This window comes from Microtus oregoni, unplaced genomic scaffold, assembly GCF_018167655.1.
Source record: "Microtus oregoni isolate MIOR12 unplaced genomic scaffold, Mior012 000007F_ref0000211, whole genome shotgun sequence".
NCBI lineage: Eukaryota > Metazoa > Chordata > Mammalia > Rodentia > Cricetidae > Microtus > Microtus oregoni.
In genome coordinates, this window is record NW_024543066.1 from 39,478,206 (window position 1) to 39,598,135 (window position 119,930).

The 119,930-nt window shown below is 45.4% G+C and overlaps 1 protein-coding gene across 1 annotated transcript; it reads left to right on the plus strand.

Moving 5' to 3' along the window:
- Positions 1-12,172: 12,172 nt before the first annotated feature.
- Positions 12,173-77,062, plus strand: Tnfrsf21 (TNF receptor superfamily member 21). The gene is made up of 6 exons (XM_041656043.1): positions 12,173-12,709; positions 31,753-32,401; positions 33,869-34,363; positions 53,522-53,787; positions 74,393-74,621; positions 75,653-77,062. The coding sequence occupies exons 1-6, from the start codon at positions 12,614-12,616 to the stop codon at positions 75,880-75,882; spliced, it is 1,965 nt and encodes a 654-aa protein (XP_041511977.1). The 5' UTR covers positions 12,173-12,613; the 3' UTR covers positions 75,883-77,062.
- Positions 77,063-119,930: the final 42,868 nt, after the last annotated feature.

The window sequence follows — 119,930 nt, forward strand, 5'->3', positions numbered from 1 at the left end:
ACCAGCTGGACTTTCTCATTGGCTCTTAGTTCAGTGTTTCTACTGTGACTAAGTCATTGGGGTCCTCAGGGGCTCTGCATTTTTCTTTTTCATTTTCTTCCTGTCAATTAGCTGCTTCTCAGGACCTGCACAGCATCCCACGGATTGAATCAATTGTCTCTCAGAGGTTGATATTATTCAGATGTACTTGACTGAATTATAACTGAGAATGACTTATTCTGCTTTCTGGGGCATTTGCGTTTTTATGTGTGTATGGGGGGAGGGTGTAGATGTTTGTGCACTTGTCGAGGACAACCTGAGTGAGGTTTGGCAGGGAGCTTGCCAATTAGGCTACCCTGGGCTGCCCAACACTGACATTACAAGCACACAGTGATGCTTGTCATGTTTTGTAGAAGTTAGCTCGATTTGGGTAATAACCAGGCTAGCTAAAAATATATAAAATATATAAATATATATATATATATTTTTAAGGGGAAAACTCATGAAACAGGAATGAGAAGTCCAAGCTCAGCTATGCCACAAGGGAACCACACAGAGAGAGGGCACCTGGGCTGTGCATTGTTTTTCTCCGGGTCCCAGAAAGCCACACCCTAACTTGGTCCCACCTCTTAAAGATAGTTGGTTGACAAAGATTCCCCATCAATTTTTGTGTGAAGCTGGGCATGGAACTCAGTCCTGTGCTTGAAAAGTAAAGGCTTTGCCTACAGCCTCACTCTTTCCCCCATCTGATATGTTCATTTAGAATTTTAAATTGTTATTGTTCATGTGCATGGGTACATGCTCCACAGTACAGGCTCCACAAGAGCCTGTCTCTGGCTCTTGCTTTCAAACTCTCTTTGGTACAGGCATCAAATGGCAAAGTGGGAAAAATGTCTATTTCCCTAACTGTAGAAAACTTATAAAGCCTCTGTTTCTTTTCAAGCCCATTTTCCTCATCTCTGACGTTGGGGGAACAATAGCACTTTCATGGTTATGAATACAAGCTTGTACTATTTAAAGTATTTTGCATTTACTCTTTAGGAAGTTCATATATATCTCTGCCCTCCATTCTGAACCCCAAACTCTTCCCAGACCATGTCTTCCTCCCAATTTCATGTTGTCTTCTCCCTGCCCCACTTCCCCTACTGAACCTAGTTAGTGTTGTTTGTACACACACAGATAGATGTCCCTCCCCTGAGCATGGGCCACCTACCATGGGCCACACCCCTGAAGGAAAGCGATCCTCCATCCTCCAGCAGACATCAGCTACCATTCCACGCTCAGCTAGGGGGCGGGGTCTTGTGAGTCCTCCCCTCCCCATGCTGGAATGCGGATTGTCTTGATCTTATGCAGGTCCTATGTAGGCAGCCCCAGCTTGAGTGTTCGCATGCCCAATAGATCTCAGTTCTTAAAGTAATTTTTATCTCTTCCTCTCCAGTTTTCGCTGATGTTTTCTGGGTCTTGCAGGATAGAGAGTGGTATAGATAATGAGTCTTATTGGTGTCCATGGTCTTTGTGGTAGCAGCATTACTGATCCTGGAATAGCTGCTGCTAAATCAAGGGAGATGACTTTTTAAGTTAATTTCAGAGGTCAGGTAGCAACAGATGGCTCATATACAGCACTAAGACTTAAGTCTGTACTTTTATTTAAAAAATTGTGTATGTATGTGTATGAGTGTGCTGTGTGAAGGCATGCACATGTACGAAGGTGTGCTCATGCATGTATGTGGTTATATGATTATGTGTCAGAGGGAATTAGGTGTCCTCCTCTATGACTTCCTGCATTGTTTCTTTGAGGCAGGTTATCTCCCTGAACCTGGGCAGCCAGCAAGCCCTAGGGGTCGTCCTGTCTTTTGTCTTTTACTCCCTCACTCATCTCTGAAGTTATACAGATGTGTGTAGAACCATCCCTGGCTTCTTAGGTGGGCACTGGGATCTGAACCCCGGTTCTCATGGTCACACAGCAAGTGTTCTTTTATTTTTATCCTTTTTTTTTTTGTTGTTTTTTTTGTTTTTTTTTTTTTTTTGATTTTTCGAGACAAGGTTTCTATGTGGTTTTGGAGCCTGTCCTGGAACTAGCTCTTGTAGACCAGGCTGGTCTCGAACTCACAGAGATCCGCCTGCCTCTGCCTCCCGAGTGCTGGGATTAAAGACGTGCGCAAAGATTTCTCTGTAGCTTTGGAGCCTGTCCTGGTACTAGTGGTACTCACTCTATAGACCAGGCTGGCCTCGGACTCACAGAGATCCACCTGACTCTGCTTCCAACTGCTAGGACTGAAGGCATGCGCCACTACTGCCTGGCGTAGCAAGTATTCTTAACTGTTGAGTTCCTGAATTACTTTTTGTCATACTATATATACTATACTATACTGTACTATACTATACTAATTTGTTATGAGTGTGTGTGTTGTAGGTTTTCTTGCATCATGAACCATGTGTCATGGTCAGAAGACAACTTTTGGAAGTCAGCGTCTTTTACCCATTGAACAATTTTGCTGCCCATCCCAATTTCTTTAAATTAAAATTAATAATACTTTTTTGGCTTAACAAAACAAAAACTATATTCTCTTATATTTAAGATAGATGAGAATATTTCAGATTTCAAAATTAGCCCCTGAGTTTCCACTGAAGCATCTACTTCTTCACCTCTGCTTCTCTCATGATGTAAGCATTTATTGATCCAGGCTTGCTTCTGGGAAGCATCTCTGAGCATCCCCAGGCCTTGGCATGTTGTGCTTCCAGTTCCATTTGCTCAAGGCAAGTTTTAATTTCTCTTTTAACTTCTTCTATTGGTTATTGAGGAGCATGTCAAATTTCTTGGGTTTTAGGTTTTTTCCAAAGATTTTGAAAGAACACATGCTACAAATGACAACAAGGTCACTTGAAAGTCTATGAATTTCCTTATGTTTATATAATTTGGTAAATTTTGAGTTCATTTTTTGTTGTTTTCACCAGTGTTTGTCATTGCTCTAATTTTGTTTGATTCTGACCAAAAGCCATTTGAGGGAAGGCTTAGGCCAGAGGTGAAGATCTGAGGACTAAAGGACAGAAAGCGGAGCTGAGATGGCGAAAGTCTAACAAGGACAGAGACACCTAGGGCAGGAAACAGTGCTCAACCCCACAATGCTAATGGTGATAACAGTGGGGTCTGGGGAGCTGCTGCACAGAACAGCAGATGGTGAAGACGGCAGATGATGGAAGGAAAAGCCAAACTGAAGAGGTAAGAATGTGGATATGGAAAAAAAATAAAGTTTGTTGATTAAAAAAAAAAAGGATCAAGTAGCAATTGTAAATCAATGTGAAGGCGTAGCAGGCTGATGCATCTGGGTTTGGTTTCATCGTTTAAGCATTTATTGACGTACACAAAGATGATAACACCTGGGTATCCTATGTCTGATGACAACCAGAAAAGAGAGGGGTTTTACGGTGCTGGGAGAAAAGCAGTTAGGAAGTCGGAGAAGGGAGCTGTAAAGTCAAGACCCTCAGAAGGAGCCTTGACAGGGACAGGGATTGCCTGTGGAGCAGCATCAGCAGGTGAGGTCTGCAGACTCAAAAAAGGAGGACATGTATCAGAAGGTGGGAGTGCTGGACCACAGGGTGTGACCTTAGGGCACGTCCTGGGACACCAGGATGAGAAACGATAGTCCAGGAGAGCTGGGAGAGACACGTAGACTTGAGTGAGCATCCAGGCCTGAAGGATGGAGGAAAGAAAAGGGCTCTGGTTTGAAAAGGGGAAATTTGGAGTTTCGGATGCTGTCTCACATCTGTCTTGAGTTCTGAAGCTAAGACACCCAGCCAGTTTATTTCAGTCCAAACCACCCGATTAAAGGAATAACTCACTTAGCCTTGCCCAAGCGCAGCCATGCTCTGGTTTGCCTCCCACCCATGAGTTAGTTGTCTTAGGACTTCACATGGCAGAGACTGTAGGGGAAGAAACCGCTTTCAGGAGAGTTACCTCTTTTGTTGGATGTTGATTAAGCTTCCTGTCCGCCTTGCTGAAAATTCTGCCAGTAGCCCTGACTTTTAACACCATCCTGAGTCAGAGCAAGTCTTCGGGGACTTCTTGGTGATTGACAGATGGAAGGTGAGCAGTCAGAGAAGGGGAAAAGGGTGGGGAACTCAACAGCTGATACATCCTCTGTACAGACAGTTCCTTCGTTACTCTTGGCTCTCTCCAGCCTACACCATTCACAACCAGGAGAAAGCAAAGTGTCCATATGATGTTTTCCAATTAGTGTTCTAGAACTTCAGGAGTAGAAAGGTTATAGAAACGACAGGGTAGGGAGTACTCAGTGGTAGAGTGCTTGCCTGGCGTGTATGAAGCCTTGGGTTGATCTCCAACAACAATACACACACACACCATATATACACACTACACACAAACACCATACACACACACATACCACATACACCATATACACACCACACACACACACCACATGTGCACATACGCACACACCATATACATACCATACACCACATGTGCATATACACACATAGACCACAAGCACACACAGATACACACCACACTTAGTCTATAGTTATCATTTTGTTTTTAAAGAAGTTTTAAATACCAGAGGGCTGGAGAGATGCTCATTGGTTAAAAGTACTTGTTGCTCTTGCAGAGGACTCAGTTTCCAGCACCTACAAGGGAACGCACAGCCATTGATAACTCTAGTCCAGGGTATCTGACACCCTTCCCTGGTCTCCATAAATACCAGGCACATACATAGGACACATACATACATGCAGGCCAAACACAAAACAAAAATAATTAAATTTTCAAAAAAAAACCATGTCAGATAGGGGGAAGTGCAGAGATTTATTCCAAATCACACACTTCTGGTGAATGAGGAAGCCAAGAAATAAGAAGACCGAAGAGGGTTGGAGAGGTGGCTCAGTTGTTTCGAATGCCTGCTGCTCTTCTGGAGATTCCCAGGGGGCCAGGGGACATCTCACAACAAGCTGTAGGGAATTGGATGCTTTTTTTTAATGGCCTCTGAGGGTACCAGCATGCAGAAGACACAGACACACATGGACACAGATACAGACAGACAAACAAACACACACACACACATAAATAAAAATGAATCTTCCTGGCCTGTTGGTGCACACCTTTAATCTCAGCACTAGAGAGGCAGACAGAGCTCTGTGAGTTCGAGGCCAGCCTGGTTTACAAACTGAATTCGAGGTCAGCAAGGGCTGCATTTTGAGACCCCCATCTCAGCAAAACAAAACAATCAAACAACAAAACCACAAAACATGAAAAGTTAGAGGTAGGTTCACATGGGATGAATGTTTCCAGGCAAGCATCCTTGTGCATGGTGTTACACCTGTTATGATCAGGATTCGTTCAGAAAACGGTGGGCATTTAATCACCCCACTGACCTTAAGAGTGAAATAGCGGTGTCACCCCTTCTGATTAGACTGGTCATCTTACTTTTCAAACTACCCATCCCTTATCATCTAAGAAAGCAGGGAGGCCCTGGAACAGTGCCTGCTCTGCTTCCCTGTCCTTACTTGTCACGGTCACCATGGAGACCCGATCACACTCAAGCACTTGATATTGCAATCTGTCTCTGAATGGTGGATATTCTTTCTGAGATCAAAGAACAGGAGGTTCCTAACTGAGTTCTTGTAAGGGAACGAAGCTATATAGAAATTGTTTAATCTGAGTCCAGGACTGAGCAGAACACTGGAAATACCCTAGAGTACAGCTTTATCGTTTGTACACAACTCAGAATGTTTGAGTTAAAGGAAAAGCAAGGTGTGCCTCAGTGTTAGCTACTCCACTGCTGCCGAATTTTCCAAATCTGTTTAACAAATATTTATTGAGCAAGGTCATTACCTCCAATTTTGGCTATGGAAACTTGAAGATTAAGATATGTGCTTTGTCCTCAAGGACCTCCAAGACTGGGACAGCCACACAGAGGTAAGCTGGTCACAGGATAATGTCACAAGTGCCACCATTGAGCCATGTGGGGGAAAACTAGAAAAAGGTTCATGTCTTCTTCAGACGTAGAGAACATTTTTCAGGTAAAGTGCCATTTGACATGACTCTTGATAGCCCCAAAGCTCATTTTACTTAGCCCATGAAGGAAAGACTTATTGAAGGGCTGAGAGATCACAAAAAAACTAGCAGGAGGGATAAGAACCAACCAGGAAAAAGGCTTGACTGAGTGGAAGGGTTAGAGGTCACAGGGGGTCAAGTCAATTAGAATTAAGATAGAATTAGCCTATCTCCTAGATACAATATGAACAGGGTAATGATAACTCAGCCTTAGTCAATGAGAAGTTTCCTAGAAGGGACACAAAGCAACTCCGATTGGACAGATCTTTAGCCACATGCAGTGGATGGGCAGTAGAAATTGTACCCTTTTGTTTTGGGCAGCTACATTGTCAGCTGAAAATAGGTGTGTGCATTATCTATTGTAGGTACAGTGGCTGCTCCTATCATCCATACTTATGTTGTAGCTACGCTCCTTGACTTGCACGCACGCGCACACACACACACACACACACACACACACACACACGCCCAGCGAGGCCAGCAGAGGGCATCAGATCCCCTGGATGGAACTGTGGCTCTTCTCACTTTTTAGAGAGAAGGCTTCAAGGTCTGTTTCAGATTCCTTCAAGCCCTGTGTGCAAAGCGTGTGGGGCCTTCAGCCATGTTACCTTCAAGGATGGGAGGCAATGAAGAGCAGCAGCAGAATTCTCCTGGATTCTGACCAACACTCAGAAGGAGGCTTTGGAAGACTGCTGGACTCTCTGACCAACAACTTAGAAGTTTCTCATGCCTGGTACTAGATATTTTGTTAGATAGTCTATGGCTCTTGTGGGGAGTGTTATCACCCAAAATGGTTCAACTCTTTTTAAACCACACACATGTATTATATGTATATACATACAGTTATATTTATATATAATATGCATGTGTTCTTTTTAAAGATTTATTATATGTGTTTGAATGTTTTGCCTGCATGTGTAGTACATGTGTGTCTGCTCCCGAGGAAGTTAGAAGAGGGCACACATTCCCTGGAACTGGAGTTACAGACAGTTGTGAGCTTCTACGTGGGTGTTGGGGATTGAACCTGGGTCTTCTACAAGAGCAGTCAGTGCTCTTAACAATTTAGCCTAGCCATGTCTCCAGTGCTCCAGTGCCCCATTATGTATACTTTCTCCTTTTCTTTTCTTTCTTTCTTTCTTTCTTTCTTTCTTTTTTTGTTGTTGTTTTTTGTTTGTTTGTTTTTTGAGACAAGATTTTTCTGTGTAACAGCCCTGGCTGTCCTGGGACTAGCTTTATAGACAAGACTGGCCTTGAACTAACAGAGATCCACCTGTCTCTGCCTCCTGGGTGCTGAGATTAAAGGCTTGGGCCCCCACTGCCTAGTTTATGTATGCATTTTAAGTAAACATGAAATAACATCCCCCTATGGCTTTTCGAAACACACTTATTCCTATTTACCCCTCTCTCTGCTCTCCCCCTATTTGCCCCTCTCTCTGTTCTCCCCCTATTTATCCCTCTCTCTGCTCTCCTTCTATTATTTTATCTTCACTTCCCCTCCCCCATTAAAAGTCTGGCCCTCTTTTCCTCATCTTCCCCTCTGCAACACCACAGCAAGTGCTCTTAACTGAGGGACCGTCTCTCCAGCCTACACACACTTAAACTCTTTAGAATTAAGAATTTACTACAGCTTCTGAAGGGAAACAAAGGAGAAGGTGACAATCCTGGTGCTTCAGTGGGCAGGAATCTTTAGTTGGAAAAGAAAAAATGGAAACATAGAAAAATACATTAATTAGAAATATGTTGACAAAGGTTTCTGTTCTGCCTGGTCCTGCAGTTGTTTAGTCCCAAAGAAACACACAGAGGCCTATATTAATTATAAACTGGTTGACCTATTAGCTCAGGCTTCGTATTAACTCTTACATCCTACATTAGCCCATAATTCTTGTCTGTTTTAGCTATGTGGCTTGGTACCTTTTATCAGCAAGGCATTCCCATCTTGCTTCCTCTGTGTCTGGCTTCCTCTATGAGGACTGTAAACTGACCCTTTTCTCTTCTCAGAATTCTCCTGTTCTTATCACCTTGCCTTTACTCACTACCTAGCTACTGGCCAATCTGCATTTTATTAAAACAATACAATTGTCCCACAACAATCCCCCCATTGTTTTCAAAACAAGAACTCTGAATCTAATCTCCCTTATTTACTTTTTTTCCAGACCATTATCCATAACAACTTGTAATCAACACTCTATAAACAAAAATAAATATCCATAATCTATTTTTTTTTGTTGGGGGAGATGTGAGCATAGTTTTCTATCAGGGTCCTAGACCAGCCTGGACTGAAATTATTTCTCATACCAGAGCAGAGTGGAGGTGTGGGAATAAAAACACAACTTGCCAGGCAGCGGTAGCATATGTCTTTAATACCAGCACTTTAAGAGGCAGATGCAGGCAGATCTCTTTGAGTTTGAGGCCAGCCTGGAACTACAAGAGCTAGTTCCAGGACAGGTTCTAAAGCTACAGAGAAACCCTGTCTCAAAAAAACCAAAAATAAATAAATGAATAAATAAAAAATAAAAAAAGTAAAAACACAACTCACGGTTTTCCAGGCTACTTCCTGCTGGGTTGGGGTGCTGATAATCTTATGGGGACCTAAAGAAGATTTAGAATTATGATCAAGTCCTGACTGGAGTATTCTGTGAGGCTTGATCGCTTCTCAGCTAGCAGTCTTGGATCTGCTCTGAATGTAGAACTCAGGAAACTCCAACAACAGCCCTCTGAAATGTTGAATCATCTGGACCATCCACTCCTATTGGAGATTCTTCAGGAGTTCTTCCTTAATCAAACCTGATTTTTTTTTCTTAACCCAGAATGAATTCACAGCCTCTCATTTCCTGTGGAAACAAAAACAAAACCTTATCTCCAAAGTAATATGTCTTTTGACTTAAATTTTGAAGTCAAGGCATCTTCAAAATATATACATTGTATCAATCCAGCAGCATTTGTAATCAATATTTTTTAGCAGCTTTTGCTGCTTTCTCAGCCATCAAACCATTCAAAGACAAAACAATAACATACAGTATCCAGACTCTCTGTGTATTTTCCATCTTTATGTGGCTTTATTTTAAATTCTATTTCTTTTATTTTTATTTTTTGGTTTTTGAGACTAGGTTTCTCTGTGTATCTTTGGCTGTCCTGGCACTCCTCTATAGACCAGGTTGCTCTTGAACTCAGAGATCTGCCTGCCTCTACCTCTTAAGTGTTAGGATTGAAGGTGTGTGCTACCACCCCTTGAACTCACAGAGATCTGTCTGCCTCTGACTCCCAAGTGTTGGGATTAAAGGTGTGTGCCACCACACCCAACTGTGCTCTTTCTTTCTTTTTTATTTTAAGAACTTTATCTTTTTTCTATAAACCTATATATTTTTTAAACACATTCTAAACCATTTAGAGGTTTTCTTCATCTGAATCTATCTTTATTGTATATCTCTTTTTCTGACCACATGAGTCTTTAATTTGCTAAGTGATATGGCTAGGACTAAAGCCATGGCTTTGACGGCTGGATCCAGCCCATTCCTAGGCTTTCTGAGAGTCTAGCCTCCTGGCGTAGGTACTGGCCAGAGCCATGTTTATTGCCACAACTCTATGGAATTTCAGGGTCCCTGCCACCACCAAGAAGCAGGCTACTGACTATTCATCAACACCACTTAAGTGTTTGGTGGTGGGGCCTCTTAAAAGAGCTGCAAGGTTTATGCAGCTAAAGCTGAGTCAGGAAATCTCTCTTAAATGACATGTACTTGCCTCTACCAAACAGAGCCCACCTGAAAAAATGCTGCTATCAAGAAGTCGTGCATAACTCTGTTCTTTTGTGTCTAGAATTACTTCCCAATCTCTCTCAGGCATGTGGATGTAGTTAGCCACATTGACGCCATTTGTTGACAGAAGTGTTCTGTCCCGCAGCTGTTCAGTCACAAAGAGACACACAGAGGCCTACATTAATTATAAACTGGTTGGCCTATTAGCTCAGGCTTCTTATTAACTCTTTAACTCTTGGTATATTAACAGAAATATACCAAGGAAATGTGAAATTCTAGTGATGAGGAGTTTGAGGCTGGGAAAACAGGAGATCTGTATGGTATTGGAAGAAGTACAAAAAGTTCAAATCTGGCTGGAGGTCAGAGGCTGTTGTTTTATGGCAAAGACAGGATTGGGCTTATCCATTTTGACCTCATTTGTACCTTTCAGTTTTTGCTATAGTCATGCTTTATTAATAATACTTATCTTCTCTTTCTTCGGAGCTTAGGCAGCAAATCCATTATTTATGGTTGAATATTCACCACTTATGAGTAAATAAAGACATCTGCATGGCCATATTGAATATGTGAAGTAGTCGGTGATAAAAGCATTTTCCAATCTGAAATGAAAGACAGTTCTTTTTTTTTTTTATCATACAACGGAGAAATGACATTTTATATTCTACCTAGGTTCAAGAGATTTGATCGATTCTTTATTGGTTTATCACTGATACCAAGGAGCATTTACTTAGCAATAGGCAAGAACTGAAGCTTTTCAACAAGAGGCATAATGGTCGGTGCTCAGGTAGGGGGCCGAAGCAGGGTGGCTATGCGTTGAAGGCTAACCTGAGCTACACAGCAAGACCTGGTTTAAAACAGTTAAGAACCAAGCAATCAACCAACCAAACCAAACCCAACCGGAAAGGTGTGTTAAAAGTTGAGTCCAGGTGATTAATGTCCTGTAAAGACCCCAGGGGATATGAAAGCAGTGCAAAGAACAAGAGGAATGAGCCTGTCAGAGCTGCAGTCACCCAGCTGAAACCCTCCCAGCTCAGGCAGATCAGTCACGCTACTTGAGTAACTTGCATTTGGATGTAAAGTGCTGACCTCCTCCTTGACTATCTCACTTCCATTTCCTTTAGACAAAAAGACCTAGGAGAGTAGAGCTCACTAATTTGAGTTTTTCCAGAATTAATTAGCCCTCCCATGCAAGGAGACATAGTACACACCCCTCACTTTTGGAAACTCTAGAGATAGCTTGAGGATTTCAAATCGAAGTATCGCTCCCACCCCCATTTCCCCAAATTCTGTATTTCATGATAGTATTTTTTCAGAACCTCTTTGAATTTTACTGGAGACTTTATATTGCAGCTTTTCCCTTTAGTGTTTATAGATAATCCTTTTCTTTCCTGGCAGATGTTTGAAAGATGAGATTGGTATTAATCTTTATATTAATTTTTAAATACATTTTTATCTTCCAAAGGATGCTGAGAAAAAGAGCCAACGCTCAATGTGATAAGCAATAAGGAAGTAAATAGGACCCCTATCATAGCAGATAGTGTTGTGTCTCTGCAGTAGTTTTCCCACAGCTGAGATCAAATACACAACGAAAGCAGACACAGAGAGGTCTGATTTGTCTCACCGTTTCAGAGGCTACAGTTAGAGTAGGAGCCGAGGGGCCGCAGCTGGTCACATTGTACCTGGAGTCAGGAAGCAGAGAGCCCCAGAGCAATGCGGAATCAGTGCACAAGTCTGCTCGTGTCTGAATGCTGATATAAAGTCCGTGGTCGTTGTTTTCTTGCTTGTTTAATTAATTAATTACTTTTTGAGGCACCGTTTTACTTCGTAAGCCAGGTTTGTGTAGAACCCTAGTTTTGGCTGGCCTGGAACTGGAGAGTTTCATGCCTCAGCCTCCAGAGTACTTAATCGTATTACTATGTTCAGTTCATTCACTCATTCACGCACTAATTCACTCATTCATGCATATATATATATGTATACATTCACGAGACAGGGACTTTGTGTATCTCAGGCTTTCTTCCAACTCCAAATTCTCCTGCCTCAGCTTTTCTAGGAAGAACATATGGGCGAGCGCCATAATGTTCAAGTTATATAGGTTTTTGTTAAAACTTGTATTTGAGAAAGAAAATAGTCTCTGCTTTACATATAATTTACTTGGAATCATTTTTGCAAAAAAAGAAAAGTAAGGGGTGTGTACTGGACTCCCAGGTTAACAAGCAAGCGCAATTCCTCCAGCTAACGCCAAGGGGCACCCTTTCCTTCCCCTCCGTTTCTAGACCGCCTTTAGCTCTCCATCTGCACAAAGAGCCCGGCCTCCTCCCGGATGACATCACAAAGGGCCGGTTCTCCGCCCCTTCGGCGCCACCACGTGTGTCCCCGGGCTGAGTGGCCACCCGACTCAGTCCCTCGCCGGCCGGTCTGGGCAGCGGAGGAGGCGAGTGGTTGGTAGCGGCTGGAGGCTTCGCTATGGGAAGCCGTTCCTTCTCTGTGTCTCCGTCAGCCCTGCTCCCTGGTTCTCCGCAGCCCTTGTCGCTGGAGAGCACCGGGAGGCGCGGGTTCCAAGCGCGCCTGCTTCTCTCCGCCCGGGCGCCCGCGCCCCTGGGCAGGTGCTGAGCGCCTTCCCGAGCCTCCTCTGCCGCCTCCCTCTTCCGCCCGGCCGCCCGGCTACTGCAGTGCTCATGGGCTGCTGGAGGTAGATGGGCTCCCCGCCTGGGAGGCGGCGGTGGATGCGGCGCTGGGCAGAAACAGCCACCGATTCCAGCTGCCGTGGGGCCGCGCGCTCCAGGCGCCCCTGCGAGCCCCGGGCTCGGCCATGGGGACCTCGGCAAGCAGCATCACCGCCCTCGCCTCTCGCAGCCGCAACGCCGGCCAAGTCGGAGCCACGATGGTCGCCGGCTCCCTTCTCTTGGTGAGCCATCGGAGGGAACCCTAGGGTGACGGTTGTGTTCGGGCCAACGTACGGGAGCGGGGCGGGTCCCCGGGCCCGGAGTGCTTGAGGCGCGCGGTGGGACCAGCTCCATTGGAAGGTTACAAGTCCGAGGGGGACTCCTAGTAGCTATTTTTTTTTTTTTGAGGGATAGAGGGTGAGCTACGGCTGGGAACTGTTAGCATTATTTTTAGCATTATTAGTGTTAGAATTATTTTTCTTGCAATCTGGCTGCTTGGAGGAGGCGCGAGAGGTGGCCGCCCTGGCGTCCTGCGCATTTCAGGGTTTTTACCCGCGACTCGGCCTACCTCGCACCCCAACACCTAGCCTCACCCCAGTATCATTCGCTGCCAGCTTCTCTGCGTGGCACGAGGCCCGAGCAGTCCTGTCAGTTGCCTGCCGCCGGTTGTGGCCGCTGCTTTGTCGCTGCTGCAATGTCATGTCCGGATGCTACCGCAGTGGAGACAGCGAGACCGGTGCGCTCCGGACGAGAGCAACCGCTGCATGCTTCCGAGCGCGGTCGGGCATTCCGGAGTACTGAGCAGGCCGCCTCTTGCTCTAGCTTTCTTGCTTCTCTCCTCTGTCTTGGCTCGGATGGGTCCTGATTTCTGCACGCCAAAAGAAGAAGAAGAAAAAAGGGACCCCGAGACCCGTTCTGAGGCGCCTCCTAAGCACCGGCTGGGAGCCAACAGGCGCTCTGGCTCTCCAGTAGAGGTGGGGGGGAGGGAGAAAGAGCTACATAAAGGAGGATTAATTTTCTCCATCCTTATTTCTCCTTTTTTGTGTTTAGGCATGTCACCACCCAAGATGATGCGGGCTCCCTCAGCGCCCAAAGCTGGGGCGTGCCCTGAGCATAGTCCTCCATCACTTTATCTGAGTAAAGCCTGACATCATTTCTTATCCAAAACTTACCCAAGCTATCCCTTTATTCCGAGTATTGGGGCCAAGTGGGGAATTGGGTAGAAAATAATTTGAATTCAAACCCTTGAGCCATCATAAACCAACCATGCCTTTTATCCCAGCAGGGAGGATGAAGGTTGTTAGCTAAAAAACCAAACAAAAACAAAAAGAGCCTGTTTTCATGGTTGGGCTGTGTAAGGGAAGGCAGGCCTCTTGTCTCCTTCCCCTAAAGGACTCAACTGCCTGGCCAGCCAAGATCTACTGCTTCCATCTCAAGGCATTGCAGTTGCTATGGCCTGAGAATTCACCCTACAGATACTCAGATCCACCCCCACCCCCTGCCCCGCTCTCTGGTGTGTGTGTGTGTGTGTGTGTAGAGGGAGAGAGAGAGAGAGAGAGAGAGAGAGAGAGAGAGAGACTAAAGAAAGTTTGTTGTTCTTAGCCTTTATAATGAGGCAAGTCTCAGTACCCATTAGGAGACTCTTTTCTGTCTGTTTATAGTAACAGCAAAGTCCTAGTCTGTTCCCTTGAAACAAGTAGTCAGTGAGTTCTTGGGGCAATGAACTTGAACTGAGAGTCTTAAAGCAGAGTTCACGGGAACATTGATCCTACTGACTGGAAGAGATCTGGTCAGCACACGCTCTGGGCCCCAACTTCACACACTCATTCAATCTTAAGTTACTGCTCAGAGTGTAGTATTTCCTATTTTTTTTAACTTTTAGCTTGAAGTAGGTACTTGAAGCTCTCAATGTATAAAAATTCATGCTTTAACTAACCCAGAAAGGGCCTAGCTTCTTTGATTAGCTTATCAAACTCAACTTACCCACAAATTGCACAACAGATTTGCAGCTGATGGCCGGACAATGTACGTTTGACAGTTAAAGGGAAATTTACGAAGGCGTTTTGGAGGTGATCTCTTGATCTTCTGGTAACCATAGTAAACAGGCTTCGCTTGAGTTGGTGGAGCAGAAGAGTGACCTGGTCCTCCTGAAGGGGTGGGTGTGCCCGGAACCATCTTCCATGTCACCCTGCACGCCCCGGCCACCAGGACAGGCTTTGTTAATGTGTACAGCAGTGGTCTGGTGACACTGTTCTCAACAGTCCTGGCCACGTTCATGACTGACACCTGGTAGGACAGCTCACGTAAATATGGTGTGAGGGACCTGGACGACTAACGGGGGTGTCAGGAGGTTGCTGCTGCACTCGTACGGTGTGATCAGATGAAAGAAAATAATGCTGCCAGCGAGGCAGCACAAAATGTCTCCAGTTGCCCCCACCTACTTTTTTCCCAGCAGTCTTTGTTACTGTTATTTTTGTGACACTTTTTTTTTTTTAGCATGACAGGCTTAAAGGGAGCTTACCATAGGCTCTGACATAGATACGTATTGTGTGGCATCTAATATGATGTATTTGTTTGGCGACTATATGAACATGTAGAGAGAGCAGCAGGGTATTTTATATACAGCGTCTCACCATGCCTGTCAAACAGGTGCTGCCTTCATTCTAGGGGTGAGGAAGTAGAGTCTCCACACACATGTGGGGTGAGCTCTAAGAGCCCTGTTGCTGATGAGCTGAGGTGACCGTGTCATTCTTGAGAACTACACACGAACTGAAAGACAGCATACATGTTCCCGGCTAAAGTTCTGTAAATGACACATTCAGATTCCTGGTAGTTTAGGGGCTGTCCTAGAAGGACTTGAGGGGCTCATGTCTTTAGGGGAGCTTGTTTTGACTATACAGATTGATCACAAGAGCCAGTCAAGGTAGAAAGGAGACTTCCTTGATAACGGCATTGGATAACCTGAAGCTTTGGAAGCTACTGCCATCCCTGTATTGAGAATTCCTGCACCAAGACGCAGGGAACACAGAGAAGACAGAATGGAAAGAGTCTAAGAGCCAGAGGAACGGAGGGAGGTCCCCTGGGGGATTGTGTTTCCTAGAAATGTTAGGGAAGCTTCACTCGTGAAGTCTCAGCAACATGGCTGCCTAAATGGGATCTGAACAGGGACAATCCCGAGAGACATGATAACATGGAAGGGGTAATCTCATGGGGTCCCAGCCCTAGACAAAGGATTAGAATTATGTGCAACTAAGAAATGTGTGTGTGTATAACAAATATACATATGCATGTGTATATTTATATATATTCTATGTAACAGCAATTGAAGACAAGGCCATGTATTTGAGAAAGAACAAATGGTTGGTACATGGGAATGGTTGGAAGGAAGAAAGGAAAGGGAGCAAACTGTATTTAATAATTACATTTTAATTTAAAAATAAAAGAATTCCAGACACAGGGCCATTTGCTAAGTACCTTGTCCAGCTCTCTGTCCGTCCGTCCTTTCTCTTGGCAGTTGGCATCTCACCATTTTCCATCACCTAAAGAAAAGAATTTATTCATTATTTTTTCTTTTTGGTGGTGGGAAATGGTGAGACACACAGTCAAGCTGTCTCTTGAGAGTACCAAGTGTCACTGCTGGCCACTGTTCTTCCTTCGCCTGTCATAACAAATGGCTAGTTGCCTAGGCAGGAGTGTGGGGCGGTCTGGTTGGGGCTCCAATCTTTAAGACTTGGTGAGAAGTTCAAGGGGGAACATTGAATCAGAGCTGGCACTATACACAGGGGACTTTCTCCCTGTTATATACTTAAAGGGTACCGTCTTGGACTGTGGAGCTGGAAGGGAACCCAAGTTGTGACTGATCTAACACCCCACACAGCTTGGCTGAGGGAAAGACCAGCCTACCCTGAGGAAGTGATGGTGATGGTCGGAGTGGGAGGAGAAGTGCTGTGATGGAGTGGGAGGAGAACCTCGCCATAAAGTGAGTTTCTGTGACTTAGAAAATGCGTGGCTGTCAATAGAAGCGATGGAGTTTCACTCCGGGGATCAGTGGGTGCGCATGCTAGACGCAGAGTGTTGCACAAATGCTGTGTTCACATCTCTGAAACAGTGCAAGTAACTTCGCCATTAGAGTCAAAGCCAGAACAGGGAAATACTTCTGTTTTGGGAAATTTTTTAATCTTGGTATAATGTACCAGTCTTAGGAGGGAAATTGACTTATGGGAAATTGGGAATGAGGAAGAATAAACCACTCAGAACTTGTACTGGACCAAACAATTCCCAATTCCCGTGAGTTATCCCCATAACCAAACCAGTCAATAGGATCAGGTTTTCTCATCTGCACTAAAGGTATATGTCTGGCTCTCTCTCAGGTCTAGTCCCTAGCAGACAGACAGACAGACAGACCGACCGACAGACAGACAGATAGAATCTCTAGCACAACTAAGCTAAATCTACAAAAAAATTATTTCTTCAAATAAGATATATCCTTAGAATGAAAAAAAACCCCTCTGTGATTACATGGGCACAAATTTGCCAACTACTTACTTTTACACACTTGGACAATGTCTACAAAGTTACATAGATAGAGCAAGCATAGTTATTGCCACCTTCTTTCGGGTAGTTTGCAGGCTGGTACCTTCTCCAGTACTCAGGAGTGGGTGCGGCTCCTCGGCTGGGTCTGGTGAGTTGTAGTTGTTGGAGGTTGGGGTTTGGAGACATCACACTTTGGCTTTGCTCCTGACTTCATCCTGAAGAGACGCAAAGCCTCCTGGGAAGCTTGGTAGAAAAGTCGCAAATTGGTTTTGTGCTTACTCAGCCAGTATGTAAACTGTAATTGACCTAAGTAAAGTTCATTTTTTTTTTTTTTTTTTTTTTTTTTTTTTTTTTTTTTTGGTGACTGGAAATGGTGAGATGCCTCGTCAGACTCTTAAGGGGCTGGGATGAATTGGGTGGCTTTCCCTTGCATAAACAGCTCTGCCTATTTTCCAGAAAGCACTAACACTCTGCTGGCCTTCTTTCCCCACACAGACCTGGCAAGTGCGGTAATGCCAGGTCACCATCAGAAGCTTCTTGGCAAGCTCAGGGGCTTCTCCTCTGTGACACGAGAAGCCCAGATTATCTCAGAGCTATGGTGGGTGTCCAGGGGTCATTTGGAGTCGAATCCCCTCTGGCCACGAAATGGAGATATGTTTTGATGGTCAGGATGACAACTGAGCCATTTATAGGAGCAGCTTGGTCCTAGTTTTAATCTCTACCGAGTGTCCGCAGGAGGTTGACACTTGCTACTGCCTGAGCGACTGCTGAGCTTGTGTTCTTTAGGAATTGGGGCGAGATCATGAATAAACACAGGCTTTCCCCAGTGTTTATATTTGTCAAATACCTCAAAATCAACAGGATCTTAAGTTGGCTTGAACGCTGCCACCTGGATGGGCAGTGGATGGGCACCTGGGGGAAGCTGGCCGAGGTCCAGATAGCTGGGGAGGCCCTCTGCTTGAAGGAGGGAGGGACTGAGGATCACGCTGGTGACTGAAGGCAGGTGTGCAGTCATGGTCCGTGAGCAGTGCTGAACTTGTGCGTGTGTCCTGGGGTCAGTGCGCTGGCTTTGGAGATGAAGTGCCTGTGGTGCTGGGAGAGCTGTGCTCAGAAGGGTCCCAGGAAAGTGTGGGATGCAGCAGGACCTGGGTAAGTTGGCAGAAGGCTGCACCATGTCCTTTGAAGACCGTGCTGGATCCTTCTCTGGACTGAAACAAATGCCCAGAATGCAGATGCACACGACCATTTTATCTCATATCTATATAGCTTTCCATTTGTTCCTCTGCAACCAGAAGGATGTGGTGGCTTTGTTGCTTGGTACCATTTGCAAGTCTTCCTGTTTGGGGGAAAAGGAAGAGGAGCTTAATGCATTTGGAGGAGAAGTAGACGGTGTCCACGTGCCCTGGACTCGGCTGTGGATTCAGTAGGCTTCTGTACTTGCAGCCTTCAGAGGAGGCCTAAGCAAATGGCCGGCAACCATTCATATCGGGATGTGACTGGTCCTCGTTTACTGAGCATCTTTTAGAAAGCACCACAGCATCTGTATTCCAAGTCCCCAGGTTGCAGCCTTAGTCCCATTTTACAGATCCCAGAGTGAGGGTTGATAGGGTTTTCTCTTCTGCCTCTCATTAGTTCTGGAGAGGGGAATGGCATGCAGGTTAGCATAGTTTCACAGTTCTTTCTGCCATGTGGTGGGTAGGGATTCACTTCAATGTACCATATGTTTGTTTCCTCTAAAGGGGATGATTTTAGCCAAGAGTCGAGCATGCTCTTTCTGTGTTCTGAGTTTCGTGATGGTGCCTGGATGGTTTGCCAAAAATCCCGGTGAGAGCCCGGCGTGAGGTGGTTGAGAGGGGAGGGTGTGGAGACATGGGCGAGTATTTTCCTATGGTGTGACTCCGACAGGCCGTGGTGCCATGGTGGCAATGGAAAGACACTGCTGCACACTGAGATGTTATAAATAGGGGATGGGCGCGCTGCTCTCCTGCAGCTTGGGTCATTTTGAAAAATATTTGCTTAGTGAGTAACAGTGTGGTGTGGGTTCTGCTTCACAGTGTAGCTGCTGCTCACTTACTCTAAGGACCTGAGGACCTGCTAGGGTCCTCTTGGCTGCCAGCCTAATTATGTGTGTAGGACAAGCCTACAGCTTGTGCCAGCTCTGACTAGGATTTCTTCTCCACGATGGGGATTTAACTCCATGATTTGACTGGCTGACGGGTGCTGTGAACATGGCATGGAGGTTGTCATGCCATGGAGGTTACCACAATTACTGGAGGAACCTTCATAAGCAAGCTGTTAAAAAAAAAAAGAAAAGAAAAGCAGAGCTTCATACGTGCATATAGCGTGTTTTGATCAAATCCCCATTCCCTTTCTTTAGAATGTCTCGCACTTTAGAACCCTCCCCATCACTTTTCCCTCCCAATTTCCTGTTCACTTTTTCTAAACCTGCTGAGTTCCTGTAGGACTACCTGTATATGCAGGAATGTGGGACCATCTATGGGAATGTGGACAGCCTGCCAGGAGCCCCATGCCTGAAGAAAATGGAGTCTCCCTCCCCAAGCAGCCATAAGTTGCCAATAGGTCCTCGGCTAGGGGTGAGCCTTTGTGGCTCCCTTCCCCGTCCATGCAAGTTTCCGGCTGGCTTGGTCTTGTTCAGGTCTTGTGCATGCTGTGCCAAGCCCTGTGAGTTGACGTGTGCAATGGATCTTACAATTATTCTCCTCCCTGCTTCTGTGAGACCCCTGAGCTCTGGGTGGGGGAGAGGTGTGGTATAGCAGTCCCATTCAGAGCTGAGCACGCAACAGTTCGTGGACTAGCTGTAGGTCTGCTCCATAGGGCATTGCGCCGCGTCTACAGGACAGAGTGCTATCTCTGACGAGGGTCGGGAGCTGTGCTAATTAAATGAGTTTTGAAATATATCTGTAGGCTGTAGGGCCTCAGTAGACCAGAGAAAGACAAAAGCTGAGAGGGAATTACTTGGTTGTTGGTCCTGAAAAAGAGGTTGGAATTCTGGTCTCCCAAGAACCTTTGTGACAAAACCACTGTCTAATTTCACTGTAGACATGGGTAGCTCTGCGCATCCAGGAGTAGGGAGGCAGGAGGATAAGAGTCCAGATGACAGCAATAGAGATTCTGGAAAGTTTATTTGGTGATGAGATGGGAGGCGCAGGTGGTGTCAAAGACGGTGGACCGACCACGCCTAGGTTCCTGAATTGAACAGTCGGTGACGGGAAGGACAGGCTAGGGAGGGGAGAGGGAGACTGGAACCCAAGGCTTGGATGCTTATTAAGTAAGTTTGAGGTGCTTATGACGTACATCGGCTGAGGCCTTTATCTTGCCATTTAAAAATGACCAACTTTGCAGGTCCGAAAGTGTGTTGAGCCATCGCTGCTGCCGCCGGGTGCGCGGGTGCTTGGGCTGCCGTCATTCGTCCACAGCGCTCAGCGGCACAGACGTCGCTCAGCGGCACAGACGTCGCTGTACGCACGGACGCTCTGCCCGCTTTTAGGTTTTTCTCCCCCGGGTGTGTTCCCCAAAGTGGCATTGCCAGGTCAGAGGAAATGAATGAGTGGTTTTATGGCGTTTGCTGAAGAATGCCAGATTGTTTTTAGGAAGACAATCAATTCAGAATGCCACCAGCCACCCGTAAATGTGCTTTCTAGCCCGTGAACCTGCCAGTGCTGGAACTTCTCATCGCGAATTACTTATCTTCTTTTTAATTCAGATATTTTTTGGTGGTCTCGGTGACATTTTAGTCATTTAGGGGATCATAAACTTACTTGTGCTTGCCTTTTAATGGTGCGTGTCTCTCACTATTGAGTAGAGGTTATGTTAATCTTATTTTTATTTGTTCTATGTATCTTTCTGGTTATAAATTCATATTAACTAGGCATGACATATTGTTTTACAGTCTTCATTTTTTTCTGATTACATTTATGTATTTCTCTCTCTGTCTCTCTGTATGGGGGCATCCCCATGCCACAGTGCCAAGGTGGAGGTCAGATACAACTTAAGGAGTCTGTGAGTCATGGGGATAGAAGTCCCCATGCTGTCAGGTCCAGCTAAACACCTTTGCTTACCAATCCATTTTACCAGCACCATATTCTGTTTTTAATATTCCTATAATAACATGAAAAATTAGGCTTGTGTTATTAACCCTTTTCCTTTCTGAGTCTAAGAATATTCGTTTTGTTGTTTGTTTGTTTGTTTTTTGCCCAGTTTTGTTAGGAATTTATCCTTTGACAGGTAGTATAAAGGATCCTGATAACTTTGAATTTTAGAATTTTATCGTCTGAATGTTGAGCATATTGGTGTTTCTGGATGTTGGTGTCCTATTTGTGGTGAGAAGCCCCTCGGTGTGTTCTGAAGGCTATCTGCACACCTTGTGTGTGTAGAGGATCTTGTGGGTAAACATGCAGGGGCGTGCGGGACACAACTGATTCACACTTCAGGCAGTTCTTCGGCAGAGTCTTGGAACCAGTCATAGACTCGTCTATTAGTTGTGCCCTTCTGGGAGAAGGTACAAGAAGGAATAGTTTCTCAACTCTAAACCAAAGAATCAGTAAACTTTTTCTTTAAAGTACCGGGCAGAACTTCTACCTTATATCTGTAGAAGCTACTTAATTCCACCTGCATGTAGACATAGCATCCCCAGACAATGCCTCAAAGAATGAGCATGGCAGTGTTTCAATAAAACTTTATTTGTAGACACTGAAATTTGAATTTTACATACTTTTCACTGGCACTCTATATTCTTCTTTTCATTCCTCCTCACCTCGCAGATATTCCGAGTATAAAACCATTGTTTGCCTACGGACTGTACAAAAGCAGGAGGTGCTGGGGTCTAGTCTGTTTCTAGAGCAGGGCATCAACACTATGTGGGATCAGATTAGGGAAACTCGTTCTGGAAACCCCTTACTTAATCGTGCCATGAGCACCTAAAGTGAGATTATTAATTGTAGATCCTTTCTCTTCTCTTATGATATTTTTGTTATAAACGAAGATTTATTTCATTTTAATTAATTATCTAACTTACTTTAGATAAAGTCTTAGGTTATCTAGACTGACCCAAGGCTGACCTTAAACTGCCTCCTCTTTGAGTGCTGGGATTATAGGGCATGCTGGTCCTGGAATTTGAGGGTTTGCACACACCAGGCAAGCTCTCTACTAGTTGAGGAACACCCCCAGAGCCTCAAGTATTTATTTGTTTGTTTTAGTATATTTTGAAAAGTAGCCTTTGTCTTTCTTGTCTTTATCTTGACATCTGCTTTAAAAACAAACCAATATAGTATGTTCTGTGTTCAGGGAAGTATGTTTCAGGATTATAGTCTTTTATTAAATGAAAAAAAACCCCAAATTTTTGGTTTTTGAGAAAGGACAACCCTGTGTAAATCAGCCTGAATAGGAACTCAGTGACTAGTCCCACCTGGCCTTGACCCTGTGGTCTTCCTGCAGATGCACCCTAGCTTCTGGATCTTAGGCATGTACCACCGCGTGCACAGACATGCAGCTAGGTGGAAGTTTTTGTTTTGTTTGTTTGTTTTGATCCAGTTTTGCTGTAGATCTCTGCCTGACTTTGAATATTGCCAACCTGGTCCTGACCTATGTTCACCAAGCTGGCTTTGAACTCACTGTGTGCGTCAAGCTGGCCTTGAACTTACTGAGTACACCAAGTCAACGTTGAACTTACTAGGCACACCAAGCTGACCCGGAACAAGCTACCCCAGTAGATCAAGCTAGCTTTGAACTTGTGCCGTCCCTCTCGCCTTTGTACTCTGAGTGTTAGAACTACAGGTGTGTGCCACTCAGCTGGTGTTACTCCTTTTAAAAATCTAGAACTGAGGGATTGGAACTGTTATCCGCACAGCACATAAATAACCTTGGATGTAGTTCCAAGCATGACAAATAATACACAAATTTTTAAATTAAGAGGGAAAAAAATCTCAATTTTTTTTATGTATCTCAAAAGTCACATATTTGAGATATAATTGAGCTGTTTTAAAAGATTGTCTAATCTCAAGGAAATAGACTTAAAGTATAGTAAAATAATAAATTGGTGGGGTGATAATTTCCCAAACTAATAATCATGTAGCAATTACCATAACAGACATGCTCTCTATGCTATTTTGTATGAACCATTAATTATCAAAACAGCCTTGAATGGCAGTTACTATCAATGTCTCCATTTCGCAAGTGAGGTGGGAGAGGCTCAGAAGTTGAACTCCTTTCCAAGGTCGCCCACAATAGGACAGAAGAAACCCAAAATGATTTGCCTGTTTTCAGACCAGACACCAGACTCCCCATCTGAGACAAGCAGGATATTCTTAATTCACTTTTGACCCTGTTTACTCGGAGTTAGCATCCAACACCCAATTTGCTTGGAGATAGCATCTAATACTCTATGCGTTTGAAGGCTCAGTTCCATCCGACTGACCCCGACTTCAAACATCAGTAGCCAAAGCCAGGTTGTCACCTGTGTTCCGGGTTGTCTGACTCTAAATCGGAGCTCTCATAATCCTCTGGGGCTCAGCTGATTTGCAGGCGTGGCCTCGCCTATCTCAGGGCAACCCTTTCTGCTCATCACTGGCTTGTATACACCGGAGATTCTAAAGGATCCTGAGGAAGGCACGCCTCGGGCGGCAAATAGGAAGTACTGCGTAGCTGCCAGGTCCACTCTGGATGCTTCTCCCTCTAGGTATTCGCAACCTGTTCAGCTAGCTTCCAGCTCTCTGAACCTTGTCCTGAGGATTTAATGGAGGCGTCATTATGAAGGCATGATTGGCTATGACATTAGCCTTTGGTGATCAACTTAACCTTCAGCCCCTCTGCCTGTGGGAGACTGGGGTGGGGCTGTTTTCTGGTCTTTCTGAGCTCCGTGGAGCACTCACAGCCTCCAGCCCGTCAGCTCCTTAGCACAGGGAAGATGCTAGTCACACTTGCTTTGGGGTTTCTTACTTCTGATGGGAGCTAACAAGAGAGACGAAATCTTTATTTCTTTTTATCATAGTATCATGCCTAGCTATTTCCCAGAAGCGCAGGGTCTACATGGTTCATTCTAGGTGTCAGTAGGTTTCCCTTGTACTTGTAGCCTCAGTTGCTGTGCTGGCTGTAAAATGGGTTTTGCCTGTGTTTATGTGCTTTTCCACATATGCCCTGTCAGCATGAAGCGGCATCCTTCCATCGTCTCCTGCTATCTTCTATGTAATGCCACTCATTTGTGACTCAGTGGGCACCCGAAGACAAAGAAATCGCTGCTGGGCTGCAGGGAGACAGTTCGCGGGTCCAGTGACAGAGTGCTGTATGCATGCATAGTCTCCTGCATTGCAGGTTCCCGAGCAAACAGCTCCTGGGTGGAATCTTCCTGGGTTTTTCCTCTCTCGTGTCCCCTGAGCTTGCCTCCTTCTGTTCCTCCAGTCAGCACATTCTGACTCTGGCCTTTCTATAGTCACCAGCTTTGAAAACAGTCCCTGCTTCTGGTGCTTTGGCAACAGTAGGCAACTTTCTCTCTCTCTCTCTCTTTCTCTCTCTCATCAGACAGGGCAGTAGGAAATGAATGAGAGAGAGCCAAGCAAATTTATATAACACAACTGGAAGTACTCTGTCTGCGGTTTGTGGAACCTTTATCCTTGAACTGTTCCTTCTTCTTCCTTCTGTTGTCATTGCCGCCCCCATCTCCCACCTTCAAATCTGGGGAATTCTAGCCACGCAGTATATTGATATTAGAAACTAAAAATGATGCCCCGATAAAACAGTCAGCAGTTCTGAAAGTTGCCCATCTCTCCATGGCGGTTAGTTATCCTTTGTCATCTGGTAGCATATGTCACAGTCAGACTCCCGGGGTAGCCTGATCATCTTATAGTCTCTATAGTAACTGAATTTCATATATATATATATATATATATATATATATATGTATGTGTGTGTAATATATATATACTAGCTCTATACAGCACTGAAAAAATTCTACATCAAACTCTAGAGCAATTTTTCTGTTCATTCATAAGGAAAAGCGGGTTTGCCTAATTGTTAGATCATTATTAGAACTTGATAGGGAACAAAAGTGACTCAAGTCTGGGGCAGGCACGATGGCTCAGTGGGTGAGATGCTGGTTGTACCAGTGTGAGGACCTGAGTTCCAATCCCTAGCAGTGCTGTGGAAGACTGGGTGTGACCTTGTGTGCACCTGTAACCCTAGCATTGTTGAGGCTGGAGACAGGAGGATTGTGGGGACTCGCTGGCTGCCAGGCTAGTTGAAATGCAAGCTCCAGGTTCAGTGAGGGATCCTGTCTCGAGGGAATAAGATGGAGAGCGATTTAACAAGACACTCTACCGTCCTCCTCCAACTTTCCATGGGCATGTGCGCCTGTGCACACATGCACATACACCACACACGCACACACAAACAGCAGCGTGAATGACACAAATCTGCTGTAACCTACAGAGATCTGAGGGTGCCATCACGGAAGGGAAATTGTTGAAGAACAGGTCGATATCAAGATCCTGATGTGTATTCTTAAACACCCAGGCGCTGCTTGTCAGTATTCAGGCCTTTCTGTGCCCTGTAAAATTCAGGTGACACGTCATAGGTGTGTCGTGGGCCACCAGGATGAGCAGCGAGGCCCCGGGAGACTTGGCAGGATGTCGTGTAAACCAGCTACTGCTTTCCACTTGGCTTTTGTCTCTTTCTCCTTTCTCAGTTTTTAGTCATTCACTAAGTGCCGGTGACTTTTCGACCAAACCTGCAGTTTGGGACTGCATGCTGATATTTACCTCATCTGTCTATTGTTGGTGAAGCAAGTTCCTTGTCGGGGAAATGGAATTTTCATAATAACTGCAGTTTAAACACAGAGAAAAATCTAAGCTCCTTATACTACTGTTCATATTCTTAAGCACTAAACGTGATTTTTTTTTCTTTTTTTAAACAAGTGGGGAATATTTGAACCTTTTAGTAGATTAACTTTGTATTTTCAGTGGCATGCAGAAACCAATTCTTTATAAGCCAATCGCGGTTCTGTTAAGACCTCAGAGTCTTTGGAGGTGAATGAACTCCTTGCTTTGATGAAGGGAACCAGGATGCTTTTCTTAGATATTCAGTTAATATTGTGGCACCGTTGTGGAGGGTTTGGGGTTTCTCACGCCAGCAACGTCGTCCATCTTAAACCACCCTCCAGTTTACTAATTCTAATTATTTACGGTCTGCAAGTTTACCCTTCTAGTCAATGAGTCCTTGTCATATAGACCATGAGCTGGGTCCTGGAGGTTTCGGATAGTATCAGTGGGTCATAGCAACTCAGCCCTTCACTTCGCAAAGGAAACAGAGGCTCAGTGGTCCAACGAATGGGTGCTGAGTCTGTGCTATCCTGCATTACAGGTCCCAGGGAAGACACACGAGTAGCTAAATGCGTAAGTAGAAAATGATAACGGCTACATAGGGAAAGGAAGAAAGAAAAGAGGGCTTTTCAGTGGGGGACGGGAGGCAAGGATAGCATCCGGGAGGAAGTCTTATCTCTCTGCATGATTTTGCTTGTCGTCGGATGTCAGGTGGGAAGTGAGTTTTAGGCTGGGGTGTGAAAGGATCAGACTGAGCGTGTGAAGTAGAGTGGGTGTAGAAAGAGGGAGAGAGAGAACTAGGTGCTCACTGGAAGCTCCCGTGAGTGCCTAAGGGTTCCTGTGAGCTTCCGGTCTCTGTATTGTTTGGATTTCTTTGGATGCCCGTCCTGGGAGTTGGCAGACTTTGTCTGTAAAGGTCCAAATGGTAACAGTAGGTCACTGAGGTCTCTGGGCATGTCGTAGCCTTTCAGCTTTTCCACAGTAGCATGGAAGCAGCCATGAGTGCTAGCGACATCCGTGTCTGGATTCTAGGAAGCCTGTTCACAAGAACAACCAAGTGTTGGATTTTTTTTGCCAGCTCCTGGCTTGAAGGATGCTTTCCTTATTATGTCTCTGGTCTTCATTAGGTAGTTGAGCAAGTAAGGAAATGGGGTACATGTGGCAGTCCCTGGCCTCAAGCTGCTTATAACCATTATGGGAAGATAAGTATATACACTTTGGAGGCTGCCGGCCAGCGTTACAAGACACTATGTAATTAGGCACTAATACGAAGGACAGAAACAGGAAATGTGATGGGCCACTTGCTCATCTGCTTGGCATCTGGGTGCCTAGGAAGAGTTCTGAAGGCTACCTGAGGATGGCGGGACTCAACAATATCTCAACACACAGGTTATGGTTGACTGAATACTTGGCCAACCTGCTAATCTTATAAGTGAGCAAACCAAGATCCTGTTGACTTGGAGACAGGTTAGGTAAGACTATGCCTCCTGTTTTCTGTTTTCACAAGCTTTATGTTGTTCTTCTTTTGACTCTAGCCTAATCCACCCGTGGGTGCATATATGTATATATACATATTTCGGTATATGTTTTTCGGTATGTATATGTTTTATATCGTCTAGGGATGAGAGAATGGAGTGAGGGCTTCAGCTTATTGGCTGCATTTTGGACCTCAAAAGACTGAGAGCTGTGGGTTGTGTCGGCTGCATGGAATGAGGAGGAAAGAGAAGGTGAGCCGGGTGGGGCATGGGAAGAAGAGGAAACAGGAAGTATGCAAGACAGAAAACTATACACTGACCCATATGCAAGAAATCAGTCAACATAGCGTTGGTGGGAAGAGCTTACCCAGTACTGTATTGGTTGTAGGTCTAGCCTTTGACAGGTGAGCCAGCTCTCTAGCCTGTACTCATTCTGTGGAAGAGAGCTTAACTGTTAGAAGGAGGCAGTTTGCATGTTCATACAGGCAGATCTCAGTGATGTAGTAGCAGAAGTTAGTCAGAAAGAAATCTCAGACTTTGGGGGTAGTCGGCTTTTCTCTTTGCATATATAAAACCAAACTCGAGCAAGAGAACTGAGAAGCTGACTCAGGGGTGTGTGTATTATGAGCAAATGCTCGGCGAAGGGCGTGGGAAGGTGGCCACCAGTGTCTACAGTGACTTTCCCTGGGGATGAGTTGATTTGCTTAGGGAATCTGTAGTTAAAATTGGTAGGCTTGTTACAGGGATGTTTATTCCGGGTGGTAAAAAGTTAATAGAGAACAGTATTGAGGTAATTAAAAATGCCAGGTTGGGTATGGATGGAGGGGGTGACTCCGATAGTGGGATTGGGCCATGTCCAAAATGGGGCTTAGGATCAAAGAATTTTAAAGCCAGAGGGGTCCTGGTTTAATGGCTTAATGTTAGGCATCAAGACTTAGTTGGGTGTCAGAAACACTCAGAGAGCTGAAAGGCAAGACAAATCAACCACAGCCAAATAAAATAAGTTCCTTACCGTGCTAGAGCCTCACAGTGATCTCAGAGACAAGAGGGGGCAGTGGGAGGTATATTCAAAACTCATCCCAGGCAGTACTATTTTTTTTGTGTGAATACATGTGGATACACATGTGTCCGTGAGTGTGTACGTGGAGACCTGGGTTGATGTTGGGAAACATCCTTAATTGCTCTTCCACCCTATTCAATGAGGCAGGGGCTCCCAATCAAACCCAGAGCTCGCTGATATGGGTAGTCTCTAGCCGGTTTGTCTGGGGATCCCCTGACTACCTATGCTGGAGTTACAGGTAGACCGCTGCCCCTGCTCGCTCTGTGCATGGCCTCTAGTAATCTGAACTGTTTTTTTCATGCTTGTGTGGCAAACGCTTTAACTACTGAGCCTTCTCCCTTCTCTTCCCAGACAATTTTAGTGTCGTATTTGAAGCCTGAAACTTTGGTAGACCTCGCTGATCTGTCTTATCCGTGTCTGTGCAAAGGGGGGAATCAAAGGTCGTGGTTGGAAGGACCCAGCCTCTATCTATCACTTATCAAGGACTTTGTTTGAGTCCCCTATTCTAGTGGGGTGTTTTTTTCTAGTATTAGCTTTCACTATCATCTTTTTGTATTGTGCAGGGAGGGGCTATCTTTACATATTGTCTTTTACTTGATCCATTTTATCTCTGCCCAGAGCTTCCAGGTTAAAGGGAAAAGCTAGTGTGTGTGTGTGTGTGTGTGTGTGTGTGTGTGTGTGTGTGGTGTTATGCACTCTATCTATACTCTGTCCGTCTGTCTGTCTGTCTGTCTGTCTATCTATCTATCTATCTATCTATCTATTTATTTTGAATGTTCTCAGGTAGCCCAAGCTAGTTTCAAACTTGCCATGTAGCCAAAGATAGCCTTGAACTCATGATCCTCCTACCTCAGGCTCTCAAGTAGTGGGTTTACAAGCATGTGCCATCATAAGGGGATATTGTTTTGCTTTGGGACAAAGTCTCTTTATGCAGCCCAGACTGGTCTGGATCCTGGATTCTCTCCCCCAAGCCTCCCTAATGCCGGAATTACAGGCAAGTGCTTCCACACCTGACGGGAAAGTTCTGGTTGAGATGGGGACCTCTTGGTTGACTGAAAGCTCTTAGGAGAGTAACTCTTCTTTGGTGTCCTGTCTCTTCCTCCATTTGAGCCTCTGGGGGGGAAATCCCCAGGTTTTTTGGCACAGTGGGATTAGCTGTTGCCTGGATTCAGAAGAGACTTTAGAGGCCCCTGTAGTCCTTGCTTTAGAAATAAGTTTACTTTAAAGGCCCCTCACTCAGAAGCCTGAGTAGGCTTTACAAAGCAGAGAGGCTTGTTTGAGACAGAAATGAGGGGCTTGGAGCCTACCTCCTGTTGCTCCTTGGCCAAGAGCAGCCTTGTGATCTCTGTCCAGCTCAGGCCTTGCTTCTGTCCCATTAGTTTCTTCCTTCCGCTTCACCAAACACAGTTAATCCCCACTCTTCTTTATTCTGTTTGTAGGAGACAGAATTGTAGGAGGCAATTTATAAGTCAATATTATAGTCTCTTCAGAATTGATAGACCAGACAGGCATTGTTGTGACTACCTAGAGTCTGAGGCATACGGATTGCAAGTTTCATATCAGCCTGGGCTGCATACTGACAGCTTATCTCAACAAAACAAGCAGGAAAAAAACAGCCAAAATAACTAGCCCCGCTCAGTGGCTCATACCTGTAATGCCAGCATCTGGGGAATCTGAGTCAGAATTGCCACAAGTTTGAGGCCAGCCTGGGTTATAAAGTAAGATCCTATCTCAAAATAAAGCATCTTCAAAATGAGCTAGTAGCTAACAATGCCCCTTAAACCCCCTCCCCCCCCAAGAAATTAAGAAATACAAATAGAGCAAGCGTGGTATAGAGTGTAGGGGCTGTGAGGTTAGGGGTGGGTTTTATACACTGAGGTGACCTCTGAAAAGTCAGACACCAGGGCACTAGTGCAGTACGTGCCAGTCCTCGTCTTAGACTCAGAGCTGGTGGGCAGTCAGCTATAAGCACACTGCAGGTGGCTCCGTGGATTAGAGCCCCTAGAGGGGGAGGCTGGTGTTGAGGCTCTGTTTCTTAGAGCTTCGTGCATTTCCCCAGGGGGCACACTTCTGAGTCTGGGATGTGGGCACGGAGGCACTACACTAATCCTGTGCTTGGGCTCCACTGGGCAGATGGTTTTCTCCTCACAGTGAATCTGTTGGGCTCAGAAGAGGGTGTTCGGGCTCCTTGCGCAAACGGAAGGAGCAAGAAAAGGGAGCACCAAGCCAAAAGCTGAAAGGGAAGGCACAGTACTTCTCTTTTCTTTCTCAGCCTCCAAGATGAAATTAAGTTTCTCAACGAGGAAATCAACCACCACCCACTCCTGCCTGTCCCCCCTGCTCTTTCAGGCTTAGACTAAAGAAAAACTAAGCATCTAGAAGGCCAGAAATCAGCCATTGTCATGTAAAGCGGAGCACTTTGGAGCAGGGAAGAGACTCAAGAACTGCCCTGGCCTCACTAGAACGTGGGTTGGGAAGGGATAGACTCAGGTTAACCTTCAAGATACTAAGAAGACAGAAACTCTTGATGAGTGCGCAGAAGTTCTTGCTTTGTTCTTTTGGCTACCAGTGTAGATGTAAATCTAGAAGGAATTTGTACTGGAGTTGGTAGCTCAAGACAGCCGCCATTTTCTTATAAATGCCTGCATCTTACCGAGGATGGCAAGAACTGTTGGGCCTCTCCATTTTCAGGGCTCTGTACAGGCAAGCTGTCACTCTGGTCCTCAGTTCCTGCTCCTTACCACCATCTTCTCTCGGCATCTTAGGATTTGTGCTCCTGAAGCCTTTTTTTGAGATCGAGTCTCACTATGTTGCTCTGGTTGTCCTGGAACTCACTCAGTAGACCAGTCTCGCCTCGAACTCTGAGATCCTCTTGCCTCTGCCTCCCAAGTGCTGGGATTAAAGGCGTAAGTCACCAACTACCACGCATACCAGCTCCCCCAATTTTTTACTCTGGAAGCTGGTGTAACTCTGGCTGCTGGGTGAAGCTTTTATTTTAAGCATGACAGGGCCACTGGCTTGTTCTTGCTGGACCTGGCTCACTGCATAGATCCCTTGGTGGGTGCCCGCAGGAATGTGTATCTACCTATCAGTTGTGGCCTTCAGAGACCGGACAAACCAGATTTGCCTCTAGAAGCATCGGCTCTGTTGTTTAAGATACATACTAGGAATGCCAAAAGTATGCCTGTGTGTAAAAACAAGACAAAAAAAGTTCATCATCAGGCATGCAAGTGCTATAGAACTAACGACTTCCGCACAGGCCTCCCTGTTCCTGGTTTCAAGCCGATGTGGTACCAGCCAGACCCTGAACAGGGCCAATGACAGTGTTGTTACGATCGCTGGTGCTTTGTTCCTCTGCTCCGATCTGATACCTCTCTTATTTCTTTCAGCTTGGATTCCTCAGCACCACCACAGCTCAGCCGGAACAAAAGACTCCGAGTCTCACGGGCACATACCGCCATGTTGACCGTACCACTGGCCAGGTGCTAACCTGTGACAAGTGTCCGGCAGGAACATATGTCTCCGAGCACTGTACCAACATGAGCTTGCGAGTTTGCAGCAGTTGCCCTGCGGGGACCTTTACCAGGCACGAGAATGGCATAGAGAGATGCCATGACTGTAGTCAGCCATGCCCGTGGCCGATGATCGAGAGGTTACCTTGTGCTGCCTTGACTGACCGAGAATGCATTTGCCCACCTGGAATGTATCAATCTAATGGCACCTGCGCTCCCCATACAGTGTGCCCCGTGGGCTGGGGTGTGCGGAAGAAAGGGACAGAGAATGAGGATGTGCGGTGTAAGCAGTGTGCTCGGGGTACCTTCTCTGATGTGCCTTCCAGTGTGATGAAATGCAAAGCCCACACAGACTGTCTGGGTCAGAACCTGGTGGTGGTCAAGCCTGGGACCAAGGAGACAGACAACGTCTGTGGCACACGCCTGTCCTCCAGCACACCCCTACCTACCCCTGGCACAGCTACCTTTGCTCACCCTGAGCACATGGAACCCCATGAAGTCCCTTCCTCCACCTATGAGCCCCAAGGTAACTTAACCTCATGAATTACTTGCCGGAGGAAGGCTTTGAGCCCAGTAGAGTGAGCTGATAACCAAGGGTGTTCTCTTCTCTTTGCTAAATCTAAAATCATCCCGTAGAGAAAGGGAGCCTTCATTTTTGTGGCTAATTAAATTTGGCTTCGTTGGACTTAATAGAAACATTTAACTCAGAAGGTTTCTATTAGGAGACAACAGATATCTAAAATCTAGGTTACATCAAATCAGCAAATAAGAACGGAGAGAAATAAGGACAGTGTTTGACTTTATGTAAAACACTTAACCCCTTCTGCTCTTGGCTTGCAACTTGCCAAGTGAGTGAGTGATTTTAAATGTTTAAGGTTTCTTTCAGATTAAAAAGTTAAGCAACATGGAGTTAATCCTAGGTAGACAATGCCAGAAGGAGAAACAGCGAGGGGGAGCTCGTCCTAATGTCTGGAAGGAAGGAGGACTGTTGTCCATGGTAGCACAAAACCATAGGAAAGGAAGTTAGAAACTTCAGAAAACAAGCAAGATTAAACCCACATATAGATCACCAGCTCTCACAGCTGGAAAAGAACAACTTAGTGTTTTTTCCAGCGGTCTTGACTTCTTGTCCTTTGTCCCTGGTCGCCTAGCATCCCAGTCGGCTTCAGGCAGACGTTCACATTTTGCCATATCCTCTCTCATGGCCTTTAGTTTCCGTGCCGTGAGTGCCGATGTAAATCGTGCCCCCAGCACACCGTTAAGGGGAACGGTGTCTGCTCTCCATTGATAACCACAGGGAATGCTTTCTCCCGCCCACCATTCTGCCATGAAGAAATGGGTGTAATGAGCTTCAGGGGCCAGGTTTGGTTCCCAGAGACGTTCAGCTCCCCTTCCTCACACTCTTTCATGAAAGCTAATGTGGAAACTTCTTAGAAAGAAGTCCCCAGAGCCAACCCCAGCCCTGTGTAATCTCTGGGTTCCAGCTGCTGGAGAGCCCAGCCTTCCTTTATGTATTGACCTGTTGGGCAGAGTTGGAGCTGAGCCTGAGCTCTTGTCTTTATCTTAGTGACAGGCTCTGTTTCACCTCTGAGTCACGACGTAAACCTATAAGTGACGGAGGAGGAGAATGCGCAAGGGAATTTAGCTGGAGCGAATTCTCTGCGCAGTTGGATCAGTGGAGGGTTGACCGGTGGCAGGTGCCCACTTGTCCACAGAGTACCTAAAGTCTAGGAGAAACTATCCGGAGCTCACCCATTGGCTCCCCGAGAATGCCCATGTTCTGAGTGCCAGAACCTGAGTTTCGCTATTCAGATTTTTATCTTTTATATAAAGATGCCATTAGGACCTTTATGAAAATATGCAAGATAATATTTGATCTTAAGATCCAGCAGTCACCTCTTCTTTGACTGTCTGACGTGGCCAGGGACAGGAGAGAATGTGTAGATGCCCAAATATGGAAAAGCTGTTCCCCCCTCCTTACTCTTTCTTCTAGGCGTGAACTCAACAGAACCCAACTCTACTGCCTCTGTTAGACCAAAGGTACCAAGTGGCATCCAAGAAGGGACAGTTCCCGACAACACAAGTTCAACCAGTGCGAAGGAAGGCACGAACAAGACCCTCCCAAGCCCACCCCAAGTTACTCACCAGCAAGGCCCCCACCACAGACACATCCTGAAACTGCTACCGACATCCATGGAGGCCACTGGGGAGAAGTCCAGCACGGCCATCAAGGCCCCCAAGCGGGGCCATCCCCGGCAGAACCTGCACAAGCATTTCGACATCAACGAACATTTGCCTTGGATGATTGTGCTCTTCCTTCTGCTGGTGCTCGTGCTGATCGTGGTGTGCAGCATCCGCAAGAGTTCCAGGACTCTCAAAAAGGGGCCCCGGCAGGATCCTAGTGCCATCGTGGAAAAGGCGGGGCTGAAGAAGTCCTTGACTCCGACCCAGAACCGTGAGAAGTGGATCTACTACTGCAATGGCCATGGTGAGCCTCTCCCCTTCCCCTGGTGTCTGTAGAGCTCTCAGCCCCCCTCCTGTTTCCTAGAGGAATGGGAAGGTCATAGTTTGTGGAGTCCCCTTCCTTCCTTCACCAAGTGCTTCTTGATCTAGTGTGTTCCAGCAAATGATTCTGACCATCTATTCGGAAATAATACCTTCAGAGGGAACCATCTCTTTCCACCACCCCATCCCCACCCCTAACCCCCCACCAGGCACTTTTGAAACCGGAGGACTCAGAGACCTGCGAGTCACTTTCAGGGACTTCTTGATTAACTTGTTTCGTTTCGCAAATATAGGAATGTAATTCAGAGAGGTTTTGCTCGAACAAGAGTCTAGTTGTTTGTTGAGGACTGGTTGGCACGAGACTACACGTCTCTTACTGCCAGAGCCCTTCCTCTTTTTGGTTTTGAAAAGTTCAAAAAAACATGTTATGTGTGTATGGTCATGCTGTGTATACGCGTGTACACACGCACATGTTATGGCATGCGTAAGGAGGTCAGAGGACAGCTTTTAGGAGTCGGTTCTCTCCTTCTACTGTGGGCTCCAAGGGTCAAATTCAGGCTTGTGTAGTAAAAGCTTTTAACACACAAAGCTGTATTGCCAGCCCACACTTCCCTTTTCTATGCCTCAGGCTAAGGAAAATAATAAAAGAAGTCCAAAGCTAAATTGATGTAAGCTAGCTGGGTTGTAAGATTTAGATGTGAACTTTGCTTTTCACTCTATATCTTTATATGTACACATTTCTTTACACACACACACACACACACACACGCACACACACACACACGCACACACACGCACACACACACATACACGCACGCACACACACGCACACATACACGCACACACACACACACACGCACACCCCTCCTACCTAAATGTTTAGACTCTCACTCAATCCAGGGTGCAGGAGGATTTTTTTAGGTGACAGACGCCCACAACATAAGAGGTTCTTCTTGGTCTAAGACCATGTCCTACATCTCCCCGTTACTAGTCAGTGTGTGTGGATAGACGCCGGAATATTTTGCTCTTTTCTCTTTTAAGGGCAAAAATAGCTTACAGTACTTACTTGTCTCTGAGCTCAGTTTGACTTGAAGGCTGCAATTTTGTTCTCCTGCTGTGGTTGCAGCTTCCTTTCCTGAGTGAAGGCCGGCTCTGGAAACCCCACTCAGATGTTTCCTTTCCAGTTACAGATAAAGGTGTGTGCTTACCTTCCTACAGCCTGCTTATAGTCTTTCCTACTGAATTCTGGAAATGCTTACATTGTTTGGTCTGGTAATTCTATTTCTGGGACCCTGTCACAGAAGGATAAACAGATTCTTTTTTTTTTGTTGTTGTTTTTTAAGTAATCTCAGTGAACATAGACGTTGTCTTGTAGGAAAACAGCTTTAGGCAGGACCTTGTTCTGTAGCCAGGCAAGCCTTACACTCGCGATTGTCCCATGTCAGCCACCTTAGTGTTGGGATTACAAGCATGGGATGCCATGCCTGGCTTACCTTGTAACCACTTAACGTAGCCCCGTGAGTCATAAACATTGCAAACAAATGAAGTACCAATTTTAGGGAAATAACAGAGTAAATGGTCAAGTGTCCATGTATAATAGAACATTTTTACATATAGTCACGAGACATTTATATTAGGTAAAAGAAACATTCGGAATGGAACAACATAGTTTCTAAAAGTCCCAACTCTCCTAAGCCTTCAGAGGCTGGGAGGGAGGGAAGACACCAGAGGGGAGAATGTTTTTTCCAGTGTGCTAGGATTTTTGGACTCCTTGCCCTCCATTTATTAGTATCCCATACTTTTCCTAAGTTTTGATTAATAAAACGCTATAGGAAGTTATGGGGGTTGGGGGGAATTAAAACCCAGCTTAGTCCACTTCCCTCAGTGATGGGGTGAATGGGCAGTGGGATGCTGTGGCGGCACTCTGCCCGGTGCAGACTCTCAGAGCTGTCCCGGATTTGTCACCCGTGAGTGTGCAGGGCTATGTGCTGACCCGGGAGGCCAGTGGTCCTTGGGCTACGGGTTGGACACGCCTGGCTGAGAGCCTGTGTCGACGCCACTGTGGCAGTCTGGAAAAGCAGTGACGAGAAAAGCTTCACCACCACCCCCCTTTAGTGAAAACCTTGAATAGCTTTCTATGTGCACATAATTCTAACTTGGGGGAAGTTATAAGGATAACACATGTGTATACCTGTGCCCAGGCTGCTCTTCCTTTTGCTGTGTTTTGTGACAGTGCCTGGCATAGTCCTGGTTGCCCTCGAACTCGCCATATAGCCAGAGCTGCCCTTGAACTCCTTATTCTCCTGCCTCAGAGTCCCTAATGCTCAGATTACACACGCACCTCCATATCCAGCTTAACATTTTACTCTTTGTCATCTGCCCTTTGCTTCTAAAGCCACGCACTGATTTTTATATGATAAAGCCTGTACTATAGAATAGCTTGTTATATTTAATGGCATGTGTATTGCACGTCACATGTATTCAATAGCTGAGATAAATTTCCCACATTGTTCCATGGCTCTTTACCCCTCAGTAAATTAGTGTATTTCCTAACAATAAGGATATTCTCTCTGTAAAATATTGTGTAGTTTCCAACCTCATTAAGTTGAACATGAGAGCAGTGCTTTGTTGTGTCCATGTCCCTGTCTGTTTTGTTGGTCACCCGGTATCCCAGCTAGCTTTCTGTTGCTATGATAAACACCGTGGCCCAAAGAAACTTGTGGGGGTGAGGTTTCGTTGGGCTCACACTTTCAGGTCACAGTTCATCACAGGGTCGGGGGAGTCAGGGCAGGAACTCAAATAGGAACTGGAGGTAAGAGCTGAATCAGAAGCCATTGAGGGTCCCTACCTCCTTGCTTGCTCTCCATGGCTCCCTTCGCTTGACTTTTTGACAACCTTCCATGTGGCAACACCATCCACAGTGGCCTGGCCCTCCCACCTTGATCAAGAAAGTGTCTCAGCCGGGCCGTGGTGGCGCACACCTTTAATCCCAGCACTTGGGAGGCAGAGACAGGCGGATCTCTGTGAGTTCGAGACCAGCCTGGTCTACAAGAGCTAGTTCCAGGACAGGCTCCAAAACCACAGAGAAACCCTGTCTCGAAAAACCAAAAAAAAAAAAAGAAAAGAAAAAAAAAAAGAAAGTGTCCCAGAGACACTCTCTCAAGGTGGTTTGGGAGAAAAAGGCCCCCAAAGAAGTGGCACGATTGGGAGGTAAGGCTTTGTTAGAGTGGGGGTGGATTTGTAGGAGGAAGTGTTTCACTGTGGAGGGGAGCTTTGAAGGCTTACATATGCTCAAAGTTCCACCCAGTGTCTCAGACCCCTTCCTGTTGTCTGCAGAATGTAAGACGTTCAGGCTACTCTTCCAGCACCATGTCTGCCTGCAGGCCACCATGTCACACCATAGTGATAATGGACTGAACCTCTGAAGATGGAAGGCACCACAATTAAATGTTTTCCCTATAAGAGTTGCCGAGGTGGTGGTGTCTTTTCACATCAACAGAAACCCTAACTAAGACAGAGACATTTCTATGGTCCAATGCAACGGAGGCAGGGTTTTTCTGTGTAGCCCTTTCTTTCCTGGAACTCACTTTGTAGACCAGGCTGGCCTCGAACTCACAGAGATCCGCCTGCTTCTGCCTCCCAAGTGCTGGGATTAAAGGCGTGCGCCACCACCGCGCGGTCAGCACTCCAGCCTTTACTTAGCAATCTTCTGTCTTCACCAGCCAAGTGCTGGGATTCCCAGTGGGCCGTGCACCACCCTGGCTTGTATACAGGTGCTGGGGATACGAGTTCTACTCCTCATACTTGCTTGAGAAGCCCTTTATCCACTGAGCTACCTTACCCTAAGAAGTATACCTTTTCCCTTGAGTATAAGATCTTGTCTAGGATCAAGTTTTGTACTGACCTGTGCTCTGAATTTACCTCATTAATAGAAACAGTATGACTATCCTTTTAAATTATGTAAATCTAGAACTATCCTTCTATGGTCATGTTATTAATCAGTAGTTGCTGTCATGGTTTATGATCAGATACATTTTGTAAACTGTTCTGGCAGCATAGTTCTAAAGTCCTAGAGAACACAGCAGGTTGTAGAAACAAACTGGTCCAGGAACAGAAAACAGTACAGTACCATGACCTTGAACACTCTCTTAAACGTTGTATTACATTATTTATCTAGCGTGCTGGGGTGCGTGCATGCCGGGGTGAACCCCATGGTGAACCTAGGAAGGTTAGAGGAGAGTCTGCAGGAGCTGGATCTATCCTACTGCTGTGTGGAGCCCAGGAATGGAGCTCAGGTCTTCCAGCATAGTGCCAAGGCCCTCTACCCTCTGAGCCCTCTTCCGGCCCAGTGCCAAGGCCCTCTACCCTCTGAGCCCTCTTCCGGCCCAGTGCCAAGGCCCTCTACCCTCTGAGCCCTCTTCCGGCCCAGTGCCAAGGCCCTCTACCCTCTGAGCCCTCTTCCGGCCCAGTGCCAAGGCCCTCTACCCTCTGAGCCCTCTTCCGGCCCAGTGCCAAGGCCCTCTACCCTCTGAGCCCTCTCACCCACCTGACCTTCACCATTCTTGCAGCTCTTTTTACCCTATGAAATACCATGTGTCCTCACAACCATGTCCTCCGTCATTAAAGAACAGAAGTGGCAAATCAAACCCAACCCAGTCACCCTCCTGTGCCGCTTCAGCGCGGTGCCTTCCCGTGTCTCCGCCGGTGTCGGTAGTGTAAGTAGCCCTTCCTGTAGTTTAGCTTTTCCCAGGTTCTGCATTGGATGTGAGGCCTTTCGGTAAGGAGGGCCTTCTCTTTCCAAATTGCTGGTTTCAATGGTGCAAGCAGGTAACATCCTGTTACAAAGAGAGGTTCTGTTCTGTAAAGGCCACCCCAGGTGCACTTAGCTCTCTGTAGACAATGCCTCGTTGATCTGACTGCATCGTGTTCTGGCAGGACATTATCCCGCATCATAAGATCTCTTCCTGACTTTCGGCCATTCACTCCAAATGGCCGTGAGCAGGAGGACTGAATGAGCATGACCAAACAGGAGTTTGCTGTCAGAAGTTTTGTGAGACCTCCTTTACCCCTGCCCACTGTGAGAGGGGCATGCCGGGCTCTTCTTTAAAAAGTATTGTTATTACTTGACAGTTTTGTACATACGCACAATGTGCTATGATTCTATTCGCCCACCATTGACCGGTGATTGTCAGTCTTCCTGTCTCTGAACACTTTCCTCTGGCTAACTAGTCTACCACTTGCTTTCTCATTAGAGAAAATGGCACCCCCCCCCCCCAAGGCATCCATAGTGGTAAGATCTTCAGAAAGGGCTTCAGGAAGGGAGCGTGGGCTCACGTCACTTCTTATCTCCATGATGCGGCCTTGAAGGGTTCAATCTTGAGCAGGTGTCTGTTGCTGCTGTTCATGGTTGTAAGGGCTATGTTTGTTCCAGTGACCCGTGGACTCCTGCTTGCCTTGTTGGACCTCAGGACTCTGCACCCTGAAGCGAGGCCTTTGGTTCCTATCTTCTCACCATTGAGACCTCTTACGTCCTGTTGCCATAGGGTCCTGTGGTTGGGACCCTGGAGCTGCACCTTCTGAGGCTCAGTGCGATGGCACCCTAGCTCCATTCCTTCCTGAAGTCAGAAGAGCTCAGTGGTTGCTAGGTTGGCAGGGGCTTTGGTTTCTTGCAGTATATCCACTTTGGCGTTAGGGATTGTAGAATTTCTATCTGTGAAACCTATTTAGGATTGTATTATTAGGTCGACTTGTCATAATGATGTGAGTCTATTGTTTGGGCTTCAATCATCATCCTTCTGTCATTTTGTGGAAATAGATTTCTTTTTGTGTTATAACCCCAAGATAATGGGGTCGGTGTGGGTGAGAGTACAGAAGTTTAATCTGATTTCAAATGAAAATGAAGGGGCTAAAAAGAAGGTTCAGTGGGTAAAAGCTCGCGCTGTTCTTCCAGAGGATTCAGAGTGGCTTATGACAGCCTACATATAACTCCAGCTCCAAAAGGCTGTGGGTGATCTCAGGCCAGGCATGGACTCTCTTTGGTGGTCAGCATTTTCAGTAAAATGAGGAGACCTAAGCCTATGACAGGGTTCCAGTTGAAGATGATCAAGGTGATCATGTATTTTTGCCTTACCTGGGTATACTTCCTGTCAACCTGATATCCAACAGGAGAAATGAAGGCCCCGTGGGTCCTACAGTCTGCTGTAGTGTGGGAGCAGTGTGTGGTTAGTCATAGAGAGGAAGCAAGGCTTAATCCCAACTTTATGCTGAAGAAGGATCCTATAGGAGGAGGTGGGGGGAGGGCATGGGAACAGAGGGGGGAGGGAAAGCTACAGCTGGGGTTAAATGAATAAATTTAATTAATAATAATAAAAACAGACATTCAGTCCATTGGTATTCAGGTTAATGCATACCAGGGCAAATGGGAGGTTGCCACTGAAAGGTAGATAAGATATATCTTTTTAATAATAAATCATTGTATGTTAGAATTGAATAAAATGGATCTTAGGTTCACTGCACCACAAAGGGCTACCCTGTAGCTGACGACAGAGTACAGTGGGTAGTAAAAGTCTCTGCTTGTGTCAGGAGACATGGCCGGGCAGGGCTGAGAGAGCATACCATGGCCCTGTGCCTTTGTGGGGTGTAGAAGATCCTTCGGTGTTGAGAGAGATTCAACAGCTAGTCCAGAACTAGTGTTTGGAGCCGATCTTTTCAAACGTGTTATCCGAAATTCCAGGACTCCAACATGCACAGTGGTGGTAATGGAGGGGGGAGCCCCGACCAAGGCTTTCAGGTATTTCTGAACTTTAATGCTGCGGGAGACCTCGGTGTCTGGAGTCTTTTTCGTCACTCATGCTGGCTGAGACTAAGCCCCTGTCTGTCTATAAAGAACAGGGCTGGGGGTGGACACATCTAAAGCCCTCCAATTCCTTCTCAGGAGTCACAAATAAGGTTTAGGCTAGCCTGTCTCTTTAAGCTTTATATATTCTGACCATGGCCTATTACTGTGAGCATCACCTCTCTCTCGTAAAAGGATTCTTAAATTGCATTTTTACCCCCAAGTCAGTGCCTGTTTGCAATTCTTCTCAACTGTGAGTCTAAGTTCTGTAGACTAGTCCAAGTGGTCCTTTGGGGTGGGAAAAACTATTGCTTGTATACGGTAGAAAGCCCAAGTTCCAGAAGTGAGTTGCTTCATTTCCAGAAAGGCCACGGCAAAGCCTTGCCTTGAAGAAGGTGACCCTCCAGGGGCCCAGGCAAAGCTCATGTCCGTTGGGGACATCTTTAGTCATGGCAACCATGGGTTTCTTCAGGGACAAATGAAGCAAGAGATGTCGGGCTAGAGGGAGATCGTTCTCTGTCTTAGTTACACCTCCTCCCTCTTTGCTCTGCATCTTGCTCTCTTCTGGGAATTACTGTTACCTGTCGGATGAGCTGTTTTCCTGCAGGGAGCCTGAATAGCCAGACTGCTGCATCCGAATTGCTTGTTTGGGTCATATGGGCAGGTGCGGTGTGCTAACCCATTTTCAGACAATAGGGGAATTGTGGGGTAGATTCATAGCCAGCTTCACATCTAAGGAATCCTAAGGTAAACAAAACATTGGAGTTGAAAAAAAAAGATCGGTTATTAAATTTTTTTTCGTGTGATGTTTTCATTTCATTATGTATGTTTGAACATTAAGACCGAGGCACTGTCTTAGTAGACGAGGGCTTACAGGACCTTGGTAACGCAAAGATTGTTTTGATTTGCTTTGCTTTGGGAAGACATAGATTGGACAGCGATGAGCTCCCAGGGATGAGGGTGGGGAGGAAGGGAGACTGAGAACTCCCGTAGTCTAATTTTCTCATGTTACATACAGTGGAACCGAGCACAGGGGAGTGATTTGCTCAAGGTCGGGGGAGAGTTGAGGCCTCCGCTCCCTGACTTCTGGGGTAGTACTCTTCATATCACGCTGTGTTCAATGCCTTTCTAGTCAAAGGAACGACCACTTGATTTTGCCCACTGCTACAGGTAACAGCGTGGTTAGAAAATCACTCACAGTTCTTGAGTAAGACGGCAGAGAGGTCGTTTGCCTTTGAGGGTCCTGGACGCTGAGGCCGGGCAGGAAAGAAGCATACATTGGTCGTCAGTAGTAGCCATGAAGTAGGTGAGGATGAGGGAAATAGGTAGGTGCCCTTGGACGAGTGTAATGAGTGTGATACCCGGCTTCTCACTCCTGCCCTCTGTAGAGAAGGAGGGTTGGGATGTGGACAGCTGGAAGCCAGACCATCACAATAATTTTTCCTGTCTGCCCTTCTATGACCCCGTGGTGGGAATGGGCAGTGCAGGGAGTCACAGACACATGCTAAAAGACACATCCAAGGTTCTGAAGGGATGGCTTAGTTGGTATAGTGCTTGCCTTGCAAGACTGAAGACCCAAGTTTGATTCCGAGAAACATGCAAAGATGCCAGGCAGGGTGTTATGTTACACATTTGCATCCCAGTTGCTGAGGAGGCAGAGATGGCAGGTCCCTGAAGCTCACCGGCTGGCTACTCGAGACTCTGACATCCAAGGTTCTTCTCTGGCTACCAAACGCATGTGCACACATGTGTATCCAAACAAGCTCAAACACACACGTACACATGCGCATACACATACTCAAAACACATTCAGGCCTTGTAAAGATGGCATAGGGAACTCTTAGTCCCAGGAAGTAGCATGGTGCGGTGACAGAAGAGGGCCAGCTTCACCAAGGACTGAGGTCTGTGGCTCACTCCTGAGCCTCCGCTTAGGTTCTCATCTCTGTGGTGGGCGTGGCTCCTCTCTTGTGGGCTTCCTCTTGTGGACTGAATGCGTGCGATCATTAGTAGTATTGATTGATAGGTCTATTTAGTTAGCTTGGCTTCTTGCCCCCAGGACACTGCTACAAGCTGCCCCGAGGCATGGTGAGCTGAGGTCAGGACAGAGACCCAGTATTTTTAACTGAATTAGAAATTCTTATAGGTCAAATGTAATGAGTTATGTGTAGCCAGAGAAATGACTATGGAGAAAAAAAATTTACCCAATGAACTTTGCCTATAAAATACCATAAAGTCTTAATTTTCCATTATAAAAGGAACTGGAAAAGAAAGTCAGTGTTGCCTGGCTCTTCTCATTCTAATCCTTCCAGAGGCAAAGCCCTTTGTTCTAGCTGCCTGTCCTTGTAGTGAACAGAACTCTAGCGAGGGTGACCTGGGAGAAGGGACCACTTGAGGCACAGGCAGACTGGATCCCTGCTCTTGTAGAAGGTGTGAAGTGACAATTCTTGCTTAGCCCCTGTGGGGACACAAAGGAAGCATGTTGCGAGACTCGATTTTGCCTACCTGGATCATGGAAGTCTTGGGTTCAAATAACCGTAAATGTCTCTTTCTTAACATCCTGCCTTTAGCTGGGCAACATGCCATTAATCCCAGCACTCAGAAAGCAGAAGCAGGCAGATCTCCAGGTTTGAGGCCAGTCTGGGGTACAGAGTGAGTTCCAGGACAGCCAAATCTACACAGAGAACTCTGCCTCAAAAAATAAAATAAAAACCAAACCAAACAACAACAAAACAAAACACCACCAAAAAAAAAAAAAATCCTGTCCTTCGTGATACAAAAATAAAAACAAGAGCTGAGGTTATGTTGGCTCATATCCTAGCTCCTAGAAGCTGAGGCAGGAGAATCACTGCGACTTTGAAGCCAACTTTGGCTATATAGTTAAGTTCCATGTCAATCCTGGCTACAGAGTGAGATCCTGTCTCAGAAAAAAAAAAAAAAAGAGCCCCAACTCACAACCAAATTCCTTCCAACTCAAAGTTGGCTCGATGGCAAACCTTATTTGCATGATGTCTGTGCTCTGAGCAGTATGTAATGTTGGCTTAGGACAGCAGTGGTGGCTGAAGAAGGGGGGCTTAATTTATGCAGAGTTCATTTTCGAAACCACTGCTGAGCCAAGCTATGGCTTCAGCCTTGAAATTTTGGAGATAACGTTGTCATTTTTTCCATTCTGCCCCTTCCCCAAGCTCGCTGTCTAAGCCAGGGAAAACATCACATCAGCCCACATTACCTGGTGTGCAAAGACAAGTGGTTTTCCCCAGCCTCATTTGCAGGCTTAAACGTTTTCTCTGCCCCAAGTGTGGCTCTCCCTTTAGGACTGCCCTGTGGCGAGGACTGTGAAGGAAGCTCACCCTCTAGGTGGCTCTTCCTCCTCCTCAGTCCAGTAGGTAGAACTGATTCACGAGGCAGTACTGGTCTGGCCGTACTATATTTGTGCTTCGCATGTATTTCGAAGAGGTCGCAGTGGAGGGGTGACAGGTGTGTCCTGAGCACATCAGGAAAAAGAGGAAGCCAGAACTCAAGAGCACTTGAAGGAAACATTTCATTGTCTGAGTTAATAAGCCTGCAGGGTGCAGTGCTCAGAAATGAAGGGAATGTCAAGGGTTAGCAACTGGGAACCAAGTCAGAGCTTCTCCGTTACAGTTGTTTTCCAAGTGGGGTCTGGGATGTTTGGTGATAGTGATCCAAAGGTGATTTCGGGGTGCAGACTTAACAGACTGTGTCTACTAAAAATGGACTTTTCATTTCATTGTGTATGTGTGGTGTGTGTGTGTGTGTGTGTGTGTGTACATGTGTTGCTGCAGGCATGTCTCATGTATGTGTGAGGTCAAAGGGTAACTAGCAGAGGTTAGTTCTCTCCTACCTTCTGGGTCTCAGGGGTCAAACTAGGTTATCAGGCTTGACGATAGACACCTTTACCCATAAGGTTCTCTCCCTGGCCCCTAAAATAGATCTTAAAGCTTGTACAAGGGCCTGTTAGCTACCTTTCTTATTGCTGTGACTTAGATACCTGACGGAAGCAATATGAGGAAGGAGGTTTAATTCGGCGCACAGCATGAGGGAGGGGTACAGTCCGTCCACCGTGGCAGAGAGGGTGTGGCGGCGGGAGTGTAGCCAGAACACAGAAAGAGATCAAAGCCCGGTTCCTTCTTTTCCATCTTAATTCAGCCTGGGATAATTCAGCCCGTGGGATTCTCTCCTCAGCCAAACTTCTTTGGAGACGCAGACACACCCAGGTGCTCTTAGTTCCCCAGGTGCTCTTAGTTCCCGACAAGTTCGTGGTAAAAATTTCCCACCACAAGCGGTTTTATTGCTTGCTTTATCTTCTCTAAGTAGGTCCAGGATGGCCTTGAACTCACTAGCTAGTCCAAGGCTAGCCTTGGGGTCTAGATTCTCCTTCCTTAGCCTCCTGACTGCTGGGTAGCAAGCATCCACCCCCAACTGTCCTTACCCACATTTCTACACTCGAGACTCAGTGTTCTACCCCTGAGCTAACCCTCCTGAACTCCACATAGCTAGAGTGGCAGTGCCGGGTCTTCTGTCGCTCTGGTTTTCCACCTATTACTCCACACCGAACATTTATAAGGATTGGGGGTGATTATTATCATTATTATCATCATTAGTCTTGGTGCCGAGGATGAAAGGGTCTCACCCATGCTAGCTAGGTGAGCATTCTAGCAATGAGCTGTGCTCCGCAACTCCCTATAGTTGATATTTTAAAACATGCTCAGTCGAGAGAACTGCATTTCTCTTAGCAAGTTTGTTCTGAAGTAAAACGCCTGTAGTTTATTATTAACGAGGAGTTTTTGCTCTTAGAATTTGCACTAGTTTCTGGATTTTTCATGAACTGATTGGAGCGGAAAACCTTAAAAAGGAAAAGGGCAGACAGCGGTTGACCGGTCTCCAGGGCTGTTTGTGGTATTGGAGGTAGCAGCATCCTGCCGATCCAGCTCACTTGCCTGTTTGGCTTGGTGCTACATCACCCCCAGAAAGCTGCAGCAGGGAGCATGCCACGCCCTCCTTACCCGAGACTCCTTGACCCCAAATCCCAGACGGTCATCCTGTCTGCCAGCCTAGATTTCCTATGGGAAGTGTACTTCAAGTGTAAACACCAGGAGGCCTCACTGATGGGAGCAGATTTTTCCCCCTTCAGGCGTGGCTGTGCCCTGCTAGTCCAGCCAGGGACTGCCACCTCCGCGGTCATTAGACAGGCTGGGAATGGTTGGGCTCCCACCTCCCACCGCCTGAGCCACTGTGCCCTCAGGCATACCATTCCCCTGTAGATAGCACCATCCTGTTTAAAACACCCAGGTTCCTTCCCTGTTCTACCCCTCACCCCCTCTCCTCTTTTTATTTATTGCAGTTCTGGGGCTAGAACCCAGGGCTTGCCCACGTTAGGCAAGCACTCTACGTCTAAGCTATAACCTCAGTAACCTCTGCTTCTTCTGTTCATTTAACCTGAACTGCACAGTGTGTTTCTCTGCACGTGGAGACTAGAAGAACACCTCAGGTTTTGTTGCTCAGGCGGCATCCATCTTGCGTGCCCTCCCACCTCCGAAGTTCCCGTTTTCTTTGAGACCAGGTTTTCTCTTTGTAGCCCTGGCTATCCTGGCACTTTCTCTGTAGACCTTGAACTGAGATCTGACTGCTTTTTCCTCCTGGGTGCTAGGATGAAAGGCACATGCCACCACACTTGGCTCCTACCTTGCTTTGAGACAGTCCCCATTGGCTTAGAGCTGGCCAGTAGGCTGGACTGTCTGGCTGGTGAGCCCCAGGGATCTGCATCTTTTTGTCCCCCCATGCATTCTGGGGATAAAAATCGCGTGTTCCTTTTTTTTTTTTTTTCAAAACAAGCACTTTACTAACCTGGCTGTCTCCCCAGACCCATCAGAGGACTTTGAAACACACAGAACTGCTGGAGAAGCAGAGCAAGCCCTCTTACTGGGCCAGCCTGGAGCGTTCATTAGCAAGTACTGGAGGGGCCAGAGACCTGCCCCCTTACCCCCGACCCCCAGGGTGTGTGTTTGGCACCTGAGGTATTTGTGTATTCTCAGCCAGCCAGCCAGGAGTTCTGCCTCTGGGCCTTAGGGGAAAAGATTTTATTATGATGATTTGTATTGTTAAGAGTTTACCCAACAGTCTTTCAATGTAAGCTCTTTGAGATGGTGAAAAACAAATTCGCATTTTCCCTACAAAGAATCCAAATACAAATAATAAGAAAAAAGTCTGTAATGTATGCACTTACGTCAGCCAGGTCAGACACATTTTGCGGAGGAGAAAGGCTTTCTGGAATTCTGTTGAAGTTTCCTCAGAAATCATGGGTTGTTAACACTGCTTAGAGCTCAGCGGATTGGGTTTGTGGACTACCTCAGACCTGGGCTTGGTTCTGACTCAGATAAAAGCAACACCTCAGGATAGGGTGGCTGGTGTACTTGATCCAGACTGAACTGCCGCTGACTGTGAGACACATCAGTCTTTTCTATGTCTGTGAAAGGGGGAGCAAACCCGCAAATGGTCCCACGGCAGAAGCCACGGAAAGGACTGGTTTCCATATGTATTCGGATAATCAGAGTGAGGGAACAGGGCGATATGTTAGCCGGGCTTTTGCTCCGTGTGTAAGCACACAACCCTAGAGCTCAGCTCAGCTCTCAGTCGGCTCCACTTGGGCTGTGGTAGCTTTTCCCACCTGTGTCCCTTTCCCTAGGGTCTCTTCCTTCTACAGACTCCCTGTTCTCCTGTGTTGCTGGCTGTTCCTTCCTGGACTCCTTGGTAGGTTCCTCTGACCTCCACATAGTAGAGAGCCCCAGGTACCACCCTGTGTCTCTCTTTGTCCATGCTAACTCTCCCTACCCTGGCAATCCTAGGCTGGCTTGCTTTATTTATTTATTTATTTATTTATTTTTGAGGCAGCATTTCTCTGTAGCTTTGGTTTAGGCTTTTATTTTATTGTGTTTAGTTTTTGTTTTGAGACAGGGTCTCCCTATGTGGGCCAGGCTGACCTCAAACTCACAGAGATCCACCCGCCTCTGCCTCCCAGGTGCATGCACCACCAAGCCTGGCTAGATCCCAGGCTTTAACTAGTACTTTTCTGCTCTGAATCCTCAGGACTTGAATTTAAGTTATAAAGCTTCCAGGATCCGGCAGGATCAGGGCAGGGAGAGAAAGGGAGTCTTGAACTCTTGCCTCCTGTTCCTCACGTGTTCATTGCAGAGGCCACTGTGTGTGTGCTGAGATACGGACTCAGATACCAGAGAAGTTGGTCCTGGGAGGGACTGGTGTGCCTCCTTGAGAATGTTCCCATCCGATAGCTTTCCTCTCTCTTTGTAGGACACTGTGAACTCTCCATAGCTAATGATTCCAAATGCATGCAAATACTTGATTGAGTCTTTTGAAGAGATGAGTTTCCAACCAAATTTGTCTCTTGGACTTCTGTGTAAAGTCTGGCTGTGCGTCATGAACCTCAGCATCTTAGCTCGCTTCTCCGCTGCTGTAATAAAACCGTGACCCAAAGCAACTCGGGGCGGGAAGGATTACACTCTGTGGGTTCCAGCCCATGGCGAAGGGAAGTCTGGGCCTGAGACAAGCAAGGACTTGGAGACAGCAATTGAAGCAGAGACCCCGGAGGAACACTGCTTACTGCTGGTTCTCTATAGTCTGCTCACCTTCCCCACTGAGGAAGGGTCTCCCAGTCAAGCCCAGAATTCTAGTCTGGCTGTCTGCTTGCTCCAGGGATTTCTCCTCCTTCTAAGAGCTGGAATTACAGGCAGGCCATCAAGCCTAGCTCCCAACACTTTTTTTTTTTTTATTAAGGAAAAGCATGTTCCAGGTCTGACAGCTTTGTTTCCTTGATATTGATCCACTTCCTTGTTAGTAAGCTTCTCTGTCTCAGATTTGAGACGGCAGTCTGCTCAAGAAGCAGCGTAATATGGCGGCTGCCCTTAGACACCTGTGAGGTGGTCCCGAAGTCTTATCCCTGGTGGTGATGGGGTGGGAGACCAGGGACATGTTCTGACTGTTTTTCTCCCTGGGGTTTTGTGACTGTATGCTGGAAGGCTACTGTCTGTTGGGGAAGCCACTGTCTACTCTATCTTTGTATTATCAACTCTGGAATGGGAGAAGGCAGTGGCAAAGAGCACGGCCGGGAGAGGTGAATCTGTGGAGTTGACTCCATGTTTCACAGTGAAAACATTTTCCAGGGAAGAGGGTAAGGTGAAACTTAACGAGGAGGCTTTAAATTTAGTTTGAAGTTCGTCTGAGTTAAGGAAAATCTCATTGTGCCCATTCTCCGTTTTTCTTTTCTCTTGTTTTCTTCACCGTCTCTCATCTCCTTTCTCTTTATTTTTTGTGGCTTAAAAAACAATACTGAGTGTTGGATGAGGGACCATTCTTTATGCTCTGTATTGCTATATAAATTACTATATATTTGGATGTGAAATGGATTGACCTCAAGTTTCCATGTTTGGAATATATGGAACATTTAAAATCATGTGGGTGATTTCTAAAATAAATTAACTCCATAGGAAATGCTGGTCAGCTCAGCCCCGGGGATGACAGTGAGCCTCTCCATTGTAAGCTGAGGAAATGGACTTGACAGTTAGTGGTTTGCCCAAAGCCACACTGTCACGGGCATCCAGAGGATGGAAGCAATGGTCCTACTTATAAGCAAAAGCTCCGTGTTTTCATGTAAGACACTGTAGGCCTTAGTCAAATTGACCTAAATTAAGATTCAGGGACTAACAAGCCTCCGGTGTTTGGAAGAGCCTACCACATTAACCACAAAGGGCTGGCTTGTTTCTTCAAGTTACCTGCAGAGGCTTTAAATAGGCTTTGGGTTCTCTCTCTCTCTTACTCTACCCTACCCCCTTGTTTGCTTGAGATCAAAAACTGTAAATCTGTCTAAATACTGCCAGGAAAACCGAACAGCAGCTGTTGAGGCTCACCACGATGACGTCAGCATCTCAGTTTGTAACAGTCCATTGTTACTGTTGTTGTTGCTGTTGTTTATTATTTGTTTGTTTGTTTGTTTGTTTTTGAGAAACAGTTTCCCTGTGTAGCCCTGGCTGTCTTGGAACTCCTTCTGTAGACCAGACTGCCCTCAAACTCAGATTTTCAAGTGCTGGGATTAAAAAAGTGTTCCAGTACCACTGGTTTATTTTTGTTTTTGTTGTTTGTTTTGTTTTTATTGAGCTATACATTTTTCTCTGCTACCCTCCCTCCACCCCCTTTGTGTGTGTGTGTGTGTGTGTGTTTGTGTGTGTGTGTGTGTGTAGCTTTCTTTTTTGTGGACAAGAAAGAAGTCTTATATTATAAACTTAGGTTTTTAAAAACAGTTTCAGAGGTTGACTTGGCCTATATGTATACGCAGCCCCCCATCATGTCTACTTCTATAAAACTGAGTGGGGAGATAAGAACTTACACAGAGGCACTACCAGGTCCTCCAGTTTCAGAGAGGTTTCTGTAATTTTGTTCTTGGCCAGAATGTGCTAGCTCCTTAAGAGCCTCTTTTTAGACATCAATCCCCTCAACAGTTTTGGCATTGGGGATCGCCTGTGCTCCTGACATGAAACACCATGTAGAAATCTGGGCAAAACCAACTTGCAATTGCAGAGAGAAGATACCAGAGACACCAAACACCCTTGCCTGACAGATGGCTCTGCCAGGTGATTATCTAAGTGTGTGGCTCCTGAGATTTGATTTTACTCTAGGTCCATCAGATTTAGGGAGCAACACACATGTTCACAGAGTTGACAAGTGACTGAGAGGATAATGACCAGAGAAGAATCCTCCTCCCTTTTATCCCTGGTTGCTTTCTGTTCAGAGAAACACGGTAAAGTCTCCAACCATCCAGTTCAGCATCCCTCTGCCCAGTGTGTTCAACGCTGTATATGCTACTCTCTCTCTAGTCCCATTGTGCCTAGCTGTCTTGGTTAAAAGTCAAGACCTTTAATTCACTTAGTACTCCCGTACTCCAAGACCACAGTTCAAATAAGTAAAAAGGAAACCACAAAATACTTACTTTAAGTGAAAATATAGACGTTCTCCACTTAAAAAAATCCCATACTGAGAATGTTCCATTTCACCCTCCGCACCCCACCTCTGCCTCCCGAGTACTGGGACTGCAGGCATGCTGGGGCACATCTTGTTAAGTTAGATGTTCTTAAGGAATGATTGTTTTGGGTTGAAATACCGGGATATTGATTTACTGACACAGTAAAGATGGATCCTCTATTCAATCGCAAAGAAAAGACAAATATACACTAGTTGTCTCTTCCCTCAGACTGGAAGGCACATATCACTGTATGTGGTAAGCGCCAGTGAAGATGGGAGAGACATCAGATTACAAGGTTGGACACTGTGTTTTTAAGCATTTATGGGGAGTCCTGGATCGTATCCTTTGGGTGAGAGGGACTAGTGGATATTAAACCATGGGGCAGGGTACAGATACCTTATAGAATAACCAGCCTTGATTATTTACTCAGACATGTTCTCTGTTTCAGAAGCTAGCATGTATTGACATATTTAATGGTGCTCGCTTCTATGGGAGTTCTGTGTCCAACCTGGTGGGCTCAAGTCCCAGCCACCTGCCTTTGCAATACTGGGGTGGTGAGAGTCTAACTCTTCTGATGGTTTTTTCTCTTCTTCTAAGTATGCGATTGGAATGTTAATGTCTTCTGAAGATGTTCCGTGAGCTAAATGCCTTAACATAAAACCTGGAAGATAATAACTGCCACCGGTGTTATGCTGTCATTTGGGCCTTTGTCTGCATTGCAGCTGTGCAAGTCAACGTAGAAGACTGGATAATGGAGCAGAAAAGTGCTTGGAGGATCAGATGAGAGGACAGATGGCCTTTTTGAGACAGGGTCTCCCTGTGTATCCTAGGCTGTCTTCAAACTGGTCCATCAGGGATTATAGACCTGTGCTGATATGGCCCACTAAATTAGATGTTCTTTTAGAAAAGTTATTTCTCTTTCTCTCTCTCTCTTTCTGTCTCTCTCTCTCTCTCTCTCTCTCTCTCTCTCTCTCTCGCGCGCGCGCGCGCGCGCGCAGTGGCCTCAGAGGATAGAAGAAGGTTAAAGATCCCCTGGAGCTGGAGTTACAGGTGTTGCTGGACCGACTCTCAGCCTCCTAGTGTATGTGCTTACACAGTGGCTCCCCTGGGCTGGAACAATGGGGTATGTGGTCAGTTGACATAAAAGACGCTGGTCCTAGAATGTGCATGTTATTTAGCCAAGGCTGTGTAAAGTACACTAAAGTCTTCATTTGTGGTTTCTATTTTTTTGAATTTCTTGATTCTGGTCTGATTGCTTTCGTTGCCGTTGTATTTAGTAGTAACAAAGGAATCATTGGTTGTCTTGATTGGTCTGGCTTTCGAAAGCAACTCTTGGGGAAGGATTTGTTGTGCCTCTGAGATGAGCTCTTCTTTTGATGTGTATTCAGGAAGCTAACCTGTTGTTTAAAGGCTCGTTATTTATTGATTGATTCTGTGTCTGTGTGTCTGTATGTCTGTGTATGTGTGTCTGTGTGTGTCTATATGTGTTTGTAGTAAATAGGGGTGGCGGGGCTGCGTACCCAGCACCCCGGTTGCCCGGCTAGCTCAGTCGGTAGAGCATGAGACTCTTAATTTCAGGGTCGTGGGTTCGAGCCCCACGTTGGGCACCACTCTGTAGTAGTTGGAGCGGCAGGCTGCGTCCCCAGCACCCTGTCGCCCACATGGCTAGCTCTAGCTTATGCCCCGAAATAATTACACGGACACTGTATTCTTTTAAACACCGCTTGGCCCATTTCTATCTAGCCTCTTCTAGGCTAGCTCTCGCACCTGGACTAGCCCATTTCTAATAATCTGCTGTAGCCCACCAGCTGGCTTACCAAGAATGATCTTAACCTCCGTCTGTCTGGAGTGGGAGAACCATGGCGACTCCTTACTCAGCTTCTTTCTCCCAGCATTCTGTTCTGTTTACTCCACCCACCTAAGGGTTGGCCTATTAAGGGGCCTAGGCAGTTTCTTTATTGCTTAACCAATGAAATCAACAGATTGATATATGACACTCCCACATCATGTGTTTGTGTGTTTGTGCTGTTAGGAATCTAATACAGCACCTCCTGCATGCTAGGCAAGTGCTCGACCACTGATCCACGTCTCTCCCTCACAAAGTACACAAAGTAAAGCTTATAATGTCACCTAGCTGTCCCAAGGTGGGCTGTGTATGCCAAGTACTTACAGAAGTTGGAGCTGATAGAGCGCAACAGGAAAGCTTCCGGCTAAGACATGCTTGCATTTATTTATTTTATTTTCTTTCATCCCTGGCGTAGGTATTGACATCTTGAAGCTTGTAGCAGCCCAGGTGGGCAGCCAGTGGAAGGACATCTATCAGTTTCTTTGCAATGCCAGCGAGAGGGAGGTGGCTGCTTTCTCCAATGGATACACCGCAGACCACGAGCGAGCTTATGCAGCCCTGCAGCACTGGACCATCCGTGGCCCCGAGGCCAGCCTCGCCCAGCTAATCAGCGCCCTGCGCCAACACCGACGCAATGACGTGGTGGAGAAGATTCGTGGGCTGATGGAAGATACCACGCAGGTAATAGAGCCCTGTACGGTTGTTTGCTTTGCCGCTAATCTGTTTGTCTTTGAACTTCACACTTCATCAGGTATGTTTGCACGGGAAAACAGCTGATCTTAGGTGTTTGGGTAAGCGTGCTTGCCAAGTGCTTACACACACACACACACACACACACACACACACTCAAACACACCTCTACTCTTTAGGGCAGAAGTCTTCAGTGGCTGTGGTTTACCATCTGCATGGGATTTCTGTCATTGTTTGATGCTTGGAACCCCACTGCACACCTGTCAAACAGAGTATCTGAGGAGGACATCACCTGTTGTGAATCACCTCCTTTTAAAGCTTTCCGAGTGTCTTGTGTGGAGTTGAGAATCCTTATTTTTGGAAGTATGTTCTAGAATCAACCTATGTGGCCAGAACTATTCTTTGTTAAAATCAATTTAAAACCTCATTTTGCATTGCATGTTTTGAACAAAACCAAACAGGGAACCCTTCCTCTTCCAGAGGGTGTGCGCGCACTCATGTGAGTTTTCTGGCTTAGTTACAGAGGCCCTCTTTGCTTGTGGAATAGCCGACAGCAATTGGTAACAGGACTGACCCTCATTGATTAGTCAACTGCCCTCACCAAGCCTGAGGAAATCCCAGGCGGGTATGGTATTGATGTCAGTGAGCACTAATTTTGGAAGCAAACACTGGATCCAAATCCTGTCTCTGACACGTGTTAGAGGAATGATCAGAGATAAGTTGCATCCAGTTTGTCTGACACTGATCATATTTGCAAACCTTCCTTATGGTCATTAATAACAACAGCGTAACTATGGAGTGTAAGATGCCTGAGTTATTGGTGTTATTTTAGCGTGGTAATTATTATTATCATGTAACTCACTTCACCCAGGCATTCGTTATCTAATAGTTCCCTAAAAAGCATGAACTTAAGTAGAAATTTTGGTATTGGATCATATTTCAAGTAGACTTTGACTAGACTTTGGGGATGTATTCTGCCATTAAGACAAGATAAAACCCACTTGAGGTTAAAGGTCATTCTGCATGTGTTATGCCTTCAGAGGTTCAAATCCATTCTTTATAAGAGCTGAGTAGAAATTAGTTCACCACATTAACTCAATTCTTGACCATTCTGCACCAAATTTTGTACAACAAGGGACTTGGGGTTACATATCTTTATCTTTTTAGAGTACCAGTGCAATGCCTCTCCATTAGTAGTGCAAACGTTGGTCAGGTGAGTTTTATTTTTAATAGCAATGTTAGGATACGAATGTTTATGTGTTGACCCACTTTGAAGGTGGCTTTCAAAGTTCTTAGTATATTTTTAACGTCTTTGAAATGTAGAACTTCAGAAAAAAAAGTTTACTAAGAAGCCAGTTATAAAAATTAAAAGGCACACACGGATGTGTTACAAGGCTGTGTTGTGAATTTTGAGACATTTTTTAGAAGTATCATACACAGCCACAGCTGGGCTCTTAAATAGTTGGGTTTGGAAAGGCAAGAAAAATATTTATCCTCCACTTAAATAAGATACTTGCAGTTGAAAGAGAGGGAGTGCAGAGGGGGTATATACGCTTTCATGAGTGTTGGCTATGAGGGAAAGAACTGGTCAGACAACGGAACACTGAAGATAGGTGCAGATATTTGGAATAAACTGCCAGATCTCCTTGACGACACCTAGGAGAAAGATAATGCAAGTTAAGCTACTGTTTGAGTTTTGGTTATCCCAAGTCTGTGATGGTTGCAGAAGCTAAGAGGTCACTGTGGCGTGTGGTTACTCACGCCTTTACTCCATCCCTGAATTTGAGAGGCAGAGGCAGGTGGATCTCAAAGCCAGCCTGGTCTACATGGTGAGTTTTAGGACATCCAGGGCTACATAGTGAGACTGTCTCAAAAACCAAAAAACTAGACAAATAAGTAAAATAAAAAGAGATGACTGGGTATCCAAAGATGAAAAGTTTGATAAGCTAAAAGGTGAAAGAAACTTATAAGAATGAATTAAAACCCAAAGTGTCTTCCTATATGCTAACCTTATACACACTTCTTTCCTATCTCTAACCTCCTCTGTACTAAAAAAAATGTTAACCACATCTAATTTTTTTAATTTGTATTTTGAGAGGCCACGGTATGATAGCATTCTATAGCTCCCAGCTTGATTTTTCTGTAGCCTAGGTATTATGGTGCATGCTGGTTGCACAATACTAAGCTTCTTATTGCATGTTTTAACAATGTGCATCATTGTATTGCAACATTTTGGGTCTGGTTCTTAACTAATTTTAGGAGCTAACAAAGCCTGATTCCTGGCTGCCAGTTCTTAACAAATGCACAGTATGGAACAGTCCGCCATCCATAGCTTCTCTTTGAGGTTTGCCAAGTCGAGCAAGAGACCTGGAAAGCAGGGGGCACAATTAAGACTCACTCGCCACATTTTCTGGTGGAATTGTTTTCCCTGTGTATTGTGGGACTTCTGGGGATTCAGGACTTTGCCCCAGGAGTTAATGGACTCTTAATGCGTAAAAATGACTCATTTTAAATGGTTAATGTTTCTTCTTGTTCGTGAGGCTGAGAACACCTACATTAGGCTGCCTTTCAAAGGTCGGCATTCCTGTGGCTTTTCGTTACCTCCGTCCAGAACAGCTGGTCCGATATGAACCATGGTAGCCATTGTCAAGTCAGTCCTGGGCCTGATTCTTTCTTCATCTGAGATGTGAAGTGCATTCTGCAGGCGTTCTAAGACCAATGTCTAAACTGAACCCGGATCTTCCAGAATTGTGTCTCTTCTTCCAGGCATGTACATTTGAGAGAAGTAACTAAACGGTTGAATGGGGTTTTTACACATCTGTTTAAATGCACACACACACACACACACACACACACACTCCCAAGAAACTGCAGCTACAGGAAGTCAAGGGTTGCCCAGTGTTGAGTGTTGATACTGGGTGCTGATAATGGATTCCAGTCCACTAAAGGAAGGCAAGTGCTTTGATCTGCTGAGTCCTTCCAGCACCTCTCCCACAAACAAAGCTATTTTTATAAAAATGTAACATTCTTAGCCGGGCGGTGGTGGCGCAAGCCTTTAATCCCAGCACTCGGGAGGCAGAGGCAGGCGGATCTCTGAGTTCGAGACCAGCCTGGTCTACAGAGCTAGTTCCAGGACAGGCTCCAAAGCTACAGAGAAACCCTGTCTCGAAAAACCAAAAAAAAAAAAAAAGTAACATTCTTGCATTCTAAAGTGTGTTACCTCTCTTTTGTCGCCTTTGACTTCATTTTGTGTGTAATTTTATCTAAATTCTGTCTTTGATTAAGGGGGAAATGATTCAGTCAGTAAAGTGCCTGGCACACAACTTAAGGTCCCAAGTTCAGATGCCCAGAATCAACTTAAAAAGTGGCTGGTCATGGTGGTGCATGCTTTTAATCCCAGCACTTGGGAGGCAGAGGCAGGGGGACCTCTGTAAGGTGGAGCCAGCCTGGTGTACCTGTTGAGTTTAAGGCTAGCCAGGGTTACGTAGAGAAACCCTGTCTCCTCTCCCCAAAAATAAATAAATAAAACCTCCCTAAACTTCAGGCTTTGGCTTCCTGTGTCCCCCTCTGCTTCGTGGAGGGTTTTTCTCTCTGTGTACTTGTCTGGGTGTTTCCTCAAGCTTTTCTTGACCACATGGGAAAAAGTAAGACCTGGCCAGGTGCACTTGTAACACCTGAGCTGTGGATAGAGGCAGTGGATAGAGGCAGGGGGATTCCTGAAGCTTACTGGCTAGCTAGTCTAACTGAATCAGTGAAGTGTGGGTTCAGCGAGAGACCCTGCGTCAGAACTAGTGGAGCAGAGTGACTAAGACGTCAACCTTTGATCTCCTCACGCGTGTGCACCCAGTGTGCACAGATGCATATTCCTACTGCAAGAAGCCTGTTCATCTTACACTACATGAGCACACACACAACACACACACCACATTTAACACCCACATGTGTGTATATATATATAAAATACTGTATTTACACATATAACACATTTAATATATATGTATATAATACCATATTTAAACACACACCACACATTTACCATATATCTGTATAATACCATATTCATACACACACATATTTGTTGGTTTTTTTTTTAGTCTGGTTTTTCTGCATATCCCTGGCTGTCCTGAGACTAGCTCTGTAAACCAGGCTGGCCTTGAACTCAGAGCTCTGCCTCCTGAGTGCTGCGATTAAAGACTTACCGTATTTTTAATGAATACCATGAGGACTATAACATACTTCAGCTACAAAGTACATTACAGATGTGTGCTTTTTGCCATTTTCCAGAAAACTTTAATCCTATTTATCTTTCTCTCGTGTTTGCTTTCATTGACAATATTGTAGGGGTCTGGGGACGTAGCTGAGTGGCTTGAGAGATTGACTGGTGTTCCAACAGTCTTGGATTCCACCCCCAGCACTGCATAAGTCAGGCACACTGGACACAGGCCTGTAATCCCCGAACTCCAGAGACAGCGGCAGGAGGATCAGGAGTTCAAGATCATCCTTGGTTATAGAGAGAGTTTGAGGCCACCCTGGGGTATTCTGTCTTTAAAAATCATCATCGTCATCACCATCATCATCTTAAAGATGTTTAAAAGAATTTTTGTGCTATAAGCACACTGCCCTGCAAAACCCAATGAGCGTGTCCTTCCAAAGTCAGGGTTTGTGTTGTGCTCCTTGGCCCTTTTCTGCTGTCTTTTCTGCAGCCTTCATATCGCCCTGGAACAGCTAGGAGATGATGTGGATTTTATCTTGAAATCTCTGTTATCTGAGAGTTTATGAGCACAGTATGATGCTAGGCACTTTGGGCCCTCAGATGAGTAAGGCAGTCAAGGGAACTTACAGTTGACCAGAAGTAACTCACACAGACCTGTGTCATCAAAGAGCACGGTCCAGGAGGACGGAGCGAGAATGTACTTGGTGTTCTTGGAAACAGCCATTAAAGTTCTGGTCAGAACAGGGGTGTGGAGATGAGTGACGGGCTAAATTCCTTGGTATGATTAGTTTGAGGACCCCCGGTCCACCACTGCCTTCACTGCCTCAGTTTCTTTGTGATAAAACATGATGCTCGTGGCTTGCTTTGGGGATGAATGTGGCGTGGCTGCCAGAAAGTAGGCCATGTATGTTTATTTCTTTTTAGATGAAATGACTTCCCAACTTCTTCCTAACCAGCTCCAACTCACACGCATAATGGGCCTTTTAAATCCCGAAGGCTGGGGTCACATAGTTTTGGGCAGGGAGGTTCAGCGGGTTTCCAGGCTGCTGGAAGTGGAAGGTCCATCAAGGCGGAGTCGCCTGGGTTCAGTGGCCAAGGACTAGAAAAGGCAGCTGACTGTAAATATTTATTCGTTCCTGCCTGAAAGAGCGAGTGCTTCTAGGCCGCCTGGAATGCTTCCCCTCAAGAGGAAATAAAGGTGTGTGTGGAGATAACACTTTCCCCTTCTTGGCTCTCAAGAGAAGGAGCATGACATCACATTGGCTGCTTGAACCTTATTTTTTCTTCTTTTCCCCTCCTTTTATTTTTGGCCCCTTGTGAATGCAGATAGGCTGAGTGAGTGTAATATTTGTTGACTAGTCTTTTCTTTATCCCCTTCCCTTCCTTCAGTGAAGTGTGGGGGTGGAGTAGAGACTGGTTTTTTCTCCACTGGAAGCCCTGGGTGAAATCTGTGTGTTTGCAAGGGAATTCAAGGCCATACTCTTCACACCTGAAAAACTGCTTACCGGAGCTGACTGGGATGCTGACTAGCCATGCTCCGGGATATAGAAGATGAGGTGTGAGAGCAATGGCTAGTAGCTCACTTCTGCAACACTCTGATACCATGATTTGTGTACCAGCACTTTTTATTATTTCGTTTTGACTTTTTTCTTTTAAACTGAGTCTCACCATGTAACTCCAGCTGTCCTAAAGCTTAGGAGGCAGAGGCAGGCAAATCTCTGAGTTTGAGGTCAGCCTGTTCTACACATTGAGTCCGGGACTGTCAGTGCTATAGAGAGAGATCCTGTCTTAAAACAATAATAATATGTTTTATTTGGTTTGGTTTTTATTTGAGTCAAGGTTTCTCTATATAGCCCTGGCTGTCTAGGAACTCACTCTATAGATCAGCCTGGCCTTGAACTCAGAGATTCTCCTGCTTCTGTTTCCTGAGTGCTGGATTAACGGTGGGCACCACCATTGCTTAGCATTTTTTTTGTTGCTGTTTTTTAAACAATATTTTTTTAATAAGGGGCTGGAGAGATGTCTCATCATTTAACAGCCCCTGCTGCTCTTGTAGGATCCAGCCTCAGTTCCCAGCACCCTCATAGAGACTTACACTATCTCTAACTCCTGTTTTATAGGGTCTGATGCCTCTTGGCTTCTGTGGGCACCAGATACACATATGTTGCAGGGGGAGGGGGCCCTTTGTTTGTCCCGGCTGCCTGGCTAGCTTGCACCCAAAATAACCACACAGAAATTGTATTAATTAAAACACTACTTGGCCATTAGCTCTAACTTCTTATTGGCTAACTCTTACATATTAGTTTAACCCGTTTCCATGAATCTGTGTATCGCCATGTGCCAGTGACTTGCTGGAGATTCCAACCGGCGTCCATCTCAGGCAGAGGATCCATGACTTCTCCCACTCTGCTCTTCTTCCCAGCATTCAGTTCTGTCTTCTCCGCCTACCTAAGTTCTTCTACCCTATCAGGCCCACAGCAGTTTCTCTTTTCATTAACCAATGAAAACAACACATAAACAGAAGAACCTCCTACACCACACATACATACATGAAGGTAAACATTGTACACATAAAATAAAAATAAATCTAACAGAAACTGAAGTGTAGTAGACCATCCTATGATTCTTAGCAGGTTGCTGCAGGAGGCCTTCAGATTTGTGGGTGGCCTAGGCTAACACAGCAGAGGCGAGGAAAGGGAGAGGAGGATAAAGACGAGGGAAAGAGGGAGGAAGGAGTGAGAGAAGCATTGCAAGTTTAGCTGATCTAACATGTGACCAGCTGCTTGCTGAGCATGGTGTGGTGTTGGGCGGTTGAGCCTGGCTGTCCGCTCACTTCCTCTTTGCCTAGTGATGTAGGTAGGTGAGACTACACTGTGATTTAACAGCCATGGAACTCAGTTGATGTCATCGTTTATTACTTGAATGATTCCTTATCCTTAGGGACCCTTCGGCCTTTCTAGAACAACATAGAAGAAATAACCCTCTCAGGATCAGAGTGCTTGGCCATGCTTACATGCTATGTCCCTCCTCCCCTCCCAGCCTCCCCCAGCCCTCCCCTCCCAGCCTCCCCCAGCCCTCCCCTCCCTGTCTTACATAGTAGCCTTTCTCTTGGGCACTGGGCGGCTTTGCTCTAGCAGCTGGGAGAATCCAAGGGCTAGGGAGGGACTGGGACGCTGCTGCTCTGGCTGCTGAGGGACCACAGCTCCTGGCTTTTGCTGCCAAGCTGCAGGATGCAGCTGTCCTTATCTATGGGACTAGCTATTTTCAGAAATTCAGCCAGCGTGAGCTGAGGCAAATACCAGCTGGACATTTTCAGTAGACTTTTTAGAGATTCAAATGAGTTTGGTTTTTTATTTGTTTGTTTGTTTGTTTTTATGTTGTGTTGTTGTTGTTAATTTTCTAGAAAATAGTACTTATTGTCTTCAGGCTTAAGGACCTAAGACCCAAGCTGTTAGCCAGACTTGCATGGACCTAGGCCCTGCTCTTCTTCGCGGTGTCACAGCTACAGCTTAGAGGGTCATTTAAGGACGCTGCTGAGTCACAGGGTATGACTATGGCCTCTGGGGAACTTCCAGTGTAGCAAGGGAAGACAGTCCAGAGGGATTGCTGAAACATTCAGGCTCAGGTGTGCACTCAGGTATGTTTTGTGTTGCTGGCCACGGAGCTTGAAGAGCTAGGTCGGCGAAAAGACTTTAGACTTTTGGGCTGGCTTACTTATTACCATATCTCAAAGTCTCTGCTGAACATGTGGCTCACATCTATAGTTTCAGCACAGGAAACTGAAACAGGAGGATTGTCAAGTGTTTGAGGCCAGCCTGGGTTCCCCAGTTCAGCCAGGATACACAGAATAACCTGTCAAACAAGTCCATAAATGAAACACGTGTCAAAATGTTCTCCACAAAGTTTCATAGTTATTCCCGCTAGTGCTGCAGGTACTCGCTGCTGGCCTGATACCAGGAGAGGAAGAAAGGTGGTCCCTGCCTCTCAAAGTACTCCCTCCCCAGGGTGAAGACGAGTGTGCAAGGACTGGTAATTACAATTCACGGGCATGAGCAGGTGTTCCATTGGAAATGTGTGTGTGAGAGTATAGTATCAGGACGTTCTAAGTCCAACACAGCTAGGAAACGAAAGCTGATGCAGGCTTGTTCATTTTAAAACAGGATGCTGGTTTCGCTCAACACTGTTTTTGGTCTTCCTCCCTGAGACTTCTCTTCCTGCCAGCAGGCAGTCACATCTGCCTGTTCACAGTAGGGACGTCTCATCCCATCACCATTGCAAAGGATGCGTGTTTTCTTACATCCCATTTTCTGTGGCTCAATAGCAAGCTTTACAAAAACTTTGAACTGGTCAGTAGTGAGAAAGATACAAAGGGCGAGGTTCCAGTGTCCTCTCCACATCAAATGCAGGGGCTTAGAAGTTTGAATAACATGTAATGGAATAAATAAATCCAAAATTTGGGCTTCCTCTTGGTTAGAGTTGAATTTTGTTTCCCACACTCCCTCCCTTTGTGACCTTGGGCAAGCCAAGTTCTGTGTCCATGCCTCAGTTTCTTCCAGACAGCTTTGTAAAGCTTGCCAAAACTAGAGGGGTGTATGCACCCCGTCCTGTGCTGACATGAATAGAGGGGTGTCTGCACCCCGTCCTGTGTTGACATGAATAGAGGGGTGCATGCACAGTCTGTGTTGACATGGATCTTAGTGACTCTGCTCTTTCCTTTTAGAACAATGAGCCCATAACGGAAACAAGGGGAAGTAGAGCAGCGTTTGCTCAGACTCCGTCCATCACATTTCAGATGTTTGGCCTCTGTGCTCAGTGAGCAGTGTATGTAGGTGTCATGGTTCCCAGATGTTACTGTTTTTCATTGGATTCTAGCTTGATCATAAAGTGCACTAGGGGTGTGCCCCTGAAAACAAGATAGAAACACCACCAGCTGTAGTTGAAAGATACAGCCCTGCTGTTGGATGTTAAAATGTGCCTCACAGAACCAGCGAAATACAGAAATTGAATTTGCCCTAGGTATAGATCATGAGTAGAAAAACCAGAGCAATAGATTCTTTTTTTAAAAAACTACTTCCTCCCCCGTGTGTGTTGTATGGCCTTTGCCCTTGGTGTGGTTTGTGTAAGGACACACGTATGTATTCACACCTTCCTAGAGGCCAGAGGTTGGTGTCAGTGACCTTTCTCTGTCACTCTCCACCTTCATTGTGTGTCACAGTCTCTCCCTGAGCCAGAAGCTCACCAATTCAGCTAGGCTGGCTGGCCAACGAGCTCAGGGATCGGCTTGTCTTCTACCAACACCTGTGGCTTTTCTCATGCGACTTCTGAAGTCCAAACTCAAGTCCTCACGATTACATTTTACTGACTGAGCTAGCCCTTCCTCCCAGAAACAGAGTCATAATAGCGCTACACCTAACACTCGCATGTACCTACACACACACACTTTTTATTATTACTGTTATTATTCTGGTTTTATTTTATTACTTATTCATATTATTTTATGGTTGTCATGGCTTTGAAGGGTAGGGTTTTTTACACAGGTACTTTATTTAGTAAGCATTAATCCAGTGTATCTTGTGTGCTGAGCACTGTGCCCGGCCCTGAGACACGCCCTGAACAAAGGACAAACCAGCGGGCTGTCCCCTCTGTGCTGCCGTGTTTGTAAGAAGGACAAGTATGTGGGACAGATGTTTAGACTATCGTCTTTGAAACTGTTATGGAGACATTAAAGTGGACTTTAGAAGATCTTCCTTTTACTCCGGGCTAGCACTGGACCCCGACACTCCCCTCCCCTCCCCACAGATGGTGACTCAGTATCCCCGAAAGACTAAGTATGTTACCAATGACACTTTCCATCCTTTCAGTCCCCACCCTTTCTGGCCTTCTCCAAAAGCTCACGGGAAGAAATCAGAATCAACATTATAGAAAAGAGTTTCTTTAACGCTTATTTCACCATCATGACTGAAGCCCAAACACGTGTGGAGACAAACTGATGGCTTCCAGGTTGGCCAGGCTATGATCCTGCATTTCAGGACGGTCCTCTAATCAGTTACAACCCTATGTCACTAGCCAGTCACTAGCTCATGGGGAAATCGCATCTCATCTGATCTGAAGTAGGTTTGATTACTGTACAGGTATTAATTTCAACATTTTCCTTGAAGGACAGACAATATCGCTTTGATTTCCCTGTAAAATTCATCCCTGGGGAGACATCCACTTACCTCCAGGAGTGAGTCAGAAAGAGCAGAATGGCCTATCATTAAAATAATTCATCGCCAACCGTGCGGGGGCGGGGTTACTTTGTGTCTTTACAATCCCATCTGTAGGCAAGGTGCTCCTGAAAGTGGCGGAGAACATAGAGAACATAGAGGATGTACGCAAGTCTTCCTCAGAGTGAAATCCTGGGTGTCTTGGCGTCCGCTTCAGCCAGCACTGCCAGACCCGGCAGAGAGCCTGTGTGCCGTCCTTTGAGTTGTGAACAGTGTGTGATGTTCTGATCTGTTCCTGATCCATGAGGCACATACGGCTGGAGGAGATGGTCTACAGCACAGGATGAATGTCCTCAAAAAAGAATGTGCACAGAGTCAGAGACAAGCCAGTTGGCATTAGGGGGAAACTGAGGACTTTAAACGTGTGCTGATGTCCAGCTTCAGGCTGGCAGAGAGGAGGAGGGCATGGCGTGATGCATTCTTCTGCTTTCGGGACTGTTTCCCTTCCACACAGATGCAAACCCTAGAATGCGCACTGCTGGTGGTACCCACTATAGCTAGGGTCGAAGCCACCCAATGCCAAAACAGGTGAGGTCAGCTGTGGGCAACTACACACTTATCAAAGGAGCGAGTCAGCTTTGGTTGCTGCCCTCAAATGTGCAAGCTGAGACTGTTTGCTCCTGCTTATTGGTGCTGTGTACATATAGACTCAAGGAGCAGTGTACAGGAAACGGTCATACACTGGCTAACCGCTATGGGGACAGAGTCAGAGCCACTGAAACCTTTACATCTCAGAGGGCCGCCGTTAGTGTGGAAACCGGTGGTTGAGGTTATAACAGCACAACTCAATGAATTTGTTAAGCAATACTCATCTGCCAAGCTCATAAAACCTAACGGAGGACCTCTGAAGTGGCTCAGAGGCACCGTTGCCACATCCGGGTACTTGCGCTCCATCCATCACTACAGGGTGGACGAAAGAACCAACTTCACTCTCTGACCCCAACATGGTAGCCGTTGGATATCAGTTCCTCAGGCAAGCTTTTAAGGAATCTTGTTCAACGTGTTTTCAAGGTTAGACCTGTCTAGACTGCACTGAGGGGCACCCCTTGTTTCTAACAACATAACCTCCCAGAGTCCTAATGGTGCTGAGCTTGGCAATACTATCCTAAGATGTGAGTGGGTTCCCACTCAGAACCCAGAAAGCCCGCTTGCTCTCATCCTCACTTCCTTTATTGAGAAAGCTAGTCAGTGAGTCAGCTCAGGGCCACCACAGCGAGCAGTGCCCTTGCAGTCGGGACAGCTTGCAGACACCCGCCCAAGCAGCTGGGCGGGGCCCTGCCTCCCTCCCCCTGGAGCCAGCTCGTTCTTAGCAGCTTTGGCAGCTTTTGAAGCACATCTTGTGGCTTCCTGCAGCTTTTCCTCTGTGTACCCAGGAAAAGGAGAGTTCTTTTGCTTAGGGCAAAGATTGACCGTTCACACTTTGAGTTAAATGTCATCTTTGAGGTCCCTATTGAAACTAACTCTGAGGAATGGTCAGTATTCGTGGAAGGAATACTGCTAACCCCCTGGCTTTAAGTCGGGACCTACCATGGCCAATTTACCACTGGCTAGCCTACCTGCAGTCTTCAGTAAGACTTCAGTTGTAACCAAATCCTGGCCAATTTTCCTCGGCCTCAACTAATCAAGGTGGGTGGAGTTGTCTCTTCAGGTAATTTCCCAGCGGCTTCAGGCACGAGCTAGCCAGGTTAACCTGAAGTTTCTCTCCATGGTGGGCAAACTGATGCTACAAACGTGCACTGGCTCCCAGATTCTCCAGTTAGACACATCTATGCTTCATCTGTGGCTTTGCCTCGGAGTTCCCAGGGAGTCCCATCCTGGCTTGTGTTCCTGTTCCTACTCCATCCCATGACCTTCAGTGACTCCAGGGAGAGCAGACAGCAGCAGCAGAAGGCCTGTGCTGGCCGCCTGCTAATTGGTCATCTAGACTGGACGAGTCAGCTCGGTTCCTTCCTCATGCAATAAATATACTCCTCACATGTCTCCCGAGTGCAGAGGAAGAGAGAAGGGAAGATAAGAGGCTTGGCAACAATTCTTTCTATTTCAATACACTTGCTTTATCTCTATATATGTGGCTCTTTCCAATCCATGTTCCCATTTCTGTGTCTCAGACAGCTGACCAAGTTTTCCCAAAAGGCTTGGGGATGAATCGACATCATGCCAGTTCCATCTATGTATGTTTTTTTTTAATCTGGAAAAAAAAAATTGTCAGTAAATTTGGTTTATTTCTGAATTGGGTCCAACAAGAATTCACACTTCAAAAGTGGATTTAAAAGTCATTGTTCGGGTTGGAGGGATGGTTCAGTGGTTCAGAGAGCGTATTGCTTCTGCAGAGTCCCTCAGTTCAAGTCCCAGCACCAGTAACAGGCAGCTCACAACTGTCTGTAATTCTAGCTCCAAGGGATCTGATGACCCTCTGGCCTCACACACACACACACACACACACACACACACACACACACACAAATAAGTAACAATAAAGTATTTTTCTAAATTATTGTCTCCTCTCATTTAAGATTTAAAGGAAGCCTACCCCTCCTTTCAATGAAAGCAATGTGGTTTTTGTTATTCCCTTTGCTTTTTGAGACTTTAATATAATTGCATCACTTCCCCTTCCCTTTCCTTGCTCTCTTTCAACGCATGGCTCTGTCTTCCCCCAATGACTGTTAAGACGACATTATCGCAGGCATTCTTCAGTCTGTGAACTCAGGAATGGAATAGATTCAGATAAAAATTTTTATGATCTGGCTGCTAACACCACTCCCCCTTATCTGAAATCCCTGGAGCACATAGATTTAAATTCCTTTTTAAATTTTAATTAATGTGTAGGCATGTTTTGCCTGCGTTCGAGCATGTGCGCTGCATGCATGTCTGGTGCCTGTGGGGGTCAGAAGAAAGTATTGAATCATACACAGCTGGAGTCATCAAAGGTTGTGAGTCACCCTGTGGGGCCTGGGAATCGAACCCCAGTTTTCTGCCAGAGCAGTCAGTGCTCCTAACCACTGAGCCACCTCTCCAGCGCTGGGTTTAACTTCTTTACTGCTTTATTGTCTGCATTCTTGTTCTCCAACATAAGGACCAGTGGATTCGATGGAGTCAGATTTACAAAACACTGACCTGGCTCAGAAGACAGGGCTCAAGCTGGGATTCCCACACGGACCTGCAGATGGTCTGAAATCTAATTTCATCTTCATTATATGAGCAGCTGGATGGCAGGGGAAACAAGCTTGAGATAGCATCACACTCCCTACATAGTTGTCGTTTTAGACTTATTTGTGACTGTGATTCCCTCTGGATAGCCCTTTGGTGGAAATTTAGTTTGTTTTGCTTAACTGGTTCGTCGTGGGTCTGCCGGGGTCTGGAATATTTTCAAATAGAAAGCAAATTATTGGTCTCAATCAAAGTGTGTGGTGTCTACAGAATGTCCCATCCATCCTTTTATCCTAAGACAGCTGTCCAGGCACAGGGTAAGACCACTATTGAGTTCCATGCCCTGGCAGCCCCTTCTGACCGACCCTTACCCTGCCCAGGGGCCGGGGCAGCTTCTTGTGCTCATGTATGGTTGGTGATGAAATGGCAGAATCCAGCTTCTCTAAGCATTGTGGGCTTTTGTTCCTCAGCAGTGGATATCTGGCAGGTTATACAGATTCATCTTGGCACTTCATTAGAGCCAGTTTTCCAATAACCTCCTCCCCCCACTTCTCCTCTTTTCAAAGATGGAGTCTCTTATAGACCCTGAACTTCTGACCCTCCTGTCTCCACCCTCTGAGTGCTAGGATTGCAGGCATGTGCCATCATGCCCAGTTTTGTGTGGGGCTGAATATGAAGCCCAGGGACTTCTTGCATGCTAAATGAGCATACTACCAACTGAACTATACCCCCGCTGGGTATGACTTATTTCTTAAAGTCCCCTCCTGCTTACAGGATCTGGGTGGCAACCTGTTCAACTTGTGGAATAGCGATTAGTTTCAGTTGGGATTAGCAAAGGGTGCTCTTGAAACCTTTATGAAAAATGCTATTTCCACAAACAAGCTGAGAAACCCCTTTGTGTTGTTACAGGAGATGGAGAGGGGGCATTAGGTGGGAAGGACAGCTTTTGGGTGTCAGGAGCTTCCTTAGAGGTCACCAGGCACCTGTGGCTAGTGGTTACATCGTAGAGAAGAGATCGTGGTGATAGCTGTGTAGGACATGACGGGGGCTAAGGGGTTAAGTTGAACCATTTTAACAGGCTGACAAGGAGCATCCAGGCTGCGTGATTAATGCTTCATTCCGGGGGATCACTAATGAATCAAAGTCCTTAATTCACTTCGTGAGCACAGATTGCGCCACCACAGGGAGAGATCGTAATTGGGTAGTAGCTGACAATAACTCTGGTGAGCCTTAGTTGAGTGAACTAATTGGGGATAACGTGACAAAGGAGAAAGGGTCATGTGGGGGGGCGAGGGTTAGGAGGACGAAATGGCAATAATAAAGTAAGCAGCGTGTAAGACAGTCGGAATGGAAGCAACTTAGAGGTGCCCTAACCTACCTACGCTTTCTAGTTCGGAAATGAAAAAGGAAGCAGGGGTCTAAGGAGGGAAGTGGTTTTCCTAAGACCACACAGCTCGTGAATAGGACGTCTCCTTGCAGTGGTTTTCTGGGACTTTTGAGACTTCTTAATTTTATTTAATTCCTTGAGCATTTGAACGTGGGAAGTAGGAAATGCAGGCTGAAAGTGCCTGGGGGGCTAGGACAGCCACCTGTTCCTGCCTGCAGAGGACACAGGGGGAGGACAATTAGACCACTCGGACCTCCCTTGGTGTCACTGCCAGTCTTGTCAGGGGTAAGGAAGGGAAGGGTTTTCCTTCAGTGTCCACGCTTACCATCCCAGAAGCTGAGGAACACTGCACCCTCCGAGTTGGCCAGGGGAGGGCTTGTCCCACCTTCAGAACAGCAGTGCGGGTTTCTAGTTGACCTGAGGACACAGAGTGCCCTTCAGCTTAGAACTGGGAGGGTTATTGTGTGGAGCTGCGGGCCGCTTCCCGCTGCCCGGCTCCCACACCGGCTAGATTCACCTGAAATAACAACACACAAACTGTATTCATATAAACACTGCTTGGCCCATTTCTATTAATGTGTGTAGCACCACGAGATGGTGACTTACCAGGAAGATTCTAGCCTACGTCCATCTTGGGTTGGAGCTTCATTGCATCTGCCCTGAAGAGGAGAGAGGCATGACATCTGCCTCACTTCCTCCCAGCATTCTGTTCTGTCTACTCCACCTACCTAATTTACTGACCTATCAGGGCCAAGGCAGTTTCTTTATTAACCAATGAAATCACCTACATCAGAGGGTTGACAAAGACTCAATGGGAATGAGACAAGAAGACCATCACCACTGCTTAGATGGCCCCCCACGGTCCTCAGAGCTCAGATGCTCAGACCCCAGACTCCACTGTGTAATGAATCAGATTAGATGACTCTTTGTCTTCCTTGTTCCTGATACTCGGAGAGGAAACCACAACAACCATGGGGCTATAGGGCTGACTTGGCTGTAAGGTTGGGGTGGCTGTTTATCTCTCCTCCCTACCACTGTTAATAAGCCCCTGGAAGCAGTCAGTGTACCTGTGTGGAGAATAATCAGGGGGAACAAGGACCCATTGGGCCAAACAAAATACCATCCTCTGGAAGCATACTCAATAGCACTGTTGTGGTGTGGGCTTCCTGGAGAGCCTTGTTCCCCTTTGCCCTTACCCTCCTCTCCTCTCCACCCGTCTCTGTGGCTCTCCCTTCTTTCTAGCATTGTGTCACAGTGATCTCATCTGACAGCGTTAAAGCAAAAAGAACCACGGCTTTCTAGTGTTTCTGGAGGAGCAACAAGTAGCTGGTAGATACATTTCCTTCCTGGCCAAGTTTCCCTGAGTCCTTTCCTCTTGTTCTCAGAGTGCTCTTCGTCAGATAGTGGTGTCTGAGCACATGGGCCTGTCGTGGAAGTACAGAGGGGCTGAGCTGTATGTGCTGCCAGCCGTCCTGTTTTTCAACCCAATAAAAATACAAGTTGCCACAGCCACAATAGCTCCAAATCAGCAGAAGGAAAATATACTTATCAGTCGGGATGCTTTTAAAAATAACACGCTTTATTTTTTTATTGTAAAATGGATATGCCCCCACAGAGAATTTGGAGAGCCCAAAGATGCTTAAGGAATAAATTAAGTTACTCTATTGTGATTATTTTGACAAAGCTTTTGTATAGTCTTTTAAAGCTGATGAGACTCTCTTCTGAGGAAATCTGGCTTTCTTGTTTCGATGTCTTCTCTGGCTGGCAACATGGCTTAATTGGCAGAGCCCTTGTCTAATATACACAAAGCCCTAGGTCCTCATCACTGCAGAATCCAGACTGTAGCTGCAAGAGGATCGAGAGTTCAAGGTCATCCTCGCTGCATAGTGAGTTAGAAGCCAGCCTGGACAGTTTGGATGCTCACCTTACTAGACCTGGATGGAGGTGGGTGGTCCTTGGACTTCCCACAGGGCAGGGAACCCTGATTGCTCTTTGGGCTGACAAGGGAGGGGGACTTGATTGGGGGAGGAGGAGGGAAATGGGAGGCGGTGGCGGGGAAGAGACAGAAATCATAAATAAATAAATAAATAAATAAATAAATAAATAAATAAAGCCTGGAGTATATGAGACTGTGTTTTAATAAAAAGCAAACAAAAAATAAAAACAAAACCCCAAAGTACTTGCCTTCTCTCTTCAGTAATATTGCCACGTTAATATTGATGCTCTTTGTTGCTATAAACTCAAAACACCAAGTCGTGAACTTCCATAATTAGTGAGTAACCTTTTCATTCCAGAGAGCCCGACAATCCAGTTTGTTAGAGACACGCCAGGAAACGCAATACCTAATACAGGCATGCAAAGCAGCTTTGGGAGCTGGTTACTATTGGTTAAAAAAAGGGAAAGGTGTTTCTATGAACTTACAGGAAAAATGCAAGGAACCTGCAGCTGGATTCCAAATGCAGCCAGCCACCCAAAGCCAGAGAGAGGAGTTTTGAGAAGGATGCTGGGCACGTGGTCTCTGGCTCTTGCTATTCTCAGCCATTCTCACTAGGTAGCTCCAGCGTGGTGGGTGATGCAGGCCATTCCCTGGGGCACCTTCGTAGTCACCTGGCTGGAGGTAATTACGGTGGCACCAGTCAGCTCAGCACCTTGTGCAATTACGCTGGAAGTCTGCTGCTTCGCTTTCCAACTGGAAGCAAAGCTGTTGGGAAAATAAAGACTGAAAGTTTTAAGTGGGTGCAGGAAATAGGTGGGTGGACTTTTCCATTGGTGCGCATTTGTGGGTGGGAAGTGCTTTCTTTCTCTTCTCTTTTTCTTTCTAAGTAAGAACAGTGTGCTATATTGAAGGGCTGTGTCAACCAGTGTAATGTCCCTGAGAACCAGAATGCAGACAAATGCTCTTTGTCAGTTGGGGACACAAAGAAGGATATTGGCGTGAATGAGTGACTGCGTGCATTTTCAGGGAACAGCGCCCTACGCCAGGGCTTGTTGAATTAAACCTCAACGCCTATGCATAACTCTTATCTGGGCATCAGCAGGGCCCTCTAGGGATATATGATGGCCAGTTCTGGAAGCACAGTCAGCTCTGGGGGGTGGTTTAGGGGAACATCCCGTTAGGCTGTCAGGAGTGTGCAGGAACTGGCGGCCTTTGCAGACCCTCAGTGATTAAGAGTTGTAAAAGAGGCAGGCATGTTGGCTTCATGTCTTACATAAGTCTAATCTGAAATCAGAGTCAGTCTTTTGTCTGGAGAGCTTGACAGCATCTCACTTGAAGGGCTTGAGAGAGTGACAGATGTTTCCAGAGTGGTCTTCCACAGCTTTGGGAATGTCATCCCTGAACACTGTCATGTGTGACTGACTGCTCCTCTACTTCCTGGACAGTCGTCCGTGCTGGGTATATTGGTGTGTGTGTGTGTGTGTGTGTGTGTGTGTGTGTGTGTGTTTTCCTCATTGCCGTGGACAGATACCCAATGAGAAGCAATTTAGGAAAGTTTATGTTAATTTATAGTTCAGTCCAGGCATGGCACCAGGAACTTGAGACAGTCGGTTCCCCTGCCTCTACAGTCAGGCAACAGAGAAATGGCTGCTGACACTCAGCTCCCTTCTTCCTTAAAGAACTACTTATTTCATTTTAATTTATGCTCGTGTTTGTCTGTGTGTGTGCCACATGTGTGAGGGTCCCTGTGAAGACCAGAAGAGGGCACTGGGTCTGCTGGAGCTGGGATTTTAAGCATTTGTGAATGCTGGGAACTGAACTCTGGTCTTCTGCAAGGGCAGCAAGTGTTCTTAGCTGCTGAGCCACCTCCAGCGCCACGTTCTCCTTCTCCCAGCCAGGGAATAGTTGCTGCATTTAAGACGAGGCTTTCACCTCAGTTAACCCAGTCTCCAGACACCCTCACCAACATTCCCAGAGGATCATCTGCTAGGTGATCCTAGGTTTATCAACTTGACAATAAGTAATAACCTTTATACCAGGAAAGCTGATAAGAGCATAAAATCAATAGGCTAGGGGAGCCGTAAGTGCCTGATGGAGTTCTAAAGCATTTCTTAAAAGTGAAGAGAGAAAATAGACTTGAAATGAACACTGGCTTTCCTTGGGGTAACTGTGTTCTCCCTGGGCTTTGGTCTCTTCACCCATAAAGCAAGCGCCACCCCCACGCCCACTGCATGTTTCTGGTATAAGCTGTGGTCATTCCTCACCGCAATCCAGGTTCCTGGCTTCTTGCCTCCCTAAAGCTACTCCCTCCTTCTTACACACATATACACACAATATAAAAATAAAGAAGATAATTCACATTTCCAGGGTGAAGTTTCTACCTCTTCGGGATATTGCATTAATTTTGTTATAAGGTATCCACCAGAGAAGACCAATATTGACAGAGGGAAACATCTGGATAAGATCTAGGACTCTTTCTGGTTCTTAGAGTTTGGATTAGACTGAGTCTTTTCTTACCTGTGTGCAGCTCCATGCCCTTGAGGTAACAACTTGGTTTGAGTGTGGCCATTCCTGCACGTGTCTGTGTTGACAGATGTGAAAAGACCCATCATTTTGTTTCCCTCCCTCCCTCCCTCCCTCCCTCCTTCCCTTCCTCCCTCCCTCCCTTCCTCTATCCCTCCCTCCCTCTATCCGTCCCTCCCTACCTCCCTCTCTTCCTTCCTTTTAAAGGAGACAGGACCACCATCACACAGGGCACCCTGAAACCCACCAGGCTAGCCCCAAACCTACAGGTGCCATTCTGCCTCAGCCTTCCGCAGTGCTAGGCAGAACCACCATGCACCGCCTAAAGACCTGTCTGATTTGTAGGCAGGGCCATTCCCAAGGCAGGCTCCTGGATTGCATAAGGAAAGGGAGCACTAGAATTCCTGCATTCATTGTTCTCTGCTTCTTGACTTTGGATGCCACATGACCAGCTCCCTGCAGCCTTGATGCCCCCAGCGAGGTGGACTGTACCTTGAGCTGTGAACTGGGATATAAACACTTTCCCCCTCAAGTTGCTTTGGTCAGAGTACGTTGTCACATCAATACAATAATGGAAACAATGCATACAAATGCCCCCTTAGTGTTTGCATTTATCTTTCTAGAGCGGTACCTTGCTGTGTAGCCCGGGTTGGCACCACACTTGCCGTCTCCAGAGCAGCTGGCGTTGCAGGCACACATCACCTTACGGGTCTCCTCACTTTTAATATTACACTGTCTGCTCACATGTGCTTTGTTTTGTTTTAAGATAGACTCTTGGTAGCCCAGGCTATCCTCAAATCCAGACTTGGCCTGTCACCACACATGGCTTCACGTGTCCTCTGAAAAGGTTTAAGAATGAGTTGGGGGCACGGTGTGGTGGCACACACCTTTATTCCCAGCACTCAGGAGGCAGAGGCAGGTGAGTCTATGAGCTCAAAGCCAGTTTGGGCTGCATAGTAGACGCTGTCTAAAAATGTGTATGTGTTTATCAACAATGTAACAACAAATCAAGAGTGTACAAAGAAATAGAAGCACCAAAACATGTGAAGGGAGTAGGGTTTACTTTAATTTTATTCCTATATAATTTTGATGTATAGTAGAATTCTTTTCTTTTCTTCCCGCAGTTGGAAACTGACAAACTGGCCCTCCCCATGAGCCCCAGTCCACTGAGCCCAAGCCCCATCCCCAGTCCTAACGTGAAGCTGGAGAACTCCACCCTCCTGACAGTGGAGCCCTCCCCTCTAGACAAGAACAAGGGCTTCTTCGTGGACGAGTCGGAGCCCCTTCTGCGCTGCGACTCCACATCCAGTGGCTCTTCCGCCCTGAGCAGGAACGGCTCCTTTATTACCAAAGGTACCAGCATCTGGGAGGCCTGGGGTCTTCTCTCTGGCCACTTCCACAGTCTAGCTGCAGCTGAGCCAATCGAATGACTAGTTCAGGGGCCCTCCAAGATAAAAGTGGCCTCAAGGAAGCCATACCACTGGTTAACATGGACACGTTTAGAAAGTCTTTCTTTACAACTCTGTCCCCGTGCCAGCTCTGACACATACTGTCACCTTCTGTTCTCAGCATGCTATCCAATGCCTGCTTCAAGGGACATCGGATAAAATGCAGTGTAGGTGGTTTTTAAAAATTATCTACCACACTTGCTAGTCTCAGGACTGAAGGCATTACCCATCTGGGGAGTTGGATGTAGGTTTTGTTGTTTTCTGAGGCAGGGCTTCTCTGTGTAGCCGCTGGCTGCCCTGGAACTCACTCTGTAGACCAGGCTGGCCTCGAACTCAGAGCTCCGCCTGCCTCTGCCTCCAGAGTGCTGGGATTAAAGGCGTGCGCCACCACTGTTGAGCTTTTTTGTCATTTTTTAAGTTTCACAGTGTAGTTGTAAAGAGACAGAAACAGAGTACATCGGCTTTGGACTTCCTCCACAAGCTCGTCAGCACTTCTCTTGGGTTTCAGAAGACCTAAAGACTTGGCAGATGTCACTTTAGTAACACAGTAGGAATCTGCTCAAGGAGCCTGGAGAGATTTAAAATAAAAACCGTTTTTTGTTTGTTTCTTAAAGCATCCATTCAAACAGGTCTTTGACTCATTTCTGTTAAGCAGGTCTTTTTCTGTCGGTGTTTTTGTTTTGTGAGACAGGGACTCTTGTGGCTTAGGCTGGAGGATGTTCTTGAACTCCTCTTCCTGCCTCAGCCTCCCAAGTGCTGGGATTACAGGCTCAGGTCACCAGACCCCTGAGAGTCCTGTTTGCTGTCCTCATGCGCCGTGCAGAAAAAGAAACTTACGTTGTTTAAAATGTAACAGAAGGCCACTCAGTCACACTGGAGGGAAGCTACTACTGCCGCCCCTCTCATCCGTCTTTCTCTCCCCGCCCTCCCCTGCAGAAAAGAAAGACACAGTGTTGCGGCAGGTCCGCCTGGACCCCTGTGACTTGCAGCCCATCTTTGACGACATGCTCCACATCCTGAATCCCGAGGAGCTGCGGGTGATTGAAGAGATCCCCCAGGCCGAGGACAAACTGGACAGGCTCTTCGAGATCATCGGGGTCAAGAGCCAAGAAGCCAGCCAGACCCTCCTGGACTCTGTGTACAGCCATCTTCCTGACCTGTTGTAGAACACGGGGGCACCGCATTCTGGAAACCGACCTGCTCCAGGGGGGCTTCATTTCCTTTCCGACTTTTGTGTTCTGGTGTGCGCGCACGCGTATGTATGTGTCTAACAGAGTATATGGCTGGTGCTTGAGTTTGGGGTTTGGGGATTTTTCTTTTCTTTCTTTTTTTTTTTTGCTCTCCTTGAAAGTGAATTGATAAAGCCTTTTTGATGTATAACTGTTGGGAAGTGCCCACCACTAAAGTTTTTTTTTTTTTTTAAATTCCACATATTCTCCATTTTTTGCCTTCTTACATATTTTCAGAACTGTTCTGCGCACTTTAAAAACTTAAGGTAAAAGCAGTGTGACTTTTTCCACATGCTGGGTTCTGAGACTCTTAACTCCTTAAAAACACAATGGCATCTTGTGACTTCTATAAGCAGATATAAGTGTCTCAGCATCCACGCCTACTTTTTCTGGTTTGCTTGGGTTTTTTTCCCCCTCTTTTTCTTACTGTTTGTCTTTTACAAGTGTTCTTAAGGACCGAGGGTATTTAAGACCCTGTTGATTACTGTAATGCAATTAGACTCCGAGTTATCTTTCTCATGTCTTGTCGTATAGTTCATATTCATAGCTGAAACTTGACCACAGTCTCTATCGCTGATTGTATGGTTTTCGTCTGGACACCGTACACTGCTTGGTAACTTGCGCTCCTCTTAACGCTGATACGCTTTGGGCCGGAGACCGAAGTCCTCGCGTCCTGAGGACCTGCTGTTTCCGTGGCTTGTCACCCGGGCCACCAAAGAACTTGATCTTCATCCTTAGGGCCAGCTCTGCTGCACCTTGGGAAGTCAACCTTGCGTGCCAGTGGCAGCTTTTGCCCGGCTTTGCTTTGAAAGATTTTTTTTTTTTTTTAAATACACATAGTCAATAGATCCAGCTTGCCCTCAAGGCCTGGCTGGGTTTTGTCGTCATTCAACCACTTTAATTAAGAATGGCTGCAGCTGTAAGAACTCTTGTCTGATATATTTGCACCTGTGCTCTCCCTTACCCACCTGCCCGCTGACACTCAGCTGTGGGGCTCTGCTGCAGAGCTGGGACAGGCTGCCTTTGTGTGGGCGGGCTTAGCGGTGAGGAACTGATATCAGAAAAATGCCTTCAAGTATACTAATTTATTAATAAATATTAGGTGTTTGTTACTTGAGTGATTCGAGTGTATTTACTACTTAACTTTCCCCCTTGCCTCTATGCTCAAGTTCTAACCCCTGTTCATCTCTTGGGAGAAGATGTATGTTCTAATATGTAAACCATGTCTAATACATAAATCATGCAAATTAGTAAAAGCCCTTTTTGGAGAGGTACCCGAAGGTTCAGAGCACAGGGCTCTGGCGAGAACTGCCAAAACTTTCCCAGTCTTTCAAGTTAAACCTTAGGCTTTTTTGTTTGTCTTTCGAGATAGGGTTTCTCTGCGTAACAGCCCTAGCTGTCCTGGAACTAGCTCTTGTAGACCAGGATGGCCTCAGACTCACAGAGATCTGCCTGCCTCTGCCTCGTGTGTGCTGGGATTAAAGGCATGTGCCACCACCGCCCGGCAAATTGTAGGCTTCTCTTTCCTCCAGGTAATTTGCTACTTGCGGGGCGATCGGCACACATACACAGGCTCCTGACCAAAGCCTCCCTATCCTTACTGAACTCCAGAGAACTTTCTCAGCAGTGGGGCAGGTGGAGTCTCGTGTTGGTGGGATATCTCATGCTCACTGCAAGTTCCCCTTAGCTTGGAGCCCCTCATCTGCAAAATTCCAATGATCAAACGTTAGCAACTTTAACTTCCTCTTTTGATGAGAACCTGGAAGTGGGTCCTCTGTACACTGCGACACCATGTCAACAACATGGATTCGTCTGGTTTCGCCCATTTCCAAGAAGCTGATTTCTAGAAACACCCCAACACTCCCAGTTCCCACGATGGGTTTCTCTTTTCCCTTATTGACAGAAGACAAAAACTCTGTCTCATACACACACACAAACACACAACAAGAGTGGGTCTGTGGGGGGGGGGACAAATTGTATCAGGCTTTCACTGTTTCAGAGAATTTAGGACTCTGAGAAATACAATCCATTCATTAATTACAGTTATGGTTAAATTTATAGACTGTTAGTAACTTGGGGATGCCTTTATTAATAGCTACGAAATTTATAGCTTTATATAAATTATAGCTTTATATTTTACGAGGTGTTCTTTATATTACTTTATTGGATCTTTCATATCTGTCTTGTAAAACAGGTACCATTATTATGACCATTTTACAGATTAAAAAAAGGCTTGTAAAGCTGAGTATATTAGGCAGTTTCTTAACACTAAAACAGAGTACCTGAGGGGGAAAAATGCTTTAAGGGAGGAAAGATTTACCTCACAGGTTTCTGAGGTTTTAGGCCTATCATCGACTGACTCTTGCTTTCAGGCTGGGGTGGCAAGGCGCATACGCGGTTACAAGGCCCAATAGAGAAAAACTGCTTAACGCCTGTTAACACATGGTGGCCAGGAAGCAGATAGAGATACAGGGTGGGTCTTGTGTTTCATTAACTCTTCAGTGGCAAAAGTCCAGTGACCTAGCTAGGACCCACTGTCTCATAGCCTATGCAGCCGTGAACTCATCGGTGGCTGATAAAGTTAGGGCTCTCACAGTCCAACCTCATCACCAGTTGAAGCCCAAATCTTCAGTAAATGAGACTTTGTGGAGACACTTAATATCCAAGGCATACAATACTGTTATTCTTTTGGTCCCTTTAAGGGACAAGCCACGCCCCCACGCCCCCCCACCCCCCGCGACTTCTGACCTCTTTGCTGCCTTCTTGAAACTCTTACTGTCCCCTCTGGTGGGTAATGTTTAGCTTTATATCTAATTTATGTGTCTTTTACCCGCCGCTTGTTTACACTCTCCCGCTTGGCTCTCCCGGACCTGCCCGGGGCTGGTTCTCCGGGCCGCATGGGCCCAGGATGGGCCACCGCTTGTAAACCGCCCTGGAATCTTGCAGGGACCCACAACCGTCTCTGCCCAGCTTGCTGCCTGCCTACAGCCGCTCGGGACTCGCCAGCATTCCCCGCCGCTAGCCGCCCGGGGATTTAGGAACATTACATAACACCGACGAACTTGTTTAAGACTTCACGGAGAAGTTTCAAACGTTAGACTTAGGACTGTTGTGTGTGTTTGGGGGAGGCAGGGTGGAAGGAATGGCTGTAAGCCAAGAGTGTTCAGTCTCTTTAAGAGCAGCAACCAGAAATCCATGTCAGTTGAAACAATGGGCAGAAGCATGGCAGTGAAATTTGTCTGGGTCACCAGTAGAGTTCAGATGCAAGTTAGCGTTAAGTGGGGACAGCCTAGTCATTGGAGCTAAACATAAACATTGCACCGAGATCACGTGGTACGTAGCTTTTCCAGTACCATCAGCTACTCCATTAGAGTACACAGGGCCAAGTGTGGGGGCACACGCCTGTAACCCAGCACTCAGAGGCACAAGCGGGAAGCCGGGGGAGATGGCTCAGTCCGTAAACCATGTGCCACACAAGCTTGAGGAACTGCGTTAGGATACCTTGCACAGGAAAGAACTGGGCTCTGTGGTACACGCCTACAATCAATCCGTGTTGGGCAGAGACAGGAGCATCACTGGAGCTTGCCAGCTGGCCAGCCCAGCTGAATTGTGAAGTGCCAAGCACTGGGTTAGAGAAATGGCTTAGTAGTTAAGAGCGCTGCCTGCTCTTCCAAAGGTCTTGAGTTCAATTCCCAGCGACCACATGGTGGCTCACAACCATCTGTAGTGAGATCTGGTGCCCTCTTGAGGAAGAGACCTGGTCAGGCATCCTCATCAACTTAGACCATGAAACGCAATATGGACAAGTTCAACAGAACCGCCATATACAGGCTGCCCATGTATGCTTCAGCATTGCCAGGGCATAAATTTCATTTTCATATTTCAAACACTGGGTTAAACAAAGTCACCCTACCTTAGAAAGGAAGGTGCAGAATGATTGAAGAAGGTACCTGACATCCAAGTCCTGCCTCCACACAAACATGAGCAAGGGGTTACACACCACACGTAAGAGAGAGGAATTCAAGGTCAACCTACGCTACATAGGAAGAATCTATCTCAAAAGAGCCATATAGGGATTGGGATTATAGCTCATTTGATAGAGTGCTTGCAATGTGTGCGCGCAGCCCTAAGGCTTGATTGACAGCTCTGCAGAGACTGGGTATGGTAATGCTTGTCTCCAAACTCCATTACTCCAGAGGTGAAGGCAGGTGGATAAGAAGTTAAAAGTAACCTTCGGATATATAGCAAGTTGGAAACCAGCCTGGGACATGTTGTTAAAACCAAACCAACACAACTAAACAAAACAGAAACTAACATAAAATATTAAAATATGCAAAGCTCTGATCAAAGCAAATAATGACACCATTTACACCATGGAAAGGTTCTTCTCTGATTTGGGTTGCCTTCCTCTGAGGAATAGAGACAGCTGAGCTGGAAGGCTGTCTGCGTGAGGGTGGAGGAGGTGGGAGGGTACATTGAAGAATAAGGAATTGAAGCAACTGTTGGGAAGTCTAGCTGGATTCTGTCATACTGCATGACTGTCACACAGGCAGGAGAATGACTCGCTTCAGAAATTTGAAGGACAAAGGAAGAGACCATTTCTTTTTCCTCTGAGAGTAACAGTTTCCTCTGGGCTGCTGAAGGCGAAACTCAATTAGACAAGGCTGTTTTTCAAGGGGGAAGAGCTAGGCCAGTGTTAGTGGTTCTCCAACCTTCATGTCAATCAGTCAACTGGGAGCGAGCAGCCTTTTCACTTTAAAAGGGCGGAATTCCACAATCTGATTGGGGAGGTTTGTGGTGGAATCCGAAATGAAGCCTTTGCAGGCTTTTGGGCCACACTCAAAAAACTATCTTTAGTGAATTTCCGTTCCTGCCCCTGGGGATAAGACCAGCTACAGCTAGTTGGTTAGACCTGCACTCCTTGAGGCCTCCTGTCTGCCCTTCTAATGTGCAAATGAGACACCTGGAGGTCTTGTTAAAATGCAAACTCAGTTTCTCTAGGGAAAGGGCCTTGGGCACCTGTGTTACCCAAGCTTCTAGGTAGTGTGGGCACTGCTGTTTGTTTAGTTTTCTCGTGAAGCCTGAGATGATGTCTTGCCTTCAGGAAAAGGGCAGAACAGACGCGGGAGATGATTACACCAGTTTTACCAGAGGGAAGAAACAAATTCTGATGACCTGAAGAGATGTACAGAGCCAAGCAAATCTGCTCAAAACTTGCAACCAAATGGGGCTGGAGATACGGTGGGTAAGGTGTCTGTGGCGCAAGCATGAGGACCTGAGTTCAGAGCCCCAGCACCCACCTTAGAAAATAAGCCAGGTACAGGGTGCATGCCCCATACTCCCAGTGCTTGATGGGGGCAGGGACAGCATCTCAATAGTTTGCTGACTTCCCTGCTCCAGGTTCCATAAGAGACTGCCTAAAAAAAATAAGGTAGAAAAGCAATAAGGAAGATATTGAATGTGGAACTCTCTCTCTCTCTCTCTCTCTCTCTCTCTCTCTCTCACACACACACACACACACACACACACACACACAGGCCATGCCTCCTCCAGCAGGGTTATATAAGCAGCAACAATTACTGAAAGGAAACTCCTCACAGCCCAAGTACTTGGAATTTGTGCAGGGAGTTCTAGGGAGATAACTTTCACAGGTGGGTTTCTCCGTGGTACCCTTACCTTTGAGTCACCCCTACTTCTCCAAGCAACCCCAATACAGTCAACTAGACTTGAGAAGACTCGTCTCTTAGTTCTGCCGTCAGTGCCCTGTCGGACGCAAACAGACATTTGCCTGTGTCTCCCCACAAAAAGTCACAGAACAGACGGTGAGGCTGCATGGCAGAGGAAGCCTGTTTACTTTGTGGTGAGCCAAAAAGAAGGAGACAAGAAAGGCCAGCGTCTCAATAGACCCTAGAGGAGCATTTCCCCTGTGACCCAACTTCCTTCTGGTGGGCTCCACCTATTAAAGTTTCCACTACTTCCCAAAAAGAAACTGGACACAAAGGTTTTAACACACGCCCTTGGGGGCTCACTCCAGACTGTAGCACTGGGCTATGAATTTATTGCTTTTTTCCTACTGTGGCAAAACGCCCACGACCAAAAGACAACCTAAGGAAAGCATCTGAGCTTCCATGTCTGGTGGGGAAGTCCATAATGACAGGAAAGGCATGGTAGCAGGCCACTAGAGCAGGAAGCAGGGATCACATCTCCCGCCTCAGTCAAGAAGCAGAGAAAGTGAACTGGAAGTGGGTGAGGCTACAAATTCTCAAAGTGATGGGCTTCTTCCGGCAAGGTTGCCCCACCTCACCAAACAGTGCTACCGGGGCCAGGTGCTCAAACACTCAGTCTTGCCCTGGTTGCTTTTCTATTGCAATGAAGAGGCACCATGACCAAGGAGCTTCTAATAGGAAACATTTAATTGGGGCTTGCTCACAATTTAAGAGTTAGTCCGTAATCATCATGGTGGGAAGCATGGCAGTAGTCAAGAGCTTGCAACTCACCTGAAAGATGGAGACAGAGTGAGATGAGACAGGGCCTGGTGTGGGCCTTTGCAAACTCAAAACCTGCTTCCTGTCACACCCTACTACAACAAGGCCACAATCCCTAATCCTTTCCAAAAACAGTTCCACCAACTGGGGACTAAACATTCCAACATATGAGCCTATAGGAGCCATGCTCATTCCAAACACCACAGAGTCTACAGGGGTTGATTATTCCTCATTCAAAGCACCATGATATAGCTGTGATGTGGGATTCCCCTCTGTATGCTGTGAATACCATTGGTGAATAAAGAAACTGCCTTGACCTGTTGATAGGGCAGAACTTAGGTAGGTGGGGAAAACTAAACTGAATGCTGGGAGAAAGGAGGCAGAGTCAGGGAAAAGCCATGGAGCCTCTGCCAGAGACAGTCACGCTGAAACTTTGCTGGTAGGCCATGACCTCATGGTGATGCACAATAAATGAAGATAGGTTAAGTTATGATGTAAGAGTTGGCCAATAAGAAGCTAGAGCTAATGGGCCAGCAGTGATTTAATGAATACAGTTCTGGTATCCGAGAACAAACAAGTGGCCTCCCTCCAACATAGCTAGACCTATATGAACAAGACAGGAAGTGCTAGCCACAGCTCTGTAGGATTTAGCCTTCATTCTGCCTCTTACAAGCAGCAGGCTCCCCCAGCTCTCCAGGCTTTTCCTGAGGCCTGCTCCCCAACAAACACAAACAAAAGTCCAAATAGAGAGGTTTACGCTCAACATTTAGAAGAGTAGAACACAGTAGCCATTTTCTGCCCCAAATATCTTGATTTCTTAGAACAGGAATTCCTCATAATTAATGTCTTCGGGAGGAAACCCATGAAAGATTTCTAGAGTTTTCCACAGTCCTCTGGAGATGTGCCCATTCTGTGTTCATTAGCATTGCCCTATTGGCTCCCAGCCTGCCTCACCCACAGCATGATACTGAATGGAAAATCTCCCAGGAAAGAGGCTCATTTCCAAGATCACAAGACAGTTATTTCCAACAGTGTGGAAGAGTGGATTTGGCATCAGGTTTTCTTCCCATTTGTTTGAATACGACATACCCACCTGTGCCATATTCTTCCAGCCAGCCAGCCAAGAGAATCGGAACAGCTACCGGGGACTGAGCTAGAAGCTAGACATGTGAAGAATTTGACAGCGTGCTGTAGCTGCCGATGAGGAAAGGGAGCTCTCTGTTCAAGGCTTCATCCTGGACATCCCAGGCTATGCATAGAACATGCATTCACTCTATAGGCCGACTAGACAGGAATTACTATTCAGTCTATAGAGCGAAGCTCCTGGATTCAGGAAGTTCACACCGCAGTAAGAGATGCTTAGACATTTATATAATAATGAGAAATATGGACAAAGTCATCAATTATATTCAAATACAGTGGTCACATTCTGAGGTAGAATTAAATGAGCCAGAAACCAAATAAAAGCCAAGGAAAAGGAATATAAATTTTTCTAGTGTAAGCCTTCCGTCTTGGTAATTTCAAAGAAAATCATGTCGGAAGTCAAGAGAAGACAGGTGCAATTCTATCCGCCTCAAAGCTTCCGCCATGATGGAAAGGGTGAGGCCATCAGAAGGGAAGCACAGATGAGCGTGGACCGCATGGGAAGTGTACTGTGGAGCATGTTACTTAAGCAAGGATGCCTTAGTTCTGCTCCGGCTGGTCCATTTTCAGGCTTATCACTAACTGTCATCATGATATCTGAGGTTGGTCGTGTGGCAGCTGGGCAGACGACAGGCTGGGTGAAGCCCCTTGTGGAACTCAGTCTCTGAGAAAGTGTTCTAAGGCTCTGGGGATGCTCATTGCTCAATTTTAATTTGAAGCTTATGCTAGAGGTGCTATTTCCATTCCATTGATGAGGAGGCTGGGACATCGATCATGACTTCTTCAGCATTACACAGCTAGCGGTGGGTGGAGCCAGGAAGGATGTCTGTGGACCTGAATGATTCAAGGTCATGAAATGGCAAGAAAGGTGATTTGACTCTTGGAACCTGCCTGGACTCGACCAAAAATCTACTTATTGATTTTTTTAAAAGTCCAATGTTCACTGTATATGTATATATGTGTGACAGCATGAGTTTATGTGCACCATGTATGTGCAGGAGCTTGAGGAGAATAGAAGACGGCATCTCAAGAGATCCTCTGGAACTGTGATCTGCCTTCGGGTACTGGGAACCGAACCCCATTCTCCATAAGAGCAGTAATCACACTTAACCACTGAACTATCCCTCCACTTCTCCCTTATTGATATATTTTTAAATTTAAATTACCTTTGTTAAACGTACATGCAAAGGCTCATGCCACTGCAGGTGTGTGGAGGTCATGGACAATATGCAAGAGTTGGTTCTTCCCTTCTACCATATGGGTTCCAAGTATCAAATAAGACTGTCAAGCTTGGTAGCAAGAAGCTTTCTTTATCCACTGACCCAACTGGCTGGCCACTTTGTGTGTGTTCTGTTTTAGACTCATGGCGTATTCTGCTATGTAGTTAAGACTGGTATTCCTGACTCAAACTTCCCGTGATATAAAACATGTCTCACATTGGTCATTGGAGTTCTTTCTAATTTTTGAAATAAATGAACACATGTAAGTTTTAAAATATTGCAAAGTTCACATTTTCTTTTCATTTAGTTTCTCCCAAGGAAATCAGCCTTAGGTATAACCAAAATCAGGAAACTGGCTTTGTTATATCACCATGCAAACTGCAGGCGTCATGTGGGTCACACCAACCACTAGTTTCTGCGCGTGCTCTTTTGACGTGTGCTAACCTTCATCGATGTACTGATTCATGTTCCCACCACTGTAATCAGGAAACAGCTCAACCAAATCTCCCGAAGGACACTCTTATCCACAGCTGTACCTTCCCTTCCACCTCTAAGTGGGCAACTGTTCTACTCGCCATTGCGGAGCCTTCACACATGGGGATGGGGAGGACATGCCATGCAATGCCATGCAATGGCCGTGCAAGAACAACAGCCTGAGTTCGGCTCCAGGAACCCATGGAAGTACCACAGGCCAACCTGATCTAGGCAATCTCCTAGCTGAGGCTGTGTCCTCAGGTGATTCTTTTTTGAGGCTTTAAGTCTTTAATTGATCTAGAGTTTGATTCTGAGTCTATCCTAAGATAAAGGCCTGTTTTAATGTTTAGGGAAGCCCCAGATACGCCCCGACTCTCCTACCCTGTCAAGGTTCTGTCGAGAAACCGGACCTTACCTCAGGCAGCTCCCGCTTAGTATCAGAGAATGAAGTTTAATGCAGTATCTTTTACATGGTGCTTTGGGGGAACTCCTGGTGAAATACGCAGTGTATCCCCAGAAAAGTCATCTATAGGCCAATATATTTGAAAAAAAAACAGCCACAGCCCTGACTCCCTCTAGGAACCCACTGCTGGTACTCTATTAATCTTGTTATTATAATTGGAGGTAGGGTGTGTGCACTCCCCAGCAAATGTGTGCAGTCCAGAGACCAGCGTTGTGAGGCAGTTCTCTCCTGCCTTTCCCCGGGTTCTGGGAATTGAACTCAGCCTTAGGGCTTGAGTACAAGTATTTTATTTGCTGAATAATCTCACAGCCTATATTACCAATATTTTAATGTTACCATCTGTATATTAAAGGACTCAAGAAGTCTATAATGCAGCAACATTTTTTAAAACAATTTTAACCTTATTAAGATTACAAGGCGATGTAACACATACTAATTAATATATACTTTAAAATCTCTTAATTTATTTGCTTTTACAAATGCAATTTTATTGTCTCATGGAACAGTTATTTTCTTCAGCGTCAAATCTAAGAGACACTGAGGTAATCCTGCCTCATCCAGGAAGAACACTGATCTTAGTCAGGAATCCAGGAACCCTGTCACTATTGGGTAAGTCTCTACATTAAAGCCAAGTTCTGAGTAAGAGAATATCCCAGAAGCTAGGGTGGCTTTGAGACTCTGAGAGACCAAAGGTCGTGTGATAGACATGGTGACCATTGCCAAGCCAAGTGTGGTTAGAAATCAGAGTCCAGAGACAGACTGGATACCAAAGAGAAGCAGTCGGAGAGTGAGAACACAGCTGATAACCCAGGCATTGCCTGGGTGGAGACGGACATGCACAGCTGCTTTCTCCTGGATTCATAGGACCATGAGTCCTGTTGAGCTGTAAGGCAGACTCAGTCTGAAGGTCTACATGAACTCACCGTGGGTGACATGGGGACAGGTCCAGGGTATGTATTTCAGGGTTACATTTGTAGGTTGCAAAGACTGATTCTAAAGTCTCATACTTTAAAATCTAGAGGTTCAAACTATAGCGGGGATCCCAGTCTAGGCCCCAGGAGCAGATGCTGCTGTAGACCATGCTTGTAGCCTATATTGGATGGTCAAAGCTGAAAGACTGGGGGTAGGACAAAAACTCCATAGTGACAGACTGAGGGAGGGGTGTAGTGGTTTGAATAGGTATGGCCCCCAGAGACTCATGTGTTTGAATGTTCCCATAGGAAGTGGCACTAAGGGGATGTAGTCTTGTTGAAGTAGGTTGGCCTTGTTGGAGGAGGTGTGTCACTGTGAGGTCAGGTTTGAGGTCTCATGTGTTCAAGCTACTCCCAGTGTGGCACACATCTCCTGTTGCCTGTGGATCAAGATGTATAACGATCATCTCCTCCAGCACCATGTCTTCCTGCGCACCACCATGTTTCTCACCATGATGATAGTGGACTAAAGCTCTGAAACTGTAAGCCAGCCCCAATTAAATGTTTTCCTTTGTAAGAGTTGCCATGGTCATGTTCTCTCTTCATGGTGATAGAAACCCTAGCTAAGAGAGAGTTAAAGACAGGATTAGACAGGAGTAGACAGAAGAAGACTGTAAGCAATCCCCCCAAATAGCTCTCCCTCTGTAAGATGGGATCTGTTCCCAGAGGAAGGGCCACAACTGAACTTCCAGGTGAGGTAAGATTTGGGAGAACAGTCATCAAGAAAGACAACATAATTAGAGTTGAAATATAAAATAGGCCACAAGTAGAAATATAGTTCTGTGAACTCCTGGCTCAGACAGCCGTACAAATAGTTAGAAATTAAATATTGTGTGGCTAGAGTGGGGACTGGAGAGATGGAGGGGGCACTGGAGAGATGGAGGGGAACTGGAGAGATGAAGGGGGAACTGGAGATGGAGGGGGAACTGGAGATGGAGGGGGAACTGGAGATGGAGGGGGAACTGGAGATGGAGGGGGAACTAAAGAGATGGAGGGAGAACTGGAGATGGAGGAGAACTGGAGATGGAGGAGAACTGGAGATGGAGGAGAACTGGAGAGATGGAGGGGGAACTGGAGAGATGGAGGGGGAACTGGAGATGGAGGAGAACTGGAGATGGAGGAGAACTGGAGATGGAGGAGAACTGGAGATGGAGGAGAACTGGAGATGGAGGAGAACTGGAGATGGAGGAGAACTGGAGATGGAGGGGGAACTGGAGAGATGGAGAGGGGACTAAAGAGATGGAGGGGGAACTGGAGAGATGGAGGGGAACTGGAGATGGAGGGGGAACTAAAGAGATGGAGGGAGAACTGGAGATGGAGGGAGAACTGGAGATAGAGGGGGAACTGGAGATAGAGGGGGAACTGGAGATAGAGGGGGAACTGGAGAGATGGAGGGGGAACTGAAGAGATGGAGGGGGAACTAAAGAGATGAAGGGGGAACTGGAGAGATGGAGGGGAACTGAAGAGATGGAGGGGGAACTAAAGAGATGGAGGGGGAACTGGAGAGATGGAGGGGAACTAAAGAGATGGAGGGGGAACTGGAGAGATGGAGAGGAACTGAAGAGATGGAGGGGGAACTGGAGATGGGAGGGGAACTGGAGAGATGCAAGGGAAACTGGAGAAATGGAGGGGAGCTGTAGAGATGGAGGGGAACTGGAGAGATGGAGAACTGGGGAGATGTGGCGGGGACTAGAGAGATGGCATTGCTCTGTCTTGAAAGAAGACTCTTGCTGAGCCTTGAAATTAAGTCTCATAAACCCAGATGAAGTTGAGAATTTAAATCTCGACAAGTGTGAAACTAGATCTTATGGATTAAAATTGGGTTTATTTTTAGGCCAGAAAAAAATTTGCTATAAATTTAAGTACTTCAGATACCTGTGGCCTGAAAACTGGAGCGTTACATAAAGGAAGTTACATCAGAGGTCATTTCATGACACTTGCCACTTCAGAGCTTTCTATTACATGCTTCACAGCAACTCAAAGTCATGGCCCCTGGAACTAAAAACATTACCCATCGGCCTTTGAATGCTGAAACTGGTCAAGTGCAACAAGTCCAAAGCAAAGTGCGGAGCTCTCAATGGCTGAGCAAGGCAGCAATCAGACCAGATCGGCAGCAGTGAGCACGCGTCCCGCCCTGACTCAGCAGGTACTCAGTCACCCTAGACAAGGGTTCACTTTGATTTCTACAGATCTGGCCTCAAAAGTCTCAGCCACACGACTCGACAGCCCTGTGCTAGGAAATGAGCCGTTCTGAATGTATTTCCACAGGTGCACTGCAAGTCCCCGCCAACATAATGAAAACAGTCACTACAATGGGTTATTTACATCAGCACCCTCCCATTCGGTTGTGCGAATGAAGCAAATGTGTAAAGACAATGTTTGGGCTAGTTTCTGATTTGAAAACATTTTCTGGGAAAGCAAGTGTTTGCAAACCAAACAGACATGCATGCCATGAATAATAGTCTTAGTTTCCAGGTCAGTTCTTCACCGAGGTCAAATCTTTGGAGGAGACACTACATGATGCTGGTCACGGGAGAACATATTTGGATAGGAGACAGTGTCTAAGATGAAAACATCTTGGAGAATCCAAGTGGTGGGGGAGTTCCTCATAGCTATTTCTTCTTTTAAATTTATTTTTTTTTATATTTTATGTGCATTGGTGTTTTGCCTGCATGTATGTCTGTGTGAGGGTGTCAGATCTTAGAGTTACAGAGAGTTGTGAGCTGCCATGGGGGTGCTGGGAACTGAATCCAGTCCTTTAGAAGAGTAGACAGTGCTCTTAACTGCTGAGCCATCTCTCCCACAGTTTCTCATCGGAGGACTTCTCTCTCCTATTAACCCTACTCCACACAGCTTTCCAAAATTCTAATCAGTACTGAGACTCAAGTCTGTCGCAATTAACACACATTTTGAAGCCTCATTATTTGCCCTTCTATCCACTCCAATGTTTTAAGCTAGCCATATGGCACTTTTTTTTCTTTTTGTTGTTCCCCAATAGCCCTGGATTTCTCCTATGTCTTCTTGATGGAGATACTTCCTTTACCCCAAATGTCTTTCATCACCTTTTTATTGGTTAATTCTTTCTTCCCCTCTAAGACTCACGATGCAGTCTTGTCCTCTGAGACGCCTTCCTGCCACTCCTCAGTCCCCACTGGTCTACTAGTTTCTCCCATCTCTCTTTTGAATGCTAGTAGCTAAAGAAAGGAAATTGGAAAGTTACAAGAGATTAGTTTGAAAGGAGGGCAGCATGCTAAGAAGGAAAGACCAGAGGATGCTAAAGACCTATGGAGCCACATGGAGCCCAGTGTGGTGTGTAGGAAGAGAAGAACGTGGGTCTTGCTAACCACATGTTCCCAACTCAAAGCAAGTTCATAAGACAAACCCAAGACCATTAATGCCACAAAACACAGGGTAACACATACAGTGAAAATAATACAGAATATACCAGGGACCAGAGAGATGGCTGAGCAGATAAATCATTTACTGAGCAAGCAGAAGAACTGAAATTTAGATCATCGGCACCATGTCAATGCCAGGTGAGCATGCAGGCCATGCGTAGTACCAGTCTACGTAGGCTGAGGCAGGGAGCTGCAGCACAAGGTGGCTTGCTGGACTGGCACAGAGAGCTCCCGATTTAGCTAGAGATGCTGCTTCAGTACATAAAGCGAAGACAATAGAGGAAGCTCCGCAGGGTCTACCTCTCTTCCCCACACCCACATTCTCACTTGCACCCATTGTATCCACCATCCACAGGTAAACATGCATATACACACGTGTCTGCACAGACACACACACACACACACACACACACACACACACACACACACGGGAACAAAAAGGGAAAGGAAAGCATGAACTAGGCAAGTAAGAAGCTGAAAAACAATTTAAACAGGGTAGAGTTGTTTTCTGCCCACCCTGGAAAAGGGGTGTTTTCTTCTTTCTCAGCTCTGCGCCCCCCCTACATTTAAGGGGAAATTAAACTTGTGTAAATTTATGTAAATTTAACCTTTCATTTCTCTTTCAGATATCCATGTCTTGAGAGGATGTGGTTCCTAGGCTTTTGCTCTCAATGCTTTAGGTTTTGGAGTGGGGCATGTGTGCACGTGGGCAATCTGTGAAACAATCCTTGCTGTGCACTGATTCTTGTAGAGCCTGCGTGTCAGGTGCACTGAGGTTTTTGAGGTCCATCGACGTTCGTGTGGGCTTAGGATTCTTCACTGTAAAACTACAGAACAACCCCTCATCAGGAACTGAGATCTCAGTGGCGGGCATTAAATATTAACTGAATGTTTACACACGCCTTCCACGAGACGCAGTGTGCATGCACTGTGTAAGATACCTGGACGAGGCACAGGGTAGTTAAGATGAGAAACACAGATTTTATTAAGCTCTTGGCTTCAGTCAAAATTCTGCCTTTCCTGAACTCTGGCCCTGTTCGGGCAAGATTTATTTGGGGGTAAGATAGTGAGGTGTCTCAGAAGGCCCACAGCTGAGGATGGGGTTGTGTTTGCTCTTCTCCCACGATCTCTGAAGGCCTCTTCTCTTCCACAGTCACCAGATCTGAGAGTTCACCATGGCCAATGCCATATCCCCTTCCTTATTTTCAAAGATGGAAAACAGGGTAACCAAGATGTATAACGTATAGGGTCTTTATGGGGGTCCAAAGTAGGTCTGTTTAACCTTGACTTAAGGTCAGAGAGTTCAGAGCTATTCTTGCTCCTTCAAGGTTATCGACAGGGTTGACCCAAGGTGTGGCTACTAACGGGATTTTCTGACCTAGGGTGTGGTTACATGATGGTTTGGGTGTTGAGAAGGTAATTACTTTCTTGTTTGTATCTTGGTAAAAAAGTCTTTTGCCTTCCCACTCCTTTTTAGATGGGATATATAAAGGCTATGAGAAATAAACATGACTCCATTCACTAGATGCCCTCCCAACTTCTTTTTTAATCTACACTCTTCCCCCAAGCATGGACAAATATTTCAGGCGAGATCCGGCAGGTCTTTGGTAGAGTAAATGTGTTACCATACAAAATTGCCTAAGGTTTTGTCTAGCCAGGGGTTGGCATCCAACACCAGGGTTTTATGATCAGAGTTGGTGTTTGCATTAGAGTTAGTCTCAGTCAAGAGTTACCTTAGTTAACTATTGTAGTTAACTAAGAATAGTAGTTAGAATAGAATTTGGAGGCATAAGAGAACAACATGGATTGATAAAGACCCACGCTGTGAGGCGCAGGCAGTTTATAGACAGAGAGAAGATGTGATTTTCTAACTATAAGAGGGGGAGGGGCAGCAGAGCTAAGAATGAGCAGGGAGGATGCAAGGATGCAGCTCTGTATAACTTAGGCAGCAGGGTGTGTACGGGACGGAAGGGATATGGACTGGGGAGTAAGGCGGGTCTCGATGGATAATGGGGGGCCAGGAACGGGGCAGCAAAGCTGAGACTTGAAGCAGCAGGCCCTGTGGAGCCAGGGAGTGACCTAGTTCAGGGAGGGGTGAGATGAAAGCATATTTCAGGAGGATTAGGCTGGCACGAGGTATAGGGATCTTGGTTTGCGACAGGTTCAGACCAAGGGAGAGAAGCTCCTATGGAGCTGACGACTTCTGGACTTCATCCCTCCGTCTCCAAGTTACAGAACCCCACATTCCACCTCGCGCCACCCCCACCCCTTGGGAGTCCTGGAGTTCTCCAGGGGATCTAACGATTCATCTCTGTATCTCTAGCCTTTAGGTTTGTTTCTGTGTTGCAGTTTTATGTAATGCTTCCAGCTTGCCTTAGTCCAAGCAAGCTGGGGTTTTCAAAGGTTAAACTCTAGAACCTGCCTGGCCTGAGTGGCCTCTCCTGAAGCCAAGAGAGAACGTTTTTTCCACTGACCAAGGTCCTTGTAGACAGATGACCATAGCTGACCCAGGCTGCTCTTTGATTCACCTCCTAACACCCTCTCCTCTCTGTAGCCCTTCCCGGACCTGTTTATACACAGGCATACACAAACCTTCTCCCCTCCCCTCTGCTTCTTCTGGTGGAGTCTCTAAGGAAAATTCTGTTGCTAGGCCAAGGAGCAAGGTTTGGAAAGACACTATGTGCTGCCAAGCCCGGGAAGGCAAGTTAATGAAAAGGTGAGATTCCTTCCTCCCACTTTCTTTCATTTGTGTATTTTTTAACTAACAAACAAAGCTCCGGGCAGGTGTTTGCATTCCACTCCCAGGTCAAGCAGGAGCTGGACCTGAGCTGCAAGTCTCGCAGTCCAGTCTCTGCATATGTCCAGACCTCCAGCCCAGCCGAACCATGGTGGTTCGGGCCCTTCCATTTCTAAGTCCTTTAGAGTTCCAGCCTCCCTGGATGCCCTTCCCAGTTCCATGTGCTGGTCTGGTTGGGTTCTGGATCTAACCAAGGCTATGCAGAGAGGGAAGATAAAGAGCCGTGGAAGAACCAGTTCTGCTAACAACAGTCCTACTCACAGGGGACAAGTGTGCACACACTCATACGCACTCACAGAAAAGTATACACACACGTACACACCTGTGCACACATACATGCACACACATGTACACACATGCACTGCCTCCTATGATTCTATCAGATTTCATTTGCATTTCCCGAATCTTAGGAGACTATATCACCTGGACTGTACCCCTAAAAGACTGCTGCACCTTGCTAGGGCCCTCAGTTAAGGCCAACAGAAAGGAAATCTACATATTTAATATGCTCCTAGTAGTCTAAAGTCCCACTCTCTCCTGGTCTGTGGGCTCTGCATCAGTCCCCTTTCTCAGCTATTCTGTCTTCATGAGAGCCACAGTCAGGAGGTGATGGAATAGGTTGGAACCAGTGTGCCTGCATGACCAGTGGTACTGTACTGGTCAGTGCAGGCTGGGGGTTCAGCCTGAAAAACAATGTTAGTCTGCTTAGGGAAGACAGGTAATGAAAACTGGAGAGGATGGATGTGGCCGCTGCTCTGTGAGGGAGACACTAGCAATCTTCATGAGTCTTCAGAGAGCTGGAGAGCAGGTAGGCTGAAGGTAGGCTCCTATAGGACACGTGTGCAGTTGTGTTGTAAGGACTGGGAGCGTCCAGCAGGAGTCGGCAGAACTGAGATCTCAAGGGTACCTGAGTGGGTAGCTGTGTGAGGAAGGAGAGGTCCGTGAGCATCCTGGACTTGCCTGTCTCACACATGTTATTTGCAACAGGAGATGATGTTGGAACTAGGGAAGCAGGCATCAAGGGAAGATATGGGGTATGAAGCCCAGAAAGCAAAGGGGGAGATAGCTCAGCAGTTAAGATACTTATTGCTTTTCCAGAGGGCCAGTGTTTTGTTCCCGGCACTCATGTGGTAACTCACAATTTTGGTTAGTTTCAGTTTCAGAGGATCTGACACCTTTCGGATCTTTAGGTGTCAGGAATGCACACGGTCCACACACATACATATAGGCAAAACATATGTGTACATAAAAGAAAACCTAAAAAAAAAACCAAAAAAAAAAAACACAAGCAACCGAGAAAGATCTAGTTGTTTGTACATCTGTTGTGGGGTTGTTGCTTTGTTTTGTTATTCATGTTTGGTTTGAGACAGGATCTCAATGCAACCCTAGCTGTTCTAGATCCTCCTGCCTCTGCTTCCTGAGTGCTGAGATCAAAGGTGTGCACTACCACACCTTTTATAAGAAGGTTGACAATGACTAGGATTGGGTTTTAAGTTAACATTTGCCAATGAATCCAGACCATCTTTGAGAAATGAGCATCAATGAGAGATTGCTTTGCTCTTGGGGGTGGGACATGGCTTTCCTTAGAGTTAAGGTTTGCTTCTGTCACCTCCATGGTTTTCGGTTTTCAGTGCAATTGCTTAATGTGATGCTTGTGAACTTTCACAGGGTTTCCTGTGACATTACAAGCTGGGATGGGAGGGAGGGAGGGAGTACAGTGAGGAGGCACATGGGGGGGGAATTAGAGGGGACCAGATAATGTTATCTCACTACTTTGTGTTTAATAAATACTGTATTGAACTGGAAGAGAGAAGGGGACCGGAGTATATTGGAAACACTGCGTGGTCCCCTAATGGTGGACTCTCCAACCCATCAGATCAGTCGTAGCATATGATCCCATATGGTAACAGCATGCTTGGCAGTCAGCTCCCCTGGGGCTCCTTGGCTTGTCTTCTGTCCTTGGGCTCTATGATTCTCTATAATCTTCCCGTCTATTGGCTTTGCCTTCAATAATACCCATGAGCCGGGGCTATCCACCTTACAAAGGAAGAATCCCTGTGGGCATGAGTACTTCCATGTTAAGCTGTCACCACTACCAAATGGCTATCATGAAACAGCTTGTCTGGCAAGGAGCCATTTGTCACCCTTCTTTGGCTATGAGGCTATTAGAAGAATGGATCCCAAGAAACTGAAATTTTCCCTGCGAATCTCCAGCTGGGAAAAGAACTAGCCACAGTCCCAGCGACATCCAGAGGAGAGCCTTATCTCCTATGAAGAATTTTGCAACTTCTTAGATGATTTTGGAGAGACAGTAATGGGCAGAGGCCACACCTGGCAGGACTGCCGAGTTACACACATCCCTTGTTGATTATATGCCCTCGTGTCTGTATCCTGAACTTGGACTTCGGGGTGGTGGTCATTGCATCTATTTGTTCCTCTTTCCATTGTGGCCACTTTGAATAAATCTCCAGTTTGTTATTTTTCACTATTAATTTGCCTCTTTCAATTGGCTTGAGGATAGGTGTCCAAACCTGGCTGTTGGGGTTGTAACCGTAACAGGTTGTATCCCAAATCTGGTAACAGTAACAGGACTCCTGAGAATGGACCTGCACAGCCATGCCCAGGAACAAAGAGCAAGTGTCATATGCCACCTCTTTTAAGGGACTGACTCTCACCCCTGCTAAGTAAGCAACAGCTAATTGAACAAGGACTAACTGGATGCTCGGAATTTGGGGGCAGCCTTCTTTCTCTCGCTACTCCGAATTCTCATTTTGACTTGACCTTGGAGTTGCGTTTACTCCGGACTCACGTGCTTCCCTTAATTATTGCTGTGCGCTCCTACTCCAGAAGCTGAGTATCTGATCCTATGTGCTCGCAGAGGAAGCAAAGAAACTGCACCACCTGATCAGCGCAGAAACTTGTTCTGTTTTGCCATTGTCCAGTGCATTTGAGATCGTGCATATTTTTCCTCTTAAATGTACAGGTCATGCTTAGAGAAAGGAACTGGTTACTTGAATACTTACTGTCTAGTTACCAGAAATTAACATTTAGGCACGGTACCTCTGAATTCCTTTCTTCCTAAAGAAAGAGCTTTGTATTTAATCCTGTGAACTCGAACTAAACTGGCTAGCCCTGCTCTTCGTCTTTCAAAAGTGGTGATGGAGATTAGGGAGTCAGCTCAGTGGTAAAGCATTTGTTCTGCAAGCATGAAACCTTCTATTTAGATCCCCAGAACCACATTAAACAAACAACTTTTTTAGGTGTGGCGGTGCCTGGCTGTAACCCTAGCAGTTGAAGGAAGGAAACAGGTGGATTCTTGGGGCTTTCTAACCAGCTAGTTTGGTCAATCAGTGAGCTCTATTGTCAGTGAATGAACCTGTCTCAAAAAATAAAAGCAGAGGATGGGAGCAATTGCTCAGTGGTTAAAAGCACTGGCTGGATTTCCAGAGGACCTGAGTTCGATCCCTAGCACTCACACCCTCTAATTCTAGTCCTGGGGGATGGGATGTGATCATCCAGCCTCCAAGGACACTGTATACACATGATGCAGAGACATACACGCAGGCAAATACCCATGCACACACAAAATAAAAAAATAATAAGAAAAGACAGATCTGGGTGTGGTAACACACCTGGGAGGCAGAGACAGGTGCATCTTTGTGAGTTTGAAGCTGGCATAGTCTTCAAAGCAAATCCCAAGGCTACACAGCAAGATGATATCTGACCAAAAAAAAAAAAAAAGAATATAAAAATGTAGAAACAAGAGCACAGAAGAATCCTACAACAGACCTTTGGCCTCCACATACATGTTCATATTCTTTTTTTTTTTTTTTTTGATTTTTGAGACAGGATTTCTCTGTAGCTTTTGGTTCCTGTCCTGGAACTAGCTCTTGTAGACCAGGCTGGCCTCGAACTCACAGAGATCCGCCTGCCTCTGCCTCCCGAGTGCTGGGATTAAAGGCGTGCGCCACCACCGCCCGGCTCATGTTCATATTCTTTACACACATCTGTGTACACATGATCATGCCCATACATACAGCACACACAGGTTTAAGACATATAATAAGGGTCAATGAGATGGCTCAGTGGGTAAGGACACTTGCTGCCAAGCTTGACGACCTGAGTTTGAGACCTGGGAAAGAGAACTAGCTTTCACATATTTTCCTCTGATCTCCACATGCATACATGTGTGTGTGTGTGTGTGTGTGTGTGTGTGAGAGAGAGAGAGAGAGAGAGAGAGAGACAGAGAGAGAGAGAGAGACAGAGAGAGAGAGAGAGAGAGAGAGAGAGAGAGAAAGAAAGAAAGAAAGAGGAGAGGAAGAGAGAAATAGTCACTGGAAGTGGAGTTAAAGCTGGCTGTGAACTGCCATATACATACTGGGAACTAAATCCGGGTCATCTAGAGGTGCATCCAGTTCTCTTAATTATTAAGCCATCTCTCTAGCCCTAAAATAATAACAATAAAATAATATTGGCGTTTTGAGAAAAGATCTCAAAAATTGTAAGTTCAGTAGGTTAATTTCTCCAGCCACAAAATATTTTGGGAAGTGTTGGGAAAACTTCCAATCTACAGCATAAACAAATCCGTCCATCTTTCCCCAACTGTCATTGCTGTCTTCAAATCCATCATATCGGGCACTTAACACTGATCCCTTCCCTTTATGTCCTTCGAAATCCCTAGGTTCAATGTCACTTTTCCCATTTGGATGGGTTAAGCAATTCTCTGGATTATTCTCGAGGGAGACAGATGTGTGAAGTGTTAACTCAACCTCATTAGTCAGTTGCTACTTCAGCCTGTAAGCATCAACGCTGAGTAGTTTCCCCTTGGATCAGATCAGAAAGCGGGTTTATGGATGGAGTATGCACTCACACTTGCTGAAGGAAATGATCTGGTTTAGAGAATTGAGAATATGCAAAGCAAATGAGAAGTAGTGAGAACATTTGAAAAGGTAAAGATGATTCATAGCAAATTCTAAATTTCAAGTCTCATTACAGATACTAGTTTTTAAATTTTTAAAAACATTTCTTATTGATTCTATTGAGCTATACCTTTTTCTCTGCTGCCCTCTGTTTTTCTCCCCTTCCTTTCTACCCTCTTCCATGATTTCCATGCTCCCAATTTACTCAGGAGATCTTGGGGTTTTTTTTTTCCTGCTTCCCATGTAGATTAGATCCATGTATGTCTCTCTCAGGGTCCTCATTTTTGTCTAGGTTCTCTGGGATTGTGAATTGTAGGCTGGTTTTCTTTGCTTTATGTCTAAAAGCCACTTACAAATGAGTACATGTGATATTTGTCTTTCTGGGTCTGGATTATCTCACTCAATATGATGTTTTCTAGATCCATCCATTTGCCTGCAAATTTCAAGATGTCATTATTTTTTTCTGATGTGTAGTACTCCATTGTGTAAATGTACCACATTTTCCTTATCCATTCTTTGGTCAAGGGACATTTAGGTTGTTTCCAGTTTCTGGCTATGACAAACAATGCTGCTATGAACATAGTTGAGAACATGTCCTTGTGGTATGACTGGGCATCCTTTGGAGATTATATATATATATATATATATATATATATATATATATATATATATATATCCAAAAGTGGTATTTCTGGGTCTTAAGGTAGGTTGTTTCCTAATTTTCTGAGAAAGCCCATTACTGTTATCCAAAAGGGCTGTATCAGTTTGCACTAGCAAATGCAGGAGTGCAGGAGTGTTCCCTTTACGCCACATCCTCTCTGGCATAAGTTGTCATCAGTGTTTTTGATCTTGGCCATTCTTACAAGTATAAGATGGAATCTTAGAATTGTTTTGTTTTGTATTTCTCTGATGGCTAAGGATGTTGAGCATTTTCTTAAGTGTCTTTCAGTCATTTTAGATTCCTCTGTTGAGAGTTCTCTGTTTAGGTCTATACCCCATTTTTTTTATTGAATTATTTGTTCTTTTGAGGACCAGTCTCTTGAGTTCTTTGTATATTTTGGAGATCAGCCCTCTGTCTGATATGGTGTTGGTGAAGATCTTTTTCCATACTGTTGGCTGCCATTTTGTCTCGTTGACCGTGTCCTTTGCTCTATAGAAGCTTTTCAGTTTCAGGAGGTCCCATTTAGTAATTGTTTCTCTCAGTGTCTGTGCTACTGGGGTTATATTTAGGAAGTAGTCTCCTGTGACAAAGGGTTTAAGTGTACTTCCCACTTTCTCTTCTATGATGTTCAGTGGGGTTGGCTTTATGTTGGGGTCCTTGATCCATTTGGACTTGAGTTTTGTGCATGGTGATAGATATGGATCTATTTTCATTCTTTTACATGTTGATATCCAGTTATGCCATCACCATTTGTTGAATATGCTTTCTCTTTTCCATTTGATAGTTTTTGCTTCTTTGTCAAATTCAGGTGTTTGAAGGTGTGTGGATTAATATCCAGATCTTTGATTCGATTCCATTGGTCCACCTGTCTATTTTTATGCCAATACCAGGCTGTTTTCAGTACTGTAGCTCTATAGTACAGCTTGAAGTCAGGGACTGTGATGTCTTCAGAAGTTCTTTTATTGTACAGAATTGTTTTGGATATCCTGGGTTTTTTGTTTTTCCATATGAAGTTGAGTACTGTTCTTTCAAAATCTGTGAAGAATTTTGTTGGGATTTTGGTGGGCTTTGCATTGAATCTGTAGATTGCTATTAGCAAGATTGCCATTTTTTCTTTGTTAATTCTACCTACCCAAGAGCATGGCCAGCCTTTCCAGTTTCTGGTGACGTCTTCAATTTCTTTCTTCAAAGATTTAAAGTTTTTGTCATACAAGTCTTCCACTTGTTTGGTTAGAGTTACTCTGAGATATTCTATTTGAGGCTATCGTGAAGGGTGATATCTCTCTGATTTCTTTCTCAGCCCATTTATCATCTGTGGAAAGGAGGGCTACTGATTTTTTTGAGTTAATCTTGTATCCTGCTACATTACTAAAAGTGTTGATGAGTTGTAGAAGTTCCTTGGTAGAATTTTTGGGGTCGCTAATGTAAACTATCATATCATCAGAAAATAGTGAGAGTTTGACTCCTTCTTTTCTGATTTGTATCCCCTTGATCTCCTTTTGTTGTCTTATTGCCCTAGCTAGAACCTCAAGACTATATTGAATAGACATGGAGAGAGTATTGTTCCTGATTTCAGTGGGTTCACTGTGAGTTTCTCTCCATTTAGTTTGATGTTGGCTGTTGGCTTGCTGTATATTGCCTTTATTATGTTTAGGTATGTGCCTTGTATCCCTGCTGTCTCCAAGACCTTTATCATGAACAGATGTATTTTGTCGAAGGCTTTTTCAGTATCTAATGAGATGATCATGTGGTTTTTGTTTTTCAGTTTGTTTATATGGGGGATTACATTGACAAATTTTTGTATGTTGAATCATCCCTGCATCTGTGGGATGAAGCCAACTTAATCATTGTGGATGATTTTTCTGATGTGTTCTTGGATTCGATTTGTTAGTGTTTTATTGAGTATTTTGCATCAATGTTCATGAGTGAGATTGGTCTGTAATTCTCTTTTTTAGTAATGTCTTTATGTGGTTCAGGGTAATTGTAGCCTCATAAAAAGAGTTTGGCAATGTTCCTTCTGTTTCTATTTTGTGGAACAATTTGAAGAGTATTGGTGTTGGTTCTTTGAAAATCTTGTAGAATTCTGAGCTGAAACCATCTGGTCCTAGGCTTTTTTTTTTTTTTTTTTTTTTGGTTGGGAGACTTTTGATGACTGTTTCTATTTCTTTAGTCATTATAGGTCTATTTAATTTGTTTATCTGGTCTTGATTTAATTTTGGAAAGTGATATTAATCCAGAAAGTTGTTCATTTATTGTAAGTTTTCCAACTTTGTGGAGTACAGGTTTTTGAAATATGACCTAATGATTCTCTGGATTTCCTCTGTGTCTGTTGTTATGTCCTTTTTTTCATTTCTGATTTTGTTAATTTGGATATTTTCTCTCTGCCTTTTGGTTAGTTTGGATAAGGGTTTGTCTATTTTGTTGATTTTCATGAAAAACCAACTCTTTGTCTTATTGATTCTTTGTATTGTTTTCTTTGTTTATATTTGTTGATTTCAGCTCTCAATTTGATTATTTCCTGCTGTCTAGTTCTCCTGGGTGAGTTTGCACCTTTGGGCTCTAGAGTTTTCAAATGTCTGTTAATTCACTAGTGTGGTATTTTTCCAGTTTCTTTATGTAGTCTTTTAGTGCTATGAAATTTCCTCTTAACAGTGCTTTCATTGTGCCCCACAAATTTGGGTATATTGTGTGGTCATTTTAATTAAATTTTAAGAAGTTTTTAATTTCTCCCTTTATTTCTTCCTTGATCCATTGATGCTTCAGGTGAACATTGTTTAATTTCCATGTATTTTTGGGCTTTCTGGAATTAGTGTGGCTGTTGAATTCTAATTTTAAGTCATGTGATCTGATAAGATACATGGGGTTATTCCATTTTTTTTAATCTGTTGAGGTTTGTTTTGTTACCTAGTATATGGTCAATTTTTGAGAAGGTTCCATGAGGTGCTTAGAAGAAGGTATATTCTTTTATGTTTGGATGGAATGTTCTACAGATGTCTGTTAAGTCCAATTGAATCATAACATCTGCTGTTCCCTCATGTCTCTGTTAAGTTTCTGTTTGATAGACTTTTCCAGTGGTGAGAGTGGAGTGTTGAAGTCTCCCACTATTAATGTGTGGGGTTTAATGTATGATTTAAGCTTTAGAAGTGTTTCCTTTACATATGAGGGTGCCCTTGTATTCAAGGCATAGATGTTCAGTATTGAGATTTCCTCTTGATGGATTTTTCCTGTGACTAATATGAAATGTCGTTTTTCTCTTTTGATTGATTTTAGTTTCAAGCCTATTTTGTTAGATACTGGGATAGCTACACCAACTTGTTTCTTTCTAGGTCCATTTGATTGGAAAATATTTTACCAACCCTTTACTCTGAGGTGATGTCTGTCTTTGATATTGAGGTGTGTATTTCTTGTATGAAGCAGAAGGATGGATTCTGTCTTCATATCCAATCTGTTAGCCTGTGTTTTTTTTATACGTAAGTAGAGTCCATTTATATTAAGAGATATTAATGACCAGGGATTTCTAGTTCCTGATATTTTAGTTTTCACTGTTGATGATGTTATTGTGTGTGTGTTTTTCCTTTCTTTGGGATTTGTTGCTATGAAATCATCAATTGTCTGTGTTTTTGTTGATGTAGCCAACTTCCTTGGGTTGGAGTTTTCCTTCTAGTACTTTGTGTAGGGCTAGGTTTGTGGCTAGGTATTGGTTAAATCTGGTTCTGTCATGGAATATCTTGCTTTGTCCTTCTATGGTGATTGAAATATTTGCTGGGTATAGTAGTCTAGACTGGCATTCATGGTCTCTTAATGTCTGCATAAAGCTTAATCAGGACCTTCTGGCTTTCATTGTTTGCATTGAGAAGTCAGGTGTAATTCTGATAGATCTGCCTTTATAAGTTACTTGGCCTTTTTCCTTTGCAGCTATTAATATTCTTTCTTTATTCTGTATGTTTGGTGTTTTGATTATTATGTGGCGAGGGGACTTTATTTTGGATCCAGTCTTTTTGGTGTTCTGTGAGCTTCTTGTATCTTCATAGGCATATATCTTTCTGTAGGTTGGGAAAGTTTTCTTCTTTGATTTTGTTAAATATAATTTCTGTATTTTTTGAGTTGAACTTCTCCTTCTTCTTTCTCTATTATTCTTATGTTTGGTCTTCTCATGGTGTCCCATATTTCCTGGATATTTTGTGTTAAACTTTTGTTAGATTTAATGTTTTCTTTGATTGATGAATTTATTTCCTCTGTTGTATCTTCAATGCTTGAGATTCTTTCTTCCATCCCTTGTATTCTGCTGTTTATGCTTACATTTGTGGTTCCTGATGATTTCTCATAATTCTGTTTCTATAATTCTCTTGGCTTATGTTTTCTTTATTGTCTCTGTTTCAGTTTTCAAGTCTTGAATAATTTCTTCCATACGTTTGATTGCTTTTTCTTGGTTTTCTTTACGGTATTTATTGATTTCTTCCAATTTTTTGTTTGACTTTTCCTCCATTTCTTCGAGAGAACTTTTCATTTCCTCTTTAAGGGTCTCAAACATTCTCCTAAAGTTATTTTTTTAGGGCATTTTCTTCTGCTTCATCTATATTCGGTTGTTCAAGTCTTGCTGTGGTAGGGTCACTGGGTTGTCTCTAGTGATCAATCTTCCAGGTGCCAGTGGATCCAAGGCTTAGATGGTTGCTCCTCATGGTGCACTCAGGGCCAAGGTTCCAGTCACCCTGTTGGGTCACGTGTCCCTGGAGGCCACTCAGCACTGGGAGGTGGGGAGGTGTTGTTTGACCTGCTCACACCCTTCTCCTGTGGATTGCTTGCTTGGGGCTGTTTCTGCTGAGGTTTCTACCTTGGGCCTGCTCTGGCAGAGGTTGGTGGCTCAGTCCTGCTACCTCAGCAAGCATTGGTTCACACCCAGTCCCATAGAGTTGTGTGGCTCAGGCCTACTCTCTCAGCAGTTGCTCCCTCGTATCTGGTCCTGTGGAGTTCACTGCCCCAGGCCTGCTCTGGTGGGCATCTTTGGTGTTTCTGTAGATGTCCCTGGCCTGGACGTGTACCTTTTTTTTTTTTAAATACAGGGTTTCACGCTGTAGCCCAGGTTAGTCTCAAACTTGCTATGTAGCCAAGAATGGTCTTGAACTTCCGGTCTTTCAGTCTCTGCCTCTGGAGTGCGGGGATTAGAACCACTATCAGGCCCTGTTCTGTGATGTAGATGATCTAGCCCAGAGCTTTGTGTTGTTTTTAAATTTTTATTTATTATTATTATTGTATGAGCGAGACATGTGTATTATGCATGTGTGTATGTTTGCATGTTCCACAGTGTGCATATGGAGGTCAGAGGTCAACTTTTGGGAGTTCACTTTTGGGCTCAGAAGCTCAAATCAGGTAGTCAGGCTTGCACGGCAAGCATCTTTTCACATTGAGGGATTTTGCTAACCTGAGTGTCATTACAATACCATTAAAAGTCATTGTCTTCAAGGGCAAAGGTGATGCCATATAAAGTTTGTGCTTAAGTCAGCCAGACACCGAGAACAGTCCGTTGAGCTCCACCCAGATGACAGTAGTGTTCAGTGCACTTAGCCTGAACTGTGAGAGGCCCACAGATGACTGATACATAGACAGTTCACTATTACTGAATTGCGTAGCCAAGGAGACAGGCACACACAACTAACAAGCTAGCAAGAAGCAGATGGAAATGTGGAGAGATTAGTGAGGGGGGAGCAGGTGCTGATTCGGCAAAGTTCCTGGTGCTTACTGAACAGTCCGTTCTCACTGAAGGAATGTAGGAACATTTAGGACAAGGTGGCATATGATTGGCCTTGAGGGATGAAGGGACTTCAACAGGAAGAGAAATTGGGAGAGTGAGGATGCAGGCAGTGAAAGGGAAGAAGTGGAAAGGATTCTAATCCAGACTGAACAGATGCTGGAAGACACAGTGACTTAAACTTCCATTGAGATTAACCTCACACAGAAGTATTCCAAACAATGTTTAGGACATGGCGACGGCTATGGGATGATCATTGCTTATGGAAGCATCTTGAAGGGCTCAAGGAGGTAGTGATGAGTTCAGATCTGAGTCTTAGACAGAGGACTCTAGAGCATGAGTTGGGGAGCCATCAAAACTGGGGTGAAAAGATGACAGGGAGTGAATGCAGTCATTCGGTAGAGAGCACGGGGATGCCAGTGTGAACTACTCAAGAAGGAACCACTGCAAGTCTCGAGGGCCCATCAGGTGAAGATAGGAGGAGTTAATTAATACCCAAGGCTCTATTTCAAAACATAACTTTCCATTTGTGGCCTAACTACACACACTCGTGCATACAGGGGTAGGGGAAAGGGAATGGGAGACAAGGAAGGGAGAGGAAGGGAGAGAGAGCCTCACTTTTATCATGGCATCTCATCTATGTTATTTGACCTTGTTGAGTTTTGACATTTTCCTCACCTCAAAAAGAAGTTGACACACTTGGCCCTGGCAGAGTTGTGAGAACTGAAATGAGACCAAGTCCTGCCTGGTGCCTGAGTCTTACATCATAGGTACTCGGGAAAATGTGAACCGGGCACGCATTGGGACCTGAGAGCACAACGTTCCCCCAAGACGCTCCTGTGGTCAAAACAGCTCCCCAAACCTGACAAAGCCTTCATAAACTGTCCGTCCCAGTACTTGCAGGAACTGCAGGCAGAACAAAGAGGTTTTCCAGATGTTCTTATCTTGACTGTCCTATTTCTGGGAACCTGGGACTCTTAACCTTGTTTGAACTCCTGGGCGTAGGAGAATTCACTGATAAGACTGAGCCGCATGGAGATGGGACAAGGACTGCAACTCGGAAGAGAGGGACAGGTGCCCAGAAGACTAATGGCTCCAGAGGCAGAGCTGTCCCTATCTGCAGGGGAGATTCCAGGCAACAGATTAGCCTCCACCTCTGCAGGAGCTCGCTCCCCTGCCGAGGCCTATCTGAGCGGTAGGGTCTTGATTGACATTCGGATTCTTACTTTCTGAAAAGTTCAAGGGACTCTCCGTGCTTAGCTGCGGGAGACAAGGAAAACAAACACCAGACCTTGGCTGAGTGGATTTTTTTTTTTTTTTTTTTTTTTGCCTGCTGCTGTCTAGAAAGGTTCCAGGCTGTGACTGAGCCCTCCCAAGTGAAGAAACTCACTTCAAAACCAGCCGGTCCAGGCCTCGCAACAAGCCAGTTTTTGTCGAGTTGAACTTGAGGTGACACACACCAACTCCATTTCCAGTTTGCGCTCAGGGGCAAGTCCTTGACTACACAAAGGGCGAGACACTTGGAGAATTTGTGGGCTGTCCAGTTAATCAGATAAAACCTGAGAGAATCAGAAAAGAGGTTTCTGGGAGGATTTCAAAGTTTTACTACAAACAGCTGAAGCGCCCGCAGCTAATCTGAGCTTTCCTTCCACCCCGGGTTGGAGTTTGCCTTCAGTAAACACAAGCGACTTCTCTCTTGCTCCCCTCTCTGAAGTACAAAGAGAGTCTTCATCTGAATTCCAGAGAAAAAAAGATCTGAGTCTAGCGTGAAAGAACGGGATTCCAACTGGGAATGAATTGATCTGTCTTCCTTTTCTTCTGCATCTCAATGGTACACACTATGTGGCCAAATCAACTCTGACCAACAAAACTTAATTATAAAGTAGACTCAAACTGAGGCCGAGCTGAGACTTACTGACCTCCACGAAGTACTCTGTCCTTTCTGTCATCACATTTGATTATATTAATTTTTGACACAAGTAGGGTGGGGGAGAATTATGGCTCTTGTTATAGCAACGGAGTTCAAGGTCTCTTAGCTAATATGTATCTCAAAATGTTACCAGTTTCTAAGCCAAGGATATGTCTTTTCTCAGACCAATGTCCCCCTTCAACTTTCTTTTTTCGAGACAGGGTTTCTCTGTGGCTTTGGTGCCTGTCCTGGAACTAGCTCTTGTAGACCAGGCTGGCCTCGAACTCACAGAGATCCGCCTGCCTCTGCCTCCCGAGTGCTGGGATTAAAGGCATGCACCCTCAACTTTTTAAATGTTAGTTTTTTGTTGGATGGCTAACTCAGCCCTCCACCCCTGCACTCCAAACTATGGTGATATAGTCATGTTCCCAGCCTCCTATTCCTCTGGTCCTGGATGCTACCTGTCTTTGTCCTCCAAAGCCAGGGTTGCAGACATACATGGCAATGCCTGGGTTTTTATGTGGGGGTTTGAACTCGGGTCTTCATGCACAAGAGCTCTTAACCACCTAGCCAACAGTGCAGCTTCATCCTATTGTTCTAGCTTTGTCTTTTTGTGCGTACAAGCCTATGCATGTAGATAACAGAGCAATAAGATTATTTTAGGAGCTAATGTTCCAGGCGTAGTTGGGAGAGGCAGTATTAGCAAAATCACGCAGGTTTGCTGTATTTATTGCTGTGCTCTTATCCCAATTTTGGAGGAGGGAACAGCATGAGAAAGAGCAGTGACTTGATCTACGGGTAGCAAAACTGGGCGTCTAGCTGGGTATGGTGACACGCGCCCATACACCGACCACTCAGGAAGCTGAGGAAGGAGCTTCCCAAGACTGAAGCTAGCTTAGACTCTATAACAAAGCCCAGGGTGGGTTATGGCCTGGGCTATGTGGTAAGTTCTTGTTTCAAAAAACTCCTGTAAAGGGGCTAGAGATGTGACTCATGGGTTAAATGTGCTTGCTCTGAAATCCCGAAAACTAGAGTTCAAATCCCAGAACCTATGCAAAAAACTGGACATACTGTGAAAATCTGTAACCCCAGCTCTGAGGGGAGGTTGAGACGGGAGGGTTGCTGGGGCTTGCTGGCTGGAGCCTGGACAGGGAAACTTTAGTCTCAGGTTCAGAGAGTGGAGAGGAGGACGCTCATTGCCCTCCTCCAGCTCCTAGTGTGCTCCTGCACAGATGTGTGTCTGTGCAGAGGGATGAACACACCACACTTTTACACACACAGATGGCCCTGCAAATTTCAGATGATGTCTGTTTGTTTGTGTATGTACCTGTGGGCACAGGCCACAGAGCGAATGTGGAGACCACGGGACAGGTGACTTGTAGGAGTGGATTCTCTCCTCCACCATGTGGATCTCAGGAATTGAGCTTGGGTAGTTTACACCTTGGTGGCAAACATCTTCATGTCAGCCCAAATTTAAGGATTTTAAAATCGTTGTCCACCGAGGCACAAAACCAAAGGGTTAAAGACAACTGGGTTTCCTAACGGCCCTTCTTTTGGAACTCGGGCCTGAAGCTTTGACTGCCTTGCATTCAGAATATTTTATTTTATCTTAGTCTATGTAGATCAGTCCCAGGTCTGAGTGTGGTTTGTGCAACTGGAAGTAAATCTGTATAACCAGAAATGTGAGTAAATTAGTCTGGCCGGGAGGTGGTGGTGCATGCCTTTAATCCCAGCACTTGGGAGGCTGAGACAGGCTGATCTCTGTGAGTTCAAGACCAGCCTGGTCTATAAAGTGAGTTCCAGAACAGGCCGGACTGTTACACAAGAAACCCTGTCTCACAAAATCAAACAAACAAACACAAAACTAGTCAGCTGTTCCAAAACAGAGGTGCCATCATATCCTGCTCTGTCCTTGTGTGAAAAACTTCTCGTGTGTGTGTGTGTGTGTGTGTGTGTATGTGTGTGCGTGTGTGACCTTTTTCTCCCTATGTTTGGTTTCATTGAAAACCTGTCGCTGCCTGTTACATGGTGTTCTGAGACCAGCTTCTTTTTTTTCTTTTAATTGAAAATAGATTTTTTTTTTTGCACATAATGATTACTGTTTTTGCTGTCTCTATCCCTCCCAACTCCTCCCCATCTCCCATCTCACCCAGCTTCACCTGCTTTCTGTCTCTCATTAAAAAACAGTCTTGTAAGGGATAATAATAAAATAAAATATAATAAGGCAAAACAAAAACTAACACATCAGACTAGGATAAAAAAAAAAGAGCGGAAGGAAAAGAACCCAAGAGAAGACACGAGAAACAGAGAGCCACTTGTTCCCACACTCCGGAATCCCATAGAAACCCTAAGCTGGATTCCATAATATACACGCAAGGGACCTGTAGGGTTAAAAAGAAAGAAGAAAAAACTACATAAATAAAATAAAAAGCCGGGCGGTGGTGGCGCACGCCTTTAATCCCAGCACTTGGGAGGCAGAGGCTGGCGGATCTCTGTGAGTTCGAGACCAGCCTGGTCTACAAGAGCTAGTTCCAGGACAGACTCCAAAACCACAGAGAAACCCTGTCTCGAAAAACCAAATAAATAAATAAATAAATAAAATAAAGAAATAAATAAGATAAAATTAAAATAACAAAACTACGCAGAAAACCCCTGCCACAGCATTGTCTTTGTAAGACAAAGAACCAAAAAAAAAATGCCATTAAGTTCCTTTTCTGTTGGTCGTCTAGCGCTGGGCGTGCGGCCTACCCTCAAGACTCATTTGTTTCCCCTGTGAGACTCATTTCAAATTCGCATTGGAAAGTGGTTGTCAGCTGTAGATAATGTCTGGGTTAGGGACGGGACGTGTGTCCTCCGCTCCTTTCATCTCCAGGAGCCCGTCTGGTGCACACACATCCAGGCCCTGTGCATGCTGCCTCAGTCTCTGTGAGCTCACGCGTGCATCCCTCCTGTTGATTTATACAGCCTTGATTTCTTGCTGTTCTCCATCCCCTCTGGTCCCTATACTCTTTCTGCCTCTGCTTCCCAGGGTTCCCTGAGCCCCAAGGGAAGGGGTTTGATGGAGACATCCCATTTAGGGCTGAGAGTTCCAAGGGATCTCATTCTCCACATGATAACTGGCTGTGGGTCTCTGTATTTGTTTCCGTTTGCTGGAGGCAGAAGCATCTCTGATGATGGATGAACAAGGCACTGACCTAGGAGTACAGCAGAATGTCATTAGGAGTCATTCGATTGCCACTGGTTTGTTTGTTTAAAAACAGTGTATCTAGTTTTACCCTAGGTCCCTGGGTTATATCTAGTCTCAGGTTTTTGGTTATCCAAGAAGGGTCAGGTATGGGTTCAATCTCGTGGAGTGGGCCTTAAATCAAATTAGAATTGGTTGGTTACTCCCATAAGCTTTGACCACCATTGCCCTAGCTTATTCTGTAGGCAGGACACCATTGCAGACCCAAGGGTTTGTGGTTGGGATGGTGTTTACCATTCTCCTTTGGTAGTGTGCAGAGTAGCTTCCTGTACCAAGGACACCAGTGTGAAGGGGCGGAGGCTCTAGGTAGGCACCAGCTTAACTTCTCCGTGTTCAATGAGTTGTTGTCTTCAGCAATTTTGAGGGTCACTTATATATACTACCATGTCATCTATAAATAAAGATACTTCGACTTCTTTGTTTTCAATTTGTATTGTCTTGATCTCCTTCAGTTGTCTTATTGCTCTAGCTAAGACTTAAAGTACTATATTGAATAGGTATGGAGAAAGTGTCTTGTTCCTGATTTTAGTGGAATTGCTTTGAGTTTCTCTCCATTTAAGTTGATATTGGCTATGGTCTTGCTGTAAACTGCCTTTATTATGTTGTTGTATGACCCTTGTATCCCTAATCACTACAGGACTTTTATCATGAAGGGTTGTTGGGGTTTGTCAAAGCCCTTTCCTGCATCTAATGAGATGATTATGGGGTTTTTATCTTTCAGATTGTTTATATAGTGGACTACATTTATTGATTTACATATATTGAACCATCCATCCCTGCATCTCTGGGATGAAGTCTACTTAATCATGGTGGGTGATCTTTTTGATGTGCTCTTGGATTCCAATGTGAAAGTATTTTATTGAGAATCTTTTCATCTATGTTCATAAGGAAAACTGGTCTGTAATTTTTCTTTGCTGAGTCTTTATGTGGTTTGGGTGTCAGGATAACTGTGACTTCATTAAACAAACTGGGCAACGTTCCTTCTGTTTATATTTTGTGAACTAATTTGAGGAGTGCTGGCATTAACTCTCCTTTGAATGTCTTGTAGAATTCTGTACTAAAACCATCTGGGAGACTTTTAATGACTGCTTCTATTTTATGAGGGGTTTTGGTGTGTTTAAATTGCTTATCTGATTTTGATTTAACTTTGATAAATGGTATGTATAGAGAAATTTATCTATTTATTTTAAATTTTACAATTTGGTGGAGTACAGGTTTTTAAGGTGTGTCCTTATGTTTTTCTGGATTTCTTCTGTGTCTGTTGTTATGCCCCCCCTTTTCATCTCTAATTTTCTTATTTTAGACATTTTCTCTCTGTGTTTTAGTTAATTTGGGTAATGGTTTGTAAATCTTATTGATTTTTCTCAAAGAACCGACTCTTGTTTCATTAATTCTTTGTTTTTTGTTTTTACTTTGCTCTCTACTTTTTTGGGTCTGATTTCTTCTTTCTGTTCTAGAGCTTTCTTGTGCACTGTTAAGTTAGTGGTATGAGATCTCTCCATACTTTGTTTTTTAATTTGCATCCTAGAATTGCCTTCATTGTTTTCTATTAGTTTGGGTATGTTGTTGATTCATTTTCATTCAGTTCTGGAAAGTTTTGCTTCCCCTCTGGACCCATTTTTTATTCCATAGGGAGGTGCTGGGTGTCTGTGACACTGTAGGTTTTTGTTGTTTCTGTTTTTGTCGATATCCAGCTTTAGTCCGTGATGCTCTGATAGGTTGCACATGGTTATCCCAGTTTCTTGTATTGATTGAGACTTGCTTTGTGTCTGAATGTGTGGTCAATTTTGGGGAAAGTTCCATGAGGTGTTGAGAAGAAGGTGTATTTTTTTGTGTTATGGTGAAATGGTCTGTAAAGCTTTGTTAGGTCCTTTTGGTTTATAGCATCTTATGGTTCCAGCATTTCTGTGTTTAGTTTTTGTCTGGTTGACCAGACCATTGGTAAGAGTGGGATAGTAAAGTCTCCCACTATCAGTGTGTGAACAAGTTCCAGGACAGTTGGGGATACACGGAGAAACCCTGTCTTGAAAATCAAAGCAAAACAAAGAAAAATTAGTGACAATGTTGTCTTGGTGGATTTTTCCTTTGATGAGAATGTAGTGTCCTTCCGTATCTCTTCTGATTAGTTTTGGTTTGAAATCTATGTTGTCAGATATTAAAATGGCTGCACCAGCTTGCTTCTTGGGTCCATTTGCTTGGAATATCTTTTCCATCCTTGTACCATGAGGTGATGTCTGTCTTTGATACTAAGGTGTGTTTCTTGGGTGCAGTCGAAATATGGATATACTATTTTCAAATCCACACTGTTAGTTTGCATCTTTTTATTGGGCAATTGAGACTATTGATGTTGAGAGATATCAATGGGCAGTGATTCTTTTTATTTTGACGTTGTGGCGTGTGTGTGTGTTTCCACTCTTGATATTCTGGTCTGAGATTATGTATTCCTTGTGTTTCCTTGAGTATGGTTAACCTGTTTAGGTTGGAGTTTACCTTCAAGAACCTTCTGTAAGGCTGGATTTTTAAATAGATATTTTTTAATTTTGGTTTTATTATAGAGTGTCTTATTTTTCTCAATTTATTGTGATTGAAGATTTTCTGGGCATAGTAGTCTGGGATAGCATCTGTGGTCTCATAGAGTCTGTAGAACATCCATCTAGGCCCTTCTGGCTTTTAGAGTCTCCATTGAGAAGTCAGGTGTAATTCTAATAGGTTTGCCTTTATAGGTTAACTTACCAATTTCCCTGGCGGTTTTTAATATTCTTTCTTTGTTCTGTATATTTAGTATTTTGATTATTATGTGCTGAGGGAGATTTTTCTTTTGGTCCAGTCTATTTGATGTCCTGTAAGTTTCTTAGATTTTGATAGGCACCCCCTTTTTTAGACATTTTCTTCTGATTTGGTTGAAAATATTTTCTGTGCCTTTGACCTGAATTTCTACTCCTTCCTCGATTCCTATTATTTTTAGGGTCGATCTTTTCATAGTGTCTCAGAGTTTCTGGATGTTTTGTGTGATTTTTTCTTTAGATTTAATGTTTTAATTAATACTGAGGTATTAATTTTTTTCTATCATGTCGTTAGTGTCTGAGATTCTCTTCCATTCTATTCTGTTGGTGAGTCTTGCCTCAGGGATTCTTGTTTTAGTTCCTAAATTTCTTATTCCAGATTTCTCTCAGTTTGGATTTTCTTTATTGGTTCTATTTTCATTTTCAGGTGTTGAACTGTTTGATTCATTTCTTTCAACTGTTTGTTGGTGTTTTCAGGGAGTTCTCTAAGGGATTTATTCATTTACCTTTTAAGGACCTTTATCAGACTCCAAGTCTGGCACAATTCCATTCTTGTGAATATGGTTTTTTTTTTTTCATTGAAATCAAACAGCACAACAACCATCATGTGTGATTTCCTGTCAGGCATGTTTTACATCCCAGAATTCTCCATCTATTAGTTTAACATGTCTTTTGCACTGAACAATAAGTCCTCTGAGTGTGGAATGTGGGTTACCATTGACTACTTCATCTCCAGAATTGAGGTAGGGACTTAGCCAATGCCCAGTAAGTATTGGTGAGATGTTGACTATTGAGTGGGCTTGGAAATCAAATTGGTTCTGAGATTCTGCTGTTCAGTTTGTGAGCCAAGCGACCTTGAATAAGTTGGTTAACTGCTCTGAGCCCTTGTGTCTGCGCCTGGAAAACAGTGGCAGCGATGCACAGCTCCCGGCTGTGTGGAAATTACTGTGGTCCCGTGACATGCTCTGTCCCCGTGAACACCACGGCAGTGGCGGCCACCTGCACAGGACTGGGCCTGTCAGCATCACCATGGATTTAGGGAATGTGCATGAGCCCCTGACATTGCCAGGGGAAGTCAATCACGGCCTCTGGCATAGTTTTGTCCTTCAAGTAAATAGACCCTACCTATGGTCATGCTGGTGACCCCAGTTAAGTGCAGTGTGGGTCTCCCCCTGCCTCCCAGAAGACAGAAAAGGGCAAAGGGCGCTTGAGGACAAGGAGGAATTTGATGAATGAGGGAAAGAGGATGAGCGATAATAATGAATGGGGACTTTGAGAAAACTACATTTCGTATACGTATGAAATTAGCAAAGAGTAAAGAAGCTAAATAATAAAAAATAAAATCAGTTCAGTGTTTCTCACACAGAATCAGTATGAATGCTACTAAGCATGCTGATAGTTTGTAGAAAAAATAATTTTTCAATAGTGTCAGGATCTAAAAATATCTCCTATAATTAAGAACTAGTAAGCAACCTCAAGAAATTATTGCAGTAACAATTTTCAAGTTTTCCCACTTGCCTTTTCCTATCAAACTTCTGTATGGATTTCACTTCAAGATGACGAATGCAACTTATCCACTGAATTCATGCTAAACCTCCCGAGGCTGCAGGAAGTCTGGTACAGGAAGGAACTTATATTGTGAAAGGGGATCAGGGTGAGATTTAGCGGTCCAGTAACAAGGCCAGGGCATTCCACTCTATGTGAATAACGCCTTTCAAGAATGCTATGTGCCCTTGGAGAGTCCAGTGCTTGCTGCTCTTCTAGAGGACCTGAGTTTGGGTCTCAGAATTCAGGTTGGGGGGCTGACAACGCTCTGTAACTGCAGTTCGGGAGATCTAGTGCCCTCTTCTGGCCTCCCTAGGCACTGCACCCACGTGACATAACGGTCATAAATGCATATGTGAAGAAAATAATAAACTGACTAAAAATGAAGCGATACATAGTGGTCTGCAGGCTTCAGAGTTTGGGGGCACTGAGGGTTAGTTTTCAGTCTCTACTTGTCACAACCTAGAGTCGCCTGGAAAGTGAGTCTTGGGGAAGTATAGTCTGGTTAGGTCGGCTACGGGCAAGTCTGTGAGGGATGGTACTAGTTGGGTTAGTAATGGCGGGAAGGCCTACCCTGGTTAGCGGTGGTGGCACTGAATGGTCTGAGCTCTCGGCTGAATGAGGAGGAGAGAGTGAGCTGAGCACTGGTATGCATGCATCAGCAAGAGCTCTCCACTCTTGCCTGTGGGTGTAAAACTGTGGGCGTGACGTGACCGGCTCTGTCAAACTCCTGCTGCCTTGACTGCCCTGCAGTGCTGGCTGGAACCCGGACCTGTGCGCCAGGCATACTTTTATCTTAAGTTGCCTTTGTTTTGTTTGTTTTTGTTTTGTTTTTGTTTTGAGACAGGATTTCACTCTGCGGCAATGACTGTCTTAGAACTGGATCCGTAGATCAGGTGGGCCTCAAACTCACAGAGATCTACCTGCCTCCGCCTGTTCTGGGATTAAAGGTGTGTGACACCACTGCCTGGGCTTACTTTGCTTTTATCCCAGCATCAGGAAACAAAACTGAAAATCACTGAAATGAATCAAACTCTCATACATAGAAATTCAGCCTTGTACTAAAGTAAGTGCAGTCATAGAGCTCATAATAGAGAGAGAGACTTAAGATGTTCACTCTGTGCTTCTTAATGTTGCTGTATATCTGAATATTTTTATAATAATATGTTGGGAGGAAAACAAAAATAGGAATACCTTTGTGACAAACCCCACCCTGAGCTAAGAAGGCTTGTGCCCACTGGCGTCTGGGTCCACAGTGCTCTGTGTCAGGATTTAATGAAGAGTTCCTGGGTCCTCTGCCAGGGCTCTAGAAGCTTCCAACACTGTATCTGCATGATGCAGACATAAAAGACGAGGTGCTAATGCAAAAACATGGCTCTTCTCACCTCAAATCAGGTAACAATCAGTTTATTCTGGAGCTAAATAGAAGTTTCTGTGGTCTAGCAACACAGATTTGAGTTTTCAGGCATTCCATGTTCCAATGTGGTAAGATCTGATAACGTTTTTATGGTAACAGAACAAAGGACTCATAAATCAAGACTTTTTTTTCAAAGACATCAGTGGAGGCATCAAGTAGATGGGTCATAGCAGTGCAGGGGCACCTTTGTTCTAGACGCCGGTGCTATCTGATGCCATTTCTTAGTTCTTTGGTAGGTTGGAAACTAAGAATGTGTTCCCTTCCACAGAGTTCACTGAATAGCACACAGAAGACCAATAAATGACTCTTTAGGATCCTAAAGACGCCCCCAAGATAATTTGGCTCTGAACTTGTAACATTCTAACCTCACCACATCATTTAAGTTCTCGTCAGTTTGTCAACCTTTCCAGGGCTCAATGGAAGGTGACATTCTCAGTAACTTTCCTTCCCAGGGGTCGGAGGTGGGAAACTAGCAGCAAAGAGGATGCATGGAGAACGGGAACTAGCATCTGGCTGTGCCCCGGGACTCAAGAAATAACTACGTTACTTGAGCACTTACGCATCCAGGACTGCAGAGGAAAGCTCTGAGCCTTGCTTATTAGACCTCTGAAATCACGAGGCTGCAGCTCTTTCAAATCCTGCACCATCTGGTAGAGGCACAGGAACGAGCTTGAATTTCCCACGTGTCTTTGAAAAGAGTTTATGACGCTAAGTTGAGTTTTCATAATATAATTTTTTTTTTTTTTTTGCTTTTTTGAGACAGGGTTTCTCTGTGGTTTTGGAGCCTGTCCTGGAACTAGCTCTTGTAGACCAGGCTGGTCTCGAACTCACAGAGATCAGCCTGCCTCTGCCTCCCAAGTACTGGGATTAAAGGCATGCACTACCACCGCCCGGCTATTTTTTTGTATTAAGTGATAAAGAATTTATAAAAGTTTAAAGAATTGCTCTTCAAATTAGAGGTTCAGTAGTTTGAGCACAGCCTGCTACGTAGCTCATTGGTAGAGAGCTTGCTGTATGTGTGTGTTCTTGGCGAGATCTTTAGCCCTTTGAAGGGAGGGAAGAGAGGAGGAAGAAAGGAGGGAGGAAGTGCGGAACTCACTTACAGGCTAAGGGCAGTTTTCATGTTTACACACACACATAGATGATTATGGATGCAGCCTGACATCTGAGGACGCATAAAGACCTCTTCCTCTCTTGGCTAAGGGTTGCTAAGGTTGCACAGGAAGTGTAGAAGGAAGAGAGCAGTCAGTAGTCACAGTTTGCATATTGAGCGAAGGGCCGAGTTCTTGCATCATCCATGCACCGCCAGTTGTGAACTGCGTTTCCTTGTTTTTCTCTTTTGTTTGTATAAGTGGAAATACCCTCTAGATTTTTTTTAAAACATTAAAAACAGAAATGTTGAATAAACACTGAAAACTGGTTTAAGCAGCACACAGTGAACATCAAGAGCGTTCACAAAACTGATGGGCTGAGTAGAGAAAGAAAATGTGCAACCTCCAAAAGACCTGACTGGACGCAATGCTAAGCCAAGAACATGGCTAGGTTCAGTCAGAACCCAGGGAAGACAGCAAACAGCCTCTGCCATATGATTGGATGTAAGACCAGCCTCCTGTCCGGGTTTCTAACGACAGAACACATGGGTGTGTACCCCACGCCAGGTTGTGAGGGGCAAGATCCTGCTGCTGTACCAGGTACAGGCCTCAGGGCTCTTCTAGTTCATCCCTGTGTTATTGCAACAGTGGCTTCTGGGAGGATGGAGTACAAAAATGTAACCTTTGGGGTGAAGCAGAGTGGGGGAGAGGGTCCTTCCTGTAGTCCCTTTGTCAAGTGGATGCACTATAATAATGGTGGTGAGTGCAACTATCTCCTATTGGGGGTGGGGGGGCCTGGTCACCAGTCCTCATTGGTGACTCAAGTCGTAGACGCCTGAGCCACCTTTATGAAGACTATCCCAAAGCATGGGCTTCTCTTAGGCGTATCCGTTTCCAGGTTGGCCGTCACACATAGACGTCTCGGCACCTATGGCATGCACAGTACCCTGAGAGGTACCAGGTTTGCTCTGCACAAATGCCTAGGTGTTTCTCTTCTGGTTTGGGAGATGGTGTGGCATGCCCTGTGCTCCCTGAGTCCCTGCAGGATGAAGAGGACTCACAGGGACAAGGGACCAGCCATCCCTCTCTGTTACAAGCAGAGAAGGTTACGTACTGGAAAGGTGAGGTTTGAGCTGTGCAAAGAGCCCACAGGGCCCGGGAACTCAAGGAAGAGCAGTGTGAGCGAAAATGAAGAGTGAGGCTCCACCTCAGTGACCTCGACTCACCTGTTCCCTGTTAACCACAGGCCATTCTGGGATTCGGCAGACATTCACCACAGCTGCCATGGCCATCACAGCCACCAGAGCCACCACAGACACCACAGACACCACTGCCACCAGAGCTGCCACCACCACCAGAGCCGCAACCACTACAGCCACCACTGCTACCAGCTGGAGGTACCTATCCCATACCCCATGTGTATGTATTCAAGATTTGTAATTTTAAGTTCCTAGAAGACAATGTGGAAGTGTGTTGGTGTAAGACCCCATGCACAATGTAGACACAGGATTTAGTGGAGGATTTCTGGTCCGATTGTCATAAAACACTTCTAAAATGTTTGAAATTGCATCAGAGCAGAAAGAACTCAAGTTTGATGTTTTGCTGGGTACCCCCCAACTTAGTAGCCTTATTTACTCATTAATTAATTAATTTTGTTTATTTATGATTGTATATAGGCACAGTTGTCCCCCAGTGCATGGGTGGAGGTCACAGGACAGATTGTGGAATCATCTCTCATTTTCTGCCTTTCTGTGGGCTCGTCCTCAGGTCATCTGGCACATGAGGTACTCATTCTATTTAACCATCTTTTGGTGTAGGAGGGTCATCTGTCTATGTGTTACTTTCATTGGTTAATAAAGAAACTGCCTTGGCCTTTTGATAGGACAGCAGCTTAGATAGGCGGAGCAGACTGAACAGAATGCTGGGAGGAAGAAAGCAGAGTCAGGCAGACACCATGATTCTCGAGACCTAGGTTAGAATCTTGCCAGTAAGCCACGACCCCATGGTGATACACAGATTACTAGATATAGGTTAAACAAATATGTGAGAGTTAGCCAATAAGAGGCTAGAACTAATGGGACATGCGGTGTTTAAATGAATACAGGTTCTGTGTAATTATTTCGGGTGTAAAACTAGCCAGGTGGACGGGAGCCGGACTGCAGTAAGCGGCCTGCCGCTTCAATTACAACAATCAATTGGGCCCCTCAGTTGCTTTAAATATCAGCAAGTTATTACCTTTATTTTGTGTCTGAGGATCAGGAATTCGCAACCCTTTAGCTGAGTAGGTCTGGCTCCAGGTGACTCATAGGGCAGCAAACACACACTGGCCAGGGCTTTGTCACTTGCAGCCTAACTGGCATGGAGACCCCTCCTATGGTGGGCTTCTGTCCTTCAAATGGGCATCGCTGTGTGGGTGAGTGTCCCCATGACATGGCAGCTGTCATCACCGAGATGACCTCTAAAAGATCAATCAGGAGCCATGTTCTTCTGTGCCCTGGTCTCTGACAAACCATCTCTCTGTTGCATTTCATGGACGACTCTGAGAACCCTTGACTCAACGCAGAAGAAAATAAATACCAGAGGGTTCTGCAGCCAAGGCCACCTCATAGTCTGGAAGATTAGAGCTTCCAAAGATGAGCTTGGCATGTGCCGGTAGGCTCAAGGCTCAGAAGGCTGAGGAGACTGTCCAGGCCTGTCTCCGTTATACAAGTGAGTTAAGGTCCTCCAGGGTTACATGACACTCTGGCTGACGACAGCAAAATATGTATACACACCAGAGAGGATCCGTGAACTGGACACCCTCAAAACATTTCTCCCTTAACATACCTAAACATACTGAATAAAACATTTTAAAGATTTATTTTGATTTTTAAATTTTAGGTCTGTGTATATGTGTCTGAGTGTCACATGTTAAAGGAGTAAGTCACAAAACAAAACAATCCCACACCAATTTGGAATTATGATTAATAAAAGGGTTATTTGGGGGCTGGAGAGATGGCTCAGAGGTTAAGAGCACTGGCTGCTCTTCCAGAGGTCCTGAGTTCAATTCCCAGCAACCACATGGTGGCTCACAACCATCTGTACTGAGATCTGGCGCCCTCCTCTGGCGGAAGGCATACATCGAGGCAGAATGTTGTATACATAATAAATAAATAAATCTTTTTAGAGACCCATGTGCAAGTGACCTCACACCCCAATGGGTAGCCCTCAGTGAGGGTTTGCAGCAGGAATTTCCCCATTCTCTTTCCTCATTCAAGGAGAGGAAAACTCTCCTGCCTTTGCTCGGACTCTGATGGCTTGGCAAAGTCAGGCTCTATAACCCGAGGCTGGTTTTATGTGGGCGTGCAGCCACACTCAAACTCTCAGCGTGAGTTACAAAAATCTAGCCGAGAATATGTTTTAAAATAAGACCCAGCGTTCAGAGTGCTCTCAGTCTAGAAACTAATGGAAATCTCGATGAAGGACCACTGTCCATGCAGCGCCGAAGACTTTCAGGTAGACACTTCCTTTGAACCACAGCTGACTATAAATGAAACTAAGATGAAAAGAATCACAATACGCTTGAGGAAGAAAGGCATCATCGGGAAGAGTCAAAACAAACAGTAAATGGAGGTTGACAACCATTTCAGATAGCGAGTGACTGATTATGAAATAAATTTCAGCATTACATTTTTTAAAGATTTATTTATTTATTACGTATACAGTGCTCTGGCTGTGTG

What these genes read in the sequence shown, in the direction of transcription:
- Tnfrsf21 (XM_041656043.1), top strand. Translation starts at nt 12,614, where the DNA reads ATGGGGACCTCGGCAAGCAGCATCACCGCCCTCGCCTCTCGCAGCCGC. An exon ending in TCGCCGGCTCCCTTCTCTTG is followed by an intron (nt 12,710 to 31,752) that starts GTGAGCCATCGG and finishes TATTTCTTTCAG; the next exon opens with CTTGGATTCCTCAGCACCAC. An exon ending in TGATGGAAGATACCACGCAG is followed by an intron (nt 53,788 to 74,392) that starts GTAATAGAGCCC and finishes TTCTTCCCGCAG; the next exon opens with TTGGAAACTGACAAACTGGC.